Raw genomic sequence first — 144,179 nt, forward strand, 5'->3', positions numbered from 1 at the left:
CTCTGTAATCATTTTCAACCGGCGTGCTTGTTTATTAAACAGTACGTATCTCTCATATCAAGGACGTCAAACATTTATCTCTCTTATTAGGATTTCGTGTATATTCAAGATAAATACAAACCATATTTTTCATTAAAATGGGTGTGTAGTAAGAAAACCAATATTAGCATCGTAGAAAACCGATGACTTCGACTAGATTAACCTACCATCAAATTATTTTGAAATGTTTTTAAGAGCAGATAATGTAATATTTTTAAACATTACAATTATAGTAAAACATATAATTTTTAATATTTTACTAAAATATCTTTCATCATGTCATATAAAAAATAAAGAAATACATTTTTTTTAATGTAAAATGTTATAAAGTCTCATCATAATAATGTTGTATTATATATATAATAACTTGCTTATCAGGCAATCTTTTTTCGGATTTCTTTCTAAAAAGTTAAAGTAGTCTTTTCCTAAGAAAAATTATTTCGGCTTTTAAGCAACCTAGGACAATGTTCTTTTTTTTTTAAATTTAAAGAAGAATTAATCGCATCTTTCAAATGCATTTTATCCCATTTTGATAGCGTTAATATTTTAAAAATTATTTAATTGTTAATTAGGCTTACTTTTTACACGTTTATTTGAGGCACTTAATTACATTGCACACATTTCGTAATACCGATATATGATACTGCAACTTTTTAAGAAGAGAAAAAACTTTGATTCGGGTTTGTGCATAATCTCAAAAATGAAGAAATTAAATTTTAGTGAAGCGCGTTTTGGATAAACAATTAACATTACTCGAAAAGTTATTAATATTTTTTGATGAAATTTGGTATACTTTTTTATCGTAATAAAAATTATGTTTTCCTGTAATTTCAAATGTTTGAGTTAATTTTTAAGAAAGTTATAAACAATTTAAAAGGCGGCAAAACATTTTAATTAAAAGCATATGATTTGTACTTATCTTGAATATATATGCAATCTAATAAGATAAAGATTAATCATATTTGATGAAAACTTTTTAATCAAAAACATTTTATTTATTACGTTGTTTATATGAGAGAGAGTGACTTTTAAAAGTTAAATAACTTTTATATGTGTAAAAGATAAACTTTTAAAAGTTACGTATCAATTGATATGAGAGAGACAAGATTAAATAAGCCAAACTATTTTTATATATTTCTTCAAATAAACGTAATTAATTTTTTCTTTAGAGTTTAGTGAATCTGTTTATCTTTCCGCCGTCTGCTTGAATTCTTATCAATCTAAGTATTACGATAAAAGTTCCAGTTATCTACGCATTTAGTACTACTACGCAATCCTATAATGCGCGGTATCGGTCTTTAATCGTCCTCGTGGCGTAACCATAGAACTTATACTAATGGAAGGGGAATAGCGTATATCATCCGTATGCCGAAACTGTGTCCAACATCTGTGCGACAAGAATAGATAGAACATGACTTGACATGAAATGAGACAGAACTAGTTTTCTATCTCACTTCTTGCACTGAGAAAAATCTCTCGGAAAAGACTAATACAACATTGTAGATTTTATTTTGTCAGATAAATAACTTTAAATTGTAATGTAATAGAAAATAGAAAATACACAGATTAGCCATAATTTTGTAGTAAATTTATTTTGTTACATGTAAACACAAAAACTGTGACTTTATGAAACAAGCACGCAAATAAATTTTATTAATAAGATGTAAAACATTTATCTATAGCGTTTTGGATAATTATAATACATTAAAAATAACTTGTTATACATTAGTTATGAAATTATGCTATAAAATTGAGTTAAATTTTATTGCGTTATTGTAGTAAATCCATAAAATAATATTTTAAATATTTAAAACAGCTAACATTAATTTATAGTAACGTATTGCTTGTTTTATCATATAGTTTATAGTCACTGTGAATACAATTTGTTCACTTTACTTTAAACTTAAATCTCTTAAACACTTTACTATAAAAAATAAACTGCTTTACAATAATTGTTGATATGTTTTCTACAAAAGCATTTATAGGCCTGCAAGTTGAATTAAAGATTGCTACAGATTATTATTATAGTTTACATATATGCTTATAAGCACCTACTACATCTTGTTGCGCGAAGTTTTATTAAATGTGGTAGATTTTTTAAGTCAAACGCTACTATATTTTCGCAACAAATGTAATAAATTACAATAAAATTATTAAAAATTACAACATCTTTTAGGCTTTGTTAATACTGCAATATTTTACAGCTTTAAGCAGTTTGTCAATTGATTTAAGATAAGTTTCTTAGAACAATTTTTTAGACATGTATTACAATTTATCTCTATCCCTATTTGTACTTTGTACTATTATTTGTAGACGAGCACTCCACAATTGTCTTATCTGGTGCTACATTTTTTTCTAAGTGTAGACACACTTGTACGGGTTTTTTCCACTTCCATTAGTATAAGTTCTATGGGCGTAACACGCTCATTCCCAACGCCTTTTCTGACAATATCATAAATCTACAATAAAAGGAAATTAAGCCCCCTCATCGTCCCCTTTTAAATTTCCCCTTGCAAATTGCAATAAGTAATAATTAATGTGCAGTTTAATAGTATTATTGTGCAGTTTAATACTAAAATTACTTTTTGGAATATATAAAACTGTTCGCACTTTTTTTATCCGTAAGATTCCCGAATTAGTGTTATACCTTCTATTCTTTATTTGACATATTTCTTAATTTGTTGAATGACGTTAGTACTTTGTACTTTGTTGATGCTTTTATTGAGATTTTGAACTACACTCTGGATGAATATTAAAAAAAGATTTTTACAAAAATTCCAACGTATATGTACTATTTGCAGATTATTTCATATTGAAAATGTAAACGGAAGTAGTTAATACTAATAGAGATCTAACTCCGTGCTCCGCGGGGGAACTTGTCGGCGCGCGGGGGCATGACGTTACGCGGACCGGGGTCTAACGGTGCGGGAATTGCTGACGCAAGATTTTCGGGTCCCCGACGTGTGAGCGTTAGAGGGGAATTGCGGTCCACACCCGCCGCCGCGCGCCGCCCAGATTAAGGGGGGTGGGGGTAAGGAGAATTATTGTCCCGGACCTCGTTTGTTAAAGAGCTTCACCCGAGCTATTCAAGGATACTTTTTATTTTCGTCAAAGGCCTCTATGGAGTCAATAGCCTTGGGCCTCAAAATATCTTAAACCGGTTCTGATTACATGGGTTATAGAACTTAGAACTTATACTAATAGAAGAGGAAAAAGATCCATAAAGGTGTGTGTCCAAAAAGTGAGACAGAAAATTAGTTCTGTCTCATATACCTATGTACCTCTCATGTACCTATAGTATACATATACACTATTGCTCTTCCAGTAGATAAGTTCTATGACATGGGTTAGCTATATAAAGACAGCAAACTGTTCATTAAGTCAGTCTTCTACAAGAAAAGTAAGAATAAACCCGAATACATCATGCTAGACAATCTTGTACTCATCATAGTTATTTCTATGGTGATAACGTTTTTCTGGATTCTTTTTGGGGTATATGCCAGGTTAGTACAAGTAAAAACAATATATTTTAGTACTATTTAATAGTACCAAAATTAATATAATATAATATGTACACTCACAGAAAAGATTTCTGGATGCAATGCTATTAGCCTTCAATCTAAAATAAAATAGGATCGCTATAGAGCCAATCATATTTAGTGTTGCAAAGAGAATATTTTATTCTTAAATAGAAAATTCTTAAATCTAGAATAAAATAATCTTGATGCTATTCTTTTATAAAGTTTTAAGGTAGAATAGAAGATTCTTAAATCTAGAATAAAATAATCTTTATGCTATTTTTTTAATTCTTTCAGATAAATTCTAATAGAAATTTGTGGCAATCTCATAATATTCTTGCTTTAGCAATATATCAATCTAAAGGAAATCTTATTCTATTCTTACGGGGAAAAAATTTATAGATTGTCAGGAATATTATGTGTTATTTTTTTAAGATTTTTTTTGTGATAGAATAAAGTGAAGGGTTTTTATAAGCGAAAACACAAATATTTTTGGTTATTTTTTATTATTATCATGTATAAGTGGACAATGTTTATTTACAATTTATAAATCATAAAAAACAATAAATAAAAAGCATAAAAAACATATTAGTATGTTACAGAGAAATCAATAAAGATTAAAACAGAATGGAACCAATTGTTTACCATTTGCAGTAATTCTCATGTTGGTTGCTGTATGGATATCTAAATCTTGAAATTTTAAATAGCGCCATTGATCAGTGAAATTATTTTCATAAGCATAGAAATGAGTATTGAAACTTATTGTATTAAGTTTTTTAAATAAAAAATTTACAATATTATCTCCGGATGCAGATAATATTTCAAGAATTGAACCAAACTGAGAATTTTTACTTCTTTCTCATTTTACAACAACCAACATGCTATTTTCATAATAAGAGTTATTAATTTTAATCCATTTTACAATATTTCATTTTGCGACAGTTATATCTTCAGGTAATATATGACAAAAACTAGAAAAGTCTTTCGCTTTAGTTACAGAGACAGTCTGAACAGATTAAAATATTTTTTAAGATAAACCTCTTCCAGCTAGTAAATGACAGCAAAATTTAAGTTGGTGCCTTTTAGCTATAAAATAGGTAAATTGATTCTGTTAGCGCACAATGGGCAATTTGTTTACTTTCTTTATGTTTAGCTTCTATTCTAAAACATGATAGTGTTTCAAGAGGACCTATTTCAGAAATAATATCTGAATAATGGATATTTATATGCATCTTAGGCATTAAAGATCTTATTAAACAATATCATTCACTCTATTTGGATTTGTTTTTATCAAACAAATCCTAATAGAGTGAATGATATTGTTTAATAAGATCTTTAATAATGGAAGTACTGTAATAGATATAAAAGGTGCAATTAAAATATCAATAATCTAACAAGCAGTTTGATACACTGAAAAAAATTGTTAAATTCAAGAAATTTTTATTTAGTTCTAGTAAATGGCTTTTTTAAATAGTTGCAAAAACATTATTTTTTTATTTTAGAAAATTATATTTATTAGCAAAAAAAATACTTTATTAAATGAAAGAAATATTTTTTTAGGTAAAGTTAATTTTTTCTTATAAAAGAAAAATACTTATTTTAAATAAGTAAATTATTTTTTACATTAAAGAACACATTATTAAATAAAATTAAACAATTTCTTTTATACATTAATATTTAATAAATACATTTTTCAATAAAAACAAAATATCCATTAATTTAAAAAACAATAATTTAAATTTAATAAACAATTATTTTTATTAAATAAAGTTTTGCTTAAAACAAAATAATGGTTATTTATTTAAAAAAAAATTTTTTTTTATTAATTAAATTTTTACTTAAAAAAAATTAATAGTTTCTTATAAGCAAAAAATAATTTTTTTTTATTAAATAAATTTTTATTTAGATAATAAATTTAATGTTTACTTTGTGAGCAAAAAATATTTTCTTCCATTAAATAAATTTTTATTTAGATAAATTTAATGTTTACTTTGTAAGCAAAAAGTATTTTCTTTTATTATATAAATTATTACTTACAAGAGAAGTATCATAAGTGTTCGCGCCAATTTGATTTTCTTTAAAATATGTTGTCAAACACACCAATCTAAGAGACTCGTATAATTTAATTGAAAGACATGGAATATCTTAAAACAAATGTTCAATGCTCGAAGAATATTATCGACTTTATACAGCGTTTTATCTACACAAATATTTCATTTATAGTCTGAAAATAATGGGATTGATATTTGCATTTATTTTCGATCAAATACACAATTGTTAAGATGGCGGATTCAATATGACGACTAAAAAGATGTAAAAATCATCGATTTTTCTACATTTATCCTAAATTTCTTCATGAATCTTTTCTCGAAAATTGTTTTATGCACGGACTATTATAATCGGTTTATGAATTTATTATGAACGATAAATATTTTTTAATCTTTTATGTTTAGCATACATATGATTAAACACGTTTCACGATATTTTTATTTAAGACAATAAGATATTGATATTAAAAATTCTTTGCTAACTATCTTAAACTATTCTAAACTATTTGTCTATGTATAAATATACAATAGCACGTGTAAAATAAAAAAAACTCTGATTTTTTAAAAATATTAGAAAAATAAGAATTGTAATATATGCACAGAAAGAAAAATTTCTTTAAATTTAATAAACCGTTTTGTTCGACTATTCCAAAGCATATATTTTTTTGTTTCTAATAATATTTATTAAATCTAAAGAAATCTATTTAAAATTTATTAAAATCAAGAAAATATGTGTTTTGAAATAGTCGAGCAAAATTTATTTATTTAATCTAAAGAAATCTCTCTCTCTCTTTCTCTTTCCTCTTTTCTTCCCCTCCTCTCTCTTTCTCTCTCTCTCTCTCAATCAATCAATCAATCTCCCGGTCTCTTCCCGTCTCTCCCGGTTTCTCCCCGTCTCTCCCCGTCTCTCCTGGTCTCTCCCGTCTCTCCTCATCTCTCCCTGTCTCTCCCGTCTCTCCTCATCTCTCCCTGTCTCTCCCGGTCTCTCCCCGTCTCTCCCGATCTCTCCCCATCTCTCCCAGTCTCTCCCGGTCTCTCCTCGTCTCTCCCGGTCTCTCCCGGTCTCTCCCCGTTTCTCTTGGTCTCTCCCCGTCTCTCCCGGTTTCTCCCCGTCTCTCCCCGTCTTTCCCCGTCTCTCTCCGTCTCTCCCCGTCTCTCCCGGTCTCTCCCCGTCTCTCCCGGTCTCTCCCCGTTTCTCCCCGTCTCTCCCGGTCTCTCCCGATCTCTCCCCATCTCTCCCGGTCTCTCCCGGTCTCTCCTCGTCTCTCCCGGTCACTCCCCGTTTTTTCTGGTCTTTCCCCGTCTCTCCCGGTTTCTCCCCGTCTCTCCCCGTCTCTCCCCGTCTCTCCCCGTCTCTCCCCGTCTCTCCCCGTCTCTCCCGGTCTCTCCCCGTCTCTCTCCGTCTCTCCCGGTCTTTCCCAGTCTCTCCCGGTTTCTACCCGTCTCACCCGGCCTCTCCCCGTCTCTCCCGGTTTCTTCTCGTCTCTCCCCGTCTCTCCCCGTCTCTCTCCGTCTCTCCCGGTCTTTCCCAGTCTCTCCCGGTTTCTAGCCGTCTCACCCGGCCTCTCCCCGTCTCTCCCGGTTTCTTCTCGTCTCTCCCGGTCTCTCCTGGTCTCTACTGGTAGATATGGGAGAAACGCAATTGAATAAATTGCAAGTAGCACAGAATCGGGCTATGCAAGTAATATTACAATGTAATAGATACACCAAAATAGAACATATATCACAAGCGGTGCAATTTATGTCTATAAAACAGAGACTACACTATAATGTATGTATATTTATATTTAAAGTTTTACATAACTTGGCGCCAAATTACTTAAGGGATAGACTAGAAGTAATTAGTAATGAAAATGGAAGAAAAACAAGACAGGAAGGGACTATCGTAATAAAATTCGTTAGAACCAAAAGTGCGCAAAGAAGCGTGTGTTACGAGGGCGTAAAATTATACAATATCTTGCCAGCAGAAATTAGAAGTTGTAAAATTGATATATTTAAACGGATGTTAAAGAAGCATGTATGTAAATCTATGTAAAACATAATAGCTGAGAAAGCTAAATAAACTTTAATCAATCAATCTCTCTCTCTGTCTTTGTAGGTATAAAAATAATATTATACGAAAAAAAAAAAAACTACGAAACACATATTTTACTTTGAAAGTAAAACAAGGAAAGAGATAGAAAAAGATTAAGAAAGAGAAGAAAAAAATCAAGATTTAGAAAGAACAATTTTTAGAAAGAAAATAGAACAAAAATTTATTTTTATTAACTTTCTTATTAAATTTATTCTTATTAAATTTATTCTTATTAACTTACTTTTGAAGTTGTCTTATTATGTTATTCATGATAATTGTCTCGATAAGACACGTTGCACAGCACTCCTGATGTTTCACGACGCACACTTTACGCGTTACGCGAGAAATTATGCGGAACGATATTCAATACGCGAAATCGTGCTGCGATCCGCGATACTTGACTACACGACGTTGGGTGAGCCAAATATGGCGCTAAAATCGTGCGCTCTAATATCGAGTAAAGAATTATTGTACATGCAAGAATATATAAGCTTAAATTTATATATGTTGCTCTTGTCTCAAGATAATAAGTCAATCTTATTTTATTCGCGAGAGGAAAATAGGAATTATTGATTTAATCTAAATATTGTTTTATTTTTATGCTACTTCAGATTGTAATAAGATTAAATGTGTCAAGAATATTTTTTGTCTAGTTATCAGAAATCTTTTCTGAGGGTGTAGTTATTGTAATCTGCACACTGAGAAAAAAATGTAATATTTGCAATTATAATTTTATAGTAAAATAATTATAGTTAGAAATATCAATTTTATAGTAATTATTACTATAATATTAATAATAATTATATGTTTATAGTAAATACTTATAATTGATTGTTTTATAGTACAGCTCATTATATTTATTTATCAAAATAAAAAATTTTTATTTTGATAAATTATGACAACTGTAATTGTTTATTTTATACTATATATATAATAAGTTGTATATACTAATATTATGATTATAATATTATAAGAACGTTAATATAGCTTAAACAAACTATAATTTATTGTCAAATAACTATAAAAATATGATTGGGTCCAAAAATAACTATAAATTATAGGTGTATTACCGCAACATTTTTTTTCTTGGTGCAATACAATATTAATATTAACTTAAAATGTTAAATTATAATTTACAATTTTTGTTAAATTTTTATCACTTATAGATATCTACTTTTAATGTTACTCTTCAATATTTTTATTTTACATGTATTATTTCAATATTATCTTCAATAATATTTGAATCTCGAAGTCGAGTAAAGTCGTCTTGGGACTTATTAAAAATAAATTTAATGTACTCGTAATTTATTTAATTAATGTTATTTAATTAATGTACTTGTAAATATATGTTAAATATGTATAAATATTATATTTATAAAATTTCAATACTAATCACTCAGATTCAAGTTGAATTATTGGAAGAGACGCGGCGTTGAGTACCTCACCCCCGACTTGATTTTTGGCAACGTCAAGAATGCTGTATTATTCCGTTCTCCACCGTCGTGGCACATTGGCGAGTTACACAAGATGGCCCCTCCGGACGCGCCATTCGTCGGTTTCTACATCTTTCACAAACCATGTCTACTGTTACGCGATCCTAAAATAATTAAGCAAATTATGATCAAAGACTTTAATAATTTTACCGATCGTTATTTTGCTGGCTCCCATCAAAAGGATAGTATGGGTATGAAGAATTTGTTTGGCATAAAAAATCCGGTTTGGAAATATATGCGGTCTAAGATCACTCCTACTTTAACTAGAAGCAAATTGAAAAATATGTTACCATTGATGATGGAAACTACAGAACCTATGATAAAATATATAAACGACCATCTAAATAATCAAGAAATTGTAAAAGTGTTAGACGTGCAAAATATTTATTACAAGTGTACAACTGGTGTGATCGCTTCAGTAGCGCTTGGTACTAAAGTAGACTCATTTTATCATCCAAATGAGTTTACGGATGCAGGTACTTATTTTTTATTTAAAGTAATTAATTAAAGATTAGTTTTATTTGATCATATTTGGATCTTTGCACTATTTTTTAATAATTTTATATTTTATTTGTATTTTGTAATATTATTTTTTTAATCGACCCAAGGAGAGGTGGCTTATTGTCGCTTGTAATTAAATCAAAACGAATGAACAAAGATACATTCGACTAACTGGCATAATCTTTATTAAAGTTTCAATCACAACGTTTCGACTGTTGGATTTGGTCTTTTTTAAGTAAATTACAGTCATGAATTAATTGCGAGATAAATACCATTAACGAGATAATACCATTAACAAGTCCATGACAGCAAATTCATGAACAATTTCTAAAATGTACAAGAACGCGTGTAAAAAAGAATGCAGCATAAAAAAAATTTATCTGGACTTACGTGTTTCAATGTTAATCAAAAGCAACGCAATGAGTAAATTGTAATATTGTTATTTATAAAGCTACAAAATGTTCTTTTATAACTGTATATATCTTAAAACTGAATGTACTACAGAGAAGTAATTCATAATATAAATTTAATCTCTGACTTGAAATTACATTGAAGATTAAAAAAAAATTAAAATAAAAAGAGTAGATAAAATTAGAATAAAAGTGAATAAAAGGAGGAAAAAATACAAATCAGAATGTAAAGGTCCAAAGTATAAGATCAACAACAGTGTTTGCTTCTTATGTATTTTAATCTCTGCATGAAAAAGTTTATTATCAAGATTTTTTATAAATTTTAATACAATTTAATAAAATGTTTTGATCTTAATAAACAATTTAAAGTTACGCTTATATTTTAAAATTATTTAAAAACATTTACAAAAATAATTAAATTACTACTTTATGAATTATAATTTGTTTAGTCCGTTGCTGCTTTGAGATCTGTAAAGCAATGTCATTAAACTACATTTAAATAGATCAAAGAATTTTTATATTAACGATTCATATGTAACTCAGAAATAATTTTGCAGTTCATAGATCTTTTCATGGATTAAAAAGAATGATTATTCTCGTGATCGTTTTCTTTATACCTGAATTATTGAGAGTGCTCGGTACAAGGATGTTTTTCAACTCCTACGACTATGTAAAAAAATTTTTCTGGACGGCAATGGAGAACCGCGAAAAAACCGGCGAGAAGCGAGGCGATTTTATCGATTCATTGATTCAAATAAAGAATGGCGAACAGAATCCTGTTTATAGTAAGTGACACTTTGTGTCTTCACATTATCAATATTACTATCGCATTTTAATTGACAGAGAAAAAAATTTATTCAATTTTATTTAAACCAACTATGATTTAAAATTGGCAATTGAGTTTACAGTTTTAATAATTTGTAATACTATTTATTATCATTATATTATTACTAGTTTTTAATATATAATAACAATTTTATTCACCAAATCCTTTGCGGGGTACAGACATAAGTTAATTTTTAATTAATTATTTTTAAAACACAAACTTTAAAAAACTTATTAACTTCCTTTCCTAAGTTAAAAAGTTATCTTTGTAAGAAACAAAATTTAAAAAATTACATTTTTATATAAAAAACAAAATTCTATGATTTTTAAGTTTTATTTTTAGTTTTTGTTTAAGAAATATTATTTAAATAAAATATGTTATATTTGACAATTTTTTAAAATAATTTATTTGATAATCTATATCGTAATTATTTTACTCAAGGTAATCTAATTTTTAAAAATTACGACATTTTAATTTAATCCTTAAAAAAAATGTAATATTAAAATTTATCTTTAATTATTATTTATTTTAAGTATTAAAAGTACTAACAGCAGTACTTTTAATACTTAAAACAAGTATTAATTACTGGCCAATTTATTACTGTTTAGTATTACATTTTTTAAAGGATATAAGGGATGTTTTTAGTAAATAAGTTTTAACTGAGTGTGTAAAGTTGGCCCTTCCCCCTCTCAAATCATTGAAGTGTAGTTCTGATTAGAGTTCTGGCTTCTTTCGGGCAATATAAAAAATTCCTAATAATTTGTAAAAAGGTTTTGGCGATTAAGGTAACGAAAATATCTTTTGAAAAAAAGGGGGTCAACTTTACGATTTTTTAAATTAAATTTTGAGATTGAATAGTTCTGAATGATTTAAACGCTTTATTTTGCGATTATCTAGAGTTTCTAATGCATAAAAAATTTTTTTTCATTAATTTTAAAAAAATTAAACAATTTTAAAAATTTGATTTTGAGATCGAGTAGTTTTGAATGGCATAAAGGCTTCATTTTGTGATTACTTAGAGTTCTTGATACATAAAAAATTTTTGGGATTGACTAAAAAAAATTTTTGGCAAAAGAAAATTTGCAATCATCTCTCGTACAAATATCAATTATATTGCAAACCGTTGGCCTAATCGCTTTTAACCATGAGACTTTTCGTCACAACTTGTCGAGAAGTGTCCAAAAGTTCCATCTATTCGAAACTTCAAAAAAATTTTTGACTCCAGGACTTAGAAAACTTTAAATCATCTATCGATCAAATATCAGTTATCTTGCAAACTTGTTAGCTTAATCGCTTTGTGTCATAAGACTTTTCGTCAGAACTCGTCAAGAATTATTCAGAATCCTAATCAAAACTGCTCGGAACTCTAAAAAAATGTTTGACCCCGGGACTTGAAACTTTCAATCATCTACCGTTTATATATCGATTATCTAGCAAATCGTTGGCCTAATCGTTTTAGGCCATATGACTTTTCATTAGAACTCGTCAAGAACAATTCAGAACTCTAGTCAGAACTATTCGGAATTCTAAAATAATTTTTGATCCCGGAACTTGAGAAACTTTCAATCATCTACCGTTCAAATATCGGTTATCTTGCAAATCGTTGGCCTAATCGCTTTGGGCTATAAGACTTTTAATATTGCACATACTACGTGATGATCGGTCCGCTTCATAGAAAAGGATAGAGCGCGTGTATGGCCAATCACTGTCGCTTCAACCAATATTACGATAAAGATGCGCTTGAGCATCGAAATTTAGCTTTTAGTTACTGTGTCTCAAGTCTGACGAATCCTGTCGGCGCGCAGTTTAAATAAAGCTAAAAGAAAAATTAAAAAATAAATTTAATAACATTACTAAGATCCGATGTAGACCGTGTGGCGATTGAAATAATTCTCATTCATATGTTTAATATATTACGGGTCGGTTAGAAATAATGTAAGAATATTGTCAATATTACGGTGTTGAATAGAAAGAGATAAATATGGTTTGCACGCGCGCTCTATTCTTTTTTATGAAACAGACCAATCTTCACGTAGTATGCGCAGTATTAGGGTCACCACACAAGTTCTTCTATAATCGTTACGAAAAAGCTCGTGCGGTAGCTCTTAGGAAAGTCTTATGGCCTAAAGCAATTAGGCCAACGATTTACAAGACAATCAATATTTGAACGGTAAATGATTAAAAGTTTTCCAAGTCCCAGGGTCAAAAATTTTTTTAGAGTTTTGAGCAGTTTTGACTAGAGTTCTGAGTAGTTCTCGACGAGTTCTGACAAAAAGTCTTGTTATACAAAGCGATTAGGCTAACAGTTTGTAAGATAACCGGTATTTGATCGAGAGATGATTTAAAGTTTTCTAAGTCCCGAGGTTGAAAATTTTTTTGAAGTTTTGAATAGTTCTAATGGAACTTCTGGACATTTTTCGATGAGTTGTAACGAAAAGTCTCATAGCTAAAAGCGATTAGGCCAATGGTTTGCAAGATAGATAACAATATTTGAACGAGAGATGATATTAAAAATTTTTTTTGCCAAAAATTTTTTTTAATCAATCCCAAAAATTTTTTGTGCATCAGGAACTCTAGATAATTGCAAAACAAAACGTTTAGCTCATTCAGAACTATTTAATCTCAAAATTCGATAGAATAAATCGTTAGCCTTTTTTTTCAAAAGGTGTTTTTGTTATCATAATCATCAGAACTCTTTTTAAAAATTATCAGGAATTCTTTATATTGCTCGAAAGAAGCCAGAACTTTAATCAGAACTATACTTTAATGATTTGGAGAGAGGCAACTTCACACACTCGTTTTAACTTAGGGTAATTAATTTTAATGCAACGTTTAACTGACAATGAGTTAATTTTTTATTCATATAACTTTTAATGCAATAAAAATAATTTTATAAATCATTAACTTTCATTTAATTTGGTTTAAGGAAAATAGTTAATTCTGGATAAAGTAAATAAAAACTAAATATCAAATATTTATTACAGAATTTGAGGGAGATAATCTAGTGCATCAGGCTGCTACTTTTTTCTCTGGCCTTGAATCTAGTGCTACGTGTGCAGCCTTTACTTTGATGGAACTAGCGAAGAATCCAGAGTATCAGCAGCTGGCTAGAGAGGACATTAATAGAGCAATCGAAACATATGGCTGGACGTTTGAAGCGTTCCAGAATATGAAATATCTTGAACAAACTATACATGAAACTTTGAGGCTATATCCATCCGTGGGTATTGTCGATAGACACACGCTTCAAGATTACAAGGTCAACATAAAATTTAATTAAACAGTTTTAAAAAGATCTTCGATCTTATTTAATCAAACAGTTTTAAAAAGATCTTTGACCTTACTTAATCAAACAGTTTTAAAAAGATCATTGACCTTATTTCAGTATATTTAATGTAGCCTGTAATATATATTTTAAAATATTATATACAATTTTAAATATTACAAGAAAAAAACTACAAATTACAGGTTTTTATAAGATTTAAGGTAAAAGAAAAGTTGTGTAATTTTATTTGTTCTTTTAAAATTTTTATTTTTAGTTTTTTTGAGGAATAATGAATGAAAATCAATAGTAAGTAACTTAGTAAACTTTTTTAATTAAACTTTATTTGGGAGAAAACGGATAAATTTTATATATATATTGGGTGATTAAATATTAACAAATTAAAAAAAATTAATAAATTATTGTTAAAATAGTTTTATTCCTATCAAATTTAGTTTGTCTTCAAAACGTGTTATGACTTTAATTACAAAATCTTAATATATGTACAACAAAATTTTAGATTCCTAATAGTGAAGTCATTATCGAAAAAGATACGCCAATATATGTCTCCTTGTTTGGACTTGGAAGGGATCCTAGATTCTGGGACGAACCGGAAGTATTCAATCCTGACAGATTTGCTGATGGTATTCCTGATGCTTACTTGGCGTTCGGTACTGGTCATAGGATGTGTATAGGTAAGCGAGTGTAAGACAAATAATAAATAGGTCAGTAATCTGTTTAAGAAATATATAACATCCTAAATAAATATTTTATAACTTTGAATCAAAAATCAATTAAACAATGTATATATATATATATATATATATATATATATATATATATACATATATATATATATATATTGCTTCTAATAGAAAGAGCTTTTGGATACACGGATACATGCCGCGTCCTAGTACAGTGTTGCGCCGATTTTGGAAATGCATCACGCAGTTTGCATCATCTCTTTTTAATTGTAACCGTATACCCCTTATATACCCCATGTCCTGGTGGGGGCTTATGGATAAGGATAAAGAGAGGGGACGGAGCTATTCGTTCAATAGTAGCACAATTCACCTACCATTAGTCGACTGTTGGCCAATCTTAATACAATATTGGCCAACTATTTGCCAATTAATATGTGCTGTTCAGAAATGTTTTTAACTAATCAATTAAAAAACTGGGAAGACAGTGTGTCAAATCGGACTTATCTGATAACCTTCATCACGGTTAAGATTATCGGGATGTTTCAAAATTTCTAGACTTTCATAATGTTTCCTGGAAAAGTGACCGTATTTGGTACACCGTTGATGTTCTTTGATTCGTGTACTAATCTTCTTCCCGGTTTCTCCTACACTTTTTCGCAAAAGCAGGGGATTTTGTATACACTTGGTGATTTTAAGCATGGTGATACTGATCTTTCAGATTAGGAAATAACTGGAAAATCTTCCTTTGTGTTTTAAAGATCACTTTTATATTGTGTCTACGCAAAATTTTGCTAATGCGTTCTATAGTACCTTGAAGATACGGAAAGAAAGTTATTTTGTTCTCTTCTCTTTCTTTCTCTTCTATCTATGTCTACAATGTATATATATAAAATGCTGATTTTTTAATTTAATATGTTGATTATTAACAAAATTATTATATAAGATTTAAATAAAGTATCATATTACTACCTTTTTCTTTTATAAATTTCTTTTATAATTTTAATATACACATATTTCATGTACATAATAAATCTTTCTTGGACGCGCGCAACGTACGCATGTGTGTGTATGTGTACAATCAATTATGTAATTAATTATATAAATTGTTTACAGGAATGAAATTGGCTCAGCTGTACGCTAAACTCGTTTTATCTTTGTTGCTGAAAGATTATGAAGTTTGGCAAGTCAAAGAGCATACAAGTTTTCTGAATCGACGTTCAACTCTTACAACTGCTGGCAATGGAATTTATCTGCATTTCAAAAAGATATGATAACGTTTATATAATTTATTGAGATTACAATTAATAATTGAAATAACAAAATAAATTTTGCAATCTAGTTTTACACAATGAGATATGTTTACATAGTAAAATATGTTGTTAAGTATCTGACAAATATCAATGTATCTCAAAAAGCAAAAAGTTCTTTTTTAATCTGTGGCTTCTTGTCAGAACCTTAGTAATTCCTTAGTATCTTTGTAGTGTGTACTTTTACTAGAAAGTGTGCGAATTGTTCGAATTTGAATCGATTCGAATCGAATCAATGTAAGTTCAATTCAAATTTGTTTTTAAATTAAATAAATTTAAATAATTTGCATTTTAAAATCAAAGATTTTGAATTGTAGCCGGTTCGATTTTGAATTAATTATTCTTTTCGTGTTTCCTAATTTATGTTACTTTTAAATATATTTAATGTTAATGCTTAATTTTGTTTAATATTTTATTTAATATTAGAAATTTTATGTTTTTATTTATATACACTTTCTACTAAAATAATTTATCTTGTAACGTAATTATTGTGTTTGTCTGAAATAATTATATTATCTACTTGTTAAGAAGGTTAAGAATTATTAATTATAATTAACTTATTACATACACAAGATGTAATTAAAATTTTATTTTTTTACTAAAATCTGAATAATTATTTTTCTAATGCATTGTGTGTGTGTGTGTGTGTGTGTGTGTGTGTGTTATGTAATCATACAATCAAAACACATCAAAAAATCTTTTCATAAAAATGATAAAATTGTTTGATTTTACATAATTAATAAATACGTTACGTTTTACATTTATAACGATGAGAAAAGGGAGAGACTTACGAAAAAAAAGTTCTGTATCCCCGTTCATTTATCTACGATCGCTGCTGTTTGGTCAACAGAGCGATTTCGCCCGGGGCAATCATCTCGTATCAAGAGAAAGATACATTCTCGCTAACATATTTAACTCGCCAACTTTTTCAACACAGTTATTTTTCTTGAGTCATTTATCCCAGACGGAGATTGTTTTCAGTTGGATCAGAGTATCGGTATATAAGACGAACGAAAACACAGATGGAGCTTAAGATCAGGAAAGTCCAATATTATCCTACTTGATACTCTGTAACTACGTTGACAGGCAAAACATTAGTACTATCTTTTCGCGGAGGATCTATAAATCAGTGGATTTTTATCGAGCGCTTATTTTCTCCTTCTCTTCTGCATGATCAATCTAATGAGCCAATTATTATATATCTCTCGAATAATGTCCAAGAGCGAAAAGAAACGTCCTTTCAATTAATTTCTCGAATGGAAAGATGATAAGACGATGAGGAGCGCGGTAATCATCGATCTTCCGAAATCGCGCCTCGAATTCGCGCTCCCCTCGTTCGTTCGCGTACCGTTGAATATTTTTTCTAGATACAAGATGAGCAGCCCCGAGTCCATTTGTTTCTGACAGACGGGTATAGGAAAGCCTCAAAAACTTTGCTGACTGGATTTCGCGACTGACAATCCCGCGAAACGAGCGGAATTGTCAAGCGTAAAATTCGCTTGGACAGCGGGGGTGTGAGAAAGAGAGAAAGAGAGAGAGAGAGAGAGAGAGAGAGAGAGAGAGAGAGAGAGAGAGAGAGAGAGAGAGAGAGGAAAAGAGGATGCGGACTAGGAGGCGAGCGTGGGAGGAGGATTGACCGGAAATGGCGGATGTCACGGTTGCCCGGAGCTCCGAACGACATGTTGGTAATCGAGAGAGTATTCAAATGCTTGGCCGATACGTGACCGTCCTCCGGAAACGTACTCACCCAATGTAAAGCACCTAATGGCGTTTTGGATAACGTAGTCGGGCGGCCTGGCCTCACGCGCGCGCGCTCGCGCAATCGCTTTGTCCAACTTAGAATTAAACGTGCGAACGCGCATCGTTTAACAACAGGGAGATATTGTATGGGATGTTAATACGATTCTCTCCTCGCATGATAGAACTATTTACTCTTGTTTCGGCGTCAAATGCCACTCACGTGCGAGTTTATTAATGGGGATAGAAATCGGTTTGTCCGTTTAATTTATGTTTCACGAGAACACGCGAGAACGTCACGTGTAGATGTCTTTAGAAACAATTCACGATAATGCACAATGAATATCTTTTATACGAAAGAGGATATTACAAGTCGCGAAACTAATTATTTGGATATACAAAATTCCATAGAATACACAGCTTATTTTATGCTGTACAAATTCTCTCATTAAATATTAAGGTACTTGAATCCCGAATAAAACCCATTTAAATTTTTTTTAGTATTAAAAACTCTATTATGAAGAAATGAAAATAAAATTTATATTAAATCACAAAACAAAATATATCTTCCATGTAAAATATTTATAATAAACAAAAAGTTTTTTTCAGACATTAGATCTTTATTACATGCCTATAAATATATCATTACAATTAAACATCACAATCATTTTTAATTGATCTTTAATTAAGCTTTTTAATATTTAAAAATTTCTAGTTATTTGAGTGCAATTTTAAGCTTCTTAAAAGTTTACACCATTAAAAATCATTACTTTCTGACCTGTATAAGCTTTACACATAATAAACAAATAACTATGACCACAATAACAGCCATATAAATGGATTTTATTTAATGAATACATTGTTTCTAAAAAACTAATATCTATATTGGACATATATATTTATTATTTTTTATAATTAAAAAATTGAATAATATTATAACATTTTATAATAAACCATAAACAATAAATGTTTAATAAACTTTGCAAATTTTTATAAAAATGACTTATACTATTTTATTTTTACAAGTTTTTGTTGCGTGTTTTAATTTCTCAGTTTTTCTTTATGTACTTTCTATGACACATTTTTTATGCATATATTTTAGGTATAAAATTATTAAAGTACGTTTTTAAGAGATAAATTTGCAAGTAATCTTTATTTTGCTCAGGCGTCTTATAAACTTTTAAACAGGAAAACGTGATTGAAAGTGAAACAAACTTTTGCTGATAATGTATTTGTATTTAAAATGCTTTTGACTTGTAGCACAAAAATAAACTTCCAACATCTTGTTTGTCAACAATTAATTTGTGTGCCTGTATATGAGTTTGATTTCTTTGTTCAATTTTAGAATGCTAATTATTTCTCATTCTACTTTAGACGAAAATTTATAATACTTAAGATTTTTTACTCTTAAGAATTTTTTAACACTTGTTACTTTACAGGTTGTATGATATAACTGTAAAAGTATACTTATAAATTGCAAGGTGTAAATAATTAAATTAATACTATTTTAAATTATGTAAATAAAATCTTATTAAACATTATTATAAGCTATCAAAATTTTAATTACAAAAATTATTAAACTTGAATTAACACTTAAAAATTTATTCACAGTGATACTGATTAATATAATGTCACCACAATTCTTTATATACAATTTGGAATTTAAGTAAAAACAGAGATAAGATAGAATTAGTATTTTGTTGAAGTTTTATTTAACTTTGCTATTGTAAATAAATTTTAATTCTTAAGACAAGTTTTTATTATTTAACTTTTGACAGTTTAAAATAACAAACAATAAGATTTTTTTATTAAAATAGTTATTCTAACACTTTGTAACCTATATAAACTAAAAAAAAATTTTTTTAAATTTTTTTTTTAATATAAATAAAATCTTAATTATATAAAAGAATGTTGTCTATTCTAAAATATATTAACGTTGTAGGAAGATACAATATAAATAATATTTTACTTTTCATATAATTTTGTTAACAACAGGCTAATGAACATACTTAATATGAATTTTAATACGTGCTTTTGATGGAAATGTATCACCGATACAAATTTTTACTTTGAATTCAACTTTCAGACAATTAATTTCATGACTATATATTGTTTAAATATATTTAGCAACTCGTTCTTTTCACTAAAAGAAGAAGAATTTAAACACAAAAGTTAGAATCGATTTTAAAATAACACTAAACAAATATTAAGCTTCTGTCTGTATTACAGACATATGAAAATTGCGCAGATATATTAATATAGTTGTTGGAATTTGAGAATTTGTAATAAAGTGCAAAAGAAATTTTAAGAAAATATTTAAGTTATATGAGACTGAAACACAATTTTATTCCGCGCGTATCGTCGATCGATGGAAAGCAATCAAAAAAGTTTATATCATCAGTTTTCGATTAAATGTAATTTAACTTGTTCCCATTTCTAGCTCGCACTCGTGTAACTTAATTTCTTTGATGTTCACGTTCGACCTAACTTGCAAAATTCGGCGTAGCCCGAGGGTGAAATTACAGATTCAATCTAGACAGTTATGAAAATAGACGGAACTTCTTGACATCGTGCTGCACCGAAACGTCCATGCTATGTTCAAATAGATTAGCCAAAAATATAAATGTATTGCGTTATTTAATAGTAAAATTAAACGATTAATCTACGTCAATAATAAGAGATATATTAATGTATATCGATATACCTTTGAACTTTTGCCAATCGGGCGTGTAATAATCATGAAACCAGATATAAATTTCTGGGCCTCCCTCCCCCCTCTTCCTCGATGCACCGTAAATCAATGATGGCGGGTACAAATCTTAATTACTTTTGACATCGACGTGCGATCGATATCCCGAAAATGCGCCCGCACGGTCTCATATACGAATGGCTAATCTAAAAATCCATCGCTAGAAACCGTAAATCACGGGGCCTCCGGCGTTTCGCATTATATGAGACACGTTCCAATAATCGCGAATTGCCTCGAAACGTAATATACCGCGACTCCTGCCAATAAAATTCCTTTTTGCCGTCTGCGATAGTCCATATACGAGTCTGCAACGTGACGAGAGGGTCGTCCCATAGAAACCGGCGACCGGATATAGTAAGAGATAAATCTTTCGCCGCCGTGTGATCTATTCTTCGAAATAGATCGCGAGTTCGGCCGAGTCGAATTAAATCGCGCGCGTCGAGAGAGCCGCGGAGAATAAAAAAAGACAGCGAGACTCTAAGACGTGATCGAAACTTTTTGAGCCGCCTACACCTAAAACTCGCGGGCGAAATTAATTAGGTTTCTGTAACGCCCGCAATGAACTATTAGCATATACCGCCGTTCATTCAGTACACCTTGTTTCTTACTTGATTTTCTCTTTCTCTTTCTTTTTCTTTTATACGACAATTAGCACAGATGATTAACATCCGAATTATTCGTTATTTTACGCCGTAACTAACGTCGAGCACTGTAAAATTTACGGTAATTACGTGTAATTTGGTAAGATAAAATTTGAGAAATTTCTTCGAATATGCAAACGTAATTTTGAAATTAATTAAGCAGATTACTGATTTCTGCAAACTTGTCATCGAGACTGGCAGTTTTTAAGATAATATTTATAACTGCAATAAGTATTACAGATATAAAAATCCAATCCCCGCGACCTGGAATATCGTTCTTGCGCGTCGTTAACATTTACACTTGCTTGTCACAAGAATCTCTCACGTCCATCAATTAGACAACACCTCGCACACGCGAGATCCATGATAATCCACCGTGGCAACGAGGTGAGCTTTTAGTTTAATACATAGTAAGTCAGTGTTGATCAATTTTGCCTGAAAACTCGATCGAGTAATCCTCTTCTAAAAAGTCGCGATAAAAAAGCAACAAGATTAATTTCAACGAAAAATTAAACGAATATTTTACTTTACTGTAAAAATATTTGTTTTCAAGAATTTTTTTTAAAGAAAATTCGAAGCAATTAAGATGCAATTTTTGTCGAATTATTTATTATTGACTTACGTCATAAAAACAAAAAATCTTAATTTATATGAGTTTGTACATCAACTAACCGATATTACAAACTTAAAATTGACAAATTATTTTCGGAAGGCCATTATTTTGTCAATTTTCAAATTTTAATATTATTTATAGTGAGGCATGAATTTATATAAATTAAAAAATAAAATCTTTTAGTTCTCATATTAGATCAATAAGTGACTTTTAATCATTTTTGCAGAAAGGATCTACAATTCTCAATTTAACTCCATCTATCATTGTAAAGGCTGCGACAATAATTAACGTCATCGTAATCTACGAAAATAAATCAACAGAAAAAAAAACAAAATAATATACATCATTTCAACAAGATTATCGAGGCAAAAGACATCTGCGATCAGAAAAAAGAAAACAACTGGTCAGTGCGTTGCGCTGCCCAGTTTAGAGCAAGGGTTTATCTAAATCTGACCGTTCGATTCCGTCCCGTTGTCATTTCGCGCCAACACAATTGCGCGATTGCAATCGTGCACAAGAAAAATACACGAGGGACTGGAGGAATCATTAAAATTACCGCGGCGTTTGGAGCTGCATTGCGTGCACGCTACACGGGGCTGGCTATATTAAGTCCACCGGCGCTAAACCAAACCTTTTATGCCCTCGTTCCGTAAATGTCCGTGTACATCTTTATCGTCGGGGGTCTATGCAGCTGAGCGCGAGTGGCGCTGTAAAAAAGGAACGAGGACGCGAGATATTTCGTACGGACGGGCGCGAGAGAGTCCGACCGACGTATTCCATTAGTGTACCTCGTTCAGCAAACTCGTCATTATCGCGGGTGTAACGGGTAGGTGCGCACCTGCCGGGCCAGACCGCGCTCTTGCTCTAATTTTTCTTCTCTTTTTAAGAGCGCACACGCCGTCTGTCTCCGCCATTACACGACGAGACGTTAAGGACAGCTGCATTTTCATTTACAGCTATATCGCGTAATTTTGAGGGATAAATCCTCGGTAGGTACACGCAGAAAAATTAACATATTGTCTATCACTTGATTTAAGTGAGTAAAAGTTCAAGTATCAAAGTTTCACAAGTTTATATACACGTAAATTTGTCATGAGTTTATCATATTTATTTAAAATATTATGAATATCTTGGTAATTTAATACTTCAATCAGAAACATTTTTTATCTGCCTATTGTTTGGGCTTGGTCTTTTTTACGAAATTTTTACAATACTCTTCGAAAGAATATAAATTCTTTTCCCGAATAACATGAAAATGAGCTTTTCTCAAATTAGTGATGAGTATAATTCATGACTTATGAAAGAATTATTCCTTGTTAAAGATAACCGTTGTTTAAAAGAAGAAAAGCAAATTGAGTAATTGCTTTTCTTAGCAGTGGAATTGTTATCTTTCTGTGCGCACGTTAGAAATTAAATTACGAACGAGTCGTATGTATTATTAAAAGAAAAATTCGTTATAACATCGATCATGGCACGCAGTGTTCGAAGGTAATCTGAATTAAAGCGCTTCATCGTTTATTCATTTACTTGACCGAGTCACGCATCATGCTTCCGTGCTCGAATCGGAAATGTCTCGTATATCCACACACACACACACACACACACACACACACACACACACACACACACACACACACGTACGCACGCACATATTGGCAGTCTGTTTGATTTTACATTTCGCCGTGGTCTCTGCGTCATATTCGCGATTATCGCAGACACAAAACGACGGCGGCGTTTAATACCCCGCAGAATTGCTTCGCGGATTGTCGATAGAATTTACGACTGATTTCATTTAAACTCTTGATCGTTATAAATTGACAATACACGTTTTTCGCTGGATTTTGTGCTGGAAAACGCGAATAATTAAAAAGCGATCGGCGGAGTCCAATTCACTTAATACGAATCGCGGTGCTCGACGATATTCCCCCACGCCGAGTTCGTCACTTAGACTATTCAGGTGCGAATTACTCTCGCTATTGCACTTAACTAATTGGTCCATTAAATTATACGTTACATTTTAATCAGAGGATATCACGCCGTCCGTATTCAAATAATATATATCTCTGCCCCGTCGCGTCTCGACCGACATGCAAATTTGTATTCACTGCGAATCGCGAGATAATTTGTCCCCATCACCAACCCTTTAATCATGGTAATAAGTAGCATATCGAGGATAAAAATCGCCCGGCTCATAACCGATGCTTTATGATTCCAAAGCCGTTTTCCAAAGTCCTCGAGAGGGCATTTCTAATCGCGACTGATGGAGAAGCGACTCTGACGCGGTGATTGGAGGGAGGGAGGAGGAAAAGAGAACGAGTAAAGACCTAAGCTTCATAATTGGCGTTTGATCACCGACTTATGAGAGCGCTCCATGCCAAACCGCCGCCGCCTCATAATCAATCAAAGCTGACGTGATTAATAGCCGAAAGATAATGAAAAATGATCGACCTAAGGCGACACGCGCGCCTGATACCCCGTATTCACTTGCCCCGTGATTATCGCTTTTCCGAGCGTTACCGCTAATGATCGCAATCGTTCGGCCGTAATGCAGTTGAAAGAAAGCAAATCGAAGTATTTCCACATCCATAGAGGAATACGGCCAACTAGTTTTTAACTTTTTAACTACTTTTTTATGGCGATGGAAATTCTATACGAAGAAAACCGTTTTGCTGAAGGGGAGAGATTGCTGAATGCGTATCGGTTTCCTAAATTGCGCCTCTCCGATATTTATACATTTATACTTTTTAACGTAAGCAACATTTAGTGACAAAGATGTGAAATGAGAAATAAGTAATGTAAATTAAAATTTTTCAAGAAATTAATTAAGCTATGTAAATCGACTATATTGGCAAATGTTACTAAATTGAAAATTGAAACATTGTACTGATTCATATCTTATAGTATAAATAAACAAACATTTGCCAGTAATCACATGATGACACTAACATTCTTCACTATTCATTAACTAAAATTTTTAATAAGGAACAGATAAGGTTATCTTTCTCTCGTTTTTTGTTAGATATTAATAACTTTTTTAAAATTAGGTACAATGTTAATTTTTAATTAATTTAGCTGGTATAATAATAAAGGAAAAGGTGATATTATAGGTTGTGTAAATGTCATGCTACTTACATCATTTCTGTTATTAGTGACGAATTCTAATTACTTATGGAATTACTTGTTTAGCAGCCTGCTATGTAATGCTAATATGCCAATACATTATACCTGACATTTATAAAGCTTTTTTATTTTTGAGTATTTCAAAACTCACACACACACACACACAATATATTTTAACATTTAATTACATATTTAATGATACATTCTTTATTCTTTTGAATATATTATTACACGTGAATGTTTTTTGACACAAACACTTGAGTGTTTTTTTAGTATTTAATGTTTTATTTGATTTTACTAACTGCAAAATCTATTTTGACTTAGTCAAAACTCTTGCAATCCAATTACCGATTTCCCCTCGTTAACGTACAATCGGCATTGGGCGCGCGCGCGTGTACGAACGCACATCATTGAGTTTCACTTTTGTTGGCGATGGGCTAATTGGGAATTCTCTGTGCGTTGCCGGAAATTCTTGTGTTCTTCATGCACATTAAATTTCCCGTCCCGCGCGTTTGTACAGAGAGCGAGGGCCGAGAGTGCGTATTGTTCCTCTTGATGTCGGGCGGCGCGAGCCGGTAATTATCAGTAATTAGATTGCAAGAATTTTGACTAAGTCAAAATAGAAGAGTATTTTCTGATCTCTATTCTGTAGCTAAAGTTTTATGTTTTTTAGTCAAATTTCTTTCCATATGTATTATACAATCCATTACAAAACTATTGCCTCTCGATTTTGCACGGCATATAATGAACGCGTAATTCCTTCCAAGAAACCGCGGACGAACAGAAGTAAAGGAGAGAGATCTAAGCGTTAGATATTCCATCGAATCTGCAGCAACTATAACAATTAACGCTTTCGAATTATTCCGTTTCGCACACAGAAAAATATATTACAGCCACGAAAAGTAATTACTTAATTTTATTCCGTTTAAGTAATAGTTTTCTTCAACCAAGGATATTTTCTTAATATTAGTTTTAAAGTATGCTTGTCACAAGTATTAAAAGATCTCAGCATTTTTTACCTAAAATAAAAATTTATTTTTGTTTCAAGAATATTATAAAACTTGATTGAAAAAAAATTACATATTAGGACTCTAGATAGTAAGTAAATCGAATATTTGTTTGAAGTGAATATTCTTGTTTGAAATATTACACTTACTAAAATTCAGAATGTTTTAAAGTAAATGTGATACTTGTGGCAAGTTTATCATAGATTTATGGATATAGAAAGAAACCAATTATTTAGAACATGTAATATTTACTTGGAAGTACTAATTAATTTACCGTGTGCACGGACACTTCTTAATTCGCCAAATTTGCTCGCACGAACCGTGCATCCGTTCGCAATTTCAATTCGGTATTTAATTCAGGTGTCACTTAAACACGCGCGCTTAAAGACTCGCACACCGCATTGTACCGCGCCGCGCCGCGCCGCCACGCGCTGCGAGCTAAATCAAACAACGACGCAAATTGCAAATGGGAACTAATTGCTTTCGCGCTTTACTTACAACCGCAGTAACGTTTTAACAAGCCCCCGACGCAGAGGCGGCGCGAGCCGGCCGGCATCGGGAGGGCCACACGCGCCCCCGGTCCTCGCCCTCTGTACAAACGCGCGGGACGGGAAATTTAATGCGCATGGAGGGTACAAGAACGGCAACGCACAGAGAATTTCTAATTAGCCCATCGCGGACAAAAGTGAAACTCAATGATGCGCGCTCGCACACACACGCACACGCGCGCGCGCGTCCGATGTCGATTGTACGGTAACGAGGGAAAATTGGTAATTAGATTGCAAGAGGATTGCGAGCGCCACGCGACATTTCCCGTCGACGTCGATAGTCACATAATTATTTTAATGCGCATAATTTGTGGAAAACGGCAAAAGCCACCTCCCTCCTCCTGCTTTAGTTACATACACACGCGCATGCACGCACGCACGCACGCACACACACACACACATATACACACACACGCACGTATATATTTATTTATTTATTTATTTATTTATGATCAAAATTGTATTGTACTTTTGGGGCGAATATCATATGCGCGTTTGATTCGCATTTATAACGGAACTTTATGTTATTTCTTGTGTGATTTTATATATATTTTCCACACAGAGAGAATAATTTTGCTAAAAATGTCTAAAAATTTAACTAAATATATCTCTGACAATAATTGTGTTAGATCATTAAAATAATTGTGTAGGATGTTCAAATTTATTTGTAGAATGTCAAATCTTTTTGCATTATCATATTTGTCTAATGAAGCTACTTTGAAACCCATATATTTAGTTACATTTTTAGATACATCAGAAAACCATATAATTTTTCAAACTGTGTGCAAATTACTGTTTTTAAACACAGTTCTAAAATGAACAGCAATATTACAATATCAATTCGTATTCAATTTAATAGTTTGGATGCTAATAAGCTAATATTTTAAATACTGTAAAAATGTATTGCGAAAAATATTACTCCCGGACGGGATTCAAACTTTTCTACTTTCTGGGACGAACGTCTTCACCAATTCGATTACTGAGATATAAAGTGATATTTATTACAATCGGTGGTATCGTAAACTTTAATGGTTAATTTATATTACTTTTTATACATTTGATTAACATTGAGAAGGCGAAATAACGCCCAGACACTATTGTAAGTTTATTCTGAAACGAGCGAGTTTTTTCTGAATGTTAACAAAGGGCATTAAAGGTAGTCGTTTAACAAACAAATTGAGGATCTGTGAAAGAATTAAACTTTACGAGGCTATACGAAAGAAAGCGTCGAAAGTTAATCGCACAGCTCGCGCATTCCATTGATTACCTTTTCCTCTTCCTTTAAATTCGTTGCATCGAGTTTATAAACTTTCTTATAAACTAATTTTTAAATGTGTGTGCATGTAACAAGTTTTTGTGAGGTTGATTTGACTTGATTGTTTGATAGTATGTGCGAAATTAAATTGAAACAAATCTGAAATTTTCAAACATTTATGAGATCAAACTAGAATCAAAATTTCTTAAAATTATATTACATGCTAATTTAAACGTAATAAAGTATTTTTAATAATGTTGCAGATTCCTTTTAATAGACAAGAAAATTAATTACACGAATTTAGAAAAATAATTATAAAATAATAATGTATTAAGTAAAAATGTTTAATAAAGATTGACAAATAAAGTATAAAATATTATATATTATAAGGATATTATATTAATAAATTAGCATTTAATAAATACACATTATACAAATTGCAATATTACTATCGAAGTGATAATAATATTTGAAACGATTAAACAAACTTAAGAAAACAGTTGTCTATCGTGTACATAAATTTTGAATAGATTATAAGATTGTGAAATCGACAAACACAATTAGGCATGACGATACAAAATTGGTCGCGCAGAAAATGTAAATGAGACAATCAAAATAGGCAATTAGTTCGAAATCGAATCATCATGATTCGTATTTCTCTAAATTTATTTAAATTCGAGTCCACTGTGATTTGATTTCATTTGAACTATTTCTACGTGCTAAGGTCAACATGACGTCGATGTCTACGAATTATTGTTAAATACTAGCGGGGCATAAAATCTCGCAAACCGAACGGAGTGCACGTTTAATGTCCCTTATTTTTATAAGAACGCGAATGGACGTGCTTGAGACGAACAATGAGCGATTCTAACGAGATTCTTCGATCTGTTCCCAACGATAACGTCGATACGCGCGGCAGGAGGAGACAACTCCAAAGGTTCTGTTCCGCAGGACAAATTGTTCATCCCTCCCCCCTCTCCCGCTTCGATCTTCACAACAATCCGCATCTCTCTGCTTTCTGCCCTCCCGTGACGATTTTACAACGCGAAACTCGACGGCGAGAGGGACCGCGGAGCTCCGGTCCCCCGAGGAGCGCGTTGATAAAGCGGAGGATGCACCGTATTATACGGAGCATCGGCGCTTTCATGACGTTGTTTGCGGAACGGTGTTTGTCGCGCGGGTGTGTTCGCGTGCGCGCGCGCGCCGGTGTGTTTGCCTTGATGATACAATTGTATGTACAGCGCGGGAGGCCCTGTTCGCCCCGGCACGAGCACGGCATCCGTGTTGCTTGACTGGTCCAGTTGGCGACGTGCATAGGCCGAGCTAGATATCTGTGTTTGTACATACGGAATTTGCGTTCACGACGGCCGTTGCGCTGGCGATTTGCGATGGAATTATCAAGAAGACCCCGATGACCGCCTCGTAGAATGATAATATGCGACGATAGACGTACCGCGTCCGATTAAACGATATATTCGCGAATACTAATGTTCTCGTTTGTAAAACAATTTAAACATAATTTAGATATAATTGACACTTTTAGAAATAATTTGGATGAAATAAAGTTTTGCTTTTTTTTATTTAAAAAATTATTATATCTTGAAAGAATTTTCTAATGTGTGATTGAAAATCTTTGAAGTCCCAAATTTATGTTTTTATATAAACTAGCGATAACTTTTGTATTCCAGTATAAGTTATAATTAATTTTTTTTAAGTTAAAGCATAAAAATTATATTTACTGCTTAAAAAAACAAATACTCTATTTATTTTTTTTTAAATAATGATTATCTTTAATATTATTATTTAAATATTATTTTCTTGATGATAGTCTTGAAATATACTCATCATAAATTTTAGAAAAATTTATTAGCATGTAATAAAAAAAGAATCTATACTCGCTCGACAAATATTATAAAATTTTATTAAAGCAAATTCTCAATAATAAAAAAATTAATTTTTGTTTTAATTACTATTATTGACTGAAGTAAAAAAAGTTACCAATACTAGCACTTTGTTTTTATTATAATATAAATATTTTATATGTATGTATACATGTGTACACACACACAACGCGCGCGCGCTTATTATTAAAAATTATTCTCTTAAATTCTTTGTTATGCTTTCCTTTAGCGATGAATTCAAATAAATAATATAATGAAAATATTATCGCAAAACAACATATTATTAGAAAATTCCAAATATATTGAGAGTTATCCACGTATTTATTATACGATTATGTATGTATAATGATGACAGATGCTGAATAAAACCCAAGTCAATTTTAAATGTTTTTCTATAAGTAATATATGTATATCTTTTGTATGATAATTTGTAAATAATCTTTGGAATAATGCAATTTCTAATATTTTATGTCTTCTTCTTTCTCACATTCTCGTTATTCAAACAGTGTTAAGAGAACAATACTGCAATAGCGATATAGCATTGATTCGAGAATAAGGTGGCGGTTTTAAGAACAGGCTTTCTAAAATAAGGAAGCAAATGGAGTTGGCGGAAAGTATTAATGCGAGGTATGGAAGTAAGATAAGTGAGCCGTGGCGGCCGTTACGCGCCACGACCGCCAGATATATCCGGGATCGCGAAACTAATTCCAGCCTCTAATGGTTCTGCCAATAGCAATTTCTATAAGACTGAATAGTGATTCTCAGATATTAAGAGAGAGCGTGAAACTTTCTTTCGACCCTTTTCGCACGGAAGGGAGATTCTGCTCCCGTGCAATTTCCGTTCGCGCTCTCTCTCTCTCCCTCTCTCTCTCTCTCTCTCTCTCTCTCTCTCTCTCTCTCTCTCTCTCTCTCTCTCTCTCTCTCTCTCTCTCTCGCGCGCGCGCGCTCGCGCTCTTCTCTTTCTCCTGTGACCTGTTCTTGTTCCGTTCTTCTATCTATTTCGGACCGCCCTAGAAGTAAAGGCATAAACATCTAATAGGTTCTTTTTTGTCAGCGATAACGAAAAGAACTGCAATGATTGATTTTCGTCTAACTAACGACCAAACTTTTTATCTCGAACGCCGCCAAGACCAATTCAATTTATATCAAATGAAACATTCTCCGCCGTTTATAAAGGTCTATCTTCATTAATCGCCATAGACATTACGCAATTATTGTTTATTAAAAAGCACCCATTCTCCATAAAAATGTAGTTTTAATACGATTAAATTCTTATATACACACACACACACACACAAAACTATAAAATAAAAATAAAATAAAGTGTACATGTCTCGTCTAAACATAATAAATATTAATTTTACTAAAGAGAAATGTGTTTCCACAATTTGTTTATACATCAAAGTGTCATATTTTGTCATTAATTTTTTTATGTAATTTTTGTATCACTTTCTAACATATATTTATCTTATTAAATTAACATAAAAATTTAAGAGGGCCGTTTTAAACATGCGTTAAACTTAACGTCAAATAATTTTTCATTATTTCAATTTCAAATCAATTCAACCGTACAGTATGGAATAACGCATAATGTGAGCGGATCTCTGGCATCTTGATTGCTGGCATTTCTTTATTGGGCTATCATCCGACATCGTTTGTACATCTGTGAATATATAATTTCTCCGGGGCGAGATATAAACGACATAGTCGCCGTGGCATCGACAAATCGATACGGCGTAGTATACTTCCGGCGAGTCTCGAGACACCGCATAAACTATCACTCCTATCACGTGCATCAATGTCGCGAGCAATTTCAACGTGGCCGCCCAAAAATTCGCTCGCTCGTGCATCTTGAAGGGTCATCTCCTTCGACTTTCCACCTGCAATTTTCAATTTCCTCCTTCCTGTCGATCCCCGTTGAGAGCGAACGTCGAAGGGTAGAGATAGAGATTTTCGCGTTGAGATCTCTCGCAGTACGAAATTATCTTTCTTTAAGACGCACAATTTACGAGAGGCAATATGCTCTCTCGGTATTCAATAGAGGATCCTCCTACGGGTCGAACCGGAAGCGCCGATTCTTCGTCCTTCGATCCGCCGCTTCAATCGTTCAGCTCCTTTTGTATCTGCACAAAGGTCTTGCCTTTCGTCTCGGGCGCGAGGCGGAGAATCAGAGCGGTACATACCGTCACGATCACGAAGAATGCAAGGTAAGGCACCGAGTGGCCGTAGTTCCACGTGACGGCCACTAGAATGTAAGCCTTCGCCGCTATCACGGCGAAGCAGCCGCTGGTGGTAGCCAGAAGACACGTGGCGAGTGCCTTGACTTCGGTGGCGAACATTTCGGACATCAGAATCATTTGCATGGGCAGCAGGCCGCAATTGAAGGCGAACACCAGCAGCACCGCTGAAATTAGCAGCGCCCCTGAATACGCGGACACGTCCACGTCCAGGTAGTCCTTCGCATAAAAGAAGACGCCGATCACGAGGTTTGACGTGGCGGCAGTTAAGCCGGAGAAGAGTATCAGTGGCTTGCGGCCCAGCTTGTCGACCAGGAAGATCGTGATTGTCGCAGAGGCCACCTGCACCACGCCGATTATGATATTGGCCGTGTGTTCGGAGATCATCTGAAGCTGAGCGGACTTGAAGAGCAGCTGGCCATATATGATCAGCATAAAGAAGCCCCCAATCTGATGGGTGACCGTGATCAAATTGATGATGATGAAGGCACGACGACTGGCGTGTGCAGTCATCAGCCTCCTGACACTACTGGTCTTTTGGTGCTGTTTTTCGTTAGATATCGACGTGACGATCGCCCGCAACTCTTCCGAGACGTCCATCTTGCCGCGCAACTTCTCCAACGCCGCCTCCGCCTCGTCCGTTTTCTCCGTCATGACTAAGTAGTACGGCGACTCCGGCATGAACCAGAAAGCGATCGTGAAACCAATGGACACGGTCAACCAGATCACCGCCGCTGTCGATATCGACAGGTACGGTGCGATGGTGAACATCATGAGAATACCGAGGTTGAACATGATCATGCTCGCGGCTCCTCCGGCGCCTCGAGTGCTCGGCGACGCAATTTCCCCGATGTACATTGTGAATACGCACATGAATTGGCCTAAACACAGACCGCCCATGAGTCTGGCCACGTAGAGAACCTGTAATAAACAAATTTGTAAAAGCAAATTCTCCAGCTGAAAAAAGTGGAATCATATAACTTTTTCTTTATTTAGAGAATTATACAGCTTATAAATAAAATCTCATATTCTTACAATAGTAAAATTATTTTTTTATTCTAAATGTTCTTTAAACTTCAGATTTTTACACGTACACAGAATTATTTATTAAAGTAAAAAAAAGGTACTTTATTAAAATTATTTATTTATTTATTTATTTATCTATTTATATAATTAAGTATTTATATTGAAACAAATTAATACATTTTGTTGATTAAATAAAATATTTTGTAAATAGAAAAATTTGACAAAAGAAATTTAACAAAAGATAAATGTTAACCAAAAAGCAATGTTTATTTTAATAAAAAGTTTTTTGTTAAAAAGTTAAACTTAAAAGAATAATGTTTAGAATTAAATAAATTTATTATGTAAATTTAAAAATATTTTATAAAAAATCTGAATATTTTTTAATTTTTTCAAATTAACATAATGTGTAAAATATTTAAATAAGAATACTTTGGCCAATTAAAAACTGTTAGATACAAGTATTTGTACTGATATAACATTTAATATACTATCAAAACACATCATTTACTTTTATTTTAGGTCTCAGTTTTAGGTTTTATCTTAAAAATATTACTTTATTAGTATTTTATATAAATATAACAAAGAAAAAAAGGTTTATAATGTTGCGCTATTTATTCTATTTTACAGTTTTTTAATTACGAGGAATAAAATTATGCCACATCCGCCTGTTACATGCTGCATCATGATTGCTGATATATTACAAAAGTTTAATTGCTTGAAAAAAATTCTTTATTTAAAACCAAAATATAATTTTTTACTGTAAATAAATATTTATTTATAATACAATTTATAATACAATTTATTTAGATCTTGTTTATTTTTGGAATAAATAAATTTGTGTTTAATCACAAATTTTATATTTAAGAAAATTTATTTTTTTTTTAATTGTTTATTTTTTTATATTATAATCTAATTAGAGATTCTCTTTTTAAGCTAAAAACTCATATTTTAAAAATAATTTTATATATAAAAAATATTACTTATTATTATTATTAATAATATTAATGGATGTATATGTTTCTTTAAATATTTTTCTTAGTGTATATAATTTTTTTTTAATTTTTGTTTGCAATAAATTTACTTGAAATTTTACTTCCCATAAAATTTAATTTTTTTTTAATGAGATTTACACACACACACAACTGTTATTTTAAAAATTTATTTAAAGAAAATTACATTAAAAAATTGGAAAAAATTTAATAATACCGATGCATTAATAAATCATAAATTGTATGCACCCTATTATGAATAATCATAACTCCTCAAAATTTTATGTAATTCTTAAATTACGTGGAAAGACGTAATTATATCTTTTATATACCGTTGCATCCTATTAATTTTTTTTAAGATTTCGTAAATTGGAAGAGAATATATATTGCAATGTTAAAGAAATAAATTAAAAGAGAAAATATTATAATACTAAAGAAGCAAAAAGATTTATGTTAATAAATTACGTTTAGGCATTAAATAATATTACTGTAATTCTCTCTCTCTCTCTCTCTCTCTCTCTCTCTCTCTCTCGCAATCAATCAATCAATCTTCCGGTCTCTCCCTGTCTCTCCCGGTCTCTCTCCGTCTCTCCTGGTCTCTCCCGTCTCTCCCCGTCTTTCCCCGTCTCTCCCGTTTCTCCCGGTCTCTCCCCGTCTCTCCCCGTCTCTCCCGGTCTCTCCCGGTCTCTCCCGGTCTCTCCCGGTCTCTCCCATCTCTCCTCATCTCTCCCGGTCTCTCCCGATCTCTCCCCATCTCTCTCTGTCTCTCCCCCTCTCTCCCGGTCTCTCCCCGTCTCTCCCGGTCTCTCCCCGTCTCTTCCCGTCTCTCCCCGTCTCTCCCCGTCTCTCCCGGTCTCTCCCCGTCTCTCCCGATCTCTCCCCATCTCTCCCGGTCTCTCCCCGTCTCTCCCGGTCTCCCCCCGTCTCTCCTGGTCTCTCCCCGTCTCTCCCCGTCTCTCCCGGTCTCTCCCCGTCTCTCCCGGTCTCTCCCCGTCTCTTCCCGTCTCTCCCCGTCTCTCCCCGTCTCTCCCGGTCTCTCCCCGTCTCTCCCGATCTCTCCCCATCTCTCCCGGTCTCTCCTCGTCTCTCCCGGTCTCTCCCGGTCTCTCCCGGTGTCTCCCCGTCTTTCCCGGTCTCTCCCCGTCTCTCCCGGTCTCTCCCCGTCTCTCCCGGTCTTTCCCGGTTTCTACCCGTCTCACCCGGCCTCTCCCCGTCTCTCCCGGTTTCTTCCCGTCTCTCCCGGTCTCTCCTGGTCTCTACTGGTAGATATGGGAGAAATGCAATTGAATAAATTGCAAGTAGCACAGAATCGGGCTATGCGAGTAATATTACAATGTAATAGATACACCAAAATAGAACATATATTACAAGCGTTGCAATTTATGTCTATAAAACAGAGACTACACTATAATGTATGTATATTTATATTTAAGGTTTTACATAACTTGGCGCCAAATTACTTAAGGGATAGACTAGAAGTAATTAGTAATAAAAATGGAAGAAAAACAAGACAGGAAGGGACTATCGCAATAAAATTCGTTAGAACTAAAAGTGCGCAAAGAAGCGCGTGTTACGAGGGCGTAAAATTATACAATACCTTGCCAGCAGAAATTAGAAGTTGTGAAAGAATTGATGTATTTAAACGGATGTTAAAGAAGCATGTATGTAAATCTATGTAAAACATAATAGCTGAGAAAGCTAAATAAACTTTAATCAATCAATCAAAAATCAATCAATCTCTCTCTCTCTCTCTCTCTCTCTCTCTCTCTCTCTCTCTCTCTCTCTCTCTCTCTCTCTCTCTCTCTCTTTCTCTCCCTCTCTCTCTCTCTTTCTCTTTCTATGATGTAAAATAGATCTCTCTGAATAAATTCTTCACTCGCGGCACAAATTTACAAGCAAAGAAAAAAGTATTCGCTAATTTTTCGCAAGATGATTTGCAGGACATCTCACGAAGATACTTTTGCTCACCCAGATACTCGTAGCGATTGCAATCAGGCCCCAACAGACGATTGACGTTATTCCACTGAACATGATAGCCTTTCTTCGGCCTATCCTATCGACTATGAGTCGATTGATTATCGGTCCCAATATGTGACCGATGGCAACCATGGCTACGAGGGTGGAAACGTTAGAGACGGTAACCGGAATCGACGAGTCCGACGCCATTAGCTTCACGATGCTCGGCGAGTCCCATCCTACGATCGCTCCAATGCACAAGCTTATAATTGAACCTTGATTTCGCATAATTGCACCATGTAATCACGACGTTCGGTCAATCGAGCGGGAGATCGTCGACAGCAGTAATAATCAACAGAATCAATAGAGAATTATTTACCATAATAACAATTGTTTCGTCCTAAAATTAGAATAGAAATCACTTACAATTAAAGATAGCCAGATACTCCCATGTCTTCGAGCCCCCTGGCGTCGTGTATCTTCCTTTCTTGGCATCAGTACCCATCGTGACGAAATTACTTGCGTTCCTGCGTTCTCATAGCACACTAGAATAGAGAGTAATAAGAACACAGTGGAATAAAAATGATTCTATATCCCTGTACATATTTTCACGAGATAACGCAGTAAGTACTGTGGTATTTGTAAGTGTGATTTGTGAAGATTTATGGTAGCACAAATACATAATATCTAAGATTAAGTTATCAAATGAGTATATACATCTTCGACTTCATATCTCTCAATAACGTTAAAATGTCATACAGTAGTGGCTCTTAGTAAATCTTATTCAATGTCCATTTACGATTTACTTGTGTATGGACATTACATACTCGCTTACATACTTTGCCATATACTTCAATGCATATATTTTAATCCTCTCCTGTTATATTCAGATTTATTTGATCTAAAATTTATTTCATCTTCTCATTACTCATATAAAAATGCAATACTGGGTAGTATTAAATTGGCCAGTAATTAATACTTATTTTAAGTATTAAAAGTATTGTTGTTAGCACTTTTAATACTCAAAATTAGTAATAATTACTGGCCAGTTTGATAAATTGTAAGGGTAATATTTTATTTAAAAATTACTTTTTCTGACACTTACCTATATGGTATATACACTTACCTATATAATAATTTTACCTATTAATGTAAGATTGTGTAAACTTTTTATTTTATATTTTTAAAAATCCCTTTTTTATCTTTATATTAATTACCCTCATATGACAAAATCTTCTCTTGTAGGATAAAACATCACTCCAAAAGAGTGAAAATTGAACTTATGCAGTTCTCGAATGATTTTTTCCTCTTTTCAAGATTTAGAGAGTAGTAGAGGCGAAATTGGAACAGAACAGCAATATAATTTTATTATATATTAACATACATATATGTTTCACATGTGCATGTATTCTGATTTTTCAAATGTATTACACAAAACGGTAAACTTATAAATAGAACTCCAATCCGACATAAATTATATATTGAAACGAGCTTTGTATTACTGAGCGAACACATTTCATTAAATCAAGTTTTAACATGAAAAGCAGCACGTGTCATTAATTTCTTTAATACAAAGTTTAGCGGAAAGCTTTAGTGAAAAGGTTAGATTTGAATTACTCGCCCGAATTAATTAATCATTAATTAATCATTAATTAAGTTAACAAAGTCAAGTAACAAAGGTAATATCGCCAAAGTTTACAAAACCGAAATAGAAAAAAAGCAAAAGTCAAACGATATCGGAAAATCAATACGAACTGTAAAACATACAGAATAATCGTTGAATATTCTAAAAGATTTTAAAGAGTGACTCTAATACATTAATTCAAGGTGAAATTTTTATATGACTTTATATATATCCGAAACGGTTTAGTTTCAAAGATATAGTATGTTAAAGTTGAAAAAATTTTGTTTTCTTCTAAAAATGTATTATCCTAAAAAATGAGCTTTATGCCTTTTATACGCAAAATTTCATCAAAATAATATATTCAAATAATATATTAAAAATTTTTGAAATTAAAAAAAAAACGAATTTTTTTTTAATTTTGACACTCTACATCTTTAAAACTTAAAGTTGCTTTAAACATATAATTATATAAAGTTTTTGTCTTAAATTAGTATAATAAGTTACCTCTCAAAATCATTCAGAACATTTAAATAATTCTATATAAATAACAAACGATAATTTTTTACTACATTTCAGATACATTTAAAAAATGTGCTTGTAAAAAATGCATTTGAGAAATTGATATGCAGAATATTAAATTAGTATTCTTGGCGTACAAAACAAGGTAAATAACAATAAAGATTAAATATTTTATTTGTGTAATTTCTTATAGATTATGAAGAAGAGTCTAATTTAATATCCATCGTGTAAGTTTTTTGCAAAATGTATTTATAGACACATATACACACACACACAATAATATAATAATAACAATAATAATTTTCTATATTATATTGTTGCGCGAATCACAAAATATCTAATTTATTTTATTGTAAAATTATTTTTTAAATTATTATTTTATTATTTTGTTTCACTCTTTGTATTTTCTACTTTATATTTGTATCACAAATACTTTTATAAAAATTATATTTTAAGCTCCGGATACTAAAATTATATTGCCAAAGTTTAAAAACTATTTTGAATTTGTGATCATGTGACAAGGTTTATATATGCTACATTAATAAACATTTCTTGACATCTCGTAATATAAAAATTTATACATTTCTACATGCTCCGTGATCATTTATCTAGGTCAAGAAAGAATAAATAAGATAAGAAAGAATAAACTGTCGGATAAGAAGAAATAAATCGTCGGTGACAACTTTAGATAGATCCATTTTAATAGAACAATATTTAATAGAACTTCTTCACGAATCAGAAATAACGCGCGGCAATTGAATTTTAGTTGCGTAGAGATGTTAAAGTATCGTTTCACTTGTACCAAGTACATCAATTTTCACGTACATAATTATCCCAGCTTTAATAATTAAAGTTGTTAAATTAATTTCTCAAATCCGATCAGGAAATATCCATCACCGAGTAATATTAATTGATCAACCAAGTCAATTCAACTTCCAGACATTGGCGTTATATCCTTTTACGTTAAAATTGCAACTGCACTTACTTTTTCGCAAAAAAAGGGAAGCTCAAGATACATCGCGGAATATCGTTTCGGATCGGGAGTGGTCCGGAAATGCAAGACTACATTTTTAAATACTGGAACATCCGAAATCCAAGACTGATCCGAAAAACGGCGAGTATTTTGTAATTCCATTCGCATTTTTATTGAAGTATACACAATCTGCCGCTAGTAGCTTATCGCGTCGCGTTGTGTCGATGACGATTACTACCGGCAAAGCAATTTTGCATACTTCCCTACAAATGCATCACTGTTCACACTGATTCAACGTTTTCGTTAGAGAAAAAACATCGATCTGGTACCACACTGCCATTGTTTGTGCGGGGTGGCCTCTGTTTTTAACGTGGACGTGCGCTGTTAGTAGAACAAATATTTTCGCGAGAGTTGTACATGAAACTGATGCGCGATTCTGTTTGCGACAGTGTGTTAACCGTAAAATTCTTTTCTTCTTTCGACAACACGTCTCTCTTCTTCGCTGATAAGCGCAGAATGTTACACAAGTGGTTTAACAATCGCGAAACTCGACGACGACGCATAGCCATATGTTGTAGACAACGCACAGTGGGCTGAACGGCGAAAAAAGCGGACATATTCGTAGAAAATAGTGAATTTCAGATATTCAAAATTGCATCAATGGTTATAGTTATTAGTTCAAGTAAAAGGCTTAAAATTATTGTTAATTATTTTTTTATTTTTTTATTTTATTTAGCGCCATAATGATTCTACCATTTTAGATTTTTAAATTTGATTTTGAATTTGAAATCCCAAAATAATAGGTTTATATTATAGTATTCATCAAATATTTTTTAATTTAAGACGAGTTGACTGCGAATGGAAACTCGTTCTCAGAAGAGAATCATAAAACATTAATTTTGAGAAGAATTGGTTAAAGTTGGTTGAAATATTTAAGGTACTTACAGTCAGATACTCATTGAACAAGTATTTGTGTAGAACTTTCTGGCACGAGTTGGCAGTTGGCACCATTCATATATTTGACTTCTAATTTAGATTATGTTCGAATTTTCGACATTTTCCGTTCAACAAATAAATTTAAATATTAATATTGTTTAAATATTAAAACTGTGTGTAAAAATTTTTCTTTTCATATTCCATACATGTTCTTCTTTAAAATAATCTTTAGTTTTTTTTAAATTGGACAATAATTGTGTTTATGGCATTTATTTGAAATCAAGCTGTTTAATAAAGACGCTAGTATGCAGAATCAAGAAAGAGGCGAAAATGAAAGGCGGCGAATAAATCAAATAAAGTAGACACAAAAAGTGAATCTGTTATAATATTAATATAAATGAGAATAAGTAAACAAATATCAATAAAATGTATAGATATAAAGCAAGAAGGCAGAATACAAACTGGTTAAAATAAAATAATCCCATAAACAAAGAACAATAACTTGCCAAAGATAGACTATCGCAAAACAACTTTCTGTACATAGAATAATTAAGTTTCAAAGCATACAACGCATTTAAATTGCAAAGGATGCAACGCATAAATAAAATCTATCTCGGTTAAATAATTAATCGCTCGTAGAGTGATACGAGAGCGATACAGTGTGGATTCGAGACTTGCGAGGAATGGCCGTGCGTTTCTATACTTGATTCATACTCGATCAAGGTTTCTTCCTGCACTATTCGATCTGTTCAATGGATTAATAGCTAGACACAAAAAATAATAGGGATAAAGATTGTATCACATAATAAATATTTATGACTAAACTAGAGATTAATACTTATTCAACGCGTAGTGTTAAATCAAATAAGCTATAGGACGTTAAAAGCCCATGTAAATTACTCGGTAAATAAAATTAATAATATTATGTAATTACGCAAAATAAGTAATATGAGATAAAGTAATAACAAAATAAATGAGTTATGTATCGCTGGAATAAGTACATGGATTAAAGTATAGTGCACTTATTTGTGACTTAAACAAAGTTACAGTCTATAGAATTGTAAGCATGACACAATACTTTGGTAACTTGTGACGCATATGCACATTGAATTACCATATGTACTCACACATCAATGTTATGTAATAAACTGCATAAGCTTTGCATAACTCGTGAAGAATGAAAAAAAGCAATGCCATGGTAAATGACGCAATATGTAGAAAAAATGTAAGAAAATAAGAGCCCCTGAGTTGGATATTTGAGTTTGAAAATCAAATTTTGAATTTCAAAAAAATGTTGACATGTCATATATCACTTTTGAAGTATTTAAAAATCTTATTTCATCAATTTTTTTTTTAATTTTTAATTTTTTTCAAATTTTTTTTAATTTTATCATCTTGACTGCGCCCCCCTAAAGCTTGCACCCGGTGCGGGGGCATCGACGGTACCGCCCTAGTTACGACACTGTACAGAGGCGTTGAATACCTGACACTCTTATCTCAGCAAGCCGTGATTTCTGAGGCCGAGATTACTCGTTAGTGATGCTAGCGGCAAGAATACTGTACTCGGGCCAGTGCCAGATCGAATAGCGCAGGAAGAAACCTTGATCGAGTATGAATCAAGTATAGAAACGCACGGCCACTTTTCACAAGTCTCGGATCCACACTGTACCGCTCTCGTATCACTCTAACGTGCAGCAAGTATGGATATGCACGGGCAGTCGCCCCTCTCGTAAGGGATCTCTGCAGAAAGAATAAGCCGAATGACGTAACAAGCGCTTGCATGTCTTTTAAAGATTGCAATTATCCCCGCTCGGATCCTCAGAAAAATGACTCTTATTGGTCAAATTTGTCACGTCATAAGGGAAGTCAGGCGCCCGTGTGTCATGATGGGGGGTCGAAACCGATTCTTGACTGCGTATTTGTTCATAGTAAAGCTGACAATATCGATTTATGCACATACGTCTACAAGTTTTGAACACAAGCTAAAATAAAATATTTTAATACGTAAATGAAAGGTGTTTACTTTCAATCATCAAAACTTTGTTTAATTAAAAAATAAAAAATTATTAACACTAATTTTAAGCCTTACTTGAACTAATAACTATAACCATTGATGCAATTTTGAATGTTTGAAATTCACCATTTTCTACGAATGTGTCCGCTTTTTTCGCCGTTCGTACCACTGCGTCGGTTTAGTCTGTCGCTCTTTTATGCATTGGATCACTTGTGTAATAGTATAATTATCAGTAATTAATTTCTTGTCTTAATAATTATTTTTAGAGTACTTCATTTCCTTTCTTGAAATTTTGTATTAATGTTAATGAAATACATCTGAAAGAGAGAGAGAGAGAGAGAGAGAGAGAGAGAATATAGAAAGAAGAATTTATATTATGCTGTATTTATGTATTACACTCTTTTGTATATTAAAATAACTCGATTTTAAAATCTGTCTTTCTCCCCGTCCCCCTCTCTTTCGCTAATCTAATTCTAACTCTAATTCTAACTCTCTTATTTTAATCAAGTTTGTTTTTATTTTTGATATCACATATTTTAATTTAATAAGATTTTTATTTATGTATTATTAACATTTTCCGAATTTTAGATATTAAAAAAATTTATTTGTTTGTTATAACCATTTTTAATCACGTATCACTTAGATAAAAATCTGAATAGATCACACAAAATCTTTTTTTTTTGTATGAAGTACAATAGTAATCTATTTAAATATTTTTATGGATTTTTCCTACCGTGCGCACTACCATTTTGGTTTGATGCATATTGAATAATTTTCTCTCTCTTTCTTTGATTTATTAATCAATCTTTTTCCACATATTATATATCGTACTTTTTTTATATTTTTCTGTTTTAATTTACTTTACTCATGGTATTTGAATTAAAGTGATTTTTAAATGACGCGTATAGAAAGAACGAATAATTCCAACACTATAATATTTTTAATAATTCTAAAATTTAATTATTTATAACTAGTTTTATAAACTCACGAAAATGAAAGTATAGGGAACATAGTAACAAATAAAATTGAACATGATATTTGTGGCTGCGACCTTAAATTTAATTGATAATATTTTATAAACAATATTAAAGATCTTGGGTAAACTAAATTAATGTTATTAGTTAGAATAATCTGATTAGTTTACTAATACTTAATTATGAAATAATAGCAAAATAATGAAATAACTATAATATTTAGTTAAAATTAATAGGATATTGAGGAGAAGGTTATTATGGGTCATAAATATTATTACTCGCATTATCTCCATTATTAGATGACAAAGTTTTTATAATTATTTATAATAAATTAAATTTTAGTAATTACTTATCGAATTATTTGTTTAGTACAACAGATAATATTACAATACATAATAATCGATATTTTTTATGAGATAAAGTATAATGATTATATATATATATATAAATTAATCACATATTTTGATACACTTATCGTAATGTGTGTCAATAATACATTTTAAAATTATTTTACAATTCTATTCTCTCTTATACTTTATCCTAATTATAACATATTGTAATTAATTAACATATTACATATTACATTCTCATTACATTTCTTACACAGAAAGAAAGATTTCTTTAAATTTAATAAACCGTTTTGTTCGACTGTTCCAAAGCATATATTTCTTTGTTTCTAATAAATTTTATTATATCTAAAGAAATCTGTATAAAATTTATTAAAACCAAAGAAATATATGCTTTAATCGAACAAAACTATTTATTAAATCTAAGGAAATCTTTCTTTCTGTGTAGTTCAGTAAAAATTAATCTTTTAATTATTTCTATTTCTTTTTATTACTAGTATGTTTTGTATATACAAAATTATATAAGAGATAAAAAGACATACAAATGTATTATATATGTACCCTTATATTTGTAATTGCACATAAATAAGTTTCATCGGAAAGTTTTCCAGTTTACTGATTTCACATTTTCCTCTAAATACACGAATATATAAAAAATCACAAACAAATATCTATTATAACTGAGAAAAGCTGCTTATATAATTATTTAAAAATCCACTTTTAAATTTTTACCCACTTTTGCGAAAACTGGATCGCGACTCACGCTCGCGGGAATTTTCAGTATCGATTGTTCTCGTGCACGCTGTATGATTTCCGTGAGAACACATCTATAGTAATAGCGTTACGTTTGAAAAGAATCCGGAGAGAGATAAACGTCGCGCGGTGGATGAGACACCCCGAATCCCATTATTTTAGCGGGAGGGATACTACTACGTAGTCGTCCCCGAAACAACTTGCATCGGGAAATCGATTGGTCGATCCTCCCGGACGGCGAGACCGAGAGGTGAGACTGGCTCCTCGTACATTGATATTCAGTGGCGGTTCTCGTCTTCTCTTCGAACCGTCAAGAAATTTTACCCGGGGCATTGCGACACGCGCGTCTCCCGTGGAATCGTTAAGTTCCCGGTCGTCGACAACGTCGGCGGCGCGCGGCGGCGCGCGGTGGCGGTTCGGGTATCGAATAATTATACAAGTCGAGTAAGTAGCCTGGCGCCGTGACAAGCGTGACGAGCTTTGGAATTCGTTATCCGACGGCCACGGTGCGCCGTCGTCGCAATGGAATCCTCTTCGAAGGGTTCTTATCCCACGACAAGCATATCGATTCATCGCCTCCCCGCCTCTTATCCCCACTAATTACATCCGAACTCGCAAGGAGGTTGAGAAACGCGGATGCCGCGATATTATTTCAATTTTATATTAGTGATCTGCAGTGTGGTCTTAGTTTTCCAGAAAAGTAAAACTGAGAAAAAACAGACTTAATTCTTTTTTCTTTTTCTGAAAAATAGTACTGTAACAATGACAAACTTTATTGAGGATAAAGTCACTTACTTATTATGGCTCCTAAATATGCAAGAAATCTTAAAGACATTGGCATGGAAAACGATAAAAGTGACATCTTAATAGAAAAAAAATAATCTGAAAAATATGACAAGAAAAAACCGAAGAAACCCGTTTCTTCTTCAACATTTCCACGAATTTTCCCCATTAAGAATGTTAATCGTAATATTAAACTCGAATTTATTTCAATGTTATTACTTTGAATTTATTTCGGTATTATTACTTGAACTGACTCTGATGTCTGCTTCGAGAAGTGTTCACATTCTATTCTAGCTAATAAATCTATAATCGATCACTTAAAAAAAAATCGCACGTGCAATTTCGTTGATAGTAAAGCCGATCGAGTGGTCAATTTTTCTATTTTGCACGGTAAAATCTCTATCTATAACGTATATCTGTATATCGATATATATATTTCAGGGCAACAATCAAAGAGCAGAACGGGCTTTGCAGCGGAATGGCTTTGATCGTTCTATTAAATATCCCTTGTCTATTGAATAAATCCATACCGCTATATGTGGGCATGCGATAGATATTTCTATTCGCCGATGAAAACAATTGTTGATATTCCGGTCCACTTGTGATATCCCCCGCCGATCTGGCAAAACCGATGCATTCAGGTATTAAACTGAAATATCAAATCAACAGCAGAATAACCGTGTGTACCTCTACGCGATTTTATAAATCCGGGTCGACCTGCAGATACGTCCCTCAGCAAAAGAAGTTGCGCAACCAACTCCGAACAACACGGGTGCAGCAATAAGCTCTGATACACGGGGAGAATTTTTTCTTAGAATTTACTCTCAAAAATTATAATAAAATCGTGGAACAACATAAATTTTGAAGGATATTTTACTATACTTTTAATAAAATTTAGTACTTTTAATAAAATTTAATTAAATTTGGTCAAAATTTATTAAATTTAACTGAAAATTTTAGTAAATTTTACTAAATTATTCTAAATTATACTAAAATTATAGTAAGAATCTTCATGTTGTCCCATACCATAATTTTGAAGATAATTTTAAAAGAAAATTCTCTCCGTGTATAATGTTTATCGACCTTTTAAAATTTGTGCTTATACAAAACTAGTTGATATCAATAAATATCAATAAACGTTAACGGAGACTCGATAATATTATTTTTATCAATTTTATCGTCATTTATCAAAGGTGTAGCTTTAGAAAAAAAAAACTTTTCTAAGAAAAAATAGTTGAAGACATTTCTGTCGATTTGTTCGCTGCGTCTATTCATTAAGTTGCGCCGCGGACTTATATTAATTACATGACGATGTGAAAGCAATTACCGGTAGAAATCAATCTGCCCGCGTTGCTTCGTCAATTTTCACTAATCCGATTAATATATCGGCTTTGAAACTGCCGGGTATTCAGCTGGTGTAAATTAAATTATTTATCGGGTATTATGCCGCTGAATGAGAATTTGAACGTCGCCCAGCATCGCTTAATGACAAAATCGTGTTCGTTACGCAACTCCTACGATGAATATCACGAAACAGCAATAACAACGTGCTAAAAAAATATCGGTGTGAACAGTGCGAAATTTATTACAGAATGTTTGCCACGATTTTCTGCTGTACTAATATCTCCGCCATTAATTGATAAATTAATACAATCGTGAGAAAAAAATATCTGAAAATCTCAGTTAAAGCGGATTCTGGTGCTTAATATAAAATGTTAGTATCCATTATTAAATACATATTTTCAGTTCTATGTAACTGATGTGCATGCTGATACGTTTTGTCGAACTTGAATACTGAAGCTAGAAAAAATATTTTAAGTTAAATTGATGAACTTTATACGATACTATAAACGTATTAAAAAAAAACTATAAAAAATTTATTGCGAGTGATTACTTAGTAATTACTTAAAATTATTTATTTAGTAGCCTGCCATTATGCAGTAATGCTAATATGCCAATACAAAATACTCGATTTGTTATACACTTTTATTTTTGAGCATTTTTTGAAACTCTTTCAAAGTACATTTTAACATTTAATTACACACTTTTACATTACACTTTATTTTTTTTAACTAAGCGTATTATTACATATATATGTACTTCGTAAATGTGCGGATATCTCAATAAACCTAACACCACCTCTTTTTCAAAGTTTTCACATCGAGTTATTTGATACGTTGATCGCAGTTTTATTCCTAATCTATAGTTTACATTACATGTATATTTTTTATATTGCAATTTATATGTGGAAGCCTTATGTAAACGTACATACGTTTGCGTATATTCTACAATTTTTTTTTCTTTATTTTGAATAAATATATAATTTTAAAACAAAATATTGTGTTTTTTTTATAATGAAACCAGTTTTTAAATCTTTATGAAGAAATGTTAAATACTATCCCTTTTTCGACCCATTATGCAGTATCATTACATTTTATAATAGATAACATCTTGAATAATAAATATTTTATAAGTTCTTATTATAAGTCTTCTTACAAGATTTTGAGTTCAAAATCGATTGAACAACATATTAATAACTGTAATCATTAAGTATTCCATTTAAATTATTGATTATTAACAAAGTTACTGTACAAAATGTAAAATAAAAGACTGTAACACCACTTTCTTCTCTATTATAAAAAGTGTCTTAAAATTCTTTCACATAATATAAAAACTTAAGAATAAATTAAAAATAAGCTTATGATTATAAAGGCAAATCTAAACATTTTTATATGCTTAAATTTTATTTATTATTTTATTATTTTTAAAATGGCAACGTTAACAGCTCCTATGTCAAAAGATATATATTTAAGCTTAAAGTGCTAAAGAAACTGTAGTAGTGGAAGGGAAGGAGGAGATGTGGAAGGATACGCGAAGAAGAAATCGACGAAAAGTTAATAGAATGTGAAACGTTTGCGAGTCGTAAGGAAATCTCGATTGGCACTTGAAGCTTCGAAGGCGAACGGGCTTGTGATATTAAATTAGAATATTCTCACATGTATACACGCGTGTGTACATACGCTCAACGTACACGAGTATATGCTCGCGTAAGATGCCTTTCGTGAAGATGCGAGGCGCATCCACCCGCCTTGAATATCAATTCCTTTTCCAGTCTCTCGTAAAAGGAGAATCTATATTCTCATGCGTCTGCACACACTTTAAGGATCGTATTATAGTGCGTCGTATTGAATTTCTTTCAATTTATCGACCGATCGATTACCGCATTACTTGGAACAACCACTCACTTACTTTCCCCATTAGAGATATAGGAAGACGAATTATTATTGTAAAAATAATGTCGATCGTGTCGGATAATTGTTGATAGATTTCTAATTACAAACAATTGATTTCTGAATTTAAATAATACCCAAATTGCACGAACATAAGAGTGGCTTAATAAAATCGCTTAGCTTGATAATGTGACAATAAAGGATCGATTATTAGATTGCATTGAAAATCAATCAAGGATATTGTCCAGACGTCTTTCAATATGCATGTCTGAAAAAAGACATCTTTAGAGCATCCTTTTAATATATTTTTGGCATGCGTGCTATCTAGACAATTATTAATTAACAAATTTCCATTGACTCAACGATTGCACAAACAGTCGAGATAAGATTTGATCGGAATAATATTTTCCAGCCAGAAATAAAGAAAATGTTTGCCAAAGTGCGAATAACAATATGCATGATTCATCGCCCCGCGTTTACACTCCTTTGCATTAAAACCTAACAGTGGACAGGCTGATGAGGGTGGGCTAATTTAATCAATTTTCTTTTTTGACGTCATTTGATTTGACTTGACTTTACTTAGCTCGACTCGACTCGGCTTGACTTAACTTTATTTGACTCGACTCGACTTGGTTCAAATTTCTTGATCTGACTCGACTTGATTCAATTTGACATGTCCGGAAACCGTGAACGTAAGAAATGAAAATGTAGCCTAGCTGCGTGTACCCGGCGCACCTGATGCAACTCTCCCCCCTCCCCCCGTGCACCTTCACCCCTGCTACATATGCTACGGATGCGGATGTGTGGTTCGCCGAAGGGGAATATTTATGTGCGCCATAGCGTGAGCGCAGGGCATCGCCTCGGCCCTTCTTAACCCCGGCAGCTTCGGACCTGTCGAACTCACACACACTCGCACAAGCGCCCTCGGTGGAACGTTACTTGGAGGTGTAATTCGCCAGATTGCCATCGCCAGATTGAGTAATTTCGACATAATTACGTATAGTCAAATCCTTTCAGCTGATCGACTCCTTCGACGCGTGTCGAATGCATGCATGCGACGTCAAACGACTGTAATTTCTCACTATCATATCGTTTAATAACACCGTGTGTCGAATCACACACGGAGGGTAGGTCTCGAACGAGCACCGTAGTCGCGAGGAGCGATACACAGCTGCGAACACGCCAAGACTTGCTAATATGCATAAATTTGCAGAACGCGTCGGGGATTCGTTTTCGTAATCGTAGGATAAATGAGCTTTCTGGAATTAAGGGATAATGATTTCACAGGATATCGGTGGAGATAATCGAGATTCGATTATTGCGGTTAAAATGGAAAAGAACAGCGAATCTCCTGGTGCGATTCCAGGCGTGATCTTCGTTTACACCAGAAGCGTAATGTCTCTCACCCGACCGTGTAGAACGGTGACCGTAAAAAGCTCAGGTTTTTTTTACTTAAGAATTCTATTAAATAATACTTTTTAGCTGTTTGCTGTTAAATATTAAAGAATCAAATTTAATATAATTGCATGATATAATATTTTTATTATTTGTATTTTTTTACAATATATATATATATAATATATATACACACCTAATAAAAAGATAGACTAAATTTGAATCAAATTTAATAGAAGAAAAAGTATATTACTGATCCCCTTTAAATTTTGTACAATAATTTTATATTAATAAATTAATATTTTAAATTGGAAACGTAACGATTACATTTGTCATTGTGTTATTCAATTAATTCTAGACTGAAGTTATGAAATATGTATTTAAAACGTTATTTATAAAAATATGATAATAATGTATAATGAATCGAAGAGAAACAGGATATCGGATAACCACTAAATGCTCACAAAAATAGATTTTAAAAATTGATTTTGTTTAAGAAAAATACAGTGTTTTATTATAAAATTATGTATATATTTAAAATAAAGATAAAATATTGAATATAAATACATATACATATATACAATGCTGTCTATTAATAATTTACTAAATTATATGTAAGTATTTATAATCGATTTTTCTATAATATCATCTAATACGATCTTAATTTGTAATTAAGACAGTATTAGCATCTTGTAAAATAATCCTTAAGACAGTCATCATGAAATAAAAATCGATTACGAATTTTGGTCACAGTAGTCAAACTGTTACTATGACCCAGCGAATTAATGCACGGCAGTGTATGTATGTACATAACTCTTCCGCATATAAATTGCAGTACTAAAAATCTATAATCCATGTAATGTAAACTATATAGATTAGCAGTAGACTATAATCAATTTATCGAATAACTATTTTAATATTGAAATTTTATAAAAGAGGCCTCATTAGAGCTATATCAACATTTAAAGGACTATGTTTGCAAAATTCCGTGCTATTGTTTAATTTTGCATAACTCAAAATGTGTACAGCTATATGTGTACAGAATAAAGTATTAAATCACAAAAGAGCTATGTACATATGTACAGATTTGGATGATAATACTTTTAAATTTAGAAAGAATGTGTAGTTAAATGTTAAAATGTCCCTTAAAAATGTTTCGAAAAATATTCGAAAGTAAAAATGCTTTATAATAAACATCAAGTATTGTATATTGATATATTAGTATTACATAATGACAGATCACTAAACAAATAATTCCGTAAGTAATTATTAGAATTCATAATTGTTACGAAAGATACTATTAATAGTATATTTATTAATAGACTTGACTTTCGTACTCAAGAATAGCTTTTTCAAATTAATCTTTAGAAAACAAGTCGTCATCAAGTCGTCAAACAAAGACAACCACCTGCACGTGTCGTTCACAGATAAATTCGCTTGGCTTTAAAAAGATAAGATTAAACGTTGTGCATATATCACAGTAATCACAAATAACGATGATATTACTAATGACAATTATACAAGAATTATAATATCACCTTTTCCACTATACACTTCTCGAGTTAAATTATTTAAACTCCATTGATTTAATTATCAACATATTGAAAAATAATGATCTAAGATATAGAAATAATCAAAACGACATAAATTAGGTATATTTTGGCATTACAAATTATAAATTTCTTACTAATTAGCATGTTACTAAGTAAATTAGTAATGATAAACGTGCGACACAGAGCGCCTGTTTCAATATGGATGCTGGTCCAATCGGCGATTGTAATCCGTCGTAATACAAATCGACACGCTTAATAGCCTCCACGAGCCTTCGACGGAAGGGAGTGGTGTGGTCAACGGCTAGTCCCAATGGCGACGAGCAGGCCTAGACCGTACAATCCGGGATTAATAGAGTGTGAACTAATTCTCAAATGTTCTAATAAATCTTGAGGATCATTACTCTCTTTTCCGACTATCGATCGCGCTTCACTCTTCCGAGTTTTCCGCATAGAACGAGAGAGAGAGAGAGAGAGAGAGAGACCAATCGGTCGGTGGTCGAAGAACAAGCCAGATAAATTCGATTAAGCCGCGAGTTTTGTTAACAAACGCCGAACGTTCTTGACTAACGCGATTATTTTCAATTCCAATTTGTCACCTAGAAACTGTGGTAGAAACGACGGCAACTTCTGTCCTCGCATGGAAAAGAATTGAAGTCAACTCGAACGAAGGAACGAACGAACGAACGAACGAACGAACGAATAAACGGATGGACGAAGGGACGGATGGATGAACGAACGGACAGACGAACTGGGTCACAACACCCCAGTCAGCCGCACCGCCAAGTTTTGAATCTCACGGGTCCCTACTGCCCTACATAGACATCGGATTCATATTGTTATCAAACTGAATGCCTGACAAATTACGTCGACAAATTCTCGAGACTCGGATTCACACATTGAGCATCGAGTATTGAAAAAACTCCGCTTCTTTTGCACGTTATGTTCTGCATATGGTAATACGTGGATTCATTATATGAAAAGCATATAAGAGATAAATTAAATTATGATTTATTAAACATTAAAAAGAAAACGATAAATGTAAGTTTACGGAAATTGATATTGAAAGATTAAAGTAATATAACAATTATTTCACATATAAAAATAGTTTTTGTCAGAATCATTAAATTAAATATTATTTAACTACTTTTCTTACAATTAGTCTTCATCTCTAAAATTATTCAGTTTTAATAGTACATATAAAAATTACATAACAATTTGGAAATTTATTATTCATAACAAGAAAATTAACTTTTTTTATCTGTTTGAAAAAAATCGATAATTTAACAAATATTACAACTACATAGATCATATATTCATGCAACAATATGTATCGCAGTATTATTATTTTACTAAAAATATTTGTAATTATAAAAATACCAAATTGGTTGTTTTCCATGCGACTAGTTTAACAAAAAAAATCTTTATTAAAAAAATACAAAAGCCTAAATATTCCTATGCGACATCATACATGTGTACAAATATTTATATTAAAGCATTAGTTTATATTATAAGCTTAATTCTAACTTTGTGTGTATTTCTGTTCTAACAAAAGGAAACTTCAAATTTTTATTTTAATAAAACTTTTTATGCAAGTTTGAAAAAAATAAAATTGAAAAATATTAATTGCACTCAATAAATAGTATTTACAGAATAAAATTATCCCTTATAAAACAACTTTTTTTACGTGCCTCAAAGACTATTCAATATATTTAAAAAATGTTATACAAAAATTTTATATAATACAATCATCTTTACATATATTTATTTGTATACATAAATTATTTTCAATAATTTTTAACAATTAAAAATATTTTTTAATAAATAAAGGTAGTTTTATTATAAAACTTTTATATAAGACATTATTTTTTTAATTTACCTATTTATGTTACAAATATAGTGTAAAGGAAAGTTATTAATGTTAACATAATAGCATTTTGTTCTTGGATAGTATTTATTAAACAAAAGTTAAAAATAAAACTTTGAAAATATAAATGTAAGTTTGAAAGTGTCCTTTATCAGAGATAGCAGTTTTTATAACTATTTTATATTTTATAACAACCAAAATGTTTTCACAATATAATAAAAAAATTAAACGTCTGAAAAGTTGGGTCCTGACATAGTAGACTACATTTACATAAATGTAATTGTTACATAATAGACCATATGTTACATAACAATTATATTGTTGAGTGAAAAATTATAACCCTGATGTCATGTTACTGTTAATACTTAGTTTATTTTTTGCAACGTTGTGAATTTTAAAATCTATAATACACATATGAATCACCATCTACCGATACACGCTAAGATAGTATTCGATAATTATATATGATATAGGTAAAAACAAATTTTGCTTGGCTAGTAACTACTGTCAATAAAGTTCCTGCTTTAAGTTTTTGAAATATGTCTCGAGATGGCAGCCGCGTCAAACTGCAGACTCACTCCACTTTCTGTGTAGGGTCGCGTCTACTCGAAGACCGTGGACAACCCAGGATAACCGTGGATGGAACAAAGATGAGATATCGGGCGTCCGTTTGAGGTTAGACAAAGGGTGTCGCGGTCATTTTCGGCCTCGTGTATTTTCACCCGCAGTGAAAAATAAAGATATCAATAGATCCTTGTGCATGCGACGTGATCACCAGCCGCCATCATGAGTAAAATGTACTCGACGGCGAACCTGTCCGACAAGGAGCTGAAGGAACAGGGAAACCGTCTCTTCGATCTACACAAATACGAGGACGCAGCTAGCTGTTACACGAAAGCGATCGTAAGTAATAATGACATTTCTGCCGAGCGCTCGATATTGCACGAGCGTGAATCATGATTCTAGATCGTCATGCACCTTCTTCATGCGTCTACTTGCTTGTTACGGTTGTTATTGCAGCAAAATATTTTTTGTTTTGAATCACGAATCACGCAGTGCGCCAGTGATAATAGGGCACGGCGACCGCCCCGTCGCGCTTGGTATTTGAACTAGAATTTGGCGAAAGTGAGGGAGATTTAAATTTGAGAAATTTAAATTTGCGCGTGGAACGCGTGCGACAAAACACGATCGAAATTCTATTAATATTTTAATTGATATCCATAGAAAAATGCATACTGTAAATTACTTCAATAGATATTACTGTCTATCACTAGTCAATACTGTCTTGTGTTATGAATTCATCATAAATGTCATAAATTTATCATCAAATTCTTAATATTTGATAACATAAACCTACTGTAATTGGAAAGCCCATTTAGTTCCAAAATATAACTCATAGGAAAACTTTACAAAAACCTACTACTTAATTAATATATTTTAAGAATATTAAGTTAAAACACAAAATTGATTTACTTATTCTTTTCTAAACTAAATAATATTTATTTTCAGAATTAAATAATAAGTAATTATTTTGATTCCTTAATTTTTTCCATAAAATTTTATATTCCATGAAAAAATATATTTTCTTTTTAATATAATAATGAAATATTCTAAAATTTGTGATGAGTACATGTTTTAAAACTATTATCAAGAGAAAATATTTTTTATAAACTCTTTTGATGTTTTGATTTTAGACAAGCATACTGTTTACACAAAGTAAGTTTAATAAGATAAACATCCCAGTTATCAGGCTTATGTACTTATATATACTTGTTTTGAACTTAACAAAAACTTATTAATTTTTAATATTTTTTAATTATAATATTAAAATTTAATTGTAATCTTTAAATATTTAAGATTATAATTAAGTTTTAATATAAGTTATATAAAAAAAAGCATTTATGATTAATAATAATAAGTTTTTGTGTATTTGGATATAAGTGCATACCCAATCACTGAAATGTTTATTTTACACAATTTACTTATTTTTGTTATGTGGTATCAATTTTTTATTACCAATTTTTTTATTAACATTTGAAAAAGTTTTTAATGCAGAATTAAATAAATGATTTATTGTATACATATGTTTTATGAAAAAATTATTATAACATAATAATATCATATATTGTCTAAAACTACTTTTTTTCTACAATTATCATAGATAATCAAGCTAACATGATAATAATAAAAATGCAATTTTAAATTAAAATTGAATATTATTAAATATTTTAAACATTATTCTAAACATTATTTATGTGTGTTGTATATAAAAAAAATATATAAGGATAGTAATAAAAATATAAAAAATAATAATAATAAAAGTAATATTATATTATGTGAACTTATATAAATTTTAGTGGTCTGGCGTACTTCATAAATTGTTGATTTTTAACATTGTCGAAAAAACAAATGGATTATAAATGCAAATAAGAAAGGCATAGTTTTACTCTATAAGTGTGATTCTATTTTCTTTACTAATTTCTTCTTTTTTAAATCAAGATGAAGAATCCAGGTCAAGCATTATATTACACAAATCGGGCGCTGTGTCACTTGAAGCTAAAACGATGGGAGTCTGTGTGCAAGGATTGCAGATGGGCTTTGGATATAGATCCTTGTTTGATGAAAGGTCATTTCTTCTTAGGACTAGCTCTACTTGAATTGGAGCTGTTTGATGAAGCTGTTAAATATCTGCAGAGAGGTAAATATAATCAGAAAATCTTACATTCCTCTGCTAATAAAATTAAATTTATGTAGTTTTATATATATATATATATATATATATATATATATAATTTATTTTAATATAATTTTTAGTTATTTATTTTAGTTATATTAATATATTATAATTTATATATTTGAAAAAGCATTTATAATATCGGATTTCTAATTTTATTTAGTAATCAAATTAGTCAGTAATTAAGATATTTTTCTTATCTAAATTACTATAGCCGTAGACTTGGCGAAAGAACAAAAGCTAAATTACGGCGACGACATCACTAGTGTATTACGCCAAGCTAAGAAACGTCGGTTCCAAGTAAGAGAAGAGCAAAGAATTTCTCAGGACATCGAACTACAAACTTACCTGAATCAGCTGATCGTGGATGATGCGAAGCGTAACTTAGCAACTCTGCAAGAACAGGAGGCAGTAAAGGATTCCGACGTTGAAACGAATTCGGCCGAATTTGGCAGGAGAAAAGAGGAGATCGAGGAGAAGAGAGACACTTGTATATCGAGACTCAATGATCTCTTCGCTAAGGTCGATGAGAGAAGGCGGGTTCGTACCTCTTTAGTTATTATTTCTTTTAGAACGATACTTTGACCCTATGATTTTGCTCATACAATTCTTAATCCTGCATGGATAGAATATTTTCTTAGAATGTATTTGCAAAATATTGTGATGTAAAGTGTTATACATCTACTCTCTGTCAAAGATCTAGGTTTAAATTTATAATATATTAAATTTGTTTAATTGATCTCTGAAAGATAAAAATTATTGAAAATTTGCCATGATTACCTATATATCTTTCAACAACTACCTAGAACACAAAATCTGAGTATCGAAGGATTAAGACTACTAAAGCCTTAAAAAATAGGGCTGTATAAGTTTAAGAACTTAGAATTGCCGAATGTCGAGCCTAAAAGAAATCTGGAGGTTGTTTTAAAACCAAAGACTTTTTGTATTAAACTTATGAAAAACGAAGTCTTAGTAGGTGTCACAGAGAATTTCTTTGGGCCTAGGAATCATAAGACATCTAAGGACATGATATGATAGTCTTACTTGCCTCCGTTACTACTACAACAACTACTACTACATTACTATTACTATTATTATTACTACTACTACTACTAGTACTATTACTATTGCTACTACTACTATTACTAATCTACTATTACTAATACTACTATTACTAATACAACTACTACTAAACTACTATTACTACTAATACAACTACTACTACTACTACTACTAGTACTACTACTATTACTACTACTATTACTACTACTACTACTATCATCAAAATTGCGGTAATTATGGTAACAATTTCAAAGAATTTTACAATTTTAAAATATAACTAAATCTTATTAAATTTTTTTTAAAATATATAATAAAATTCCTTGAAATCTCCACGTTGTTCCATGACTACCATAGTTTTAAAGGTAAATTTTAAAGGGAAATTCTTTCCGTGTGTTAATATTCTATTAATACAATTCTATTAATCCTATCAATACAAATGTTTCGCAGAAAAGAGAAGTACCCGACTATTTATGTGGCAAGATTAGCTTTGAGATCCTGCAGGAGCCAGTGATCACGCCCAGTGGAATTACATACGAACGGAAAGACATTGAGGAACATCTCCAACGGATCGGTCACTTTGATCCGGTCACGCGCGTACGTTTGACACAGGATCAGTTAATCCCAAACCTGGCGATGAAAGAAGTAGTCGATACCTTCCTGCAAGAAAATGAATGGGCCTTACATTACTGATGCCGATATGTAGCGTACTGCCAGTAAATTTAAGCTAGGGTGATGGCGACTTTCAGCGATGGAAGAAGGAAACGTGATGCTTTGTGACGAAGAGATTTAGAGATGAATACATCAAAAAGAAATCTCAAGAGAGTGTAAAATAGTAGACTGTACATGTAAAGGACTAAGTATCTTGTTACCGTGAAATATTTTTACACGCCATACGAGACGTGCAAGCTATTGTTATTATAATGTAAGTTTACTAATAAATAGTTAACATGATAAGATTTGTTGTAAGCACGTACAGATTTTATATATATATGTATATATGTATACATATATATAATTCTATAAGTGCTGCACATATACAATTATTAATCACATATAGGACTTGGTAATTTACCTTTCGATCAACAATCTTTGATTTACAAAGATGAAATTTTTGTAATAGTTTATTAAAAACGATTAAAGTTGTATTGAAAATTATTTTTCTTTTAAAATTGAAATCTTAAAAAATTAAACAAAGGTTCAAAAGTTGACTGAAAGTTTTCACACATATACACGGCTCAAAGGAAAAATCTAGATAATAAGCGCTATGTAGCATCTGTATAATTATTGTTTTACCATAAATAATAAATTATTTATTTTATCACCAAAATCTGTAACATTTTTATCCTGATTGCATGCTAGAAGAATGTAATTTTAATTTCTCAAGTAGGATCACTGTACCAAATAATCACAAATAACTGTTTTAAAAAATAATTTAAAAAAGACTTCAAAGTAATAAATTACAAAATAATCGCTTTTTTAGAGTTATTTTTACAGAACTAAAAATATTTTTTTATGTAATTGTATTGTTTATATTCGTTGAATTTCTGGTTTAATTTCTTATTTGTTCATTAACTGGTACAATGAACCTGTCACTAGTGAAGAAAGGTTTAAATCCATTTAAGGTATTTATTTTAACATTCAACTGACAACAATATATTCATGTATGTATATATATGTACAGTTTTACGTATACGCAATATTATTGTATATATGTATCGCAATCGTCGCAATTATATGTAATAATAATTACTACCGTCCACCGTCGGTATATTATTTTGAGTTATTGCGCAAGCTACATCGATATGTGGTTAACAAAAGTGCGATAGGATATGTGAAAAGTGTTCACTCTCTTTTTTGTAGTTCCAACAATAATTATAGCAGCCATCGTGATAATGAACTGCTGTAACATTTTTCCTCCTTTGTTAAATATCTTTTATAGATTTACTCTTTTTAACGAAATTAAATTTGAAGTTGTCGATTGTGTTTTAAAACATTAGTGTTTTAAACAACATTTAGAGATGTCAAATTGAAAATAGCAGTCAAGAAATATAGTAGAATTCACTAGAGTTTCAGTCCAAAAATCTAATAGCATTATACTAACCAAATAAGACAATTTTCAATTCATATAAATAATATCAAAATTTCTAATAACGTTATAAAACGCACTTCTAAAAAGAGTCTTTTGAGGAAGGTCGAGCGAGTATAAGATAAAAAACTAGTATATGCATCGTAATAAATGATATGATATCAAGATATGAGATTTATCTTTTGTCATTAATTAACCGATGACGATTTTCGTCATTGCTTAATTGAGGACACCTATTGATATTATTTAATTAGTCGCTTAACAATTGCTAATGCAGTTATCTCTTTCTGCTTACTTGTGCTAATAGATAACTCGAAGAAACGAAATTCTATTTATTGTCCGCGTTAACATTTGTACGTTTTAGGCGAATACTCCACAACCGAGTAGTCATTAATTTATTAACTCTTTGCACTAAAATATCTTGTTTTAACAGAGATATATAAAATCTTGTTAATCACATTTGTATATTTTGAGTAACGTGAAAAACTTATATTACTATATATTGTTGCAAGAAATATAATCTATGTATACATATATATATATAATCATATATACATACATAACTGAAAAAATATACATAAATATATATACATATGTATAAAAAATATACGTGTAAATATATTAAAATGTAAATAAATTATTTTCATACAATTTTTTTTCTTTAACACGATTGAAAAAAGATATTCAAGGTGCAAAGAGTTATACTTAAAATATCACTGGAAGATATGAGGCCATTTGTGTATTGTCGCGAAGAAATGCGAGCAGGAAGATTCCGTGGAATATTCGGAAACACCTTTAATGTTCAATTTCGACCTAGATTTTAACTCTTTTAAACAAATACGATGATGCATATATATATATTTTTTAAATATATTTCATATCAGGTCGAATTTGAACATGTGCAACAGGATATGAAAATCAGAATAATAATTGACCTACGTGAAACTAATTAGTTGATTAATCTATGGCCGGGACGATGATAATATCTCTTAGCCCGAAGAAACCAGTTCTATCGGTTGAATTATAATTGCCTTCCGGCTTTCCAGGCATTCTCAAGTGCTCACATGCTACGCACTGTCAATATTATTGTCAAACATGATCCAATTATTGTCATTAATTTTATCCTCTTTATGTTAAGTTTATTATTGTCACATTATCAGTCCACACAATTGTGGATTCCTGGATCCTTAGATCTTTGGCAGGATCTACATTCTGATTTTTAGATATTTATGTAGCTTGATGTATTCTTGAATTTTTAGATCCTTATAGATCCTTATCTGTATTTATTCTATGCTTCGAAATACCTGAATATTCCCATCTTATTTACTTACTTATTTGCATTCTTGGACTTTCGAAATTAGGTCTTTAGATCCATTGATTTTCAAAATCTCGAATCTTCAAATATCCATAGATCTAAGGATCCAAATGTTCTGATCCAAGGCTATCTATCTAAAACAATGTTTCGGGTATACCCACCCAAGTCCATTGGACGGCTCCTACCGCTAATCTTAATAAATCTGACGTTAATCGCAATTGCTAAAGAGTAAATGTTTCATCGTTAACTTGTATAATGGGCAATTTTCTTCGCGAAAAATTACCTCTCATTTCCGACCACGCGACGCGCGATTGTGTTATATGTTCGAAAACAGTATATGCGCTGATGGTTGTCGTCTAGCATTCTTTAGTATCCGCGAAGCTTCGAAAGCCATTTTGTATATTTAATATCACTTAAGAAACTCAAAACTGCAAACGAGTTACATTCTTTCAGGCGGAGATACATTCAAAAATGTTTTGGAATAAACCACTTTCTTATCGAGAATATTTTATCAGTATATCAGATACTGAAATCCCTATTCTTTAATAAAAAAATTCCAAAATAATTGAAAAAAGTTTGAATTTATAATAATCAGTGTTAAAGTTGAATGAAGAAAAGGAAAAATAAAATTAATATTTTTTACGAATATATCTCCGTCTTTGCATTATGAAGAAACGGCTCCTATCGCCGAAGCTTACGTTAATTGACACAATAGACAAGATCCTACCACGCGGATGCGCTGACTACAAATCGATGAGATTCACCAAATTGGATTACAGTCATTTTCGACGAAACAGCAACAGCAGCGGTCGAAAATGATTGTCACAGGATAAAATAGAGCATTTCTCGAGGCAAAATCATCCACGAAAACGCGCGTCGCGATCGAGATTGATCCTAGGTGAGATCCTCATCCTCATCGTCGCTAGGACCGCCCGTAGGACAGCACAAGCCTTCGGAACCATCACTCCTGATGCAAAACAGCAATGTCTCAGCCACTGTCACTTCGTGTGGCATAATTCCGTGGAATTCTTTCAAGTCCGCCGCGGGGAACCAGGCCTTTTCGTTGTCGTCAATTATGAGAATTCCAAAGTATCTGGAAAGGATCATTGCGAATTAATATAAAATGTACGTAAAACGAGATATAGTATTAATTAGCATTAATATTAATATAACATTAATATTAAAATATTAATGTTTTAATTAATTTTGTTTGTAATTATGGAGTGTTAGCAAAACATTGTAATTATGCCAAAATTGTACTAATACGTTTTATGTTTTACTATGTGAATAAATGATAAATTCTATCATATTAATATCTGGCGTAGAGAGTGGAAAAAGATGCGCGGTACAACATTTTTACTTATATTTTTACTTCAACTTGTAACGTTTTAAAATTTTAATCCTTTTAATAACTTTTTTAAATTAAAACTGAATTAAGTCTTTTTGCAGAGACTTCTTCTATGCATAGTTATTATGATAACTTTTTTAGAATTTTTAAAACGACAGTTTTCAAGATTAATATTGAGAGAGAGCAGGAGGGGGGAGAGAGAGAGAGAGATTAATACCAACCTGCAAATAGCGACTGCGGGTATCCAAAGAACGGACGTAAGAATGAGAATGGCAATGAGAAATAGAGCCCAAACGGGCCATTCATGTCTTTCCGTAATGCCCTTACTCGCCACCCAGGCCGGATAACCGCTTCCTTCGAAAACTATCTCGACAAAAGATGCGACCAGAATACTCAACATCGCCAACGGACTGAGATATTTCCAACATATCAACCAGTAAAGACCAGGTCGATTGCCAGTCATCAGTTCGATATCGTCAGCGAATCTGGAATTGTCGCACCAATATAATATACACATCTTTGATCTAAAATCCTGAAGTTTCGTTCCATATACTTACCTCTTCAAACCGTAAACGTAGGATACTCCTATACATTCGAAAAACGCGATTATGAGCAATGGAAAGTTTCCGCTAAAATTGTCGAACAGCACGAAGACGTAACTCCCAGCTCCGTGAGCAAAGGCCATAGAGATCATGCAGCACACCAAACAAATCACACCTACGCACAAAATCAAATTTATTCTTATTTGATAATTTCTCTCATTGTTTTTTATTACTGCAAGTAGTACCCGTCAAAATCTCCTTTCTCAAATTTGGGAAGAGCTTCATATCGACAATGCTGGTGACGACACCCTCCAAAGTACCGAATTGGGAATCAATTCCCAGCGTGAACAGCATTAGGAAGAACAATATCGACCAGAATTGAGCACCAGGAAATTGATTAATCGCTTCGGTGAAGATGATAAATGCCAATCCTGTACCCGACGCCGACTGTAATCAACGTAATTATCGTTACTCGTGATTCACATAAACTAAAAGTACATTTATAAAATTTCTTTTAATCAACCAAACTGACAAGTTTTATTAGATTAATAAATCACACAACGTTTCGCACGCGCGCGCGTGTGTGTGCATGTGTATGTACTCACGTTATCCAACTCCTTTTCCAAATCGCATTCGGGAAGTTCCGGCATTATCAAATTCTCTAGCGAACCGTTGCCATTTGTAATGTTCAATATCGTGCCAGCAATCGGAAGATCTTTGGGTATTTTATCAACATGGCCGAATATGTTTATCAACGTGCTATTCTTTTCCGATAAGCATTGTTCATAAACCATGGTAGCCTTGAACCCTGTTTGAACGGGATCAGTGTCATAAAAATCAAAAATTTCTAAGAACGAAGAAGTCACAACACGCACCTATAATTGAGAAAACGACGATTCCCGCGAACATAGACGTAAAGCAATTCGTCAGACTGACCATGATGGCGTCGCGGTAACAATTATTATTCACCGGATTGTAGGAGGAGAACGCTATTAGACCACCGAAAGCTAGACCTAAGGAAAAGAAGATTTGCGTTCCAGCCTCCAACCAGACTACAGGATCGGTTAACGTCCACCACTAAAATGCAAAAATAAATCAGTAATTATTTTTCTTTGTTTCATTATTTATTAATGAAATTCTCCAGATTTTTATCAGGGTTGTGAATAAACTTTGTATACTTTGTATGATATAAGTCAATAATACTATGCTGAAATTTACGAATTCAAATTCTTTAAAGAAGATTAAATTATACATAAACAAGATTATCATTAATTCATAAATAATCAAAAATATAATCTTTTGTATATAGTACACATGTATGTACATACATAAAATATACAGTGATAAATGGAATATAGTTTTAATTTGATACTAATGTTTAATGCTTTTTTGCGAAGAAGAAAAACGTGGAAATATACCTTTGGCGTGAAGAGATGTCGCAAACCATCCGACATACCCTTCAGTGTTACCCCTCGGAAAAAGAAAATGATCAGAACGATGTATGGAAATGTGGCGGTCACGTACACGACCTGAAAAGGGCGAAATGATCACTTCAAGAATTTATAAGTGATTAACTTTGGCTTTTATAAAAGTATCCGTACCTTGCCCGAAGATGCAATACCCTTAATCATACACATGTAGACGAGGATCCAAGCGATAATCAGCGCCAGAGCGATCTTCCAATTAAACACTTCTGGCGTATTAATATCCTTGGATATCATTAAGGTAGTTCGATACCAGAAGTACTGCGTGGGGCTGCTGGCCTGTGGGTTGGTCAAATTTCACATTAATAAGCGAAGCGCAAATTTAATACGCACGTAAGGACACACACAGTGAAAATAATTTATATCACATTGCATTAAATCTTGACGTTACCAAACATTCGGGTTCAGGTGAGTAAGATCCATTTTGAAAGTATCTATTGGGACACTCCGCCCAAGGTAGTTGCGATTGGAAACTCTTTGAACAAATTTAAATTTCTGTGAGTAACTTGCACGATACGTCAACAAACGAAATTACCGATCCTGATCATTTACCTGAACGAAATAAAATAGGCACCAAGCGATAATTGTATTATAGTAAAGGGCCACGTTGAATGAGACTACAGCGCTGCTAACTCCTATACCGGCCATATATGGGGATACCTTTCGGAAAGATACAGAAAAATCATTTTTAAATATGCATTTCAATCTATTCGTAAATAATTGACTTTTTATTCTATTCACCTGATTCCACACTCCAATAGCACCTTTTCTCAGTCTCTGGCCGATTGCCAATTCCAAATAAAATATAGGAATACCCTCGATGGCCAGCATCACGAAGTAAGGGATTAGAAAAGCGCCTGGAAACATTAAAACATCATGCTAACAATTGTAAAATCCTATCTAAATAAAGCAAACGTACCTCCACCGTTCTTCTGAGCCAGATAAGGGAACCGCCATACGTTTCCAAGGCCCACCGCGTATCCTACGGTTGCTAAGAGAAATGTGAGCTTGCTATCCCAATTTTCACGCTCATCTTCACCCGCTTCCGGCCGAAAAGTCGCCTTACCGTCGTTATTACCGGGGCCATTTCCTATTTTGCTCTACAGATTAACGGAAGGCAAATTTATGGTGAATTTTATTTCATTGAGATTTCATTTCAATATACAGGAATAAACGTAAATAGGCATACACCTTGTTAGGACTGGTGTCTTCGAAGGCCGCATTGGTGGCCCCGTAATTGGCAGTGGCGACGTTCTTACGATTATCCACCACTAATCTACCACGCATCTCTTTCATCTCAAGCTTATCGATGCTTTTCTGAGGCTTTAGGTCGCGGGAACTTTGTCGGCGAACGAGATGAGCCGTGTTCGCCATATCTTCTCCCTTTTCGTTTTAGTCTTTTTTAAATTCAATTTTGATTAAAGGCCTAGGGGCTTCATCCTGTCAAAAAAAAAAAAATAATTAAAATAAAATTATCAAAAGAGATGAAAGCTAAACGAAATGATCAACAAAAGTTATTTTTTCTTAAGAACGCACGCACACACACACACACACACACACACACACACACACACACACACACACACACACACACACACACACACACACACACACACACACACACACACACACACACATATATATATATATATATGTATAATCAGGTCAAAATGTAATTCAGCTGTAGTCAATATTTAAAACAGATATTCCGTCAATAGGTCTGTTTTTAGATATTAATAATTTTTTTACTTTTTTTAAGCAGAATATGAATTACCCTTATACAAATTTAATATTTAATATTAAAAGCGCTACTGTTACTACTTTTAATACTCAAAATAAGTGATGATTACTGACCAACTTAATACTGCTTAGTGTTACATTTTTATAAGAATAGTAGAAAACTCTTAGAGATGAGAATATTTTCATATTTTACTAGCAAGAAAACGCGAATTAGTACGTTCGTAAAACAATTTAACAATAATAATTTACAGTACTGGATTTAATTTAAAGACTTTATATAATAATTTTAATACTTTCTTGATAAATTAAAAAATTTTTAAGGTCAGAATCAGATTTAACAGTTTAAAAAAGGCATATCACTTTTATTTGCTGTGTCAAGAACCAAAATCGATCCATTTTTATCCTTCTTTAAAATATTATTTAAATAAACTTTCTAATTAAAAATAAAACATTCTTAAAAATATTATGAGAAGTATATTATATATAAGAAGTGTTTTAACAGATATATAAAAATATATAAAAAACTATAAATCAATATAAAATATAGAATAACATAAAATTAATATGAAATGAATACATCATTATAACAATATTATAATATACAACATATTATAAATAATTATAAACATATGTAATAAATATTTATATAATTAACATATATAATAAATAAATAATGAATATTTATAACATATGTTATAAATAATTATAAAAATAGAAATTTCTAATAAAACAACAGTTACGATGTGTCAGTATTATGTTATTTTTAGTAATTGCAACGCATGTTCACACGAATTTAGTTTACTGTTTAATCGGACAATCTCAAGAGTTCAAATTATATATTATATATACAAAAGTATATTTTTTATATATGTACATATATATATATATATTTCCTCTCGCACAGGTGTCGATCATGATCAAGCGCACATATGCTTCTCAAATATACACGTGTCCCTCTTACGTAAACTTACATACGTATCCCTTCCATTAAAAAATCGATTAAAAACCTGAAAGTGGAAATTGATTTTTGCTTTGACGTAAGTGCACATTCTAGCGCGCGCGTACACTGACGCACATTTATTAAAATTTCTACGCATATCCGTGAAGGGGACAGAGAGAAAAAGGATGCACTTTTAATAAAATAAACATATATATACAGCAATACGTATGCAAAAACGTGTATGAAAGTCTTTCACTTCACTGTACATAACGATTGACACAGAAAACCTGGATTCCTTCTCTCGCGGAAGTGCCGAGAAACGACTGTATCCGAACGCACGTATGCGAGGAAGGAACATCTCCGCGAAGTCGTTCTGAACGTCATTCGCGGGATATTCGGCGCGAAGCGAGAGACCGAGGAAGCGAAATCTTTACCCACCTGCCGGGGACCAAAGGGGAAAACGCGCGAGGACCTTGTCCGCGGTCGAGGAGCGGTTCGCCACTGGTGACACCCCCTGGTGATGCGCTGGTGATAGGTAACTTTTGAAACCACGGATATATCCGAGAGAATCAATAGCTAGCGCCGGCGCCTCGGCGTCTCTCTCCTCGCCAGCGATTCTCTCGCGAAAACGCGAAACCGCGCGCAGAGCCCTTGTCCGAGAGAAAGACACCCTCGGGAGTAGGGAGAGGGGGAGAAAGAGCGAAAGACAGGTCATGATTTATCACCATCCTGGAACTTAAACGCGTAAATCGCAACATTGTATATGAAAAAAGAATATATGAAATTAAAAGGATACTCCCACGCAATGAAGGAAATTAGGACGACGATTGTTAAAAATCACTGCTTAATATAATGCCATATATAATAAAAAATATATTATAAAAATAGATCTTATACAGAGAGAGAAAATGATTTTTAAAAATTATGATCACAATTTAATATAAGAAATTGATTTTGATTATTCTGGATCAATAATTAATTATACTGTGTATAAAAAACATTTATTAAACAAAAGAAAGCTTTGCATAAGAATAGAGAATAATTAAAAATCGCGATCACAATTTAATGTAAAAAATAAAAATATAAAAATTAATTTTGCATTGGTTATTGGTTACATTATTCTTTATGTATAATAAAATATTTTATTATAAATATAAATTTTGTATACAAAGAAAGAATTTGGTTAATAATTATAATTTATTATATAAATTTATGTATATAAAATTTCTTTATAATTAATTAATTGTATTCATTTGAAGGTTTTTCTTTATTGGATTCATGTATCTTCGTCTTCTTAAGAAAGAGTTTCCTTAGCTAGAAATTGTGTAAATGCGAGAATCCCTAAAACATACGCAATACTTTTGTTAAATTTTTCTAAACAGTATTTAAATTCTAAACTCAAAAAGACTAAATATTTATAAGTTTGCGCTTATACACTTGCGAAACGATTGAACTAGCAATTGTATTAGATGTACTCCACTTTGGGATAGCGATCAAAGATGTAATCGATCATTACTGTAGGGTAACAATGATCAGAGTACTAACTAATCATTGAGCAGCACTAATTAAAAAATTTAATAAAGTTAAAAATCAATCATTTTTAACTTAACTGAGTTAATCATGAGTGAGTTTATTTTTAATTTCAACTATTTTTAGTTCTTCAACTATTATTAATTGAATTTTAAAACACAAAATTTGATTTATTAACTTTTTCCTAAATTAAAATTTTATTAGTGCAAAACAATTGTAATCGGAAAAAATGTGCTCTTTTATAAATACAATTTTTATTCATTATTTCATATAAACTTAATTTGCAAATAAAATATTAATTTTATTTGACGACCTATTATGTAATTATTCTCTTATTTACAGTAATCTAATTTTAAAATATTTTAATTTTATACATATAAATAAATGCTTTATACAGAATTAATTTTTAATTTAACTTGAATTAATTTAAGACAACTTTTAACTGAATTAGTTTCTTGTTTATGCAATTTATTAATGTAACTATTTAAATTAATTTTATATACACCATTAACTCAAACTTAATTTAATTTTTAAAAATATTAATTTATTCAACCCTGGCAACAATAGATGTGAAAATTGAGGCCAGATAAGAGTAAACAAAAGCGTAGCATTACATCAAGGTGTATTTGTATCGCTGATATGGGCTGCGTTCGCTTTGGCGTTCACAGTTGTAAGCACCATTTTATTCTTGTTGTTTACCAAATATTGAACAAGGATATTGACAAATGATGCATACAAGCGCAGAACAGTGAGTGCCAAAGCGAATGCTAACTATATATATATATATATATATATATATATATATATATATATATATATAAATATACGTATCAGTAATTCATACATCTTTTATAATCATATATGAATTTACCCTTTCAGGTCTAAATTTTTTTCAGAAATAAGATTAATTATTTTTAAAAGCTTGAGAAAAAAATTGCTAAATACAAAAATAAAGTCAAAATATAAAACCTTAAAATAGTTTATTTAATATGGCGAATTCAAGAAATAAAGTTTTATTAAAGTTATAATGCAATTGTTTATTAGGGGAATGTAATTAAGCATATTTTATTTAGTGTAAATGTAGAGAAATTGTTTATTATGAGCATTTTGCCTCGCATTTGTAAATATCGATCACTAGCATTTTTTTAATCAATAATTATTCCATTCCATTTTTCATTAAAAGTTTCAAAATTGCGCTTATTTATACATTATGTGTAGTATAAACATCATCAAAAATTATCACAGTCTATTTTTAGTATATTTAGTATTTAAGTATAATTATTATACAAAAATAATTCTGTGCGTCATGTCAAGTCTTTCATAGTTAATCCAAGAATTTTCTTGCAATAAATTTAATTTTTTATATTCTATAATTGTATTTATATCAGTTTTTAAAATTAAAACTTAAACGTTTCTAAATTGAACTAAATAGCTTAATATTTATCAAAGATACGATTTTAGTGGCTTTGTACATATATGTATCATTAAATCTGAAAGGATTAAACCAGTCTAGACATAGAAAAAATTAAATAAATTACACCTACTATTAATATTCCTCCTCCCACGCTTCTCTTCCGCAAAAGACGAGATCAGATTGTCGACAGTCTCCTCTGTTTTGTAATCAATTAATCTCATACAATCGCTGATACGAAGATACCTAATATAAATAAAAAATATGTTAAATTATATTAAAAAGATCACACTGTCAATTGTTTTTAAAAAACGATGAATACATGTTGTGGAAAAACTGGAAACCCTCCACGGCCCATTCCAAGAGTAGCTCGAGTGTTGGTTGATAAGGCGTCCCTTTGATTAACTCTTGCATCGCTTCGTCCTTTAAAGATACCTTGCTTCTGGTGTTTTCCAAATTAATCAAGTAATTCTTCAAATCCTGAAATCGCAGATTCAAGTGTCGTTCTATTGGTATGTTTCTTTTTTCAGCTAAATTTCTCTTGTACAATTCCTCTTTTTTTCTCTCTAACATGGAGAGAAGAGAAAAGATGAACTGTGCCAGAAGTTCAACTGAAAAGCAGATCCTTAACTCGCAAAATAAAGATAATACCTGATTTGCGTCATTAAATTGCGTCAAAATATCTGACAAAAGCGCAATTTCTTCCTCGAGACCCATAAGGATTTTAAATATTAATCTTTCCCGCGTTTCCTGATCAATGCTTTCTTCCGCTCCTTCTATTTCTTCGCTATAAAAATGAATCAATTCGAGTAAAATTTGATTAAAATTTAATGAGTAAAATTGATGGGTAAAATTGTAATGGATATTAAGAAGTCGTTTAGTTTTTAAATTAAAGTAAATATGTCAATAATATTGTTTTATTTAATATTATTAAATTTTGTTATTAAACTTTAATAAACATATGGATCCATATTTAGAATTTTTAGAATTTAGCACGCTTTTTTATCGATCTATTTTTATTATTTATTAAACATAAAACAAGAATATATAAAATTTTTTTGTATAAATTAAAGTGCACATACATAATGTTAAAATTAAATTCTTAATTTTTTAATATTTAATTCTTTTGCCTCTCTGTTTTTAATTCTTTATTCCTTCTTCTTATTCATTATCGATATATATACTAGAAATCGCGTCACGAGATCTCGAACTGAGAAATAATTGACCAATTACATTTGAAGAATTATTTGGTCAATTGACTGTGATTGGCTATTTCTCTTCTCTTCTCAAAAAGATAAAAAATTAATCATAATCTGAGATCAAAACTCATCTACATTGGTAAAAAGAATCGACATCAAGTCGTAAAAGTTGAATTTAATTATTTGAACGATATTTTTTCGATATCTCGCTTATCCCTACTTTTCGGCGCAACAATCGCGCCACCTGGTTTCACTTTCGTCGAAAGCCTCGTGGTCAGGGCAGGTTGCGCGATCTCGAGCAGCCACTTGTTGTCCACTTACTTCATGACATGGCGCAATTGCTCGGTCCGATTAGCCAGGCACTCGAGCGGTCGCTCAGCCTTCCTCGATAATTCTCTCCATTTGTCATCCAACCTCACTAGACGCGCGAAGTAGCGAACGAGACACGCGTGAAGTTCTCGCGCCATCCCCAATGATCCCCTCCTCCAATCGGGACTTTCACCGTGTTCTCCACGAGCGATCTCGCCCGCGGTTCTCCATAGATTCTAGGAAATTTCTGTATCAACATTTGCGCGCACGCACGCGTGACGCTGATCTCACTAGACTCCACGTCCGTCTATCCGTGCTGTACTGCTGTGTAATTCCAAACCCGAGTACATACACTCACGCACACATCGTGCTCCGCAGCGCTCTGTCTATCCGTGGCCGTTGCGCGCTTGAATGTGTGCTTGCCGACGTGAACCGAGCACGCGACGACTCATGCCGAGCACACATTCAAACGCGCAACGGTCACGGATAGACAGAATGCGATGTGTGCGTGACTGTGCTGGGGCTCGGAATCGCAGCGCAGTGTCCGTCTACCGATTTCTCGTGTTTTTCGCGTTTGACGATAGATTGTGATAGATTGTGGTAATTTAAGCCGAATCGTCCCTCTAGATAAACAGGGACGGGAGCTTTAAGGAGAAGAAGAAAGAAGATAGGTTGTGGTGAATCGTGGGTGACCGTGGGTTCGCCTGTGGTCACCTGTCGGTCGAGATTTGCGTCGTGTGTGCCACTCGGTTTAAATTGTGAGTCAATCCGGCGCGAGTCGGAATTGTCAGGAAAAGAGGGAATTGCGAGTGGTGACAGTGCGACGCGAGTACAAGACAAATTTCCTTGTTGAAGATCGCGATGAGATTTTGCTAAACGACGATCCTTATCCCTCGCACATTTACACATCGTCGGATACGGGTTGTCCGTCCGCCACTCGTAAACAGCTAGTCAACAATGCAAAGTGTAATAAATTCCGTGAAGGGCACCGCGCTGGGCGTCGCTGAATACTTGACGCCGGTGCTAAAGGTAATTTCTGTCGGCTTTCGGCTCCATAATTTTGCTTACCGGAAATTGTATGTGTAATTTGTCGGAGTAGATTAGATATTTTGATAACGCTGTACGACGAAGAGGGGCAGGGGGAAAGGATGTATGGAGCATCCAGTAAATTCTGATGTAACTAACAAGAAAAAGAAAAAAAAAACGAATAAAATATGTAAATTAAAATATACAGTAGATTCTGGTGTAACTGATGAAACAATTAAAGAAGAAGATACGAGTAAATTATGCAGGACAAGTTCTCTTGTTAATGATACAATTAATAAAAGAATCATTGTATGTTCAGTGAGTGTTAATTGTATGCTAATAGTTGCAGATTTGCGTGAAGTACAAGTCGAACTTGTATTCTATCAACATTATGTGACATTACGGACTATACTAGCAGAAACCATACATAATTTATTGTTTTGTAATTTATTTAAATAAAACTTAAAAAATTGTTTAAAAGGTATTGTATTTTAAAGTGTTACTAAAAATATGAATATTTCACAGATTATTTTATTATTATTTTTTGTTTGCACTTAATTCTTATATAAATTCATGTTTTGCAGTACTTATTTACAAATTTGATAAGATAGCATTATGAATTAAATCACAATTTTTATATATAAATTTTAAAATTTTAATAAACGTTTGTGTAAAAGTTAGTTTGAGAGTTTACTTACTCTTTTAAGTTTTTACTTTATCTGCAGCAAAATATGGTCTCGCAAATTGTACACATGCCAAATTATTTGTTGTTTTGTTCTTTGCAACTGTAGGTTTTAAAGCTAAAGTTTAAGTATTTATGACCAAAATTTTTCGTTGCTGATTAAGAAAAAAAATAAACTTAAGAAACTTGTGATTGAAATTTTTATGACTTTGACCTTATTGTAACCAAAAACATCTTAAATTGTTACAATGTGTTAGATTCTGTTGTTTTTTTGTTATTTACTTATATTATTCCGTTAGTAAAGAGATTTCTGGCAGTTTGTTGATAAAATTTGTTTTTAATAAATTAACTATCTTGGCAATTTTATTGGCTTTATTTATAGAATTTCTTTCTTTGTTGAATATACTGTAATTTATTGTACACATGATTTATTGTGATCACATAACAATGTGATCAATTCTGTTTTATTTTTACAATTAATCTATCATCATATTTGTTGGTAGATTTTTATTGGTATTCTGTTGATAACATGTAGCAGATTCCTTGCAAAATTTGCTTTTTGAATGAATAAGCTCTCTTAGTGATTTCTTTAATTTTTGTCTTCATCTTTTATTAAGCAGTCATATATTCACCAGTGTATCTATATGAAATTGTATGCTCTTTTTAAGGAGAGCAAATTTCGAGAAACGGGTGTTTTGACACCAGAGGAGTTTGTAGCAGCTGGCGATCATTTGGTGCATCACTGTCCTACATGGCAATGGGCTACCGGCGATGAGGATAGGGCAAAATCTTATCTACCAAAGGGCAAACAGTTCCTGTTGACTCGTAATGTACCTTGCACGCGTCGATGTAAACAGGTAATATATCCTGGTCAAAGTACAATTTCTTCCTTCTTTAATTTGTATATAATAATAATAATAATATTAAAAAACGCCTGCATTTATAGATGGAATATAGCAACGAGCAAGAATGTATTATAGAAGCTGACGATCCCGAAGGTGGTTGGGTGGACACCCATCATTATGCTACCAGTGTTGCTGGCCTGGATGAAAGAGTATCGGAAATGGCACTGGAAGAAACCCTGGGGGAATCATCTCAACTTCAGGACAACGCGGACGAGGACGAAGACGATGAGGATGCTGCTGACATGGAGGCTTTCGAGATCAGCGGCATGCTGGACGAGCAGGATAAAGTAACACAAATACAGATTGACAAAGAAAGAAAAATTCTTTTGAATCAGTAATTCTAGAAATCGATGTTTTTTGTTTTTTAGCACGTGGCGACGGAAAGCACTAAAAAAACCAGCCATGAGAAACGTGATTCATTTACAGAGGGAGAGATTATTCGCACTCGCACCTATGACTTATACATTACATATGATAAATATTATCAAACTCCTAGATTATGGTTGTTTGGATATAATGAGGTAAGATGCATATTTGTTTCTTTCCGATTTCTTAAGGAAGAGAGGATTTCTCTTTTCACATAACATAATAGTTCACTCAAATCGGCGAAAACAGAAAAATTGGAAAAACCTAGAATTTGTTTTATCTTTAAAAATTATGGTTTATCATGGAATTTTACTGAGAAATTTAATTTACAGAGAAATTTTTAGAATTGTATTTTAAAATTTTTTTGACAAATTTATCTTTTGATCATTTTTTTTGTATTACAAAATATTAGTAATAAATATGGTAAATATATTTATTTTTTGTGTAAATCATGAATTTTTATTAAAAAATTAATTATAATAAGTGATATCGTTTTAAATTAGTATTGAGTTTCAAATCACGTTTTGAATTCTGTGACTTTTGATCAGCTAGATCTGTGTATTGTGAAGGAATTATTATATTTCTATTTAGTAGTAATGAAAACGAGTGGGACTATATGTATAGAAATCCCTCCTTTTTTGAACACTCCTTTTTTGAGAATTTAAATCTTAAATCTTTGATTTATTGTCTAGATCTAATGTATTATTTGTTTTATCACGGATTAGAATCGGAAGTCGCTTAATGTAGAAGAAATGTATGAAGATGTTAGTCAAGATCACGCTAAGAAGACAGTTACGATGGAAACTCACCCGCACATACCTGGTCCTCCTATGGCTTCTGTTCACCCCTGCAGGTAAAAAAGAGACATTTAATTTTATCAATTTGTCAGATTCACAATTCTTGATTGAAGAGTTTATTATCTGTGCAGGCATGCGGAAGTGATGAAGAAAATCATGGAGACGGTAATGGAGGGAGGTGGAGAATTAGGAGTGCATATGTACCTCATAATATTTCTAAAATTTGTTCAATCCGTCATACCAACGATCGAATATGACTACACGCAAAATTTTATGTTAAATGCGGCCGGCTAGATGCGTCATTAGTCCTAAATTATCGTTGTATTGTGATTAATATGAATTGCTTACCAACCGTATTTAGTGGATACGCGAGAGATAATTGTGTATCGATGTTTACTACGCTTTTCATCATAAATGTGAAGATCGTAAGGATATTCAAATTGATGGTAAGAATCTAAGATGATTTCATATATTTTGAATTGACTTCTGAAAATTTGAGTGATAAAAGTATTTTGAACGGTATAAACATCTACTCCCAAGAATCTAAAGTATGAAATTGCACGGATCTCGAGCGTTCGGCATTTAAGAATCCACATGTCACTTGTCCTAATTAATTTTAAGCAAACATGTACAAGATGCTTTTTTACATTGCAAGATACTAAGTTAAGCAGATACTTGACACCGTTAGACAATAAGAGCGGAATAAAAGTTACGCTAAAAGCAACGAAAAAAAATCGACAGAAACAAATACGAAAATAATTTCATATTATACAGAATGTCTTTTAAGTCCATGTCGTAACTTTAGAAGGCAATTCTTTAAATTATTTAAGTAAAGATTCAAAGATCGTACAACTAGACTTTTGATCTCCAAGAAATCTATGATTTTTAACAAAATAAGAATATTGTAACTCAGTCAAAAATTCACTGGATGAAGAAAACTTAAAAGTCTTAATAAATATGGATCCTAAAATCAATAATTTCTGTATTACAAGATGTTGATGTTTTTTAAAAATTACATTTTCTTAAATATATCAGGTTATGTATATTTATATAAATCCATAAAACTTGAGTAGCTAATTTATCTAATAGACGTTAATGGCACACACAAAAAAGTGGTCTAATACTAGAACCCCACTAGTCAATCTCTATGTATTTTGACGTGCTAAATACAAATCCGGTGTCAGAATTGCCCCATCACCCACCATTTTCCACATGCAACGAAATTATTAATTATTAATTAGTTTTCAAGGTTTTATAAGACCATTTTTTTATTTAAAAAAATGAGTGTGTAATTCATAAAATTGGTATAAAAATATTGGAGTCAGTAACAAAGATGTCAAATCTAAAAAAAATCAAAATTCAATGCTAATGGCAGATTTCAAGATTAGTACTTAATTCCTGATTCAGTTTTCAATGGAAAAGTTGTCTTGCACTTTATCGAAATGAGTATGATTTTAAAAGTTATGACAAAATCTTACATTTTTCTCATTGAAAATTAGAAGTGAGATGATATTTTAAGGTCTAAACTCTAAACTGATCAAAAAAGCAATCCATTAACACAAACATATGCTGCTTCATGTGTTAATGTTAATAGAATTGATAACCCTCCCCGAAAAAATCTTAGATATGCCCATGATTGTTTAATATTTAATATTTACATATTTAGATTGTTTACCCAAGTTTTATGAATTTATGGATACAAATGTAATACGAAATACTAGCACACAAGGTGTCCGCAACAATATAGACACGTTGTTATCTGAGTGTGTCTATTAATCCTTCATTGTTCTTATTTGACAAACAAACTCTTTCTCTTAGAATCGGTTGTTTCAACTTTTTGATAAACTTACTATCAGATAAATATCCATCTATCTTTACCTATCTTTATCTTTTTTCTGAATAAATAAAGACACATAACATAAGTATCTGTCGAGTAAAACTTTCTAATAAATTGGAACAATCAGTCCTTAGTGTTCTATGAGCATCGCGCTTATATGTGTGTTACTGTATTAGTGCGATGTTACCATATAATTTTCTGAGATCATGAAGATGATGAGAGAAAAAAGAAATTAATAAAAGATATAAAAATAATTTTAAAAAGTCTCAATTGCTGCATAAACACAGTCTTGTAAAAACATAAATGCACATCGATTCGTCAATTTATCGCAAAAAAATCGATAAATGCTAGGTAACAGGATTGTACATACATATATCTACGTATTTATTCTCGCTACATTCAGATATATCACACATTAACACTTTCAAAAACTAACAAAAATTATGAAAAATAAAATTAAAATTATACAAAAAAAATTATACTAGATAGTTCAAATCTGTTAAAAGCAGCCCAGATAACACAGAGAGTTCAAAAAGAACTCAATTGTATGTCATCAATTATGAATTCTTTTTGAGATGCAAAAAGAATTCATAATTGATGACATACAATTGAATTCTTTTTGAACTCTCTGTGCTATCTGGGAGATGATGCCAAGTGTCATTGTCAATAAAAAGGCTACAAATTGCACATAGAATCTGTAATCAAAAGATATTGGCAAACTGCTATCGAAAATATGACAAAGTTGATAATATCATGGCATCAGATTGACGGCAATAATCGAGCAAAATTTGTGATTTCTACTCAATTTTTGCTGTCAATCTGGAGTCAGATTGCCTGCGCGCGCAGATTCTACTTAATTTCTGTCACCAATCTGCTGCCAGAAATTCGGTCAACAAACTCTACTAGCAAATCATAAGCACATTGTTGAAATAATAGAGTAATTTGCTTACAACTTTTCAGGAAATCTGTTGTTAATTTGTGTTTTTGTGTGCTAGAAATATACTCTAAAAGACTGTAAATAAAAAGAAGAGTTTAGAGTTAACTTTTGTGTTACATCTGTGTAATTAAATTAATTAAATGTGAACTGAACGTTTGTCTCATACGGCAGCAATGAAAGGATTAAAACTTTCGGATCTTAACACTAAATTTTGTTTTGCTATAAGTTTCTTTTGTTTCTTTTGTCACTTTGCATTTTAGTCTAGAATTTTTTATTAGAACTTTTTATTTATTTTTTGTAATTGTTTGGATTTATCAAAAACTGATTATCAAAAAAGCAAGACCGAACAAAATTATTCCAACTAGATTTTTGGAGGAGAAGGGGTCTAAGTTATAGCAGTTCTAGCGTTAAATGATCCAAAGATCGCTTTCTGAAGTTATAATATAAAATACCTGCACATAGACTTAAAATACCTGTATATAATTAAACTAATTATTTGTTAATTTATTATTTACAAAAAAAGCTTAAATATTTATCGTAATAAGATTGGTTATAGCTAATTATGAAATAAATTGGAATATTCCGAATATTACCTATGTGTATGACCAATTTACTTATCGTTCGCAGTTACGGCCCCGCAGTTACGGTATGGTGACTAAAATTTAGCCTTTTCCGGTCGACCGTTTCCCCCCTGATTTACTTTCTTGCGTAGAGATACACATAATTACATACTGATTCACCGGTAATCCATGACATTCTCATAAATCTGCCAGTACATAAATTAACATGAATACGATTTTAAATGAGCAGCGTGACAGAATTATGGGGCATTACGTGTCTCTTTGTTTTACGAGTTTTATGAGATACAACAGATGCAGATTATATATAGTAGAAATTTACTATTTTATTGAAAGACTTTTTCCTAAGTGATTAATTTCTTACGTTTTTATAAATTACTGCTAATAAATAATAAAACTGCAACATTTTCTAATCTCGTGATTTTAAAATATCTCAGTATTGAAATATACTATATAAAATACGTTAAAAATGTAAAATAAACAGATACATTTTCTATAAAAAAATGTTATTAATAATTTTACACGTTCAAAAAAATATATATATCAATATATGCAATATCCTAATGTCCACGAAATTGTTCAATTGCATATATTGTACTGATAAAAACAGTAGAAATAGTAATTTGTCAGAATATTGTTTTAACATTGAATTATATATTATATAAGTTACAGCTGGCGCACATTTTAGTATAAATATATAGTGAACTTAACAAACTAGATCAAGTGCAAAAGTAAGTATTGACAGTATTTAAAAAGTTTAAAATTTAAATTTATTATTTTTAAATGATTTTTTAGAGGATTTTACTATCTGCATTCTTACAAATAGTTGTAAAAATTTGTTTTTACATGTGTGTCATCTTTTGTCTCTATTATCAATATTATAAACATTTATATGACATGGTTAAAATATTTAATTAATTTTGAATAATTGCATTTGTGCTATACCATTTGACAATAATCGTTTAATAACCATTTTCTTATAATTTTTCGAACGTGTTCCTAGCATTATTCCTGTATAATCAACTCTAGGAAGAGTATCTCCGACGTTTGACAAGTGTGCTTTTACACGCAGTAAAGTAAACAGGGCGATATAAGATAACGGAATGTCTCATAAATTTAACGGTGCATAAATTAGCAACACGGCTTTTTATATTCTGTGCGCCGAAAAAGATTCGAAGTTTGGTATATTCAGAAATCCTCTTTGTTTAGTTAGAGCTTAAAGCCACAATGATAAGTTACATTTTTCGACAATTTTTTACTATTGTGATAATATATGTAATTGCGGTTGGTAAGTATTCCTCTAATAGTAAATTCAGATTGGCATATAATGAAGAAAATTCTTCGATAAAAAAATTACAATTAAATAAATACAATTATACTTCTTCTAATAAATTAAAAAAATTTCACAGAAGGCATATATATCGAGATCTAACTTTACGAACTTTTTGTGGAAAAAAAAACGGAAAAGATAGAAAAAGCCGTATTTATTCCATAATAAAGATTATACTTTCCTTTAGTTGACATTTAAATTTTATTTAAAAACTATATAAATTTTTGCAATGGGTGTAAGCAGTGCAGCAAAAACCATTGTATTGTAATGTGAAAAAAAAACACTCGCACAAAATAGAAGATCCAAGTTCAAATCTATAAAGTTATTTTTCGCAATAAATTCCTTTAAGTATATTTTAATAAAATTTTTTTATTGTATTAAAAAAATATTTTATTTTAAATATATTTTATTTTTTCTTTGTATTGTTTAAATATAATCAATGTTTGCAAAAATTAGCCATATCTATTTTTTCGTAGACGGAGCGTCCAATGAGGATGAGGACCTCGACATTTTTCTACGTGTTTATATCGGGTACTTATTTTTACATTTTTGATATTTTAAATCACTTTTATCGCTTAATTATATTCTTGAGATAAAAGAAATCAATTGCATTCTTTGTAATATTAATTTTCTTTGATGCGAGATAAAATAAATTTTTGATAAACCTATTTTTGTATTGGTTCAAAAATTTATTTTTTTTAGGGCTACTATAAACGAATATGTCGATTATTCGTTGGAAAATGCTAGCGCAATCACATCTCGAGTAATTAACAGTAAGCCAACAGTAATGTATATCCATGGTTTCACGGAACATTTGGAGAAAGAGAGCGTACGAACAATAGTACAAGGTACATTTTATCAACTTTGGTAAAAAAATTTTTATATAAGAACATATAAAAAAATATATAATTACATACAAAATATGTTTCTACTAGTTTATACTACTTTCTTTTATAAAATTCCTGTTTAATGTACAAAAAGTAATAGTTATACTAGAAAACAAAAACTAATTAAAAGGATAATATGTACACTGTTTTTTTAAATAAAAATTTAAGTATGAAGAAATGAGAAAAAATACCTATATATAATCATATATTATGATTCAAGGAATATATATAATACATATATAATTATATATGGGCAATTTTTTCTCATTTCTATTATAATGAAAAACCTTTTATAATATTTTATAATATTTTTTAGAACTTTTTATATTGTAAATATAAAAAATTTCCGAAACAATGCCTTATATTTTTTCAGATATTTTAAATATAAGTTTTATGGAAAATCCTATTTTAGAATTTACATTAAATAATTTTAGAAGACTTTCAACAAAATTTTTATTTTTGGAAAGTTTTTTAATTCTATTTTAATAATATAAAAACTTTAAAACATTTTTTATAAAATAAACTTATGAAATTAAATAGAAATTATTTAAAAAATCGGAAAATACAGAATTCTGTAAAATTGTACAAAAATTCTAAAATCAATTTTCACTAGAGGATATGTTACAAAAAGCATTTAAAATTAGTTTCATCTTTTCAGCTTACTTGAAGAGAAGTGATCATAATATTATCGGGGTGGATTACCGTAAATTGGCAAACGAATCATACTTAAAAGTAGCAAGAAATGCTCCTCGCGTTGCAAATGTTCTCGTGACGTTTCTCGATAAGATGGTCAAATCGAATTTTGATACAGAAAAGTTGCATATCGTTGGACATTCCATGGGCAGTCAAATCGCAGGCTATGTCGGCAGAAAAGTCAACTTCCAGATTCCTAGAATTACAGGTAAAAGTCCATAGCTTTTATTAATTGATTTCATCTTGATTTCATCTTGATTTTAATGATGTATCATTGCTTAATTTAGCACTAAAGTATCTTTAAGTGATGAGAGATCTTAAAATATTTTGATAAGAGTACTTTTTAACTTTTTCCTTTTTCTCTCAAATTCTTAATAATTAATTAATTTTATTTTTTTATTTATTTTGATTATTTTTTAATTCACATTTTCACGAATAGATATTTTCACGTATTTTTTTTTAAAGTAAAGTTATGTTTCAACTTTGATATATTATTAGTTTGATTACACTACTATTCATAAGTGTTTTTAGAAATAATTGTAATTTTCTCGCGTAAAAAAAATAAGAACTTTAAGAAAACCTGTAATCAAGCATATTGCACAAACCATTTTTTCCATAAACTCTTTCAAAAAGTTAACATTTTATAAGAAATAATTTTTATGAAAGAATTTAATATTGTGAAAAATTATCCCTCTATTTCTTTTAAGTTTTAAAAGCTGCTTTAAATTATTTATTTTTTGTTTGCTGTAATTTAATGTTTTATCAAATTACAGCGCTTCAAAAAAATATTTAAAGAATATTAATTTTTATTTTTGTGTAATTTAGAAACAAAAATCATAGAAACAAAACTAAAGCAGATTTAAAAGTTTATTTTCTTTTTTTAAAACACTTAAAAAATTTTTTTACGATTTTTTAAGAGATAACTTTTTATGAGATGTGAAATATTTATAATAACAATAATAATAATAGAAGAGAAGGTATTACTCAAGCAGCATATATTGTTTGGCCATTTATATTTTCTTTATATTATTTATATATATATTTATATATAGTTATAAATATAAAATCACATATATTTTATATATTAAAAAGTAGTTTAGCATCCTCTTAAAAAAGAAATTAAATATTTCGAAATAATTTGATACTCGATATCTACCAAAATCATCGGTTTTCTACGATGCTAATATTGGTTTTCTTACTGCACACACATTTTAATTAAAAACATGTGATTTGTACTTATCTTAAATATACACGTAAGCCTAATAATTAAGAGATAAAGATTAATTATATTTAATAAAAACATTTTTATTAAAAAAATGTAATTTATTACGTTCTTGATTATGATTATGGAAACTATAATATAGTTTAAACCAATATAAATTTATGGTCCATTGGGAATCCAACCATAATATGGTCCATTGAGAACCCAATCACAATATGGTTTTAACCCTCCCAATGGACCATAAATTTATGTTGGTTTAAACTATATTATAGTTCCCATAACCATAATATTAGTTTACGCAACTTATGATATGGTTGCTATTACTAAAATGGAGATTTTTACACAGTTAGTTGTACCATAAAATGATCCTTTTAAACATTTACCATAAATATATAGTTATTATTACCAATATTGTAGTAATAATTACTATAAAATGATATTCCTAACATAATTATTTTACTACGCAATTATTATAGTTACAAATACAACATATTTTTCTATCAGTGTAAACTTCTAAAAGTCACGTATCTCTCATATCAAGAACGTAATAAATTACATTTTTTAAATAAAAATGTTTCCATCAAATATAATTAATCTTTATCTCTTATTAGTCTTACGTGTATAAGATAAGTACAAACCACATGTTTTTAATTAAAATGTGTGTGCAGTAAGAAAATCAATATTAGCATCGTAGAAAACCGATGATTTCGATAGATACGAGTATCAAATTATTTCGAAATGTTTAATTTCTTTTTTAAGAGAACGCTAAACTGCCCGTCAAACTTGATCGAGGTTGATAACGTAGAGTCATTCGTTTATTTTTGTTCATAAAAATATTTGTTTCAAAATACAAATTATGTAGCTTATACGTACAAATAAATGGTATTCAGTTCGGAATAGATTGAGGAATAAGACTATATTTGTCAAATTACGATTAGAAGCCATAAAAAAATTATTTGTGTGATCAAATTTTATTCATCTAAGCGTTTTCACAGATTTCTGAAAATTTGATCATACAAGAAACTTTTTTTTACGGCTTTTAATCGTAATTTGACGAATATAGTCTTATTCCTCAATCTATTCTAAAGTGAGGGATGCCATTTATTTGTACATACGTATAAGCTACATAATTTGTATTTTGAAGCAAATATTTTTATGAACAAGGATAAACGAATGACTCTACATTATCGATCTCGATCAAATTTGACAGGCAGCATCTTCTTAAAGGCATTTTAACTTTTGAACATTTTTTGAAACCTTTTTTTAAAATATATTTTAGCATTGAATTACATATATTTCCTTTTTTTTAACTTAGGCGTATTATTATACGAATATATATATGTACACTTAAATGTTTTTTTTTTGTTATTTAAGATTTAATTCGACTTATACATATTTTGAGTTATACTAAACAATAGTATAGAATTTTGCGAATATAGCTTTTTAAACATGCTAATGTCTCAACAATCCTAATATGGCCTCTTTTTCATATCAAAATCATTATTCAATTAGCTAATTGTATTATAGTTCTGTTATTAATCTATTACTAAAGTTTATATTACATGTATTATAGATTTTAATGTGCAGTCTAAATACTATAATATTATGTACGTACATATACCAACATATATTCTGCAATATTTTCTTTTTACTTTGACTAAATATATAATTTTATAAGAAAACAGCATTTCTTTAAACCCAATTTTTTAAATCTATTTTAATGGAGGGGTTACTACCATACTTGTTTTTTTTTCGATGTATTGTACAGTATTATCATATTTTTATAAATAACAAAAATCTAAATATTAAATGTTTTGTCAATTGTAGACCTAGAATCAAATAAAAACACATATTGACGAATGAAAATGTTAAGTTTGCAATTTAAAATATAGATCATTAATAAAGTTGTGCAAAATGTAAATAAGAAACCGTAATACCAACTTCTCCTTTACTAATAACAATAACTTTGTTGAAGTGAAATAGATAGATGTTTGTATAAAATATATATTTAAAATGTATTTTTTTACATAGGTCTTGATCCTGCCGGTCCCCTTTACAACATGCTTCAGCCGAGTCTTTCATTCTCTGATGCTCGTTTTGTGGACATTATACATACGGATTATGGATTTTATGGCATTGCCAAGACTACAGGCACAGTAGATTTTTTTCCAAACGGCGGTGAACGCATACAACCTGGTTGTCCGAATCGTCCTGTATTTTTTAGTCCAGATGGTATATATATTTTCCCTCTCTTAGAATTTACAGTAAATAAATTGTACCTTTTATATTTTGATGTTTGTAATTTATTTAGATTTCTGCAGCCATCATCGTTCATGGAAATTCTATGCCGAGTCTCTGATCTACGAATCTGCCTTTTTGGGTGTACAATGTGCCTTATTACCTCACATGGTCTTCGGCGAATGTAGTAATAATACGCAGATCATCATGGGATACGCCACTCCGAGCAGCGCGTAAGTAAATAATCTTGAATCTAAAAAAAACGGTTTAAAAAAAGATTATTCTTTTATTCCAGTGTATAGAAAAAATTTTTTATGCTTTAAATAATTTTTCAGAATTATTAAATACATTTTATAACATTTTTTTAACAGAAAATTCATTAGATTTTTATATAAATTAAAACATTTTTTAATAAATTCAAAAACCTACTTTTTTAAAATGTTGTATACATTCAAATTTTGAAATTTATATAAAGATTTAAAAATTTCTTATTTTATTATATTCTGTAATTTCTGAAAAAGAAACTTAAAATCTGAAAAAGTATTTTTCTTTAGAAATGTTTCTAAATTTAAAATCTGAAAAATACTTAAAAGTATTTTAAAATGTTATAAGAATTCTTTTCACCAAGATAATTTTTTTAATAAATAAATTTAATTTTAAATTTAAATAAATTTGCTAAAATTATGAAATATTTATTTAATTTTTTTAGGCGAGGAACTGTCTATCTTGTGACAGATGAAAAAAGTCCTTTCGGATTGAAGGAGCGAGGACTCTCACCGAATTGATCACGCTATGTTGAAAATCTCAATAAAAGGATATCGCAAATTTCTAGAACAAAAAAATATTAATTCTCTTACTAGTATAAAAGAAAAAAACTATAGAAAAAGAATTTATCAGTCTTCCTCAGCGACGCGAATATATTATCATGCTATATTCATTGTATTAATGGACGATCGAACGCAACGTCTTACTTTATTTCTCGTAATAACCGAGTCATCGTTGAATATTATACAACGCATATCCCAACGTCTTCTAACTTCCCCTCATGCATTAATAATGTTACCATTAATTCAATAATGGCGATTGTTACATTACTGGTACGTTTCGTAATACATATTTGCAATTTAAGTTTATTTAAATCTATTAAATAAAATTTTAAAAAATTAATGATTAAGCTTCCAGTCCCCAAGAGGTCTAAGATAATAAATTTTTGAAGAACTTACAGTATACTATAATTCTTTAAAAATCAGAAATCCACTAAGCTGTAAAAAAAACCAGAAAAAATTTAAAACTTTTAATAAATGTATCCTAATATTCTGTTTCTAAGAAACAGAACATTAAAATTCTGTGAAAGTAATTGCAACAAAGTGATCAAAATTTGGCTTTTTCCAATCGATTATTTTTTCCTTAATTTTTTCCCTAATTTCCCCCTATTTCCTCACCTGTCAAAAAGATACATGTATTGTCGTCTCATCAATAAATTATTGCGATGTCCCAATATATCTACTAATATTAAATTAACATAAGTGTGATTTAAATGAATAGCTAATAGAATTATAAAGGCACCATAATATCGCGTTGTTTTATTTTTTTTTGCCAATTATTGGCAAAACGAAATGATAATCTTGTGCTATAGGCGCTGCGCTAGAAGTAGTGTTGCGTTATTTCTTTAGTCACGTCACACATTAAGTGTCTCTTCTACGTATATTTTTATATCAGCACATAAAAATGGATTAATCTTAATTACATAATACCCAACGTATTACACGATATAAACTACACGATATAAACTACTTACACGATATAAATACATACATATAGCAAAAGTAAAATATATACGTATGTGTATTGCAAGAATTACGATAGTGCTATAATATTAGAATAGAGATACTTTTACCTCTGCAGGCTCAATTATATTTAAAAAACATATATAAAAAATATTCTGTAATATTTTCTTAAGTTTTTTGCCTTCAAAAAAAAATACGTAAAATTCTGCAAAATTTTCTACAGAAAAATTCTGAAGATAAAAATTTTGTACAAAAATCTGAAAAAACTGCAGAAATTCATGCACAAAATATGCAATTTTTTATGCAGTAATTTTTGCATTATTTTTTCCTACGCGAGTGAACTCACAGAGCAGATGAAGTGTTGTTAAACGTGTAAGACAGTGTTAAGAAGTTGTATGAAATTTACATTAATTTTATAATTATTTTATTAATATTTTAGATTTATTTATATACTTTAAGAGGATGCTAAACTGCCCGTCAAACTTGATCGATGTCGGTAATGTAAAGTCATTCGTTTACGTAGCTGAGCGCGCGCGTGCGTGCGTGCATGCGTGCGTGTGTGCGTGCGTGCATGCACTTTGACCTCTTCGCCACGCGTTGTTTCAATAAAGACAGAGAATAAACAAAAAAGGGTAGACAAAACACCTACTTATACTTTTTATTTATTCTCCGCCTCATTCTATCGAGACAGCAGCAGTGGACAGAGAGGTAAAAGTACATTGAAGTGCATTCAGCTCACGATTCTCGAACTTTGAGATAAACCTGTAAGTTTGCAACTGTAACTTTGTTTTAATTGTAAATTTTGTAATTGCACGTTATATTTCTAATCTGTATTCCTAAAAAGGATAAGCACATAAGATTATTGCAACGTGATTACATGTAAAATTTATTATTTTTTACTTTTTTTTAAGTATAGTAATAGTGATAGAAATACCCCGATAGGAAAAGATTTATAAAATTGTATTACAAAAAAATTGTAAAAGATTATCCGTCATTATGAGAGCACAATTGAGAAAATAGATGTAGAAACATTAACCTTTTATAAAACATTAATAAATGTTTGCGCAATTAAATTTTGAAATGGTATGTTGGCATAATAGCGATGTGGCGAATCAGCACATTTGCAAAATTAAATTTAGAAATAAATTGTGCAATAATTGAGAAAAATATTTCAGTCGTAACATGTTTAAAACATTTAGAAATATGATTGCGCACAAAAGACTCAAATTATTCTTCAATTATTCCTAAATTATGATGCACAAATATTGAAACATGGAATGTGTAATATTGCATATGTTTCAATATTTGTGCATTATAATGTAGAAATGATTTAAGAGTTTCCGACCGCTATTACTATCAATGAGATACTTAACACTCCAACGGACGCAACTAATCTGTCAGACAAAGTGCCTCATCTTTTTTAATCTTTATTAATGTCTAGTGAATAAGTGATATTTGTGTTATTGTAATACCTTTTGATATTAATTTTGAATTAAATATTGAAGGTTAAATGCTATAAATATTGCACATATTATTGCTACATTATATTGTGAAAATATTGAAGATTATAATGTGATAATTTTAAATGCTGAAATAATTGCAAAATATTTATGTTTTAATATTTGTCTAATCTTTCACAAATATTATTGACGAATTATAGTCTGACAAAACTGTTGCGTTATGGCAAATCATCTTAGTACAATCTTTAATGCCATTATTGTGCAATGTTTGCAAAATCTTCCTATCGGGGTAATAATGCCAGAGGCGTTGATCGTGAGTTAGTTACTAGTAAATAAATGCCAAAAACGTGAGTTAGCTAGTTTTTAAAAAATGTCAGAGGCATAAATTGTGAGCTGGCTAGTTTTTAAAAAATGTCAGAAGCGTAAATCGTGAACTAGCTAATTTTTACAAAATGTCAGAGATGTAAATTGTGGGCTAACTAGTCTTTAAACAATATTACAGATGTAAATTGTGAACTGGCTAGTTTTCAAAAAATGCTAGAGGCGTAAATTGTAAGCTGGCTAGTTTTAGAAAATGTCAAAGACGTAAATCGTAAGCTGGCTAAATTAAAAAAATATTAGTGGTGTTTATCGTGAACTGGCTAGTTTTTAAAAATGCCAGCGACGTAAATTATAAGCTGACTAGATTTAAAAAATGTCAGAGGCATTTATGTGAGCTGGCTATTTGCAAAAAAATGCTTAAAACAATTGTTACGAGCTAATTTTTAACTTGTTGCCAGAGGTACAAATTGTAAGCTGGCTATTTACAAGAAAAATGCCAGAGCTGATTGCCGTAGACTTGCTATTTATAATTTATTGCCGGAAGCATAAATTGATTATAATTATAATAAAATATTAGAAGCATTTGTTGTGAAAAAATGTTATTGATGTTTATCATACAAACGTAATATTAAAGGCTGTAAGTTTATAAGTGTATAATTACAGTATGTATTATAATGTGCGTGCGCGTGCGTGTACATGTGAATACATTAGAATACATATAATTGAAATTCTAATATTGCATACAAATGTAGATTCATCCATGGTCTGTATTTGATTAGAGCAATATACAGAATTTTTTTTAAATGAACAGTACATTAGTACATGTAGTATATATTTTAATACAAGCTAATTTAGCTAAAAGTAATTTTTATTCCTTTTATTAGACGTAACACAAAAAAAGATTTAAAAAACATGTGCAATATACATGCAATGTATAAACAATGAGCAACAGTTAAAATATTTTTTAGCTTTATAAGTGTTACTCAAAATAATCTTGACAACTTATTCAAAATTACACATTGAATTCGGTCGCTTTATAATATGCAATTTTTATCAAATTTATATTATATATTTTATAATTGATGATACACTTAAATAGTAATACAAGTTGACACATTAAAAAATAAAAGATGTATTTTGTAACTATCAAACTATTCTTGCAAGGAAGTTAAAAATTAATTTAATTGGTAAAAAGAATCAACATTGGGAGTTTCCATATTATGATATTACACAATTATATAAATATTTTCCTATTGGCAATAGGTAAATATTTTTATAATTGTATAACGTAATAATAAAATTATCTACAAATTTTGAAAGTAAAACTTGTATGTACACTCATTTAATGTCTCCAAAAAAAAAACTGTATATTAATTTTCCAATTGCCGAAATCTATATAAAGAAAATTTTCTTTTAAAAATTATTCTGAAAATCGTGGTAATTGTGAAACAAAATAAACTTTGCAGAATTTTACTATGCTTTTGACAAAATTTACTAAAATTTTAATAAAATTTAACAAAGTTTTAATAAATTCTGTTAGAAGCATAGTAAAATTTACAAAATTTTGCCAAATTCTATTAAAATTGTAGTAAATTTTTTAAAAATATTAAGACAACGTTATGCAAAGTTTACGTTGTCTTACAATTACCACGATTTTCAGAGTAATTAAAAAAAAAAGTTCCCTCCGTGTAGATTTTGGCAATTAGAAAATTAATATATATTCTTTTTTTGAAGACATAAATGAGTATATATACAAGTTTTACTATAACAAAATATATAATAAATGTATAATTACACGTTACACAATATGTCATATTTACAGCTGTCACAAAACTAATTTATTATTTCAGAATTTTAAAAAAAGTATGTCTGTTAGATTTTACTAAAAGTCGTCTTAAAGACGTCTTTTCAGTAACGTCTTAAAGATATCTTTTTTAATATGTCTTTTCAATGTCTTAAAAGAGGATGTGTTTAAAAATTTACCAAAAGTCATCTTAAAGACGTCTTATTGACAATGTCTTACATACATCTCTTTTAAAACGTCTTTTTGATCTCTTTTAGACAGCGTGTTGTCTAGGAGTATATCCAGTGCAGAAATTCTCTTTAAATTGTGGAGCATCAAAGTCACAATGATAATTCACGTTTTTTGGCAATTTGTTTTTACTATTATGATAATACACGCTGCAATTTTTGGTAAGTATTAACTTTCAACAGTGAATTTAGTTTAACAATATGATAAAGAAAATTTCCTAGTATGATTAAAAAAATACAATTATTATAACAGAATAATCGCTCGTGTACGCAAAGCAAAAATAGATAAATAAGGACAAAATTAAGATATAAAATTTTATTAATAATTATGCTAAATATATTTAAATAAATAGGTCGTTTCGATTTACTTAGTCCCTTTTTAGCTATCTTACATCTATTTAAAAATATAACATTATATGAAATAAAAATCGAATCTCTTATTACAATTATTTACAATATATTAGATTCTTTAGTGAATTTCGAAGATCTTAATTAAGTGTAGTAGTTTTAAGATAATTTTTATATTAAATTTCAAAAATATTTTATTTAAAAAAATTATTTCTCCTTTCTATTTTTAATATAACCAATATTTAATGTAAGAAAAACAAATTAATTATATTTATTTTTTCACAGACGACATGACCACTAATGAGGCCGTCGAGACTATTTTTTTACGTGTTTATAACGGGTACTTCTTTTTAACAATTTTGATTTATTTTACTTTACTTTTATCGCCTAAAATTAAATTCTCAAGATATAAGAAATTCATTACACTTTTTATAATAATGTCAATTTTTTAATGTAATGTAAAATAAGAAAAACTGTTGCATTGAAAAAAGATTTAATAATAGTTACCAAATGTTCAATGAATTAATGCTAATTAAAGAGTTAAATATAATAAAATAATTTTAATTTTCTAAATATTAAGTAAATAGTAACATTTTAAAATTACAAAATTATAATTGCAAAGTTGTTTTTCTTTTTTTTTCGAAATGCAGTCCTATGACGCATATGTTGACTAATCATTATTATATTATCAAATTTCTTGTAAACCATAAGAAATGATTTCTATGAAATTGTAAGACATTATTTCTTATAATTTTTAAGAAATTTAATTATATATATATATATATATGAATTTATTCTTTCCAAAATTTATTCTTATATCAATTCAAATATTTATTTCTTTTAGTACCACTATAGAAGAATACGATGATTATCCATTAGAGAATGCCAGTGCAATTACATCTAGAATAACTGACAATAAACCGACGGTGTTATATATTCACGGCCTCAACGAGAATTTAGAAGAAAACAGTGTGCAAACAGTGGTAAAAGGTATCTTAATGAAACAGCACTCTGTGACAAAATTTTCATGTCTTTATGATTAAGAATTTTTTATACTTTAAATATTAAAAAATTTCTAATATATGTATAAAAGATATATAATATAGAGATTAGAGTAAATTACATTTACTCCTTATATTTTTTCTGATTTCTGCTGCATAAATAACCGTGTGACGTAAACAGCGAAAATACACTGTTATTTAAATATAAATTATTTATGAAAACCTTCAATCAATTATGTGTATAATTGTCGTGCATAATTTCAGTATTAAAACACAATCCGTGAAGGAATATGTTGTATCAATTAAGTTGCTCGTCAATCGTGATGTGTATGTACATACATACATTCAGAGATAATAATTTGCAATACTTTAATCCTTCGTGGTCAATTCTTTGAAAAATTTGATGTTGGTTTCACCAAGATATAATGGACTCTATGTTTTTACTGGTCGTATTGATAGTTTTCGTTATTTTAACAAAAAGAAAAAATACTGAATGAAGTTAAAAGATTGTTTTAAAATATTGTCTAGTAGCAAATGTGAAAATTTGATTTAAACATAAAAAAAATTGTTTAAATTGCTTTTAAATAATAACTCAGGTACAAAGCGCCAAATTTTTGGGAGGATTTACTGAACTCTCGGTAATCAAAAGATTAAATATATATATGCTCTTCCTACATAAAAAATTTCTACAAAAGATGGACTTTTTTAATCCTTCTGGAAAATGCTTAAATTTATTTTTTTTTAATTGAAAAATGTTCTAAAAAATTATATGTTATTATATACAGTTATTCTTTAAAATTCTTAAAAAATATTGCTTAAAAATATGTAGTGTAGTCCCAGTCCATCAATAAAATTTGATGGAAATTATACCTCATGCAATGAATAACAGAAAATGTATTAGCATTTTCTAAAATAACCTGAAAGGACGTGAGAAATCGCTATGAAATTCTAAACATTTTTTAAATATTTTAATCTGTTTTGTGCATCGAGATAGATCTTTTTATTTATGTAAGTTACTCACTGACCGCTTTGCTATATCTACATGGAGAAAATTTTATAGTAAAAATTACTATGGTAAGTAGTAACGCGAACCAAAGAAGAAATTATAAAAATTTTTATTATGTTTCTCATCAGATTATCATAGTATTTACACTTATAGTATAATTCTTGGAAATTTCTTCTATCCGTAGTTGCTACCGTACATAATAAGTTTTATTATAAATTTTTTTTTTATAATGCAATTGATAGAAATTGTGTCTAATATCACGACTTCATATATGGGCAATTTTAGAACATTATTATTATTATTAATACCAACATAATCTACTTGCCATTTTTAAACCTTTCAATGACTCTAAAATATATACTAAGTGCTGTTATGTTATTTCGGGAAATACTAACACATTTTCTATTATACATCTATACCACATAAGGTTTAATTTTCATTATGTTTCATTGATGGACAAACTGATCTCAATTTAAACAATGTCCTTTATATAGAAATTCTATATAATATTTTGAAAAATTATATAAAAAATTCTATAAAAATGTAAAAATAAAAAATATACATTTAAGTAACTTTTATCTTTTCAGCTTACTTAAAAAGAAATGATCACAATATTATTGGAGTGGATTATCGTAATTTAGCGAAGGACTTATATCCAATAGCAGTAGAACATGTCTCTCGTGTTGGAGATGCTGTCACAACAGCTCTCAATAAAATGGTCGAATCCGGTTTTGATACGAAAAAATTGCATATCGTTGGACATTCCCTGGGCGCCCAAGTCTCCAGCTATATTGGCAAAAAAGTCAACTTTCAAATTCCTAGAATCACGGGTAAAAATGCACAAGTTTTATTACTACTAGTTGATTTTTCCTTGATTTTCTATTTACATATCATTACTTAATGATTTAAAATATCTTTAAATAATCTTCCCGACATTCATTTAATATAATTTAGACATAATACATGTATACACATATATTATATGACATTACATCTATATTATTTATGTTCGACTAATTCAAATATTGATAAATGTTTGACATAGGCACTATTTGACTCACCAATGTCGTCACGAAAAATTTTATTACAAAAGTAATAATTGTTTCTTTGTTTCACTTTTAAACAGTGAAATCCGTAAAACACGTTAATCGCGGATGTATCGCTATTCTCATTCGTATTATTCAAATACGTCGAGCGCATATAAAGAGAGTTTTATAGATTATTTCAAAGTACTTTATTACGAGATTCAGTATACATATACATTGAAAGATATTTTTGTGTAGGTCTGGATCCTGCCGGCCCCCTTTTCAATATTGTCCATGATAGCCTTTCGTCCTCTGATGCTGCTTTCGTCGATATCATACACACAGATTTTGGATTTTATGGTGTTGCTAAAACCACAGGCACAATAGATTTTTTTCCAAATGGTGGCAGTCGTATACAACCCGGTTGTCCGAGTGTTTTTCTACCGTCTACTGCAGATGGTATAATTTCTCTCTCTTAAGGTCATTACACGCACATGCCTTTTACATCTCAATTTTTGTCATTTTAGATTTTTGTAGCCATTATCGTTCCTGGGAATACTATGCTGAGTCTGTGCCCAACGAATCTGCTTTCTTAGGCGTGGAATGTTCCTCATCACTCAATTTTCAATTAGGCGAATGCAGTAATAACAGTAGAATTATCATGGGATATGCCACTCCGAGAAGCGCGTTAGTAAACAATTTTTGTATTTCAGAGATTTAACCCTTATCCGGTATTGTGACGTTAATTTGATCCCAACTGAATTCAACTTTCAATGAACTATCGAAAACTCACAAAAATTGTGAAAATTTTTTTACATATTCAAAATCAAATTTTAATTAAAACTTTTTCATCTCAAAGTAAAATGTTTGAAATGTAATTTGTAAATTTTTCAAGTCACTAATGGCAAGCATTTTTGTTTGTTGAAGTCCCAACAGACTCCAGGGTACCGATTATAGAATTCCTGAAAAGATGCTAAAAAACTTACATTATTTTTTAAAACTTTTATATATGTAAAATATTTTACTTTCTCATAATTCTTAACAAGAACTTAAATAAATAAAATCTAAAAAAGAGTTGAAGGTATTGTTTAGAAATCTTTATAAAAAATATAAAATATATGGATGTAAGAATTTTTTTGCTACAGTTATCTTTTTTAACAATAAAATTATGAAATTATAAAATATTTTTTTTCAGGCAAGGGACAGTCTATCTTGTAACGGACAAACAAAGTCCTTTTGGATTAAAAGAGGCAGGACTCTTACCAAATTAATTATGCTACATTAAGAATTACAATCTAAAAAGGATATCTTAAAATTTCTAAAAAAAGAAATAGCAAATTCTTTTTTAATATAAAAAAACGAAAGAGAGAGAGAGAGAGTATCGGACTGTGCAAGATGCATACATATTATATTCATATATTAATAATCGAGTGTAATGTCTTTCTCTTTTTTTATTTCTTCGTGTCGTATATAATAACCGAATCGTAATCATTCGTATCCCACACAACACACTTTATTCTGAGGATATCTCCAGGTTATCGAGATATCCAATTGGACATATCGTAATCCCATGGATGTCCTACGGTTATTGCGATATTCCTTGGATATCTAGTGGATATTGCGATATTCTGTGCTGTGTGGGATTATTCCGCATGTCCGAACATTTTCTGTCTTTTCTCTCAATAATATATATAATATTACACACGACATACGAAATCTCTTAGTTGAGCTACAATAAATAGTTTACATAAAATATTCATGTTCGATAAAATTATAACATTAACATAAAAATATATAAATATAACATCAGTATAAATATATGTATATTTTGTATAATGTGTGTGTAATGTGTGTCAACATTAATAATAAAAATATAAATAGAAAAAAAGTAAAAAAATATATAAAATACAAAACAAAAAAATTAAAAAGAATCCTTATAATGACAGATACCTTGACGTTATATAAGGGCTTAAATGTTGTTTGATTATTTGAGAAGTTGTAAAGCAGTATGATAAAACTTTTCCATTTTGTCAAAAATTTAATGTAACGATATGATAACTTGTTAAATAACAATACATCAAGTGCATAATATTGCTTTTTTGTACATCCATGAATCTTGTAAAGATTTAGTATTTTTGAGTAAATGTTATAATAAACTGTGATTTTTAAATGTTCAGTTTGATGCTCAGATTCATGTTCTGCGGTCCCAAAAACATATATGTACCCATTTTGAAGTAAATATGTTTGACATCATCGCTGAAAAGTATCATTAATTAGATAGCATTTTATTCTTTCGACGCTTTATTTCTATCCGTTATTTTGTATTTGAATTTTATTTCGATAATGCCGCAGCACTACGTCAAAGAGCAAATTTTAACGATTGCATAAGGAGAATTGCACTGTCGTAGACCAAAAAAATTAGCCTTTTTCCCACTGTGCGCCATGCCGGGCCGTGTCTCTCATTTTCCTCCGTCGTGCGCTCACGACAAAACACGTGCTTTCCTCGTGCTTTGCGAATAAATTTAGTATGCAGAATATATATATATATACATATTATATATATGCATGCCCTGCATAAAACGTCGAATTGAAAAGAATTAAAAAATTGACATTTTACAAAAAGCAGAATTCAACAGAATTCAGAAGATATTCAATTAAATTGAATTCTGCTTAAATAAGGATTAAACTCATTTCAAATATTAACTCTCGCATTTAAAAGAATTCACTTGACTCTAAACGTTCTTCGCATTTAATCGTAATAAGAAGCATTCCAATGAATGCAAATCGCATTAAAAAAAATTTACTTCTGCTAATTGTTATCGAATTCAGAGGCATACAAAATTTCATGGTTCTATTCTCAATATTGCACTGAAAAGTATTGTCCACGATCTAATCTGAGATTTTTGCAGAGCAGAATTCACGATAAAATTTTGCGAAACGTTATTTTTAAATAAGACATTTTAAAGTGTATTAGTATTTAATTATGTACTTTAAGAGGATGCTAAACTGCTCGTCAAACTTGATCGATGTCGATAATGTAAAGTCATTCGTTTACGTAGCCGTACGTGCGTACGTGCGTGAGTGAGTGCGTCCGCGCGCGCGCTTGGGCTCGGAATCGTAGCACATAACATCTGACATCGCGTCATGTAGGCAATCCACAATTCGACCGCCGAGCCATGCACTTTGACCTCTCCGCCACGCGCCGTTTCAATAGAGAATAAAAAGGGTAGACGAAATATTTACTTATACTTTTTATTTTTTCTCCGTCTCATTCTACCGAGACAGCAGCCGTGGACGGAGAGGCCAAGTGCACTGAAGTGCATTCGGCTCGCGATTCTCGAACTCTGGGACAAACCTGTAAGTTTATAACTGTAATTTTATTTTAATTGTAAATTTTGTAATTGCACGTTATATGTCTAATCTGTATTCGTAAAAAGGATAAACATATAAGATTATTACAACGTGATTACATGTAAAATTTATTATTCTTTACTTTTTTTTAAGTAATAGTAATAGTAATAGAAATAATAATACCAGAGGTTGATCGTGAGTTAGTTACTAGTAAATAAATGCCAAAGGCTTAAATCGTGAGTTAGCTAGTTTTTAAAAAATGTCAGAGGCATAAATCGTGATGTGGCTAGTTTTTAAAAAATGCCAGTGACGTAAATGATGAGCTGGCTAATTTAAAAAAAATGTCAAAGGCGTTTATCGTGAACTGGCTATTTGCAAGAAAAATGCTAGAAGCGTTTGTCATGAGCTAATTTTTAACTTGTTGCCAGAGGTACAAATTGTAAGCTGGCTATTTACAAGAAAAATGCCAGAGCTGATTGCCGTAGACTTGCTATTTTTCATTTACTGCCGGAAGCATAAATAGACTATAATTATAATAAAATATTAGAAGCATTTGTGAAAAAATCTTATTGATGTTTATCATACGAACAACGTAATTTTAAATTTACGTTGTAAGTTTATAAGTGTATAATTACTGTATATATTATAATGTGCGTGCGCGTGGTGTATGTACATACATGTGAATACATTAGAATACATCTAATTGAAATTCTAATATTGCATACAAATGCAGATTTATCCATGGTCTGCATTTGATTAGAGCAATATACGGAATTTAAAAAAAAATAAACAGTACATTAGTACATGTACTAATTCATATTTTAATACAAACTAATTTAGCTAAAAGTAATTTTTATTTCTTTTATTAGACGTAACACAAAAAAAAATTTAAAAAATATGTGCAATGTACATGCAATGTATAAACAATGAGCAACAGTTAAAATATTTTTTAGCTTTATAAGTGTTACTCAAAATGATCTTGACAACTTATTCAAAATTATACATTGAAATCGGTCGCCTTATAATATGCAATTTTTATCAATTTATATTATACATATATCTTATAATTCATGATACACTTAAGTAGTAATACAAGTTGATACATTAAAAAATAAAAGATGTACGTATTTCGTAACGATCAAACTATTTCTTGCAAGGAAGTTAAAAATTAATTTAAAGGTAAAAAGAATCAACATTGGGATTTTTCATATTATGACGAATTATATAAATGTTTTCCTATCGGCGATAGGAGAATATTTTTATAATTGTATAACGTAATAATAAAATTATCTACAGATTTTGAAAGTAAAACTTGTATGTATACTCATTTAATGTCTTCAAAAAAAACTATATATTAATTTTCTAATTGCCGATATCTACACGAAGAAAATTTTTTTTTAAGAATTATTCTTAAAATCGTGGTAATTATGAGACACAACGTAAATCTTGCAAAATTTTACTATGCTTTTAACAAAGTTTACTAAAATTTTAATAAAATTTGACAGTTTTAGTCAATTTTGTTAGAAGCATAGTAAAATTTATAAAATTTTGCCAGATTTTATTAAAATTTTAGTAAATTTTGTTAAAAATATTAAAACAACGTTCTCCAAAGTTTACATTGTCTTACAATTACCACAATTTTCAAAGTAATTAAAAAAAAATTCTCTCTGTGTAGATTTCGGCAATTAGAAAATTAATATATAATCTTTTTTGAAGACATACATGAATATACATACAAGTTTTACTATAATAAAATATATAATAAATGTATAATTACATGTTACACAATATGTCATATTGACAGCTGTCACACAATTAATCTATTATTTCGGGATCTTAAAAAATAATGTCTGTTAGATTTTACTAAAAGTCGTCTTAAAGACGTTTTTTTAGTAACGTCTTAAAGACATCTCTTTCAAGATGTCTTTTTAATCACTTTTAGACATGCGTGTTGTCTGGGAGTATATCCAGTGCAGAAATTTTCTTTAAATTGTGAACCATCGAAGTCACAATGATAATTCACGTTTTTTGGCAATTTGTTTTTACTATTATGATAATACACCCTGCAATTTTTGGTAAGTATTGACTTTAAACAGTGAATTCAATTTAACAATATGATAAAGAAAATTTTCTAGTATGATTAAAAAATACAATTATTATAACAGAAGAATCGCTCGTGTACGCAAAGCAAAAATAGACAAAGTAAATTAAGATATCATAAAATTTTATTAATAATTATGCTACATATATTTAAATAGATAGGACGTTTTGATTTACTTAGTTCTCCTTCAGCTGTCTTACATCAATTTAAAAATATAACATTACATGTGATAAAAACCGAATCTCTTATTACAAATATTTACAATATATCAGATTCTTTAGTGAATTTCGGAGATCTCAATTAAGTATAATAGATTTAAGATAATTTTTATATTAAATTTCAAAAATATTTTATTTTAAAAAATTATTTCTCCTTCCTATTTTCAATGTAACCAATATTTAATGTAAAAAAGACAAATTAATTATATTTATTTTTTCACAGACGACATAACCACTAATAAGGCCATTGAGACCATTTTTTTACGTGTTTATACCGGGTAATTCTTTTTAACAATTTTGATTTATTTTATTTTACTTTTACCGCCTAAAATTGAATTCTCAAGATATAAGAAATCCATTACATTTTTTATAATAATGTCAATCTTTTAACATAACGTAAAATAAGAAAAAATGTTGCATTGAAAAAAGATTTAATAATAATTACCAAATGTTCAATGAATTAATGCTAATTAAAGAGTCAAATATAAAATATAATAAAATAATTTTAATTTTCTAAATATTAAGTAAATAGTAACATTTTAAAATTACAAAACTATAATTGCAAAGTTGTTTTTCTTTTTTTTCGAAATGCAGTCCTATGACGCATATGTTGACTAATCATTATTATATTATCAAATTTCTTGAAAACCATAAGAAATGATTTTTATGAAATTGTAAAACATTATTTCTTATAATTTTTAAGAAATTTAATTATATATATATATGAATTTATTCTTTTCAAAATTTATTTTTATATCAATTCAAATATTTATTTCTTTTAGTACCACTATAGAAGAATACGATGATTATCCATTAGAGAATGCCAGTGCAATTACATCTAGAATAACTGAAAATAAACCGACGGTGTTATATATTCACGGCTTCAATGAGCATCTAGAAGAAAACAGCGTGCAAACAGTGATAAAAGGTATCTTAATGATACAGCATTCTGTATCACGATACATACATATTTTAATAAAACTTGGCATAAATGTAGAGGGGGTGAATACATGAATTTAGAAATTTTTAGTTGGTGCTCAAAAACAGTTTGAAGGGGTGAAACCACCCTTCAAAGTTGAGACGGTTCTTCGGTTTTCAAATTTTTTCCAAATTGTTAAGTTATTTCGGGAAATACTAATACATTTTTTATTACACATCTATACCACATAAGGTTTAATTTCCATCATGTTTCAATGATGGACAAACTGATTTCAAATTTAAGCAATGTCTTTTCTATAAAAATTCTATATAATATTTTGAAAAATTATATTAAAAATTCTATGAAAATGTAAAAATAAAAAACATACATTTTAGTAACTTTTATCTTTTTAGCTTACTTAAAAAAAAATGATCACAATATTATTGGAGCGGATTATCGTAATTTAGCGAACGGCTTGTATTCAGTAGCAGCAGAACATGTCCCTCGTGTTGGAAATACTGTCGCAACAGCTCTCAATGAAATGGCCGAATCCGGTTTTGATACGAAAAAATTGCATATCGTCGGACATTCCCTGGGTGCCCAAGTCTCCATCTATGTTGGCAAAAAAGTCAACTTTCAGATTCCTAGAATTACGGGTAAAAATGCACAAGTTTTATTACTACTAGTTGATTTTTCCTTGATTTTCTATTTACATATCATTACTTAATGATTTAAAATATCTTTAAATAATCTTCCCGACATTCATTTAATATAATTCAGACATAATACACGTATACACGTATATTATGTGACATTACATCTATATTATTTATATTCGACTAATTCAAATATTGATAAATGTTTGACATAGGCACTATTTGACTTACCAATGTCGTTACAAAAAATTTTATTACAAAAGTAATAATTGTTTCTTTGCTTCACTTTTAAACAGTAAAATCTGTAAAACACTTTAATCGCGGATGTATCGCTATTCTCATTCGTATTATTCAAATACCTCGAGTGCATATGAAGAGAGTTTTACACATTATTTTTCAAAGTACTCTATTACGAGATTTCAGTATACATATATATTAAAATTTTTGTATAGGTCTGGATCCTGCCGGCCGCTTTTTCAATATTGTCCATGATACCCTTTCGTCCTCTGATGCTGGTTTTGTGGATATCATACACACAGATTATGGATTTTATGGTGTTGCCAAAACCACAGGCACAGTAGATTTTTTTCCAAATGGTGGCAATCGTGTGCAACCCGGTTGTCCGAGTGTTATTCCACCGTTTACTACGGATGGTATAATTTCTCTCTCTTAAGGCCATTACACGTACATGCCTTTTACATCTCGATTTTTGTCATTTTAGATGACTGTAGCCATCATCGTTCCTGGGAATACTATGCTGAATCTGTGCTCAACGAATCTGCCTTCTTAGGCGTGGAATGTTCCTCATCACTCAATTTTCAATTAGGCGAATGCAGTAATAACAGTAGAACTATCATGGGATATGCCACTCCGAGTAGCGCGTTAGTAAAGAAATTTTGTATTTCAGAGATTTAACCCTTATCTGGTAGTGTGAGGTCAATTTAATCTCAACTGAATTCAACTTTCAGTGAACTATCGAAAACTCACGAAAATTGTAAAAATTTTTTTGTATACTCAAAATCAAATTTTAATTAAAACTTTTTAGTCTCAAAGTAAACTGTTTGAAAAGTAATCTGTAAGTTTTTCAAGTCACTAACGGCAAGCATTTTTGTTTGTTGGAGTCCCGACAGACTCCAGTGTACCGATTATAAAATTCAACTGAAGTGTACCGAGTAAGAATTAAAAAAATATTATTTTATAAAATTATACCTCTATAAAAAATTATATTAGACTGATTTATGTAATTTTTTCTAACTATTCTTTACATACATTTTATAATAACTAAGAATTAATATTTTTCGAAATTTTTGCGACTTAAAGCAGTTTGCAAAAGATGCTAAAAAATCTACATTATTTTTTAAAATTTTTATATATGTAAAATATTTTACTTTCTCATAATTCTTAACGAGAACTTAAATTAATAAAATCTGAAAAAGAGTTGAAGATATTGTTTAGAAATCTTTATAAAAAATATAAGTTATATGGATGTAAGAATCTTTTTCGCTACGGTTATCTTTTTTACAATGAAATTATAAAATTATAAAATATTCTTTTTTCAGGCAAGGGACAGTCTATCTTGTGACGGGCAAACAAAGTCCTTTTGGATTGAAAGAGGCAGGACTTTTACCAAATTAATTATGCTACGTTAAGAATTACAATCTAAAAAGGATATCTTAAAATTTCTAAAAAAAGAAATAGCAAATTCTTTTATTAATATAAAAAAAAACAAAAGAAAGAGAGAGAAGGTATCGGCCTTTGCAAGACGCATACATATTATATACACATTACATATTAATAATCGAGCGTAACATCTTACTCTTTTTTTATTTCTCGTAATAACCAAGTCGTAGTTATTCGTATTATTCCGCATGTTCGAACATCTTCTGTCTTTTGCATTCAATAGTATAGGTATATAATATTACTTTTAATTTAACATTGAATTAACGATTGTCATTGCGTTTTTTGATATATTCTTGCAAATTTTCAAGTTTTAATTTGTTAAAAATTTAAAATTAAATAATTGAAAGTTAAAAATAATTAGAATACATAAATTAATAAGTATTCTATCGCCGAGATCTTTCAGATTCTCACGCGTATATCGATCGCGACGACGACAGCGGTAGCGAACGTAATAAACTAAACATTTATTTTTAAATAAAACAGAATAAGATGGAACGCTACCATAATATATAACTTGCGGCATACCTTTAATAGCCCATGATGGCCTTTAGAATTGCATGTAATGTTTCATGAAACGATTAGTAAAATTTATTATGCATGAATTATTTGTGCACAAATTATCTGTTGCGGAAGTCAAAGTAATTCCTAAGTGAGAGAGAACAGAGAAGCGACATACAATACGAAACGCGAAGAAATAAGAGCTGTAATATAATAGCATTCTTAGAAACATTGGCTCCTAAGAAATATTTTCTATCAAGACCTCACTTAAGATCTTCAAGACTTTTCCGTAGACTTTTTTAATCGAGAACGATGCACACTCTTCCCTTATCGTTTGCGCTATTAACGTACACCGGATACTGGCGACCTGTTCACTTAACATCCGTCAAGTATTGGGCGTACGTCGTTTATTCAATCGCGATGATTTTTCTACTTTACTCATTCACGGTTTGCGGCTTGGTCGACTGCTTTATAATCAAGGATCTCGATACATTCATTGAGAAATTCTCGCTGTTTCTTTCGGTGTTCGGCGTCTGCTGCAAAGTGACAAACCTAGCGCTACGTCGGGACGAAATCATCGATCTCACCGACATGTTACTAAAGGACATCTGTATACCCAGGAACGAATACGAAACGAATATTCAGCGACGCTTCGATCGTAATGCGAAGTGCGTATTGTGAAATTAAATCCTGCAAAAGTTAAAATTGGAAAACAACACGTTACTTAAAACGCCATTATTATTTACTTTTTTTATATTATAACAGTAACGGTAACGTCATTACATTTTTACAGCAGCAATAATGAATTAAGTTGCTACTTTTATTGTTATTTTAGCTTCTTTGCCTTCTTATCTTATGCCTATTCAATAAATTAACACATTAATCTTACTTACTTTAATTAATAAAAATACAATCGGTGTGCCAACAAATTAATGGTTAGGTACAAAAATGCAATAAAATGTTACTTATTTTTACATTAAAAATTTTACATAAATTAAATAAGTATCAAAAAAAATTGTGTGTGTGTGTGTGTGTGTGTGTGTACTTTAATATATTATATTTTACATTGTATTTTAATATTTATTGCCAATACTGAAAGTCTACAGTACGGATGTAATAAAAATTACAAAAGAATTTTTAGAACTAACAGTAATATGCAAAATATGCATTCTTAATGACAACATTAATGTTTAAAAACAATGTTAATGTAAATTATAGGTAAAATTTGCGCATTTGTTGTGTGAACTACAATCTAAATTTCTACAAAAATTAATACACTAGAAAAATAAATAAAAAAAATATAAAGAAAATTAGAAGAATTATTAGAAAAAAATATAAGGAAAAGCTTACTATATAGAGTTCGGAGTTTTAAGAAAGACAAATAATGAGCAATAAGAAGTCAATGTTGTAATGTAGACAATGCGCAAAACAAAATTTCTTTTTTTTATACAATTAATAATTAATAATTAAAAGTTTTAGTTCACAATATGTTGGCCATGCAACCCTCCGTTTCATAAAACCTTACAAAATTAGCAGATTTTATAATTTATCACACGACGGTCAACAATTTCTTCGTAATTATTAGGACATTAATGCAGTTGACAAGTTGATTAATATTAATTGTTGTAAACGTCTTTAATTCAAAGTATGAAAAAATTCGTTTATCATAAAATTATTAAAAATTAAAAAAGAATTGATATTAATTACTTATTATAGGATTTTACAAAGAACACAACAGCAACGTTTTCGAAACAACGCTTCACCGATATGATGATAAAAGTCACAAATACAGTCATTGAATTAAATTAAAAAATACAGTTAAATTAATCAAAATGCGGGCGAAATAATCGGAATGTAAAATAACTTCAGAACATAACAGTTTTGCCGGAATAAAATTCTAAATAATATTTGTCCAAATTATATCTGAATTTAAGACACATACTTTATAATTTTTTTTTATAATTATTTTAATTATTTATTTAAAATTTTGCGTGCTAAAGAGTAATATTTGCTACTCTAGGCTTGTCTCAAGTTTTTTTTTGTATTCACATAATATAAAATTTTATATAAAAATTAAGATCTACAATTATTACTTATGTAGATATTATTTATGTAAATATATTTATAAAAATGGATGTAAAAGTATATTAATTTTTTATAAAATATTGATATTAATTAAACATAAACAATTTTTATTATTTATAATTTAGGATTAATTTTTTTTGTAAGCATTCGTGGATTCGTATATTTCTGAATATTTTATATATACATATATAATGTAGCTGAAATATTTTTCTCCATTATTAAACAATTTTTTTCTAAATTTTACTTTGCAAATGTAATACTTGTAAAATAATTTGCCATATTATTATAATTTTATTAAAATATTGTTTTAAATGTTTCGAAATTATAGTTACACAAACAGTAGTTGTCAATATTTTATAAAAGATCAATATACTACATTTATTTTTATAAATATATCTACATAAATAATTGTAAATCTTAATTTTTATATAAATTTTTATATCGTGTGAAGACAAAAAACACTTGAGACAAGCGTGGAGTAGAGAATAATGCAGTCTGCCAAAAGTCTTGTATTTGGTCCCGGCCAAAACCGAATAGTGTTTATTATTATAGTAAACTCTCGATCGTTTTCCTCTTCGATAGAATGACAAACCATCAAGAACATTCTACTCAAAATCTTTCTAATATATCTTAGCTGTTTGAAAGTGATTGAAACTGTAGGTATATCTGTATATCTACGTGCGCATTCTAGACATGTAGAAAGGAAACCCGCATCTGACTTGGATTGTAGTGCCTTTGAGAGACAGTAAAGAAGAAAAATTAAAATCTATAATTATGTAGATATACTTATAAAGATACGTGTAAAAGTGATTGACCTTTTATAAAATATTAATAACTCGTATCATTTATCTCTCTCTTCTCTCTTTAACATTCTACATTTCTTCAATAATTCTCCAGAATAATCACCATATGCTGCGAAATACTGAACGAGTCAGCTGTCTTCTTCGCCACGGTTGCTCAATTCCGGTACTTTGTCAGCACTCGAACCTTACCGCTGTCAGACTGGGTACCTTATGACATCTCGTCAACAACCGTTTTCTGGGCTACTATGATGCACCAAACTATCGGATTAATAGTTTGCGCGAACGCTAGCGTCGCTCACGAGACTCTAATCTCTGGTTTTATGATCCAAACTTGTGCCCAACTGGACATACTCTGTCATCGCGCTCGCACTTTGTCGGACTCTCTGCAAGAGGCCCAAAGAAGGAATGCCTCGAAGGAGGACTTAAAAGCACTAGAACGGCGATTGATCCACGAGCTCATTCATCATCATCGCTACGTGTATAGGTGATAATAACAGTTTATTTTCGTAAAAAAAAGAGAAAAGAAATATATATAATAAAAATATATGTATAATATATTAAAAGGATAATTGTAATTAATGCAGATTTGCGGAGCGCATTAATGCAGTGTTCACATTAATGATTTTCGTGCAATTCACTGTAAGCTCGACGGTACTTTGCCTTAGCATCTACAAAATGTTGACGAAGAACTTACTGAGCCTCGAGTTCGCGTGGAGCTCGTCGTACCTTGGTTGTATGCTCATGCAGATTTATTTGTACTGCTGGTTCGGCAATGAAGTCACATTGAAGGTTAATCATTAATGCTATTCTTTCTTTTTGAAATATCTTACTTGGATGTATGTACATAAAATTGATATAGTGAACTTTCTTTGTAATTAATTTATTCTTAAATACTCAGAGTACTAAAATTGGAAGTGCCATTTATGAGATGGACTGGCCAATGCTTCCTACTGATTTAATGAAGACCCTTTTGGTGATAATCACACGATCAAAGAGACCAATCCAGATAACTAGTGGATATATAATTACTTTGTCCAACGATTCATTTATGAAGGTAAAAAAAAAGATATTGCAGTGATATATTTACTGAAAATATTTTAATTAAATCCAACATAATTATATTTTGATTTGCATATATGTTTTAATTTTTATATCTTTTAGATCATCAAAATATCTTACTCAGCGTACAATGTCCTGCAGGGATCTTAAAATACAAGTGAAAACAATTATCTTTTTGCCTCATAAAGAAATCTGGTGGCCAACCAATTATTTCCATACTAATAATATTGCTTAAAAATATTGCTACAATTTAAATATTTTCTTAAATATTCTTGTATATGTGTTTATTTCTTATTCGAGGATGGAAGACCTCCTAAAACCGATCTTATTCTCGCCATTTCGTCCTCGGCTTTAAATTCAACGTGACAACAGCAACTCGCAGGAACTCGGAAGAAATCGCGAATAGGCTCACCGTCTGCGGAAATGGCAGACAACTCGCGATAAATATATTTTTGCTTGCATGTTGTGATATATCCCTCAGCAAAACCGTCGATCATCCTGCACTTAGCATCCTCCTCTCTTAAAATAGAATACATTCCTTGTTCTATTTTCTGTCTCTATATATTCTATATACTAATTTCTATATACTCTCATTCATAATATATTTATATTTATACTATATATAAATATTAAATATAAATATTAAATATTAAATATTAAAAACTATGAAACTCAAACTTACATTGGTCTCTTGTTACTTACGTGCAAGCTTCGATCCGTAAAGTTTGAAGGAAATTATCACTCTGGACGATATACATCCACTGATCTTTTATATTTACAGCCGTTTTTGGTCGAATTAATCGCTCCTACAATTTAACGTTAAATTTTTATGAACATTTTTAAAGCAGCTATTATTATATCACGGGACTGTAGATAAGTTAATTTTCTTAAATTAAAGTTAATGATAATATAAAATTAAATTAAAAGTTACACAAACCGAAAATTTAAATTGTTGGTTAAAAATTGAGTTAAAGTTAAATTAAATTAGAAGTTAGTTTTAACTTTTTTATTGTTTAATTTTTTAAAATTATTATAGTAGCTAGTAAAATTTTTGTTTCTTCTTATTCAAAATAAACAAAATCACATAACTATCACGACAATCGCAACGAAAATCATTGTCTAATATTTAAAAGTTTATATAAGAAAAGAGTATTAACTTAGTTAAAGAAATAAGACAATTTTAACTTAAAAAAAAGTTATTATGTCTAAAATATGATAACTGTAACGTTGAATTGAATAAAAATTTATTTGCAAATAACTAATTGTGTAAATTAACTCTTATACAAATGTAATACTAAACAATATTAAATTGGCCAGTAATTAATACTTGTTTTAAGTATTAAAAGCACTACTGTTAGTACTTTTAATACTCAAAATAAGTTATAATTATTGGCCACTTTAATGCTGCCCAATATTACATTTTTATAAGAGAAGTTACTATATTATTTAATTCTTAACGTTTAGTTGCTACTATGATATTATACGATAATAAATTATAGTTTAAAGCTAATTTTACCGTGGATAGGCAAAGGGGTTCCTCATCGTTGTCGAATCGTGGTGTAAGAGCAATCTATTAATAAAGAAGAAAGAGATCAACATTTTTACTTTTTACTAATGATAAAAAAATTATAATTATAAATCTACTAACAACATCTTCATTTGCATAATTTAACAGGCTGGAATTTTTAGCAAGCATCTGCTTCACATACGTCTGAGGATAATAAGGGACGTCCTCGCAGAAAGTCTGTTTCAAGTAATCACAACGTGGCACTATTGCATAATTATCGCTACCAATTCTCGCTTGCCATTCGTCCGATAATCCGGAATTATGCTTATTTGCGTTCTTATCTAAAAATATATCTCAAAATATTTAACTAAAGATTGGTCTGATGAAAATGAGTTATTATACTTAAAAAACTTTTATACTTAAAAAATTTATAAAATGTATTGAAAAAGACACTGACTTTTTTAGCGTTTTAAAAACTGTTTTGATTTATCTAGAAAAACAAAAATTTTGCAAAAAAAGTATAAAATTATGTATTTGCGAAAAATTTATTGTAAAATATTTACAGAAATTATAAAAAATTATGCAAAGAATTCTATATATAAGAACAAATTTTCATCAAAACGTACGAATAGATATTATCTCTTTTTTTAGATGTAAATTATAACAATAATAATTATAACTGTATGTTATATGTTAACAGATTAATTTTAACATAAAGCATAATTAAATGTATTAAAAGGTCAAATTCTGTTTTAAAGTCTTATATATGTTACCTTCAAAAGTCGATTTTACTTCTTTTACATCATAAAATGATTCCTTGGGTATTTCAAGGGAAGCAGTCGTTGGATTTTGCAATCCGCCATTAACACGATGATTGTAGTACTGTTTGTAAGAATCATGTCCGTGAAAACGTCCTTCAAGAACGATCTGCAAGATTACAGAAAAAATGCAAGCTTTAATTTCCCATTTATTTAACGTATTTTTGCCTTATCGATATACAATAATGCTGTATCTCAATAACATCTCAATCAATAACTTTATAATCACTTTTTGCTTTCTAAGAAAAGAAATAATTGATTATATATATAATTTATCTCGAATGTATTATTTTTGATATTACATATCAGAAACATTTTTCAATAATCATCTTATCTGATCTCACGAACTCGCGTTTTGCTTGCATCATAATTAAAAGTCACGTTTTTTTGTTCATTTTTATTTAATTTATTATATTTAATATTGTGAATCTAATTTGATTACATGCATATTGAATATATATTAATACAACATTAAAATTATAAATTTAACACTGTTAAATAGCATGTTAATTTTTTTGCTCAATATACAAACTGCACATTTAAATTTTCAATTAAAGCTTTATCTCAAATATTATAAAGTAAACAAAGAATAGTTTATATACCGGTAAGATGACGAGGACCTCTATCAAAAACACTACGGCAAATTTTCCCATTCTTCAAAATTGTTTCTTTTTTTTTCACTCACTTACAATGTGATCGTTAATGCAAAGCGAGCAAATAAATGCAAAAAACTTAATGTTATTCCAAAGCAAACAGTGACTGCGCAGCTTGTGAGCTTTAAACAGCTCTTCATAGACTACTTAAACTGATTTGGATACATGACGACTTCCGATCACAGGCCGATGTTGGTTTTCTCTTATCGGCCGCATTATTATCTGCTTCCGAGGTTTTATCTGCAATCATCAATCGCGTCAGAGACTGATCGTTTGCATTTTTTTTGCGATAATATAGATTATCGTATTAATAGAACTTATCGTAGAACAGGAAAGCTAACCCGAAATTGCGAGAAAGTAATTGTATTTATTGCGAAAAATTGAAAACTTAAAAACACACGTGGAAGTTCCTAAATACGCTAGAAAAAAAATTTGGTTTACAGATTAAATTGGATATTCGGTTTCAAGATTTAATTAATATTTCTGTTGAAAATAGACAAATTAAAATTTTTCTAGAAAATTTCTAAAAAATTTTCTAAAATTACTACATGTTTGTCATTAATTTTTTACTTTGTAATCTCCTGTGTGTAAATATATAAGAAAATTCTTTATATAATAATGCTAAGTTTATATTTAATTAATAAAAGATAAGCATAAGTTTTTTTATAACTATATGATAGTCTAAAAATTTTGTAATGCATAATATGTAACCATAATTTACACTTGCAAATATTTAAAAAAATGTTTTGAAAGATTGAATTGTCTACCTTTATATATATATATTCCATGCCATTTTATTTCCCACTGTAATTTAAAAATTATATATATTTTTTATTTTTTTTTATTTATAATTCCTTTTTAAAATTGCAATTAAAATTTTTTCCAATTTAATCCTGAAGAAATGTTCTAGCAACATAAAACATAAAAATACAAAAAACGTGACAAAAGTAAAATAAAACATTAAAAATAAAACAAAAATTTGCAAATTGAAAGAATGATCTCCATAAATATCTTAGAGGGTCTAGAATTATTCATTGTATTTATGTACCAAAAATTATATATTCTTTATGTAGGTCAGTCCGAGATTCTAAATATACTTTGACCATTATATCATTATATTATCGTCAGCAAATGCGTCAGGATTTGCGTTACAGACCGCAAACAGGAAATCCGATCATAGGTTCTTGCGACTTTACGGTTGGCTCAAAACTTTATCTTTGCTTTTACAACTCTAATGTAAGCACTTTTGTGAGATTCATCCATTGTTTTCGATTTTTTTATGACTCTCTTGTTTTAAAGAAATGTTTTATTTTAAAAAATTTGGAATGAGAAAACTAAAAGAGAATTATTAATAAAGTTCTTTATATATAAACTTCGTGAACTCTTGTAAATTTATATATATAATTTGGATGAAGATTTTTTATTACAAGCCAATGTGGATTTTATTTGACGAATTATTATTTGCTTCGAGCTCCATTAGAAATATACAATTGATTCAATGTCAAATTTAAATCTGCAGATCAATTCATTGTATCAAGTTAAATTTGGTGTCACTTCGATATCAAAGTTACGTTAAATATTAATAAAACTTAAATATTAATAAACATTTCTTTAAACATCATCTCATTTTATTATATTTCATATTCAATCGATATTCATTAATATGACCCATATCAAAAAAAGACTATTTATAATCTTATGCCTTTGAATCATATCCTTCCCGTCAATTAGTCATCTTAATGCAAGTTTATCTATATTCTCATTAATAGTTCCTACCTAAAAAAAATTGAAAAGAATTATACAGAAATTCTAACAATTTTGAAATTTATATAATAATTATGAAAAAATTATACAAAAAATTCTGAAAAAAATTTTTTATCAAAACACTTTTCAGAATTTTTAATATAATTTTTTATAAATTTTTATATATTTCAAAATTTTTCAGAATTTCTATATAATTATATACCAGAAATATGTATAGCAGGTAAAAGTTCAGAAGAGATTTAAAATAAAACCTATTTTGCTACTTTAACTGCTATATAAATAACTTTTAAAACGTAAAACGGAAACAGTAAAACGAGTATTTCAGACATTATAAGGGTCAAAGTAGTAGCAAATTATATTACTGTAATTGAACCTATTTTCATATCTTTAGCTCCTACTATGTTTTGGAATTAAAGTTTAATGTAGGATCAAAATTTCGACTCGGGCTATTGATACATTTTTGTATATTATTTTAATGTGTTTTTAATTTTAATTATTATTTTATTGTTATGTATATGTGTATATAAAAATTTTTTTGGGGGAAATTCCAAAGCGATCACTCATTCAAGGTAAAACTGCCCATATTGCTTTATCTCTGTAATCGTACGAAAACTAATACTTTATCCTATACATTTTATGTTGCTTTATATGTATCAGTAATTTTAATATATATATTAATTATTATTTGTTAATTGAAAAAAAAGGAATAATTTGAAAAACCAAGCTTCCAAGCCATCTAAGAATTAAGTAATAAGTTTATGCAAATGTTGTATAGGTAATTCTGTGTTTAGTTACGGTCAGATTTATATTACATTATCCTGAGTAACGTCTTTGGATGAATTGCATTTGATTAGTTTTGATCCTTTATCTGTAGTGGCTAATAAAGAAGCAATTATTGAATATAATAAAAAAAAAAACACATCTAAAGAATTAAAGAAAAGAGGACCGCTGATTAAAAGTTTGCGGGGGTGGTGGAGGGCCTCTAGGTTGATCTGTTTTTACCGAATAAAATTTCAGTAAGTTAGAAATTAAAATAAAAACCGTATTTTTAACTATGAATTTTTTAACTATGAATATTTTAAGAAAATCCGATATCAAATTTATCTGAAATTCTAAAATTTATCAAAACGCGTGAACAGTTGCTAGAAATTGTTTTTTTTATATATCAATTCACGGTTATACTTTCGGGGCAAATAGAGCGCTCCCCAAAGCCTCGATTTTCAAAATATCAATACTATTCCAATGCCATTGATCTCAGAAATTGTCCTCGTCTTTGTACATTTTGGCATGATGAATAGAAGCAATCGTTGGAAATGTATTAAACACGTTCGCGCGCAACAAATACGAGTAATTTTCTGCGAAGACTATTCAATCTGTTCATATAGGCAAATAATTGTTTTTTTTTTAATTTACAAATATCACGCACTTTTAATTTATCGAATTAAATGTAATTTGTTTTTCGAATTGAAAGCATGGCGTAATGCACGAAAAATTGGTAACGTAAATAATTCTACACACACAGAAAACCACACTATATATAATCATATTTATTAATAACTTGAAATACAAAAAGAATATTTAACGAGAATTTAATAAATTATTAAATAATTCAAAATTTAATAGCTTATTCGCACGCAGCTCAATCTTCTAATTATTAATTAATAATATTTTGTTAATATAATGATTAATAATATCATTGTGTTGTTACAAATATTTAATTGTATGAACTAATTTTGCTTATTGTAATAATTAAAATATTTAAAATATAAAGTTGCAACAAAGCTCTATGTCCTATAATATAAAGAAAACAATAAAGTTTACTTATCAGATAATATATGAAATATAAAATAGATTATTTGGCGTTTACTTATTTCTATAGTATCTATGGCCATGCCTATAATACTTATATTACACGTCAAATATTTTGAGCAACGAAACTTGCTCAAGTATTCATATCCTTTTGCTTCACAGTGATAGACTAATGCTCGGTATTCGTTTTTTTTCTTTTTTAAGTATCCTATCTAAAAAAGGAGATGTTAAATCGAATCGAATTTATTGTTGCCGCTTTTCCGAGATGCTGATTGGCTGTCTCGCTATAAAGTTGTTAAGTGCGTTGTGACTTTCTTCACTTTGTGTCATTTTCAGCTGTCAAACTGTCACTTTTGATAGTTGATTGAAATAATTACAAAAAATCAGGGAAAAAAAAAGAGCCAAATAAAAAATATACGAGAGGAAGAGAAAGAGAGAGAGAGAGAAAAAAAAAATGGGGGGGGAGAAGTAAGAATCCTTTCTAAAAAAGGGCATGGCATCGATACTCGCATCTCTCGAAGTATTGTTGTCGCTTTTCCGCGATGCCGATTAAACGTGTGTCAATAGTTTTTAAAAAAGTTGGTATTGTAATTAATAAAAACATTTTTTTTTTAAATTATTTTGCCCGGAAAACTTGAATTTTGAAAGCTGGACGTGAAGTGCTAATTAAATATCGACAGATTTATTTATTTTAACGCAGTTTTCATATAGTTCCGGACGCGTCCAAAAATTTTCTAAAGAGTTCCAATGATATAATTAATTAAAACATTTTTTAAACAATTATTTTGTCCGAAAAACTTGACTTTTGAAAGCTAAAGGTGAGATGCTGTTCAAATATCGACAGTTCTATTTATTTTAACGGAATTCTTATATAGTTCCGGACGCGTACAATAAATTTCTAAAGAGTTCCGGTAATATAATTAATTAAAACATTTTTTAAACAATTATTTTGCCCGAAAAACTTGAATTTTTGGGCTAGACGTGAAATGGAAATTGAATATTGACAATTCTGTCTATTTCAACGCAGTTTTCATATAGTTCTGTACGCGTATAATGGTTTTTTAAAGAGTTACGGCGTTATAATTAATTAAAACATTTTTTAAACAATTATTTTGCTCGAAAAACTTGAATTTCTAAGGCTACACGACAAGTGCTAATCGAATATTGACAGATCTATTTATTTGAACCTAATTCTCATATAATTCGGGACGCGTACAATATGTTTTTATAAATTCAGGTGATATAATTAATTAGAACATTTTTCAAACAATTGTTTTGCCCGAAAAACTTGAATTTCTAAGGCTACACGACAAGTGCTAATCGAATATCGACAGATCTATTTATTTGAACGTAATTCTCATATAGTTCGGGACGCGTACAATATGTTTCTGTAAAGTTCCGGTAATATAATTAATTAGAACATTTTTTAAACAATTATTTTGCTTGAAAAACTTGAATTTCTAAGACTACACGACAAGTGCTAATCGAATATCGACAGAACTAATTATTTTAACGTAATTCTCATATAGTTCGGGACGCGTACAATATGTTTCTATAAAGTTCAGGTGATATAATTAATTAGAACATTTTTTAAACAATTATTTTGCTCGAAAAATTTGAATTTCTAAGGCTACACGACAAGTGCTAATCGAATATCGACAGATCTATTTATTTGAACCTAATTCTCATATAGTTCGGGACGCGTACAATATGTTTCTATAAAGTTTAGGTGATATAATTAATTAGAACATTTTTTAAACAATTGTATTGCCCGAAAAACTTGTATTTTAGAACCAGGTGTAAAATTCTAATCGAATATCGACAGATCTATGTATTTTAATGTAATTCTCATATAGTTCTGGACGCCTACAATAATTTTTTAAAATGTTACGGTGTTATAATTAATTAAAACATTTTTTAAACAATTATATTGCCCGAAAAACTTGAATTTCTAAGGCTACACGACAAGTGCTAATCGAATATCGACAGATCTAATTATTTTAACGTAATTCTCATATAGTTCGGGACGCGTACAATATGTTCCTGTAAAGTTCCGGTGATATAATTAATTAGAACATTTTTTAAACAATTATTTTGCTTGAAAAACTTGAATTTCTAAGACTACACGACAAGTGCTAATCGAATATCGACAGAACTAATTATTTTAACGTAATTCTTATATAGTTCGGGACGCGTACAATATGTTTCCATAAAGTTCAAGTGATATAATTAATTAGAACATTTTTTAAACAATTATTTTGCTCGAAAAATTTGAATTTCTAAGGTTACACGACAAGTGCTAATCGAATATCGACAGATCTATTTATTTGAACCTAATTCGCATATAGTTCGGGACGCGTACAATACGTTTCTATAAAGTTTAGGTGATATAATTAATTAGAACATTTTTTAAACAATTATTTTGCCCGAAAAACTTGAATTTCTAAGGCTACACGTCAAGTGCTATTTGAATATCGACAGATATATTTTAACGTAATTCTCATATAGTTCGGGACGCGTACAATAAGTTTCTATAAAGTTACGGTGATATAATTAATTAAAACATTTTTTAAACAATTATTTTGCCCGAAAAACTTGAATTTCTAAGACTACACGACAAGTGCTAATCGAATATCGACAGAACTAATTATTTTAACGTAATTCTCATATAGTTCGGGACGCGTACAATATGTTTCTATAAAGTTCAGGTGATATAATTAATTAGAACATTTTTTAAACAATGATTTTGCCCAAAAAACTTGAATTTCTAAGGCTACACGTCAAGTGCTATTTGAATATCGACAGATCTATTTATTTAAACGTAATTCTCATATAGTTCGGGACGCGTACAATATGTTTCTATAAAGTTCAGGTGATATAATTAATTAGAACATTTTTTAAACAATTATTTTGCCCGAAAAACTTGAATTTCTAAGGCTACACGTCAAGTGCTATTTGAATATCGACAGATATATTTATTTTAACGTAATTCTCATATAGTTCGGGACGCGTACAATAAGTTTCTATAAAGTTACGGTGATATAATTAATTAGAACATTTTTTAAACAATTATTTTGCCCGAAAAACTTGAATTTCTAAGGCTACACGTCAAGTGCTATTTGAATATCGACAGATATATTTATTTTAACGTAATTCTCATATAGTTCGGGACGCGTACAATAAGTTTCTATAAAGTTACGGTGATATAATTAATTAGAACATTTTTTAAACAATTATTTTGCCCAAAAAACTTGAATTTCTAAGGCTACACGTCAAGTGCTATTTGAATATCGACAGATCTATTTATTTAAACGTAATTCTCATATAGTTCGGGACGCGTACAATATGTTTCTATAAAGTTCAGGTGATATAATTAATTAGAAAATTTTTTAAAGAATTATTTTGCCCGAAAAACTTGAATTTCTAAGGCTACACGTCAAGTGCTATTTGAATATCGACAGATATATTTATTTTAACGTAATTCTCATATAGTTCGGGACGCGTACAATAAGTTTCTATAAAGTTACGGTGATATAATTAATTAGAACATTTTTTAAACAATTATTTTGCTTGAAAAACTTGAATTTCTAAGGCTACACGACAAGTGCTAATCGAATATCGACAGATCTATTTATTTTAACGTAATTCTCATATAGTTCGGGACGCGTACAATATGTTTCTACAAAGTTCAGGTGATATAATTCATTAAAACATTTTTTAAACAATTGTTTTGCCCGAAAAACTTGAATTTTTGATGCTACACGACAAGTGCTAATCGAATATCGACAGATCTATTTATTTGAACGTAATTCTCATATAGTTCGGGACGCGTACAATATGTTTCTACAAAGTTCAGGTGATATAATTAATTAGAACATTTTTTAAACAATTATTTTGCTTGAAAAACTTAAATTTCTAAGGCTACACGACAAGTGCTAATCGAATATCGACAGATCTATTTATTTGAACCTAATTCTCATATAGTTCGGGACGCGTACAATATGTTTCTATAAAGTTTAGGTGATATAATTAATTAGAACATTTTTTAAACAATTGTTTTGCCCGAAAAACTTGTATTTTAGGGCCAGGTGTAAAATTCTAATCGAATATCGACATATCTATGTATTTTAATGTAATTCTCATATAGTTCTGGACGCCTACAATAATTTTTTAAAAAGTTACGGTGTTATAATTAATTAAAACATTTTTTAAACAATTATTTTGCCCGAAAAACTTGAATTTCTAAGGCTACACGACAAGTGCTAATCGAATATCGACAGATCTATTTATTTTAACGTAATTCTCATATAGTTCGGGACGCGTACAATAAGTTTCTATAAAGTTACGGTGATATAATTAATTAGAACATTTTTTAAACAATTATTTTGCTTGAAAAATTTGAATTTCTAAGGCTACACGACAAGTGCTAATCGAATATCGACAGATCTATTTATTTTAACGTAATTCTCATATAGTTCGGGACGCGTACAATATGTTTCTACAAAGTTCAGGTGATATAATTCATTAAAACATTTTTTAAACAATTATTTTGCCCGAAAAAATTGAATTTTTGAGGCTACACGACAAGTGCTAATCGAATATCGACAGATCTATTTATTTGAACGTAATTCTCATATAGTTCGGGACGCGTACAATATGTTTCTATAAAGTTCAGGTGATATAATTAATTAGAACATTTTTTAAACAATTATTTTGCTCGAAAAATTTGAATTTCTAAGGCTACACGACAAGTGCTAATCGAATATCGACAGATATATTTATTTGAACCTAATTCGCATATAGTTCGGGACGCGTACAATATGTTTCTATAAAGTTCAGGTGATATAATTAATTAGAACATTTTTTAAACAATTATTTTGCTCGAAAAATTTGAATTTCTAAGGCTACACGACAAGTGCTAATCGAATATCGACAGATATATTTATTTGAACCTAATTCGCATATAGTTCGGGACGCGTACAATATGTTTCTATAAAGTTTAGGTGATATAATTAATTAGAACATTTTTTAAACAATTATTTTGCCCGAAAAACTTGAATTTCTAAGGCTACACGTCAAGTGCTATTTGAATATCGACAGATATATTTATTTTAACGTAATTCTCATATAGTTCGGGACGCGTACAATAAGTTTCTATAAAGTTACGGTGATATAATTAATTAGAACATTTTTTAAACAATTATTTTGCTTGAAAAACTTGAATTTCTAAGGCTACACGACAAGTGCTAATCGAATATCGACAGATCTATTTATTTTAACGTAATTCTCATATAGTTCGGGACGCGTACAATATGTTTCTACAAAGTTCAAGTGATATAATTCATTAAAACATTTTTTAAACAATTATTTTGCCCGAAAAACTTGAATTTTTGAGGCTACACGACAAGTGCTAATCGAGTATCGACAGATCTATTTATTTGAACGTAATTCTCATATAGTTCGGGACGCGTACAATATGTTTCTACAAAGTTCAGGTAATATAATTCATTAAAACATTTTTTAAACAATTATTTTGCCCGAAAAACTTGAATTTTTGAGGCTACACGACAAGTGCTAATCGAATATCGACAGATCTATTTATTTGAACGTAATTCTCATATAGTTCGGGACGCGTACAATATGTTTCTATAAAGTTTAGGTGATATAATTAATTAGAACATTTTTTAAACAATTATTTTGCCCGAAAAACTTGAATTTCTAAGGCTACACGTCAAGTGCTATTTGAATATCGACAGATATATTTATTTTAACGTAATTCTCATATAGCTCGGGACACGTACAATAAGTTTCTATAAAGTTACGGTGATATAATTAATTAGAACATTTTTTAAACAATTATTTTGCTTGAAAAACTTGAATTTCTAAGGCTGCACGACAAGTGCTAATCGAATATCGACAGATCTATTTATTTGAACGTAATTCTCATATAGTTCGGGACGCGTACAATATGTTTCTACAAAGTTCAGGTGATATAATTCATTAAAATATTTTTTAAACAATTATTTTGCCCGAAAAACTTGAATTTTTGAGGCTACACGACAAGTGCTAATCGAATATCGACAGATCTATTTATTTGAACGTAATTCTCATATAGTTCGGGACGCGTACAATATGTTTCTATAAAGTTTAGGTGATATAATTAATTAGAACATTTTTTAAACAATTATTTTGCCCGAAAAACTTGAATTTCTAAGGCTACACGTCAAGTGCTATTTGAATATCGACAGATATATTTATTTTAACGTAATTCTCATATAGTTCGGGACACGTACAATAAGTTTCTATAAAGTTACGGTGATATAATTAATTAGAACATTTTTTAAACAATTATTTTGCTTGAAAAACTTGAATTTCTAAGGCTGCACGACAAGTGCTAATCGAATATCGACAGATCTATTTATTTGAACGTAATTCTCATATAGTTCGGGACGCGTACAATATGTTTCTACAAAGTTCAGGTGATATAATTCATTAAAACATTTTTTAAACAATTATTTTGCCCGAAAAACTTGAATTTTTGAGGCTACACGACAAGTGCTAATCGAATATCGACAGATCTATTTATTTGAACGTAATTCTCATATAGTTCGGGACGCGTACAATATGTTTCTATAAAGTTTAGGTGATATAATTAATTAGAACATTTTTTAAACAATTATTTTGCCCGAAAAACTTGAATTTCTAAGGCTACACGTCAAGTGCTATTTGAATATCGACAGATATATTTATTTTAACGTAATTCTCATATAGCTCGGGACACGTACAATAAGTTTCTATAAAGTTACGGTGATATAATTAATTAGAACATTTTTTAAACAATTATTTTGCTTGAAAAACTTGAATTTCTAAGGCTGCACGACAAGTGCTAATCGAATATCGACAGATCTATTTATTTGAACGTAATTCTCATATAGTTCGGGACGCGTACAATATGTTTCTACAAAGTTCAGGTGATATAATTCATTAAAATATTTTTTAAACAATTATTTTGCCCGAAAAACTTGAATTTTTGAGGCTACACGACAAGTGCTAATCGAATATCGACAGATCTATTTATTTGAACGTAATTCTCATATAGTTCGGGACGCGTACAATATGTTTCTACAAAGTTCAGGAGATATAATTCATTAAAACATTTTTTAAACAATTATTTTGCCCGAAAAAATTGAATTTTTGAGGCTACACGACAAGTGCTAATCGAATATCGACAGATCTATTTATTTGAACCTAATTCGCATATAGTTCGGGACGCGTACAATATGTTTCTATAAAGTTTAGGTGATATAATTAATTAGAACATTTTTTAAACAATTATTTTGCCCGAAAAACTTGAATTTCTAAGGCTACACGTCAAGTGCTATTTGAATATCGACAGATATATTTATTTTAACGTAATTCTCATATAGTTCGGGACACGTACAATAAGTTTCTATAAAGTTACGGTGATATAATTAATTAGAACATTTTTTAAACAATTATTTTGCTTGAAAAACTTGAATTTCTAAGGCTGCACGACAAGTGCTAATCGAATATCGACAGATCTATTTATTTGAACGTAATTCTCATATAGTTCGGGACGCGTACAATATGTTTCTACAAAGTTCAGGTGATATAATTCATTAAAACATTTTTTAAACAATTATTTTGCCCGAAAAACTTGAATTTTTGAGGCTACACGACAAGTGCTAATCGAATATCGACAGATCTATTTATTTGAACGTAATTCTCATGTAGTTCGGGACGCGTACAATATGTTTCTACAAAGTTCAGGAGATATAATTCATTAAAACATTTTTTAAACAATTATTTTGCCCGAAAAAATTGAATTTTTGAGGCTACACGACAAGTGCTAATCGAATATCGACAGAACTAATTATTTTAACGTAATTCTCATATAGTTCGGGACGCGTACAATATGTTTCTATAAAGTTCAGGTGATATAATTAATTAGAACATTTTTTAAACAATGATTTTGCCCAAAAAACTTGAATTTCTAAGGCTACACGTCAAGTGCTATTTGAATATCGACAGATCTATTTATTTAAACGTAATTCTCATATAGTTCGGGACGCGTACAATATGTTTCTACAAAGTTCAGGTGATATAATTCATTAAAACATTTTTTAAACAATTATTTTGCCCGAAAAACTTGAATTTTTGAGGCTACACGACAAGTGCTAATCGAATATCGACAGATCTATTTATTTGAACGTAATTCTCATATAGTTCGGGACGCGTACAATATGTTTCTACAAAGTTCAGGAGATATAATTCATTAAAACATTTTTTAAACAATTATTTTGCCCGAAAAAATTGAATTTTTGAGGCTACACGACAAGTGCTAATCGAATATCGACAGATCTATTTATTTGAACCTAATTCGCATATAGTTCGGGACGCGTACAATATGTTTCTATAAAGTTTAGGTGATATAATTAATTAGAACATTTTTTAAACAATTATTTTGCCCGAAAAACTTGAATTTCTAAGGCTACACGTCAAGTGCTATTTGAATATCGACAGATATATTTATTTTAACGTAATTCTCATATAGTTCGGGACACGTACAATAAGTTTCTATAAAGTTACGGTGATATAATTAATTAGAACATTTTTTAAACAATTATTTTGCTTGAAAAACTTGAATTTCTAAGGCTGCACGACAAGTGCTAATCGAATATCGACAGATCTATTTATTTGAACGTAATTCTCATATAGTTCGGGACGCGTACAATATGTTTCTACAAAGTTCAGGTGATATAATTCATTAAAACATTTTTTAAACAATTATTTTGCCCGAAAAACTTGAATTTTTGAGGCTACACGACAAGTGCTAATCGAATATCGACAGATCTATTTATTTGAACGTAATTCTCATATAGTTCGGGACGCGTACAATATGTTTCTATAAAGTTTAGGTGATATAATTAATTAGAACATTTTTTAAACAATTATTTTGCCCGAAAAACTTGAATTTCTAAGGCTACACGTCAAGTGCTATTTGAATATCGACAGATATATTTATTTTAACGTAATTCTCATATAGCTCGGGACACGTACAATAAGTTTCTATAAAGTTACGGTGATATAATTAATTAGAACATTTTTTAAACAATTATTTTGCTTGAAAAACTTGAATTTCTAAGGCTGCACGACAAGTGCTAATCGAATATCGACAGATCTATTTATTTGAACGTAATTCTCATATAGTTCGGGACGCGTACAATATGTTTCTACAAAGTTCAGGTGATATAATTCATTAAAATATTTTTTAAACAATTATTTTGCCCGAAAAACTTGAATTTTTGAGGCTACACGACAAGTGCTAATCGAATATCGACAGATCTATTTATTTGAACGTAATTCTCATATAGTTCGGGACGCGTACAATATGTTTCTACAAAGTTCAGGAGATATAATTCATTAAAACATTTTTTAAACAATTATTTTGCCCGAAAAAATTGAATTTTTGAGGCTACACGACAAGTGCTAATCGAATATCGACAGATCTATTTATTTGAACCTAATTCGCATATAGTTCGGGACGCGTACAATATGTTTCTATAAAGTTTAGGTGATATAATTAATTAGAACATTTTTTAAACAATTATTTTGCCCGAAAAACTTGAATTTCTAAGGCTACACGTCAAGTGCTATTTGAATATCGACAGATATATTTATTTTAACGTAATTCTCATATAGTTCGGGACACGTACAATAAGTTTCTATAAAGTTACGGTGATATAATTAATTAGAACATTTTTTAAACAATTATTTTGCTTGAAAAACTTGAATTTCTAAGGCTGCACGACAAGTGCTAATCGAATATCGACAGATCTATTTATTTGAACGTAATTCTCATATAGTTCGGGACGCGTACAATATGTTTCTACAAAGTTCAGGTGATATAATTCATTAAAACATTTTTTAAACAATTATTTTGCCCGAAAAACTTGAATTTTTGAGGCTACACGACAAGTGCTAATCGAATATCGACAGATCTATTTATTTGAACGTAATTCTCATATAGTTCGGGACGCGTACAATATGTTTCTACAAAGTTCAGGAGATATAATTCATTAAAACATTTTTTAAACAATTATTTTGCCCGAAAAAATTGAATTTTTGAGGCTACACGACAAGTGCTAATCGAATATCGACAGATCTATTTATTTGAACCTAATTCGCATATAGTTCGGGACGCGTACAATATGTTTCTATAAAGTTTAGGTGATATAATTAATTAGAACATTTTTTAAACAATTATTTTGCCCGAAAAACTTGAATTTCTAAGGCTACACGTCAAGTGCTATTTGAATATCGACAGATATATTTATTTTAACGTAATTCTCATATAGTTCGGGACACGTACAGTAAGTTTCTATAAAGTTACGGTGATATAATTAATTAGAACATTTTTTAAACAATTATTTTGCTTGAAAAACTTGAATTTCTAAGGCTACACGACAAGTGCTAATCGAATATCGACAGATCTATTTATTTGAACGTAATTCTCATATAGGTCGGGACGCGTACAATATGTTTCTACAAAGTTCAGGTGATATAATTCATTAAAACATTTTTTAAACAATTATTTTGCCCGAAAAACTTGAATTTCTAAGACTACACGACAAGTGCTAATCGAATATCGACAGAACTAATTATTTTAACGTAATTCTCATATAGTTCGGGACGCGTACAATATGTTTCTATAAAGTTCAGGTGATATAATTAATTAGAACATTTTTTAAACAATGATTTTGCCCAAAAAACTTGAATTTCTAAGGCTACACGTCAAGTGCTATTTGAATATCGACAGATCTATTTATTTAAACGTAATTCTCATATAGTTCGGGACGCGTACAATATGTTTCTATAAAGTTTAGGTGATATAATTAATTAGAACATTTTTTAAACAATTATTTTGCTCGAAAAATTTGAATTTCTAAGGCTACACGTCAAGTGCTAATCAAATATCGACAGATCTAATTATTTTAACGTAATTCTCATATAGTTCGGGACGTGTACAATATGTTTCTACAAAGTTCAGGTGATATAATTAATTAAAACATTTTTTAAACAATTATTTTGCTCGAAAAATTTGAATTTTTAAGGCTACACGACAAGTGCTAATCGAATATCGACAGATCTAATTATTTTAACGTAATTCTCATATAGTTTGGGACGCGTACAATATGTTTCTACAAAGTTCAGGTTATATAATTAATTAAAACAATTTTTAAACCATTATTTTGCCCAAAAAACTTGAATTTTAGGGCTAGGCCTGAAATTCTAATCGAATATCGACAGATCTATGTATTTTAACGTAATTCTCATATAGTTCTGGACGCCTACAAGAGTTTTTTAAAACGTTACGGTGTTATAATTAATTAAAACATTTTTTAAACAATTATTTTGCCCGAAAAACTTGACTTTTGAGGGCTAAAGGTGAGATGCTGTTCAAATATCGACAGTTCTATTTATTTTAACGCAATTCTCATATAGTTCCGGTCGCGTACAATAAATTTCTAAAGAGTTCCGGTAATATAATTAATTAAAACATTTTTTAAATAATTATTTCACCCGAAAAACTTGAATTTTGTAAGCTAGACGTGAAATGCTAATCGAATATCAACAGTTCTATTTATTTAAACGCATTTTTCATATAGTTTTTGACGCGTACAATAGTTTTTTAAATAGATACGGTGTTATAATTAATTAAAACATTGTTTAAACAATTATTTTGCCCGGAAAACTTGATTTTTGAGGATTAGACGTGAAATGCTAATCGAATATCGACAGTTTTATTTATTTTAATGCAGTTCTCATATAGTTTCAGACGCGTACAATAATTTTTTAAAGAGTTTTGGTAATATAATTAATTAAAACATCTTTTAAACAATTATTTTGCCCGAAAAACTTGAATTTTGAGGGCTAGACGTGAAATGCAAATCGAATATCAACAGTTCTATTTATTTTAACGCAGTTTTCATATAGTTCTGGACGCGTACAATAGTTTTTGGAAAGTTACGGTGTTATAATTAATAAAAACATTTTTTAAACAATTATTTTGCCCGGAAAACTTGAATTTTTAAAGCTAGACCTGAAATGCTAATCGAATATTAACTGATTTATTTATTTTAACGTAATTCTCATATAGTTCCGGACGCGTACAATAATTTGCTATAGAATTCAGGTGATATAATTAATTAAAACATTTTTTAAACAATTATATTTTCCGGAAAACTTGAATTTTGAGGGTAGACGGGAAATGCTAATCGAATATCGAGAATTTTATTTATTTTAACACAGTTTTCCTACAGTTCCGGACGCGTACAATAATTTTCTAAAGAGTTCGCCAGAAAGTGAAAATTTTGAAAATTGATTGAAAATTAACAGGTAACATTACATATAATATATTATAATTTTTAATTTATTTAAAAAGGATTAAGTATGGAGATAAAGTATGTAAGAGTGATATTAAGAAACATGAAAATATAATATAATCACTAATTTGTGTTTAGTGAGTGAGTGAGGGGTGGAGGGGGGAGAGTGGGAGAGCGTGAGAGATAAAGAAGAGGATTAAATAAGAAAGTAAAGTGTAAGAGTAATATTGAACAATATGAAAATAATATAATTAATATCATTAATATTATAATTAATAATTTAGAGAGTGGGAGAAAGAGCGTGAGATAGAGAAGGGCATTAAATATGATAAAGTGTGTGAGAGTAATATTACAGAAGAAAAAAAAGTGCAATGTTCAATATAAAAATGCTAAGTGGCGCGCGCGAAGCGCGCGCAATGTTGTGTTCTAGTAAATTAAAATTTGCATGATCTTTTGGGGACCTCTGGGGAGGAAAATAGACGATTCTGATCGACTGATTCTGTTATGCGTTATGAAAAAGTATGTGCCCAGGCCCTGTATCTGCTCTTTGTGCCGGAAATCCGGCACAATCAAATTTAAGTGATCAGTAACATCTCATTTTTATTCGAATGATACCTCTTTGAAAACAATAACAAACCTGAGAGAATCTTACTATGAGTAACTGATTATAAGACCGTTCAGAACCGACGTTAAATAGGTTCCGCTATCTGTTTTAATGTAAAACTACACTACCCAAATTCGCTGATGAATTGTTTTCGATAAGAGACACTATATACTAATTGCGAGTATATCCCAAGTCAGACATACACGTATACTTGACAATATATTTTGCTACGCAAACTTAAACAACGTGCAAAATTATTGCAAGATTTATTTCGTTATTTCAATTTTTGTTATTCGTAACTTTAGTAATGAGTTGCTATCTCGGGTTAATAAATTATATAAATGTTATCATATCTTTTTAAAGTGCAGATAAATTCCATTGCCTGCAGTTGTGACGGTTGAACGACGGTCCAGAAAACTTGTGTGCTCTTTGACTTGCCAAACTTTATAATTTCTCAGCAACGAAGCTAAAATGATTTTAGCGTGCAGCTGACCTAATTTCATTCCTGTAAACAATTTATATAATTAATTACATAATTGATTGCACACATACACACACTCGCACACATTACGCGCGCGCAAAAAAGAATTTATTATATACATGAAATATGTGTATATTAAAATTATAAAGAAAAAGATAGTAATATGATACCTTATTTAGATTTTGTATAATAATTTTGTTAATAATCAACATATTAAATTAAAAACTCAGCATTTTTAGCCATATATATTGTTTCATTTTGTTTTATTTAGGATGTTATATATTTCTTAAAGAGATTACGGACTTATTTATTATTTGTCGTACGCTCGCTTACCTATACACATCCTATGACCAGTACCGAACGTCATGTAAGCTTCAGGAATATTACCCTCAGCGAATCTGTCAGGATTAAATACTTCCGGTTCGTCCCAGAATCTAGGATCCACTCCAAATCCAAACAAGGAGATATATATTGGTGTACCTTTCTCGATAATGACATCACTATTAGGAATCTAAAATTTTATTGTACATATATTAGGATTTTATAATTAAAGTCACTAAACACGTTTTGGAGACAAACTAAATTTGGTAGGAATAAAACTATTTTAACAATAATTTATTAATTTTCTTTAACTTGTTAATATTCAATCACCCAATGTATATAAAATTTATCCATTTTCTCCAAAATAAGTTTAATTAAAAAAGTTTATTAAGTTACTTATTTAAAAAAGTTTATTAAGTTATTAGATTTTCATTCATTATTCCTCAAAAAGACTAAAAATAAAGAATTTAAAAAGAACAAATAAAATTACACAACTTTTCTTTTTTCTTGAATCTTATAAAAACTTGTAATTTTTAGTTTTTTTCTTGTAATATTTAAAATTGTATAAAATATTTTAAAATATATATACTACAGGTTAAATTAAATATGCTGAAATAAGGTTAATGATCTTTTTGAAATTATTTGATTAAATAAGATCAAAGATCTTTTTAAAACTGTTTAATTAAATTTTATGTTGACCTTGTAATCTTGAAGAGTGCATCTATCGATAGTACCCACAGGTGGATGTAGCCTCAAAGTTTCAAGCATAGTTTGTTCGAGATACTTCATATTCTGGAACGCTTCGAACGTCCAGCCGTGCTTCTCGATTGCCCTATTAATGTCTTCCCTAGCCAGCTGCTGATACTCTGGATGCTTCGCTAGTTCCATCAGGGTAAAGGCTGCACATGTAGAACTAGATTCAAGGCCAGAGAAAAAAGTAGCAGCCTGATACACCAGATTATCTCCCTCAAATTCTGTAATAAGTATTTGGTATTTAGACTATTTATTTTATCCAGAATTGACTATTTTCCTTAAACTAAATTAAATAAAAGTTAATAATTTATAAAATTAATTTTATTGCATTAAAGTTTATATGAATAAGAAATTAACTCAGTTAAAAGTTGCATTAAAATTAATTGCCCTAAGTTAAAACTTATTTACTAAAAACATTTATATCCCTTTAAAAATGTAATACTAAACAGTATTAAATTGGCCATTAATTAATACTTATTTTAAGTATTAAAAGTATATAAAAGTGCTGTTAGTACTTTATTACTTAAAATAAGTAATAATTACTAATTATTTTTAATATCAGATTTTTATAAGGGATTAAGTTAAAATATCACAATTTTTCAAAATTAGATCACTAACGAATCTTGATTTAAATCAATATTTATTTGATTTAAATAAAGTTGAATAAATTTTTTTCTCTGTTAATTAAAATGCGATAGTAATATTGACAATGTGAAGACATAAAGTCACTTACTATAAACAGGATTCTGTTCGCCGTTCTTTATTTGAATCAACGAATCAATGAAATCGCCTCGCTTTCTGCCGGTTTTCTCGCGATTCTCCATTGCCGTCCAGAAAATTTTTTTTACGTAGTCGTAGGAGTTGAAAAACATCCTTGTACCGAGCACTCTCAATAATTCAGGTATAAAGAAAACAATCACAAGAGTAATCATTCTCTTTAATCCATGAAAGGATCTATAAACTGCAAAATTATTTCCGAATTACATATGAATCGTTAACATAAAAATTCTTTGATCTATTTAAATGTAGTTTAATATCATTGCTTTACAGACCTCAAAACAACAACGAACTAAACAAATTATAATTTGTAAAGTAGTAATCTACTTATCTTTGTAAATTTTTTAAAATAATTTTAAAATATAAGCGTAACTTTATATTTTTATTAAAGTCAAAACATTTTATTGCATTGTATTAAGACTTATAAAAAGTCTTGATAATAAACTTTTTCAGAGATTAAAATACATAAGAAGCAAACACTGTTGTTAACTTTATACTCTGGACCTTTATATTCTGATACCTCTTTTTATTTTAATGTTTTTTTCTTTTATCTTTAATGTAATTTCAAGTTAGAGATTAAATTTATATTATAAATTACTTCTTTGTAGTACATTCAGTTTTAAGATAAATATATACAGATATAAAAGAACATTTTGTAGCTTTATAAATAACAATTGTCGTTTGTTATCTCAAAGTGTATTACGACAATATATGAGTTTTAATGCTTACTTGACTTGATCCACTTTTGTTAATTTTTGCTTTTTTTATTCTATTATACATTTTCTCTTCCACCTAGATAACCAAGCATTGATGAAGCGTTTAGAACAAACTAATGCATTATATGTGTTATTATAGATTTGCTATATGTATGTACATTTGTAAACATTAAAATAAAACACGTTACAAATTTAGCAATATGATTACTTATACGCGCAATCAGTTGAGAACGCTTAGAAAAGGAAACGGTCAGCAATAATGAAACATTATATTGTTTACAATATAACAGCAACGTAGCAACAACAAATAATTGATAAGAAATTGATACTGACATGTTGCTATATCAATATGCCATTGCTAAAAATAGAATTCATATTTAACCTAACAGACATAATGCTGTTTTATCTTGTTCCGATTTTATCTAAAATTATTTACTGCACGATTGTTGGCAACATAACATTAAGACATTTGGCTATCTGGGTAAATACTTGAGAAAAAACTTGTTGCAATATTTGAAAAACTTGAGAAAAATAAAAACAAATAAACAACTATACAGTTGACTAACTGACATAATCTTTATTAAAGTTTCAATCACAACGTTTTGATCATTGGATTTGGTCCTTTTCAAATGAATTACAGTCGTGAATTAATTATGAGACAAACACCATTAACAAGTCCATGACAGCAAATTCATGAACAATTTCTAAAATGTATAAGAACGCATGTAAAAAAAATGCAACATAAAAAAATTTATCTGGACTTACGTGTTTCTTACAGTATTTGGACTTACGTTTTCATAGAAATGTCACAAATAAATTTAACGTCTAGTGTGTGTGAAAGCAAACAAGAGACTGAATAATGTACATAAGAACCATACAAAACATGTTTAAATAAATTGCTACATTTTTACTCATTGCGTTGTTGTTGATTAACTGCGAATTCTTTTTATGTTGCATTCTTTTTTACACGCGTTCTTGTACATTTTAAAAATTGTTCATGAATTTGCTATCATGGACTCGTTAATGGTATTTATCTCGCAATTAATTCACGATTGTAATTTACTTAAAAAAGACCAAATCCAATAGTCGAAACGTTGTGATTGTAACTTTAATAAAAATTATGCCAGTTAGTCGACTGTATATTTGTTCATTCGTTTTGATTTAATTACAAGCGACAATAAGCCACTTTTCCTTGGGTCGATTAAAAAAATAAAATTACAAAATATAAATAAAATATAAAATTATTAAAAAATAGTGCAAAAATCCAGATATGATCAAATAAGACTAATCTTTAATTAGTTACTTTAAATAAAAAATAAGTACCTGCATTCGTAAATTCGTTTGGATGATAAAAAGAATCTATCTTAGTACCGAGCGCGATTGAAGCGATCAGATCAGTTGTATACTTATAATAAATATCTTGAGCATCCAACACTTTTACAGTTTCTTGATTAGTCAGTTGGTCGTTTATATACTTCATCATAGGCTCTGTAATTTCCATCATCAATGGTAACATATTTTTCAACTTGCTCCTCGTTAAAGTAGGCCTGATCTTAGATCGCACATATTTCCAGGCCGGATTCTTTATGCCAAACAAATTCTTCATGCCCATACTGTCCCTCTGATGGGAGCCAGCAAAGTAGCGATCGGTGAAATTATCAAAGTCTTTGATCATGATTTGTTTAATTATATCTAGATCGCGTAGCAGTAGACACGGCTTATGGAAGATGTAGAAACCGACGAATGGCGCGTCCGGAGGAGCCATCTTGTGTAAGTCGCCGATATGCCATGACGGTGGGGAACGGAAAAACACGGCATTTTTGAGATTCCCAAAAAATAGATTGGGGGTAAGAAATTCGACGCCGCGTCTCTTCCAATAACTCAACTTGAATCTGAGTAATTAATATTAAAATTTTATAAATATAATATTTATACATATTTAATATATATTTACGGGTATAGGGATTTAATAAGTTCCAAGACGACTTTATTCGACTTCGAGATTCAAATATTATTGAAGGTAATATTGAAATAATACAAGTAAAATAAAAATATTGAAGAGTAACATTAAAAGTAGATATCTACAAGTGATAAAAATTCAACAAAAACTGTAAATTAATTTAACATTTTAAGTTAATATTAATATTGTATTACACCAAGAAAAGAATGTTGCGGTAATATCATTATAATTTATAGTCATTTTTGGACCCAACTATATTTTTATAGTTATTTGACAATAAATTATACTTTGTTTAAACTATATTAACGTTCTTATAATCATAATATTAGTCTATAAAACTTATTATATGATTGTCATAATTTATCAAAATAAAAATTTTGATATAGTAAGCTGTACTGTAAAACAATCAATTATAAGTATTTACTATAAGCATATAATTATTATTAATAATATTATAGTAATAATTACTATACAATTGATATTTCTAACTACAATTATTTTATTATGAAATTATATTGCAAATATCACTTTTTTTCTTAGTGTACAAATTATAATAAATACATATTATCTTATATTAATTTTGGTGCTATTAAATAGTACTAAAATATATCGTTTTTACTTGTACTAACCTGGCATATACCCAAAAAAGCATCCAGAAAAGCGCTATCACCATAAAGATAACTATGATGAGTACAAGATTGTCGAGCATGATGTATTATTTGTTTTCTCTCACTTTTGTTGTAGTTGACTGACGAACAATTTGCTGGTTTTATAACGATAGCTAGTCCATGTAATCAACAAAATCAATAACGTTAGTTTGATCTAATCAAGATTTCGGAATTATTTACAGATATGTCATAATCTTTTATATCTTTTTGGTTCAAAAATGCTATTCTTGTAGAATGTCAGAGAGAAATTCGCGACTAAGACTCGCTTGAACTAGAATTCGGCTTACCGTCTTAAGTACATTCGTTAGATTGCTAACTATTATTAATCTCATATCGGTATCATTAAAAGGAAATGGATAATTTTTTATGACGTTTACCAACAAAGTTATCTCGCAGTCGCTAGAATTTTATAATACATAACAATTAATGCTTTATTCATGCTTTCGATTATTTCTTGTGCATTGATCGCGTTTAGCACAAAACTCCAGTTTTATCTAATCGTAAGCGTCGATTTAATTGTTAAGTATTAATCACAATTTATTCAATTGAAACATTCGATTGTCTTTATCTTCGTCGGACATTTATTCGTCGCAAAAACTTAAAAACAGATAGACTTACAGTAATAAAGCGGCTATATTGTAGTACGATTCTCCTAGCTCGTGGTCCCACGAATTATCTCGTTCTGCACTGGCAATGGCTGCAATAATCGTCGTGTCGCCTCTTTGTTGTTGTCTAACAAGTTTTAATGTATAATCTCTTATTAATGAACCGCCCATAGAGCGGTTTGATCTCTTCTGCCGCCTTCAGCTGCTTTACTGATAGTGAGGGTTTTGTACGGCCATAGCCGGTCAGCTCGAATATCAAGTGTGTACAGATATAAATGTTAGTTACACTTAGATAATCGATCCTTGCTGCGGTGTTATATTTGCCTGATGTTTTCTTTTTCTTTGGCTGAGAAGACAGATTTTCCTTCTGCCTATTACCTTGTGCGATTTTACAGATTTTTTCAGCGGCTCCTCTGACGGCGAAGAAAACCTTGTGACTTTCAAAAAATTATGTCTTCAGAAATTCTCTTGAGATGTCTTGGCAATTCTTGATTTTGACAATTTCAGCTTCAGTGATCTCATCGCTACTGCCAATTTTGTGTACTTTGCGGTACAAACAAAGGAAATTTTGGAATTCGTTCCGCCTAAAGAATTAGAATTCAAAGCAGAAGCTTTGGTAAAAGATGACTCCAGACCTCTTCAAGATACTTTCTTCTTTTTGAGTAGAAAAATTACTTATTTCCCAAATATTACAACTTGGCACTTAATTGTAACTATAATTATAATAACCTCCGTGCTCGCGATTGTCCATAATTCGGCATTGCGTTCAATTTTATGGCTTTAAAATAACAGTTGACAGGGATTCGTTACAAATGTTCAGAATGGACTTTCCACTCTCCATGAGACACTCATTTTTATAGTACTGCTAATTGTTAATCTTGGCGAGGCTAAAAAGCTTATAAATTCTTAATTATTTTAATCATATATTATTACTATACTAAGCGCATACGACACTCATATCTTGGCAAATTTATAATCTTACACGCGGCACAAGCTTCTGTCGTAATTATTCTACGAAAAGATACAAAATTACACTGTACATACTGAAAAAAGAGATTGTACATTAATAAAAAAATTGATAGATTGAATCAGTATAACTGTACAAAAACGGATAAATTAAAATTTTTATAGAAATCATCAAATAAGCACAATTAATTTTTTACTGTTAAATATACCAGAATCTTTGTTACTTGATAGTTTTTCCTCTTAAATGTATCAGAATTTCTAGTTAATAAATTTTTAATTAAATTTTAAATTATTTATTTTTTTAATATTTTCATATTTGTGAAATTTAAAAAAAATGTATAGAAGTTTTCAATGATTTGTAATACAGTTAATTTATATTTCTGTAGTTATTATTTTAATACTTTGTAACTACTTCATATAACAGGTAAATTAGGGCTGTATTCCTTTCATGTATGATGCGTATAATGTATCATTTGTTGTTCGGATTGAATTCTAGTTATTCGAATATTAAACAAAAATAAATAATACGTTAATAATGTGTAGAATACAGCTATAATCTGTGTACTATATGTGTTACAAAACATTAAACATTAAACACAAAACATAAAACAAAGCGATAACTACAGAAATCTAAATTAACTATCTCACAAATCTTTGAAAATTTTTATATTTGTCAAAATTCCATTCGTAAAGAAAAGATGTTTTCTCATTAGCCATGTCGTATACTACTTTGTTTCATTTTACTACAGAATACAACCAGCTTGATTATTTAAGATTAAAAATTAAAATAAGCAAAAATCAAATATTTTAAAACAAAATAAAATTTAATAACATAAAAGTGATCAAAGAGTAATAGTGATAACAAAAAATTTATTAATAAAAATAGTCATTGATAGTATTATTTATTGTAATCATTAAAGAATACTAACGTAATCACTAAAGAAGACTAACATTTTATTTCTGAGTGTAAACTGTAAAGTGTTGCTGTTTATTCATTAAACTACATATTTAGCTTATTCTTATTCTTAATTTGAGAGTTAATATGAATATTACTCTTAATTTAACAGTAACATTAAAATTTAGAAAAATAGTTAAGTTAATTCTTAAGTTCAGGGTTACAATGAAATTAAGTGTCTGAAATAACGCTTAAATTAAATGTTATTTTTGATATTCTTTTTTATAAGGTGTTTTTTCTGTTAGGATTAATAAAACTCTTTAATTTTAATTATTTATAGTATGATTAAAAAATAAAATTGTGATAAAAAATTTCGTAATAAAAAATACATGTCATAGCGGATGATAAGCAATATATTTATGACTTGTGATTATAAATTTAAGATAATAATAAGCTTGTTTAAAAAAATTTTCAAATGTCACAAAAAAAATACGTTTTTAGTACTCAAAAATCTATAACAAACACCTTGTCTGGTTTAAAATAATTTTTGACTGTAGACTAATGATATCTATTATAGATCTAAAAGCTATTACAAAATTTAATTTATTAAGTGTGTACGGATATAAATTATTTCACAATACAAATAAGATATTATATTTAATCCGAACCATAAATAATCTAGCCTGTCAAAGTGCGATTGTGTGCATCTCATCTGAAAAAACTCGTTTAAAATAAAAAATATTACCTTGGAAATTCTTATTTTCTTTTGCAAATTGCTTAGTTTGAACTATAAAAAGTACATTGATAATTTTAGATTTTTAGATTATTTTACATGTTTGCAGCTTTTTAAAACTATTTCTTTTATAATATACTCTCACACAATACGTGTTTACAATATCGAAAAGTTGACCGATTTTATTAATGAATTTATTAATTAGTCACTATCGGTCATTGTCGATTAATTATTCGGGGAACTGAAGACCGTTTAATGAAACACAAACAACTGTCACATAACACGCAGTTATATCTCAATTTCAAAAAATCAATAAAAAATACGCATGGCTATACAATTGCAAATTAGCAGCAAATATTTTACCAAGCCAAACTCTTAATTTAATATTGCCGATATTGCATTTCTATAAGAAATAATGTGTCTGGTTCGGCACAAAAAGGCTTCATCCTCCGCGAGAAAATAATTTTAGAAAACAGCACACGCGCGGACTATGTTTTTACAATAAAATTTAATTCACTTCAACTTTATAAAATATACTATTGTTTTATAACAAGAGAGAAAGAGAGATCGCAACGAACACGACAGTATAATTTCAAACTTTCGTTTAGTTAAGTGTCCTGTCTTTAAGAAGATGCTAAACTGCCCATCAAACTTGATTGAGATCGATAATGCAGAGTCATTATTTATCCTTGTTCATGAAAAATTTGCTTTAAAATATAAGTTATACATATAGCTTATACTTACAAATAAATGGTGTCTCGCAGTTTGGAATAGAAGGAATAAGACTATATTTGTCAAATTACGATTACAAGCCGTAAAAAAATATATTTATGTGATCAAAAATTTTATTTATTTAAGCGCTTTTATTATATAAATATCTTTTTTTTTACGGCTTGTAATCGTAATTTGACGATTATAGTCTTATTCCTCAATCTATTCCGAACCCGGGAACACCATTCATTTGTACGTATAAGCTACATAACTTGTATTTTGAAACAAATATTTTTATAAATAAATAAATTTGAGAAAATTTTTTGCATTTTGGGTCTTTATCTAATCGTCCCTGGGCTTATTTGTGTACGTACTTTAAAAGTGTAAAAGGATTATCAATTCTGTAAATTTAATTCGAAACTATATAAATGGTTGAAAAAACATACGGGTTTAGCATCCTCTAACTGTCCGCTTTTATTCAATTCGTTTTTGTATGGTCCTTGCAACGTTGTTTCTTCTTTTAGCAACATTCTTGGTACAAGATTTTGGTAAAACTGCTTTGCAATATTATTCTTACCAACCGCGCACCCGGTTACCTTGTTACATTTTCCCTAATTAATATTTGCCTAATTTGGCCATGTCGTAACGCGTTCTTGCAGCTCGTGACGAATTTATAATATTATGTGCTCGAACATTCTCGTACATGCTTCATTAAAAAACAATACTCTTAAATGGTTATCTAGATGCTGCCTACTTATTTTTTCCATTATTTTTAAAAGAAATAAGAAAAATAGACAAATAAAAATCATTTTTTGTAATATATGCAAATTCATAATAGCATATAATTTAATACAATTAATAATATAATACAACTGTATGCAATATAATATTTAATTACAATGTATTAATAATATAATATTTAATTACAATGTACAAAATTAATTGATTAAATTCAGATAAAAGTTATAAGATATTAAAAAAAGGAAAAATATAAAATATAAAAGAAAAAATATAAAAATCTGAAATGTTTTTTTTATTTATGTATATAGCGTGAAATACATATTTGTGAAAACGTTATACGTTATACTATTGTAATAACAACATTTTAATGACTTTTTATGACACAATAAGTTATGCGTCTGCCCCCCCCCCCCCTCTCTCTCTCTCTCTCTCTCTCTCTCTCTCTCTGCGCGTGCGTGCGTGCGTGCGTGCGTGCGTGCGTGTGTGTGTGTGTGTGTGTGTGTGTGTGTGTGTGTGTGTGTGTTGCAAATCTAAATTTAAATTCTATCAGACTCATCTAATCGATCAGAAAAATTAAATTTATATTTGATCACTATCTCTCGGAAGGCTTTAACAATTCAACGCGAGCATCTTACCACTAATGCCTTCTTATTAGGCCGTTTAGCATTAAAACTGCAAATCTGATATGTCTGTATAAAAGCGAGAGGTGTGAATTATAGTTTTGCACAATTGAATTAAATCGTATCTTTGATAGTATAATTATTTCAGACAAACACAATAATTATGTTACAAGATAAATTATTTTAGTAGGAGCTGAATGTAAATAAAAATGTAAAATTTTAAATATTAAATGAAATATTAAAATAAAATAAAATATATGTAAAATTAACATAAATTAGAAAACACAAAAGAAGTGATTAATTTAAAATCGAACCGGCTACAATTCAAAATCTTCGAGTTTAAAATTCGAATTATTCAAATTTATATAATTCAAAAACAAATTTGAATCGAACTTACATTGATTCGATTCAAATCGATTCAAATTCGAACGATTCAGCACACTTCCTAGTAAAAGCACACACCACAGAAATGTATGTACTAAGGGACTACTACGCTTCTGACAAGAAGTCATAGATTAAAAAAGAACTCTTTGCTTTTTGAGATATATTGATATCTGTCAGATACATACTTAACAACATATTTTACTATGTAAACTTAAACATATTTTATTGTGTAAAACTAGATTGCGAAATTTATTTCGTTATTTCGATTATTATCCGTAACCTCAATAAATTATATAAACGTTATCATATCTTCTTGAAATGCAGATAAATTCCATTGCCCGCAGTTGTGAGAGTTGAACGTCGATCCAGAAAACTTGTATGCTCTTCGACTTGCCAAACTTCATAATTTCTTAGCAATAAAGCTAAAATGACTTTAGCGTGCAGCTGACCCAATTTCAGTCCTACAAACAATTAACCACATAAATAATTACACAAAATCATCATTTTGCCCTTGATTACTGGCTTATGTAATACATATTTTTATTTTTAAATCACAATACATTACAAGTATCATATTTCAATCGTACACCTTTTTACAAGTAATTTAAGGTACATATACTTTGTATTTGCGCCCTTGCACCTTAAAAAAATAATGGCTACCAACGGTTTTCTTTTTCGTCTTTAAACGGAAAAATATTTCCAATTTTTTACCTCTAACTATCTAATACAACTGACCATTTTCTACCGCTTTTTCTACGATTTTTATTTTATCATTTGACTAACGACGTTTCTATTGTCATCTGACTAATTAAAATTCTTATCTTATTCAATTTTTATATACATTTTTATTAACTTATTTATATTTATGTAATTGTTGACATTTTACATTATGTTATCCAACATTTTATAAAGTTACTCTTATTTAATTTAATTTAACCGTTTAATTTAACCATTATTAAACGGTTTGTATTACAAGTAACTAAAGAGCACTAAAGGTCGATACATATTTCGCAATTTTAAATTTTTGCGTTTTATAAAATTGTATGCTAATAAATTAATTTACGTTAATGTTTTTAGACTATACATAAACATTTTTTAATATTTAATTTACAATCGCCTGCAATTTATTAAATATATTATAAAATAATTTTTCTTTAAAATTATAATATTTACTGTTTACACATTGATATTAATCAGCTTTTTAAATGATTAATCGTTAAATTTACATAAATTAATAAAAATTATTTTAATATAAAATACTCATAATTGCGATCGTCAAATAGCTACGTAAGTAATTCTCTTTCATAACTTCATGTTGTCTATTTTTTTATATATTGATTGATTTCTCTTAATATTCTATTTTTTTAATGCTTTTATTCTTAGAAAATAAAAAATAAAAAATATAATTTGTTTCTAAAATAAATTATTTATTTATCATTTATTTTTCTTATTCTCACTTACCTATACACATTCTATGACCAGTTCCAAACGTCATAAAAGCCTCGGGAATATAGCCCTCAGCGAATCTGTCAGGATTGAATACTTCTGGTTCATTCCAGAATCTAGGATCCAATCCAATTCCATACAAAGAAATATATAACGGCGTACCTTTTTCGATAATAATATCGGTATTAGGAATCTAAAATTTTATACATTAAGATTATATAATTAACATATATTAAAATTTTATAATTAAAGCTGTTAAACACATTTAAAGACACGAACAGGTAAATTTTGGTTAATACGAAACTGCATTAATAATAATTTATCATTAAATTGTTAATATTTATCCTGTCGGCAACACGCGTTTAATTAAAGGAGTTTATTATTTCTCAAAAAGACTAAAAATAAAAATTTTAAGAAGAATAAATGTTACAAATCTATTCTATTATCTTGAATTTTACAAGAATTTTTAATTTTTAATTTTTCTCTTAAAAAATTGTAAAATCAAAAATTTGTAAATATTTCATATTAAATTAAATATATTCTAAAATCAAAAATTGCTCTAAAATTGTTATGCTCAAATTTCATATTGACCTTGTAATCCTGAAGAGTGTTTCTGTCGATGGTACCGACGGGTGGATGCATTCTCAGAGTTTCAAATATAATTTGTTGGAGATATTTCATATTCTGAAACGCTTCAAACGTCCAATCGTACTTCTCGATCGCTCTATTAACATCTTCCCTAGCTAGCTTCTGATACTCCGGATGCTTCGCCAGTTGCATCAAAGCAAAAGCTGCACACGTAGAACTGGATTCAAGGCCAGAAAAAAAAGTAGCAGCTTGATACACCAGATTTTCTCCCTCAAATTCTGTAAACATTTAATATTTATGGCCTATTTTATCCAAAATGGAATAAGTTAAGTCACTTACTATAAACAGGATTTTGCTCGCCGTTTTTTATTTGAATCAACGAATCGATGAAATCGCCTCGCTTCTCGCCAGTTTTTTCGCGGTTATCCATTGCCTTCCAAAAAAATTTTGTCACATATTCGTAGGAGTTAAAAAACATCCTTGTACCGAGCACTTTCAGTACTTGAGGTATGAAGAAGACTACCACGAGAGTAATCATTCTCTTTAATCCGTGAAAGGATTTATGAACTGCAAAATTATTTCAGAGTTACATATGAATTATTAATATAAAATTAAATTCTCCATCTGCACTTTTTACTTCAATTTTTACTTTTACTTTCACATCAATAATTTCAAACTAGAACAAATTTATATTATGAATCGCTTTTTTGGTGCCATTCGCTTTTATAATAGAGTTACAAACAAAACATTTTGTAGTCTTTATAAGTAACAATAACAATCATTATTTGTTAACTCATAGCATATTATGACAATATATTAACTTTAGTGCTTACTTGATCTACTTTAGCTATCTTTTTTTTTAATACGTAACCTTAAATAATAAGAAAATTAGACTAACCGTAAAAAATTAACTAATTAGAGATAAGCCTTATTTGATCGTAGTTGGATTTTTATATTTCTTGTGTAATTTTATACATCTTTTAAAGTTTATCGCAACAGATTTTCTCTTAAGTATTTAAAAAAAAATAGATGCTTGTTACCATAATTATTAACAAATTTATTATTAATTAATTATCTTGATATTATTCTTTTTAATCAACATAAATAATTGTGTTTCAAAATCGAAAATTTATTCGACGCATAGTGTGATGAATTTGAAGAAATACATAGAGTTATACAAGAAATGTCAGCAAAAATCCAGATACGACTGAATAAGGCATCATTAACATTCAAAGTATACTGCATCTTATTTTTGTGTCTATATATACACACCTAGATTAGTAATGTAAAAGTATCTATTTGAATTTTTTTAAATCAAAATCATTAAGGAAAAATAATATCCTAAGTAAAGTATCATAAATAATTCAATTTAAAAGATATTTCAAAGGTGTCTTAGGTTAATCAAACCGAGTGTATATTTTGAAGGTTAATTAGTTACGTAAAGTTTAATGATTTATTTTAAATCAGAAACAAGTACCTGCGTGCGTAAACTCATTCGGATAATAAAAGGAATCTATTTTAGTACCAAGCGCAATTGTAGCAATTAGATCAGTAGTGTACTTGTAATAAATATCTTGAGCATCCAAAACTTTCACTGTTTCCTGATTAACCAGTTGATCTTCCAAGTATTTCATCATAGGCTCTGTAACTTCCATCATCAACGGTAACATATTTTTCAACTTGTTCCTCGTCAAAGTAGGACTGATCTTAGATCGCATATATTTCCAGGCCGGATTCTTTATAGCAAACAAATTCTTCGTGCCCATACTGTCCTTCTGATGGGAGCCCGCAAAGTAGCGATCAGTGAAATTGTCAAAGTCTGTAATCATGATATGCTTGATGATATCTGGATCGCGTAGTAATAGACATGGCTTGTGGAAGATGTAGAAACCGACGAATGGCGCTTCCGCACGAGCCATCTTGTGCAATTTGCCCATGTGCCATGCCGGTGGAGAACGGAATAATATGGCATTCTTGACGTTGCCAAAAATCAAGTCGGGGGTGAGGTATTCAACGCCGCGTCTCTTCCAGTAACTTAACTTGTAACTGAATGAAAGACCAAATTTAAATTTTATAATTGTAATGCATATTTAATATACATTTACAAATACAAGCATTTAACAGGTCTCAAGATTTATTTTATTCGACTTTGAGGTTCAAAAATTATTAAAGCAAATATTGAAATAGTATAAGAAATATTAAAGAATAATATTAAAAATAAATGTCTAAAAATAAAATAAAAGTAAATATGCAAAAATTAAATAGAAACTGTAACCCAATCTACATTTTAGTACATATATTTGTATGTGTGTGTGTTCTATCATATGTTATATTGATTAATATTATATTAATTTTAAGATTTAATACCATTAAATCTTATCTAATTATTTTTACTTCTACTTGCCTAGCATATAACCGGAAAAGTATCCAAAAAGTTGCTATTACGATGGCTGCGAATACAAGACTCAACATGATTTTTGTTTTCTATCACTTTTGTAGTTGACTGATTCAAGCGAACTCTCCGTTGGCTTTACAAACAATAATTGATAATTAGTCGATCTGTTTTTACCATTCCTCAATATCACGTAACATAGATTTTTTACCACAAATTTCAAATAGAAAAATGAAATTATTTAAATTAGAGATATCATGTGCAAAGAATTGTATCACAGAGGAAACAGATAAATATCGAAAGATAATTTGTACAATTAATAATCGTGAAACATCTACGTTAAATCAGAAAACATCTACATGTTTTATGTTATTTAGTAATTATGATGGTAAGAAAACAACAAAACATTGGACCACAGCTATACAAAAAAGGTATAGTTTATATTTATAATTCGAATAATAATACACCCAAGTACCCAACCATATAAAGAATAATCCAAAAATTTGCCCGTTTTTAATTCCTTGATTTTTTAAGTAAATTAATTTAATTAATTTACTTAAATAATAAAAAATTAAGTATGTTAAATGTTACCTTATAATGAGGTATAAACCCTTAAATTTTTATCTTGAGGTGCTTAATAGTTTCTGAAATAGAAAGGGTCAAAGTTCATCAACCATAAAGCTTAATTATTATGTTCTTGAAAGCACAGTGTTCTTGACACTTTAAAGACTCAAGATAACGTATGTATTTTAAGGTTTTTTTCTAACGTTAATTATACGAATCTGAATCAATTGTCATCTCAAGATAAAGATTTGCGAGGATTTATATTTCATCATAAGATAACATTTGACATATAATTTGGTTATAAAATTGAGGGAAAAATGGACGAAAAAAGTGGCCTTTTGTGGGTTATTCTTTATTATTTACATAAACTATTGTACAATTGTTAATACATGTTTATTTCTTTTTGCAAATACTTAAAAAAGAAAATGGAATAGTCTCGGTATGGCAAGGTGTGTTGCAAAACGTTTATTTTAGAAAATGTATATATCAATAGTCGGTCCAAAGAGAGAGAGAATTGCGATAATACTAAATTTTTAGTACCTTTACATCATAATATTATGTCACTGTTCTGATTATTGATTCTATGCAAACATGGTCCGTGATTTTAAAAAAGAAATGCAATACAAAAGAGCACATAAAAATAAGATTAAATTTATTTAAGAACAAAATAAAGTTAAAGAGATGTTTTATAGGATTTATATTCATAATCGCTTATAAAGGTTTTAAATCGTACGATCGACACTGAAAGTAATGTAGGATCAACAACATTCAAAAAATTATTTCCCAAAGTACCCTCAGTAATTTACTTTCATTATACATTTGATCTCGAATTCGGCTTACTATCTTAGGTATGTTCAGTACTCATCAATACGTTCATTTCTGTTCGAGTAATCATGATTCATTCGCTGTCAGCCTATTTTGCACATCTTCGAACATTTATTCGAACAGTCGTCGCAAACAGATAGATACTTACAGTAATAGAACACTTTGTATTTGTAATATAAGTCTCTTAGCTTATAGTCCCATGCATGTACCGTGCGAGCAATGCTACAATTGTCGGGTTACTTCTTCCAGCACGTTACCATAGAACAGTTTGACAGTTTCTGGATTCTGCTAGAAAACTTATAATTTCTTAATCAGGCCACGTGTATTATTGCTATGTTAAACACGTATAACCTTGGTACGTATCTTGGCGAATTTATAATTTTGCGTTTTTAATGCAGAACGAGCTTGTGTCATAATTCTTGCTATGCCGAGATATGTAATCGTACATATGCAATAAGAAAAAGAGTTTGATCGTACTTTAATAAGAAATCTGATATTCAGCCCGTTTATTTGTTCAAAAACGGACAAATTAAATGAATTATAAGTACGATTATTTCTTTCCTGTTAATTATATCAGAATTTTTTGTAGCTTGAATAAGTTTTTTTTGCCACTTCGACCAACTCTGATTAACTTTAATCGTTGATTAAAGAATATCTAATATAACAAAATAATTCAGTGTAACTAACTAAATTTAAAAAAAAAGATTAGATTAGAACTATTACATCACTAGAAATATATATAGTTGGTCACCGAATTTTGATCATGTAGGCAATCCTTTAATTAATGATTAAAATTAATCGGAGTTGGTCAAAGTGATCCTAAATGTATCAGAATTTCTAGTTCTTTAGTTGTTGAATATTTACATATTTCTGAAGTATTGGTGCACTCTATTTATTGCGAAGATAAAAACCGTGAAATGATAAATTACTTGTTTAAGAAAAATGTAAAATGACTTTTTAAACGGTGACTTTTTAAACAAAAAAGAAAAGGACGACTC

General features: G+C 29.9%; 13 protein-coding genes across 16 annotated transcripts; 7 read left to right on the forward strand and 6 right to left on the reverse strand.

Moving 5' to 3' along the window:
* The first annotated feature begins 606 nt into the window (after nt 1-606).
* Nucleotides 607-16,296, forward strand: LOC105835176 (cytochrome P450 6k1). The gene is made up of 7 exons (XM_036293808.1): nt 607-3,265; nt 3,365-3,542; nt 9,080-9,648; nt 10,641-10,868; nt 13,894-14,168; nt 14,692-14,866; nt 15,989-16,296. The coding sequence occupies exons 2-7, from the start codon at nt 3,463-3,465 to the stop codon at nt 16,144-16,146; spliced, it is 1,485 nt and encodes a 494-aa protein (XP_036149701.1). The 5' UTR covers nt 607-3,265; nt 3,365-3,462; the 3' UTR covers nt 16,147-16,296.
* Nucleotides 16,297-31,184: 14,888 nt separating this feature from the next.
* LOC105835177 (facilitated trehalose transporter Tret1) lies at nt 31,185-42,352 on the reverse strand. Of its 3 annotated transcripts, none has more exons than XM_036293816.1 (4): nt 40,023-42,352; nt 36,388-36,506; nt 35,974-36,236; nt 31,185-32,911 (listed from the first exon to the last, which is right to left on the reverse strand). In XM_036293816.1, the coding sequence occupies exons 2-4, from the start codon at nt 36,464-36,466 to the stop codon at nt 31,853-31,855; spliced, it is 1,401 nt and encodes a 466-aa protein (XP_036149709.1). In that variant the 5' UTR covers nt 36,467-36,506; nt 40,023-42,352; the 3' UTR covers nt 31,185-31,852. The 3 variants fall into 3 exon arrangements, with proteins under 3 accessions (XP_036149709.1, XP_012533664.1, XP_028047397.1); XM_012678210.3 differs by lacking the exon at nt 40,023-42,352 and adding an exon at nt 39,090-39,592; XM_028191596.2 differs by lacking the exon at nt 40,023-42,352 and having other exon boundaries at nt 36,388-37,867.
* An 11,000-nt stretch (nt 42,353-53,352) lies between these two features.
* Nucleotides 53,353-58,049, forward strand: LOC105835172 (E3 ubiquitin-protein ligase CHIP). The gene is made up of 4 exons (XM_012678204.3): nt 53,353-53,829; nt 55,426-55,624; nt 55,875-56,200; nt 57,170-58,049. The coding sequence occupies exons 1-4, from the start codon at nt 53,713-53,715 to the stop codon at nt 57,410-57,412; spliced, it is 885 nt and encodes a 294-aa protein (XP_012533658.1). The 5' UTR covers nt 53,353-53,712; the 3' UTR covers nt 57,413-58,049.
* Nucleotides 58,050-59,459: 1,410 nt separating this feature from the next.
* LOC105835173 (sodium-dependent neutral amino acid transporter B(0)AT3) lies at nt 59,460-66,822 on the reverse strand. Of its 2 annotated transcripts, none has more exons than XM_012678205.3 (14): nt 66,616-66,822; nt 64,689-64,937; nt 64,417-64,597; nt 64,239-64,354; nt 64,050-64,157; nt 63,889-63,972; nt 63,615-63,776; nt 63,432-63,542; nt 62,889-63,090; nt 62,619-62,821; nt 62,259-62,460; nt 62,029-62,188; nt 61,693-61,956; nt 59,460-61,216 (listed from the first exon to the last, which is right to left on the reverse strand). In XM_012678205.3, exons 2-14 carry the CDS (start codon nt 64,869-64,871, stop codon nt 61,018-61,020), a joined length of 2,175 nt encoding a protein of 724 aa, XP_012533659.1. In that variant the 5' UTR covers nt 64,872-64,937; nt 66,616-66,822; the 3' UTR covers nt 59,460-61,017. The 2 variants fall into 2 exon arrangements, with proteins under 2 accessions (XP_012533659.1, XP_036149305.1); XM_036293412.1 differs by lacking the exon at nt 66,616-66,822 and adding an exon at nt 66,209-66,590.
* A 533-nt stretch (nt 66,823-67,355) lies between these two features.
* Nucleotides 67,356-70,929, reverse strand: LOC105835175. Its single transcript, XM_012678208.3, has 5 exons — nt 70,639-70,929; nt 69,770-69,905; nt 69,441-69,598; nt 69,252-69,364; nt 67,356-67,518 (listed from the first exon to the last, which is right to left on the reverse strand). Exons 1-5 carry the CDS (start codon nt 70,782-70,784, stop codon nt 67,472-67,474), a joined length of 600 nt encoding a protein of 199 aa, XP_012533662.1. The 5' UTR covers nt 70,785-70,929; the 3' UTR covers nt 67,356-67,471.
* Nucleotides 70,930-71,516: 587 nt separating this feature from the next.
* Nucleotides 71,517-76,680, forward strand: LOC105835174 (ubiquitin-like-conjugating enzyme ATG3). The gene is made up of 6 exons (XM_012678207.3): nt 71,517-71,655; nt 73,003-73,191; nt 73,281-73,526; nt 73,608-73,760; nt 74,331-74,458; nt 74,534-76,680. The coding sequence occupies exons 1-6, from the start codon at nt 71,584-71,586 to the stop codon at nt 74,694-74,696; spliced, it is 951 nt and encodes a 316-aa protein (XP_012533661.1). The 5' UTR covers nt 71,517-71,583; the 3' UTR covers nt 74,697-76,680.
* A 1,225-nt stretch (nt 76,681-77,905) lies between these two features.
* Nucleotides 77,906-85,518, forward strand: LOC105835171 (lipase member H-A). Its single transcript, XM_012678203.3, has 7 exons — nt 77,906-79,042; nt 79,561-79,615; nt 79,787-79,932; nt 80,630-80,872; nt 83,918-84,118; nt 84,198-84,357; nt 84,834-85,518. Exons 1-7 carry the CDS (start codon nt 78,982-78,984, stop codon nt 84,907-84,909), a joined length of 942 nt encoding a protein of 313 aa, XP_012533657.1. The 5' UTR covers nt 77,906-78,981; the 3' UTR covers nt 84,910-85,518.
* A 1,038-nt stretch (nt 85,519-86,556) lies between these two features.
* On the forward strand, nt 86,557-94,418 carry LOC118644188 (pancreatic triacylglycerol lipase-like). Its single transcript, XM_036293413.1, has 8 exons — nt 86,557-86,675; nt 89,754-89,885; nt 90,357-90,411; nt 90,916-91,061; nt 92,666-92,908; nt 93,362-93,562; nt 93,631-93,790; nt 94,299-94,418. Exons 2-8 carry the CDS (start codon nt 89,822-89,824, stop codon nt 94,372-94,374), a joined length of 945 nt encoding a protein of 314 aa, XP_036149306.1. The 5' UTR covers nt 86,557-86,675; nt 89,754-89,821; the 3' UTR covers nt 94,375-94,418.
* A 1,669-nt stretch (nt 94,419-96,087) lies between these two features.
* LOC105830941 (pancreatic triacylglycerol lipase) lies at nt 96,088-102,630 on the forward strand. The gene is made up of 8 exons (XM_036293415.1): nt 96,088-96,460; nt 98,397-98,529; nt 98,997-99,051; nt 99,556-99,701; nt 100,106-100,348; nt 100,801-101,001; nt 101,070-101,229; nt 101,908-102,630. Exons 2-8 carry the CDS (start codon nt 98,466-98,468, stop codon nt 101,981-101,983), a joined length of 945 nt encoding a protein of 314 aa, XP_036149308.1. The 5' UTR covers nt 96,088-96,460; nt 98,397-98,465; the 3' UTR covers nt 101,984-102,630.
* Nucleotides 102,631-102,756: 126 nt separating this feature from the next.
* Nucleotides 102,757-106,507, forward strand: LOC105840397 (odorant receptor 67a). The gene is made up of 4 exons (XM_028194835.2): nt 102,757-103,203; nt 105,509-105,898; nt 105,999-106,203; nt 106,313-106,507. Exons 1-4 carry the CDS (start codon nt 102,839-102,841, stop codon nt 106,490-106,492), a joined length of 1,140 nt encoding a protein of 379 aa, XP_028050636.1. The 5' UTR covers nt 102,757-102,838; the 3' UTR covers nt 106,493-106,507.
* A 23-nt stretch (nt 106,508-106,530) lies between these two features.
* Nucleotides 106,531-109,625, reverse strand: LOC105840398. The gene is made up of 6 exons (XM_012687314.3): nt 109,401-109,625; nt 108,754-108,907; nt 108,122-108,321; nt 107,990-108,043; nt 107,176-107,279; nt 106,531-106,992 (listed from the first exon to the last, which is right to left on the reverse strand). The coding sequence occupies exons 1-6, from the start codon at nt 109,449-109,451 to the stop codon at nt 106,758-106,760; spliced, it is 798 nt and encodes a 265-aa protein (XP_012542768.1). The 5' UTR covers nt 109,452-109,625; the 3' UTR covers nt 106,531-106,757.
* A 16,196-nt stretch (nt 109,626-125,821) lies between these two features.
* LOC105830708 (cytochrome P450 6k1) lies at nt 125,822-135,329 on the reverse strand. The gene is made up of 6 exons (XM_012670224.3): nt 131,673-135,329; nt 130,407-130,975; nt 128,324-128,551; nt 127,537-127,811; nt 126,850-127,027; nt 125,822-126,540 (listed from the first exon to the last, which is right to left on the reverse strand). Exons 1-6 carry the CDS (start codon nt 131,750-131,752, stop codon nt 126,383-126,385), a joined length of 1,488 nt encoding a protein of 495 aa, XP_012525678.1. The 5' UTR covers nt 131,753-135,329; the 3' UTR covers nt 125,822-126,382.
* A 2,182-nt stretch (nt 135,330-137,511) lies between these two features.
* Nucleotides 137,512-143,485, reverse strand: LOC105834571 (cytochrome P450 6k1). The gene is made up of 7 exons (XM_012677149.3): nt 143,330-143,485; nt 141,805-141,928; nt 140,878-141,446; nt 139,740-139,967; nt 139,404-139,678; nt 138,828-139,005; nt 137,512-137,827 (listed from the first exon to the last, which is right to left on the reverse strand). Exons 2-7 carry the CDS (start codon nt 141,870-141,872, stop codon nt 137,670-137,672), a joined length of 1,476 nt encoding a protein of 491 aa, XP_012532603.1. The 5' UTR covers nt 141,873-141,928; nt 143,330-143,485; the 3' UTR covers nt 137,512-137,669.
* Between the last annotated feature and the right edge of the window lie 694 nt (nt 143,486-144,179).

The sequence above is a fragment of the Monomorium pharaonis genome, chromosome 11, assembly GCF_013373865.1.
Source record: "Monomorium pharaonis isolate MP-MQ-018 chromosome 11, ASM1337386v2, whole genome shotgun sequence".
NCBI classification, from domain to species: domain Eukaryota; kingdom Metazoa; phylum Arthropoda; class Insecta; order Hymenoptera; family Formicidae; genus Monomorium; species Monomorium pharaonis.

Bases quoted from the DNA above. Each gene is read 5' to 3' on its own strand.
- LOC105840397 (XM_028194835.2), top strand. From the start codon at position 102,839: ATGCACACTCTTCCCTTATCGTTTGCGCTATTAACGTACACCGGATAC. The intron at 103,204-105,508 runs GTGAAATTAAAT...ATAATTCTCCAG, and splicing joins CGTAATGCGAAGTGCGTATT to AATAATCACCATATGCTGCG. The intron at 106,204-106,312 runs GTTAATCATTAA...TTAAATACTCAG, and splicing joins GCAATGAAGTCACATTGAAG to AGTACTAAAATTGGAAGTGC.
- LOC105830941 (XM_036293415.1), top strand. From the start codon at position 98,466: ATGATAATTCACGTTTTTTGGCAATTTGTTTTTACTATTATGATAATA. The intron at 99,052-99,555 runs GTAATTCTTTTT...TATTTCTTTTAG, and splicing joins TTTTTACGTGTTTATACCGG to TACCACTATAGAAGAATACG. The intron at 100,349-100,800 runs GTAAAAATGCAC...ATTTTTGTATAG, and splicing joins TCAGATTCCTAGAATTACGG to GTCTGGATCCTGCCGGCCGC.
- LOC105835174 (XM_012678207.3), top strand. From the start codon at position 71,584: ATGCAAAGTGTAATAAATTCCGTGAAGGGCACCGCGCTGGGCGTCGCT. The intron at 71,656-73,002 runs GTAATTTCTGTC...GCTCTTTTTAAG, and splicing joins ACTTGACGCCGGTGCTAAAG to GAGAGCAAATTTCGAGAAAC. The intron at 74,459-74,533 runs GTAAAAAAGAGA...TTATCTGTGCAG, and splicing joins GCTTCTGTTCACCCCTGCAG to GCATGCGGAAGTGATGAAGA.
- LOC105830708 (XM_012670224.3), bottom strand. From the start codon at position 131,752: ATGCTCGACAATCTTGTACTCATCATAGTTATCTTTATGGTGATAGCG. The intron at 128,552-130,406 runs GTACTTATTTTT...ATAATTTTGCAG, and splicing joins AAACGAATTTACGAATGCAG to TTTATAGATCCTTTCATGGA. The intron at 126,541-126,849 runs GTAAGCGAGCGT...AATTGTTTACAG, and splicing joins TGGTCATAGGATGTGTATAG to GAATGAAATTAGGTCAGCTG.
- LOC105835173 (XM_012678205.3), bottom strand. From the start codon at position 64,871: ATGGCGAACACGGCTCATCTCGTTCGCCGACAAAGTTCCCGCGACCTA. The intron at 64,355-64,416 runs GTACGTTTGCTT...TAATGTTTCCAG, and splicing joins GGCTCAGAAGAACGGTGGAG to GCGCTTTTCTAATCCCTTAC. The intron at 62,822-62,888 runs GTGCGTGTTGTG...CCGTTCAAACAG, and splicing joins CGTCGTTTTCTCAATTATAG to GGTTCAAGGCTACCATGGTT.
- LOC105835177 (XM_036293816.1), bottom strand. From the start codon at position 36,466: ATGGGTACTGATGCCAAGAAAGGAAGATACACGACGCCAGGGGGCTCG. The intron at 36,237-36,387 runs GTAAGTGATTTC...TGCGAAATCAAG, and splicing joins GTATCTGGCTATCTTTAATT to GTTCAATTATAAGCTTGTGC. The intron at 32,912-35,973 runs GTGAGCAAAAGT...TGTTTATTACAG, and splicing joins CAATCGCTACGAGTATCTGG to GTTCTCTACGTGGCCAGACT.
- LOC118644188 (XM_036293413.1), top strand. From the start codon at position 89,822: ATGATAATTCACGTTTTTTGGCAATTTGTTTTTACTATTATGATAATA. The intron at 91,062-92,665 runs GTATCTTAATGA...TTATCTTTTCAG, and splicing joins TGTGCAAACAGTGGTAAAAG to CTTACTTAAAAAGAAATGAT. The intron at 93,563-93,630 runs GTATAATTTCTC...TTGTCATTTTAG, and splicing joins TCTACCGTCTACTGCAGATG to ATTTTTGTAGCCATTATCGT.
- LOC105835172 (XM_012678204.3), top strand. From the start codon at position 53,713: ATGAGTAAAATGTACTCGACGGCGAACCTGTCCGACAAGGAGCTGAAG. The intron at 53,830-55,425 runs GTAAGTAATAAT...TTTTAAATCAAG, and splicing joins GCTGTTACACGAAAGCGATC to ATGAAGAATCCAGGTCAAGC. The intron at 55,625-55,874 runs GTAAATATAATC...AAATTACTATAG, and splicing joins TGTTAAATATCTGCAGAGAG to CCGTAGACTTGGCGAAAGAA.
- LOC105835175 (XM_012678208.3), bottom strand. From the start codon at position 70,784: ATGGCGCGAGAACTTCACGCGTGTCTCGTTCGCTACTTCGCGCGTCTA. The intron at 69,906-70,638 runs GTAAGTGGACAA...TCATTTTTATAG, and splicing joins CAATTGCGCCATGTCATGAA to CGAAGAAATAGAAGGAGCGG. The intron at 69,365-69,440 runs GTATTCATCGTT...TATTTATATTAG, and splicing joins TTCCAGTTTTTCCACAACAT to GTATCTTCGTATCAGCGATT.
- LOC105834571 (XM_012677149.3), bottom strand. From the start codon at position 141,872: ATGTTGAGTCTTGTATTCGCAGCCATCGTAATAGCAACTTTTTGGATA. The intron at 139,679-139,739 runs GTAAGTGACTTA...AAATGTTTACAG, and splicing joins CGAGCAAAATCCTGTTTATA to AATTTGAGGGAGAAAATCTG. The intron at 139,006-139,403 runs GTCAATATGAAA...ATAAAATTTTAG, and splicing joins ACACTCTTCAGGATTACAAG to ATTCCTAATACCGATATTAT.
- LOC105835176 (XM_036293808.1), top strand. From the start codon at position 3,463: ATGCTAGACAATCTTGTACTCATCATAGTTATTTCTATGGTGATAACG. The intron at 3,543-9,079 runs GTTAGTACAAGT...CTAATCACTCAG, and splicing joins CTTTTTGGGGTATATGCCAG to ATTCAAGTTGAATTATTGGA. The intron at 10,869-13,893 runs GTAAGTGACACT...TATTTATTACAG, and splicing joins CGAACAGAATCCTGTTTATA to AATTTGAGGGAGATAATCTA.
- LOC105835171 (XM_012678203.3), top strand. From the start codon at position 78,982: ATGATAAGTTACATTTTTCGACAATTTTTTACTATTGTGATAATATAT. The intron at 80,873-83,917 runs GTAAAAGTCCAT...TTTTTTACATAG, and splicing joins CCAGATTCCTAGAATTACAG to GTCTTGATCCTGCCGGTCCC. The intron at 84,358-84,833 runs GTAAGTAAATAA...TAATTTTTTTAG, and splicing joins TACGCCACTCCGAGCAGCGC to GCGAGGAACTGTCTATCTTG.
- LOC105840398 (XM_012687314.3), bottom strand. From the start codon at position 109,451: ATGGGAAAATTTGCCGTAGTGTTTTTGATAGAGGTCCTCGTCATCTTA. The intron at 107,280-107,989 runs GTAAAATTAGCT...GTTAAATTGTAG, and splicing joins AACCCCTTTGCCTATCCACG to GAGCGATTAATTCGACCAAA. The intron at 106,993-107,175 runs GTAAGTAACAAG...TTCTATTTTAAG, and splicing joins TTACGGATCGAAGCTTGCAC to AGAGGAGGATGCTAAGTGCA.